This window comes from Ursus arctos, unplaced genomic scaffold (genome assembly GCF_023065955.2).
Source record: "Ursus arctos isolate Adak ecotype North America unplaced genomic scaffold, UrsArc2.0 scaffold_5, whole genome shotgun sequence".
Lineage (NCBI taxonomy): Eukaryota > Metazoa > Chordata > Mammalia > Carnivora > Ursidae > Ursus > Ursus arctos.
In genome coordinates, this window is record NW_026623067.1 from 23,354,958 (window position 1) to 23,498,750 (window position 143,793).

A 143,793-nucleotide genomic window follows, 5' to 3' on the forward strand; every position below is an offset into this window, starting at 1 on the left:
GTCACGCCAAAAACGGGCGGGGGGCGGGGTGGGGGGGAGGGCGGAGGAGGTATCGGTGCGGGAGAGGCGCACCAGCAGTGTGTGGATCCAGCCGAGTTAGAACTTCCTTCTTTCCTTCTCCCCTCCCCTTCGTTATTCTGGCCGGCCTCCGGCCTCCCCCCACTCCCCACCTCTCTCTCTCCCTTTTTCTCTCTCTCTCTCTCTCGCCCTCCCCCTCCCTGCCCTCTCTCTTTCTCTCTCTCCGTGTCTCTCTCTCTCTCTCTCTCTCTCTCTCTCACACACACACACACACACACACACACTTGTATTTTGTGCTGTCGTAAAACCCACATGTCCAGCCGGGAGGCTGCCAGAGCGTGGAGCTGAGGAACCGGGACGCGGCGGCGGCGGCCGAGCGCAGCACCCCAGCGCGGCTCCGATCGGCGCCCGGGCCGGCCCGCGCCCCCGCGCGCTCGGCTGAACTGCTCTAGCGCGCTCCACCGGCCTCCGCGCCCAGCGCTTGCCGCCCGGGAGGGTTCGGGGCCGCCTGACCATATCCAGGGCGTTCCTCCCCCGCCGCGCAGGGGCATGTAGCGCACGCGGGACGCACACTCTACCGCACGCTCCCCGACACGCGCGCACGCCCGCACCCGCCGGCGGCTCCGAGTTTCCAGGTACGGTGAGGCGCGGCTCGGGCTGGGGGTCTTGGGCCCCGCGGATAGGAGGCTGGAGGTCCCGGGCTGGGGGCGGGGGGCGAGACTGTCCCGCCTCCTGGCGCCGGAGGCCAGCGCGGCTCCGGAGCTGCGCCACTCCGGCTCGGGTCGGCTCCGGGCGCCGGCCGAGGGCGGGGGCTGCCTCCTGCTGCCGAGTTCTGCGGGCGAGCGCCTCGCGCCGGGCTTCAACTGTGCGGGCCCGGGGCTGGCCGCCCCGGGCTGGAGGCAAGGCGGGGTGCACAGAGCTCCCTTCGCGCGGCGCTGCCGCGGCTTCAGAGTAAACTTTGCGCCCTAGCGGAGTTGGAAAGAGGGAGCCGCGGCACCCGGCTGCCGCAGGAGGAGCCCGGGGCTCAGCTCTCGCTCTGGGGTTTGGCGGCCATCCTCCCCGCCCCTCCGGGGCCCGGCTCACGCGCACCCTCCTCTCTGCCCTCTGCCTCCAGCTTGAGAGGTCGGACATGCTGAAGCCCGGAGACCCCGGCGGCTCGGCCTTCCTCAAAGTGGACCCAGCCTATCTGCAGCACTGGCAGCAACTCTTCCCGCACGGCGGCAGCGGCGGCCCGCTCAAGGGCGGCGGCGCCGCGGGTCCCCTGGGCGCGCCGCAGCCTCTCCAGCCGCTGCCGCCGCCGCCCCCGGAGCGCGCAGAGCCGCCGCCGGACAGCTTGCGGCCGCGGCCCGCCTCGCTCTCCTCCGCCTCCTCCACTCCGGCGTCCTCCTCCACCTCGGCCTCCTCTGCCTCCTCCTGCGCCGCCGCCGCCGCCGCCGCGCTGGCGGGTCTCTCGGCCCTGCCCGTGGCGCAGCTGCCGGTGTTCGCGCCTCTGGCCGCCGCCGCCGTGGAGCCGCTGCCCCCCAAGGACCTGTGCCTCGGCCCCGCCTCGGGCCCTGGGCCTTCCAAGTGCGGCGGCAGCGGCGGGGACGTGCGGGGCGGCCCGCGCTTCCGCTGCAGCGCCGAGGAGCTGGACTATTACCTGTACGGCCAGCAGCGCATGGAGATCATCCCGCTCAACCAGCACACCAGCGACCCGAACAACCGTACGTAGCCGCAGCCCGCGCGCGCTCTCCAGGGGCGCTGGCGCCGTCGAGCGCGGGCGCCCAGGCGGGAAGTGGGTCGGATGAGCGGGACTCCGGGTGATGGGCTGGTCCCGGCAGTGGCTCCGCACCTCCCAGACCATTGTGGCAAAATTTTTCCAACGTTAGAGAAGGACAGAGAACGGATGGGAGGCCGGGTGGCACCTCAGGGTTACCTTTTCCTCCTCCCCTCGTTCCCTGCTTCGCAGCCCGCGTGTTTAGACCCGAGCTGCTCGAGGACCGGGCATAGAGATCTCCGCCCTCCCGCGGGATTGTGCCCGGGGCCGGGCGGGTACTAGCAGCGCACGCTGGCGGTTTGGCCTGGCCTCAGTGGGACACGGGAGGGACCCTCCGCGTTTCTGGGGAGCGTGACTTCCGGGGCTTGTGTCTCCTTCTCCCTCCCTTACCCCTGGAGTTAACTACATCAGCTCATTTGCGGGCCGAGGGGGTTGTCAGGGGATCGGCCGAGAGCTGCTGGCTGGCCGGGCCTCGCTGGAGTAGGAATTTTGGATGGCACTGGGTCAGTCTCTCCCTGCAGGCAGGCATTATTGTTAGGTCTTCTATTTATTTAGAAGAGGAGGAAAAGAAAAATTGCCAGCCGGTTAATGAGAAAACATTTCCGACTGCAGGGTAGGGTCGTTCCCGGCGGATCCCGCGTTCTCCGTGCACCCTGGATCGTGTAAACGTTCGCAATCCGTAGGCACGCTTGTTGGTTTACTTATTTGTTTTGTCTTTTTTTTTTTAATGATTGTGACAGTAGTTTAGTATTAGCAGTGTATTCTCCTTGTTGCCGAGTAAATGGCAAATGCCTACTTAGAGTTAGACGGTCTCTTCTGGCTTCGATTCCTATATTCAGAGTTTCAAACGCTTCTCGTAAGTACAGCTCCGTTTTGAGATCTTGCAACAAAAGGCTAAATGAAGACCAAGAACGTCTATTGCTCTGTACCCAGTTCTTCTTGGTAGTAGCAGAAGTTGTGATACGTTTACCACTAAGGCATTGGTGTAAGTGCTCCATATACTTCCAGACATCTCTGGAGAGAATATTAAAGGTGGAGAGAGGTTGAAAGCAATAGAGGATTTGAAAGATCAGCGCTCACTCTGCTCTTTTCATCTCATTCCTTCGTTTAGTTTCTGCAGGAGGAAAGTTGATGATAAACACGTATAATCATTCTATTTTGAATAAGCCCCTTCTTCCAGAATGTCTACTGCTCCATGAACTTCTTAATTCGTTGCAAAAGCAAAATTACTACAGGTTTTAACTAAAGGACTCCCAGTGTCACTACTTTGATGAGAAAGCACTAGACACGAGCCTAGTGATGGCGGTATTTCGGTCTTTTCCTAAGGGATGGGGATGGTTTTTTCTGATGGAGATAATTATTCCTAACCAAAAAGAACAGTTATATATCCTTTTTCCCTCTCCAGAGTTTGAGGGTAAAGTACTGGTTTAAAATGAGGGTTTCATCTCGAATTTGCCCTGCTCTTAAGAAGAGGTTTGTAGTTCAGAGCTTTAGAAAATTTGGTAAAATTATATTGTTCCGATGGATATAAAAAAAAATACTTACCTTTCTCCTGAATTTCTTGAATGTGTTGTTTTCAAAACAGTTCTTTTTTAAAATGTGAATGAAAAAGGCAAGACATGTTTTGGAAAAGAGAGTTCTTAACTGCTAAGTGAAATATAGTCCTTGTGGGCTGAGAGTGCCTCGTCAAACTTGGAGTTTCTCTTCTGAATTAAATGAGTGTTGGACAAGATGCCAGCAGGGCACCCCAAAGTTCTGGCTCTGCCCTGTGGTCCTGTATTATTCACAATGCAATCTTGAGATTCAGGGCATTTTCACCAGAGGAAAACCTAGATTAATCTGAGAAAGAATTGGGATAGATTGCTAATTAATATGTGGCCATTGAGCCAGTTTATCATCCAGGTAACGTTTTCCTGTGGCCCGTGGAAATGAATTATTATTTATTTAAATTATGCCCACTGTGTTAAGCTGCTGGTATCTCCTTTTGAGTTGACTGGACTGCTTCCCTGTGCAAAGTGCAGGGGGATCCACAGAAGGCAAAGAAAGGCAGATTGTCCTATTAGAGGTTACACTTCACGTTGTTTCCAAATTAAAGGGCCTTTGAGAAGGAAAATGGGAAAGCTGAGGTTGCTTTGTGTAATGCTGGCTGACCTGGCCTGCCATCCTTCCAGAAACTTCTCTGGGCCAGAGCACTCAGTGGAAACCTTGGGATGTGTTTTGCAAGGATGGAGTGAGAAGTAATTGGGTTTAATCTAACGAGGGGATCAAAACAAAACAGAAATGCAAAGGGTGGGAAACTTTAGGTTCCCCCTTGGCGGGGAACGTTGTTCTGTTCCTGGAAAGGTGGTGAAAACCAGAGCTTCTCCCCATTCCCGGGTTGTAGGCGGGTGGGGGTGGGGTGGGTTGAAAAGCTGCCCTGAAGGGAAGCATCTATTAATTCCCCCCCCACACACGTTTTCCTACTTTGCTTTTAGGTGCTTGCCATCTCCCTGTAAAAGTATTCTGTGAAATGGCCGCTCAGCATTGCTTCCTTTTATTACTTTGTATTTAAAAGGGTGTTGAGTCATTGTCTCTTTCTCTTCCAAGGCAAAGAAAGGGACCCCCTTACTTCTCTTCCCTCTGGAAGAGTCCCTCTTTGCCTGGGAGCAACAAACAGGCAACACGTGTGAATCATTAACACTCGCTTCACCTTGAAACTTTATTGGCAGCGTTGGCAAAGGCCGCTGTGAAGGCACAGCGAAGGGTCCTGTAGCTTTCTTTCACTCCAAAGACTTAAAAACAGCAAACGCTGTATAAGCTCGCTGGGATGAACTCTTCCAGTATCTTTCTCTTATCTGTGTGGGTTAATTTATTCCACCGTTGAAGTACACTTTCCTCTGACTTTCTGCATGCTTGTTTGCCTCCTTGTTTCATCTCCCTGACACCGGTGGGCGGTTTGTAGCAGAAGTGGAGGATGGGGCCTCTCTTCCGCGTCCTGTATTACTGCCTGCACGCCTTTGCTGCCTGGTTGCCTAAAGCCATTGATTACGTCAGGCTCCTCCGCGGTGGCCTCTTCTTGGGTTCTAGGAGCTGGTGCCTTGCTTGAGACCCCGTCACTCTTCTTGGAAGGTAGCAAAAGGCGGCCACAGGGCGCCCCTGGTGTTTGTACGAATGGTACCGGGCAGGGTCTCGGCCTGGCGGATTACCTTTTCAGACCTTCCAGAGAAGGTGTCCTTTATCATATCTGGGAGGGAGTTGGCAGCTAAGTCCTCCCCGGGGGGGAGGGGGGGTCTCTCCGCGTAGAATGGGGACGCTTTGCAACTTCCCCAGCTGGAGGTCTCGGCCTCCTTTGGTTTGGGGGGGAGCCCTGCTGCGCAGGGAACAGTGGTGGGAACAGCACTGACAGGTGCTCAGGTGTCGGAGTAGGGTGTGAGGCTTTTCTGTGGGTAGCGCAGCCCTTTCCAAGGGCTGGGGAGAGGGGCTGTGGGAGAGAAGGAAACCTGGGGTTGGTCCAGTCGAGCAGTTAGAGAGAGCAAGCGCTAAAAGAAGGGTGAGTATTTTCTGACCTTCCCCACTCTCCTCCCACCGAGTCGGGAAACGCAGGGCCTGTTTTGGGGGAGCTGCCGAGCCCAGGAACCCCGCAGTGGGGTCTTCCTGCCACCAAGGCCCAGGCTCAGCTGCTCCCGCCCGGCGTCCCCGCTGTCAGCCGCCGGCGACTTGGATTTCAGACCTGGTCCCTGGTGGGAGGGAGGCTCGGAGGCAGTGTGTGGGCTTTTGTGTTGTTCTATTTTTCTTTTTCTCTTTTCTCTCTTTTTGTGTGCAGGCCCAGCCCCATCCCGTAACACATGATTTAGCTATTTTACATCATTCGTTATCTAGCGCCCTGAAACCGAACATAGAGCCATATATTAGATTGAGGTTAGAAGAGGTGGCGACTGTTTATTTAAGGTGATAAAATGGTCCATCAGCAGTAATCTCCATCGATATGTGCCACCAGGAGATGAAGGATGAGGGGACAAGCCACAATTAATTGCCCTATAGTTTTGTAGGAGAGAGTGGAGCCAGCCCAGGCCCGCTTCGATCTCCTCTCGCTCCTATCCATCATCTCCGCAATGTATATGGCGGCCTCGCAGGGGCAGGGGACGGCCAGGTTTATCTCGGCGCAATATTCTCTCGCCCGCACACCCTGGCGCTCCCACTTAATTTATTAATACAGTCATCGGAAGACAAATAAAATCCACATTGCGTCCCCCCCCTTTCTTTCCCTCCCCCTTTTGTCTCTGGCTCTTGGTCCCTGGGCCAAGCCGGCAGCCAGGCGGAGCGGGGGAAGCCCAGCGCGCGTGCGATCCGCGGGGAGCTTTAAACTCCCCTAGAGAGAGTCCTCCAGAAGGTTCCGCGCGCCCGCAGTCGGCTCCCCTTCCCGGTGGCCGGGCCAGCCTGCCTCGCCTTCCGGACGTGCCTCCCGGGCTTCTCCCGGGGAGCCTGAAAGAGCCCAGCGGGGTGGAGGCCGAGCAGCGGTGGGGGGCGATGGCACGGCCTCTGCGGGTCTCGTCGGGGAGCCCTTGGCTGGCAGGAGGGGGCCGAGGCCTTCAAGGTTCAGACTTGGGTGCGGGGCCTCCCGCGGGCCGGCGCCGGCCGTCCGCCCCGTCCGGTCTAGCGGCCGGCATGCGAGGGCTGGCGGCAGAGTGCAGACTGGAGGCCGGGGGCATGCAGCAGTGTGTGGGAGGCTCGGCCGCGGCGCTCTGCCTGCCCCCCACCCCGGCCGGGGCTCGGGACCCCGGTGACCCCGAGCCCGCGCCCGGAGCGCGCACGCCGCTGCCAGCAGGCGGCACTCCCGGGGCGCCTCGCCTGCCGGGATCGATGGACGCGTGTCCCACCGGGCTCGGCCTGCGAGACTGGGGGCCGCGACCTCCCCCGCGGTCGCGGACGATTTATAGCTTCGCGGTTGCTGCCGCCCAGGCGGAGAGGCAGGCTTCTCAGCTGCACCCGGGTTTCCTTTCCAGAAGATGAGTGACAGCAGGAGAAGGAGGCCGAGAGGCGTCGGGGAGCCGAGGCCTGGTGTGGTGGGGGCTTCCCGCGGGTCCTGGCTCCGCCGGGGCCCACGCGAGTCCGTCAGCTTCCCTAGACAGCAATAAAGGCCTGAAACGTTTTGAATTTCACCTAACCTAGAACACGAAATGAAACACCAGAAAAGAAAACCATGGCCTCTTTCGCCCCCTTTACCTTCATATAGGTCCGTTTTCAATTGCAAAAGTAGTGCGTGTACTTGGAAAAATACTCAAACGGTACAGAAGGATGTGAACTGAGTCAAGTCTTGCTCTTCACTACACTTGGCCTGGCCTTCCGAAGTCAGTAGGGGAATAAGTCTGTAACCTAGTGATACCCCTTCTTATTCAGGGACGCATAAACGGGAGCACTAACAGATCTACTCAAGACAGAGGAGGGACCATGGTCTCTCCTACTGCCCAATGCTGAAATGGCATTTCAAAGTATCTTGCTTGGAGAATCTGATAATATTTCTCACAGATACAGAAAACACTTTACAAATAATAATTATGGACTTATGGAAAATTACCCTGATTTTAGGATAACCTAGGAACATTTATTTGCTTACTCTTCATGAATACAAATAGACTTGTGTTATGTATTGCTCGGAGTGGAATGCTGTATGTAATGTGCGTGTTATTTACACATACACACACACACACACAGACACACACACACACACACATTTTGGAGAGGTACAGCTTGGGCATCTAGCCAGCTTCTCCCTCAGACCTTTTCTTTAGGTGTTTATGGCTCCTCTCTAGAAAACACTCTGCTAGAATGTTTGTCTAACTGTTCCACTTTTCTCAACCCCTGGGTAATAACTTGTTTTAAGCATCTTCAAGCTCCCCTGGGACCCTGAGACATAGAGTCAAAGGCAGGTATTTTCAATGGCAGAGGTTTTGTGTATTAAAAGACATCAAGCTAGACCATGTATTTGCATGTAATTGGTCAACTTCTCCAGCAGGGTATTTTGAAAGAGCATATTTGGTGTATCCGTTAAGACTCATGTAATTAAAGTGGCTTGGCCTTCCTTCCTCTGCTGTGGACTTCACACACGGGGAGTCTTGTACATATTGGGAGAAACTCAGCTTTTTCTTCGGCAAAATGGCACTATTAAGTTTGTCAACACCTGCTGAAGACAGTTGAAACTTAGCAAGTAGAAGAGAGTTTTAGAGGACTTCTTAGAGAAAGGGCTGGCCGTAGTTTTATCCTGCGTAACAAATACGGGGAGTGTGTTTGCTGTCTGTGGGGGTGGTGGCTGGAGTCGGTACTTTTCCTCCTTATTTTATTACTGAGGTAGTTGGGCTGATAGTACGTGTTGTGGAGATGTGGGAAGTTGACAGGATCTCTGGTGTGGACGGGTAGGGAGTGAAGAGTGAATACCAAATGCTCTCGCTTCTCACCCTGTGCCTCACGGAGCCAACCAGAAAGGGAAAGTGGGTTAAGCAGCTCCCTGGAGTGATTTGATTTTTATTTTTACAGGGCATATTGCCTTTGCTTATTGTCGTTTGTTGTAAGCTGTTTTTGCCAAGGTGCTGAAAGGTCATCTCTGAGGTCAGATGGGAAAATTCAAAATTATGGACGTCATCTATTCACTTTCCAATACATTTAACCTCCCCAAACCCAAGAGTGTGGGAGAGAGATAGAGAATGCTCTGTAATTCACTGATGCTAGACAATTTTTGTGGCCCCCAAATAGTGCTTTCGGTGAAATACTTCAGTTCTATTGATTACGAGTTTGGGTATAAAACTCTCCCAGCTTTCAGTAGTCTCCCTAGATCTTTAGATTTGGAGGCTTCGAAGTCAGGCAAACCTGACTGTGAGTCTTTCTCTCCCACTTTGTAGTTTCTGATCCCTGGTCTAGTTTCATTGCTCGTGAAGCCTCAAATTGCCTCATCTGTAAAATGGGGATCATGCTGTGGTGATTATTTGGTTCAAGATAGGCGTCTGGAACGCTGTAGGCACTGGGTGACTTTGAGTTTTTATCATCTTTCTTTCCATTCCCTCTTTGTCTTGAAGTTGTTATTTTCACAGTCAGAAGCTTGAGAGGATGTGTGAAGCATATCTGGAAGGGGTGATGTGTGGTAAGGGTAGGAATACTTTCCATCTAGGCTCTAAAGTCAAAAGCAGATCCTGACACAGTATTTATATTAGTTGGTGTTACTCGGAGAGGGGGCTTTTGTGTGGTGGAGGTCCAGAGGCATGGGCACTTCCCCATCTGTAGAAACAGGTTGTTGCTTTTTAGTAGGGAGGACTGGGGACCCTCCAAGAACGTGCGGTCAGAAGGTTCTGTCCTTTCCTGGACTCTCTTGGGAGGAGTGCGGGAGTAGCTGACCGGGGGAAAGGCACAGCCCGCTGGAGCCCTTCTGCACTGAGATAGGATGATCAAATGGCAAAACCAGGGTTCGCGCTCACGGTTGGATTGTCCTTAGGGGTTCTCTCCTGGAAGATTCCTCAGCGACTCCCTTTGTCACAAGTTACCTGGGCTTTCCTCTGTCTTAGCATGGGTGGGGGGTGGGGCACACTTAGAGCGATCCCCCAGGCCTGGCGGCGACCACAGCTACGCGCAGGTGCTAGGACGCTCCGAGGGCGGCCCCGCATTGGCGCAACCACCCGCGCCCCGACTCCTGCCATCCGTCAGTCCGGGTGCGGACTCGCCTGACATCAGGCTCGTGCCGCAGGGCTCCGTGGCGTGGGGGGCGCCGCGGCTCCCCAGGAAGGCTGGGCCGGGGAGGCCAGGTCGCGCCGGCGGGCGCCGGGGCTGCCTCCCTGAGGCAGGTCTGCAGGGCCGGGGCGCAGACACCGCGGCTCCGCCAGGCCCATTAATAACCCGGAGGGCGCTGCGATCCGACAGCGCGGTCGCCGCAGGCCCTGCTCCCCGCGGCCGCCTGGCCTTTTCCCATCCAGTTCGAGTCGAGGAACCCTGGGCGTCCGCAGCCACCCGACCCGGAGGGAGGGTGAGGATCCCCGCGCGCTGCTGGCTACTCTGGGGAACGTCGGGGAGAGAGCCTCGTTCCCAACAGCTCTCCTGCGCTTGCAAGCCTCGAGAATCGCCTGCAGCCTTGGGGATCGACCTTCCGGTCAGGAGTTGGGGTCCTCTCCACTGAACCATTACCCTGATCCTTCAGTTTGCTATTTATTCCTTCTTGGCTTCTGGGAAGAGCTTGCACTCCAGCACTAGCACTCCGAACCCGCCAGAACAGTCCCCCTTTCCCCACCATACCCTCTGGCTGGAGTGGCCAGAACCGGCGCCGCCAGGGTGCCGGCGCCAGTGCGCCCTCAGTGGCCGGTGTCTGGGGTTCCCGAGCCACCGGGGGTCAAGGCTGGCTCCGCGCTCTGGTGCAGGCAAGGGGGGTGGGGAGGTCCCTAGGGGTAGGGAGGGCGGCCTGCGCTGGTGATTTTAGAAGGGTCTTCTAGAATTGTAGAAAGAGGAAAACCAACTATAACCGGGGGAGCAAAGTAGAACCCCTTGAGACAGCAGGTCGAGCAAGAGATGGGCTCTTTTCCTGGCACAGTGATACACACCTGCAGACACCTGGTAGCAAGGGGACTCCTGGCAGCAGGGGAGAGGGGCAGAGGGAACCAGAGAAAGAAGGGGAGAGGGTGAGAGACACACACCTGGAGGAGTAGAAGTGAGTTGGGAGTTCTCAGAGACAGCCACGCCATCCACACCCAGCTCTCCAGGCTTTGGGGGCGCCCCGGGGCTCGATCCCTACCGGGCCGAGTTGGGTGTGGCGATTTCCAGAGGAGAAGTGCCGATGTACCTCTCCGCCTATTCCCAGTGGCCGCGGCGCCCTGAAGGTGTCACGTCCCCGGGCAGGTGGCTTACCCGGGAGGGGATGGGTTTGTCTCCGGGCTTTCGCCGAGGATGGGCCTCCCAGAGCGGCGGGTTAACCGTCTTCCTTCCCTCCCTCCCGCCCGTCTCCGGCAGGTTGCGACATGTGCGCGGACAACCGCAACGGCGAGTGTCCCATGCACGGGCCGCTGCACTCGCTGCGCCGGCTCGTGGGCACCAGCAGCGCCGCGGCCGCCGCGCCTCCGCCAGAGCTGCCCGAGTGGCTGCGGGACCTGCCGCGGGAGGTGTGCCTGTGCACTAGCACCGTGCCCGGCCTGGCCTACGGCATCTGCGCCGCACAGAGGATCCAGCAGGGCACCTGGATCGGGCCCTTCCAGGGCGTTCTCCTGCCCCCGGAGAAGGTGCAGGCCGGCGCCGTGAGGAACACGCAGCATCTCTGGGAGGTAAGTCCCTCGCGGCCCAGCACCTTGCCGACCATTTGGAGCTTTGGCAGGCGGATAGCCTGTCCCGCGGTGGTGGTGGTGGTGATGATGGTGGCGGGAGGGGGTGGGGGGCCAGCTTCAGAGAGAGCCTCCCTTGTTCTCCAGGGGCTAGTGGAGGATAGAGTTCTCTGGTCCTTCAAATGTCAGGTGTCTGCGACACCTGTCATAAAGAGACGCAGTCTTTGGCCTGGCCCAGCAGCAACCCCGCCAGGAAGACAGGGCCTGCAGGTTTCTGAAGACCAATCCCCTTAACAAGCCTAGGTTCCAGCTGGGGTGGATTTGACTGTCGGTCTCCCTGGGTCTTGAGAGAAATAAAATCCAGACAAGGCGATAGAGCAGAGGAGGCTGGGCACTGGGGTATGAGCTCGGTGACTTCTGTGTCCCATTCTGAGCCCTTGCCGTATGGTTGTGGGCACTGGGCAAGAAGGAACAGAAGCATAAACAGGAGGAAGAGAGGCGCCTTTACTCAGTTAGAAACAATTTGCTTAACGCTGAACTTGAGAGACTGGGGCGTGCTTCGTGACTTTCAGAGCGTCCCAAGAAAGCACCTTACATCGTGAATCAGACCAATCACGAATTCTGCTGCTTCTCTGACAGAGTACAATCACAGAAAATCAAAACATAGGAAAACTCGGAGCACTTAGTGAGTGATATTTCTTCAGTGGCACCATCTTATCTCAAGCTATTATTTAAAAATAAGCCATGTATTTGAAAAACATTAATCTGAGGCTTCTCCCAAAGCTTTATGGTTGATGGTTGAGATCCAGTTCTGAGGAGGTAGATTCTTAGCCATAGTAAATCCCCCCCCCCCGCCCCCACCCCACTAGCTTTAGCCACCCCTCACCCGAGGAGTGATTTCTGAAATGCAAGGTGGGGGACGTCTTACCCTTAGGGCCATATGTAAATGTGACTGAGGCCAGGCAATACAATGGAGTAGGAAAGTCTCTGAAGCACCAGTGGCCAAGTTGGCCATGACCTTAAGGCTCCATTAATGGGTCATTTTTACAGCAGCTGGTCTCCCACACTTGGTTTGGTGGCCTGTCAGGATAGGCATGCGCACTGTGAGCTCCCTCACAGTCCCTCAGTAAAGCTCGTGGGACTCAGTAATCCACTCAGATTTTTGCTGAGCACTCTGGCCTGCTCTGTCTTAGGCCCTGGAGACACAGTGTTGTGAAAAACAAACCTGGTCTCCACAGCTGTCCCATGACGGTTGGCATGGGGCGCTGGGGCCTGTTCCTCTCGAACCTCCTTTGATGGGGGAGGAGCTTAGCAGATGAGCTTATTACAGCCCAGGAGCCCAAGATGGCCACAGGGCCGCCATGGGCTGCCCACCCCACAGATATCTGCTGGGGCACTGGGCCCAGGCTCCCAGGGTCCATTTCGCTCCCAAATTGGAAAGAACAATGACACACTTTTAATCTTTCAGGGTAGGATTCTTGAACGAGGAAGAAAATATTGGGCGTATTTATGTCATCAAATAGTGCCTTTTCTCTTTTCTTTTTTTTTAAACAGAATTTTTTATAGGAAAACAGGGCAGAGGAAAATGGCTTGGTACGAAGAGCCAGGTTAGAAGTTAGAGCTTTTTGGGTTGGAAAAACTGACAAGTGGGAAATAATCAAAGCATCTGGTTTTGAACTATTTCCCAGTTGGTTTTTGTTTCTGACTAATTAGTTGTAACCTCCAGTGCGGTTTAAAGTTTATAAAACACTTCCAGGCACTTTTCATGTTCCAGTAGTGTTATTAGGAGCTCTAATACCATACAGTTAAAGGTCTGCCAATACTTTTCCGAGGAGATGGTAAAGCAGTTTTTCAATGATACAGATTTGCTCCATCTGCAAATGTTAAAATTGAACACTGTCATATCGCTCTCTGATGCCCCAGGTTTGGAGTTCATCTATTTCTGGAGTGCCAGGGGACAAAGTCATAAACATGAAAAAAAAAACAACAACCCATAGTTCATTGTTTTGTTTTGTTTTGTTTTAAAAGATTTGGATATGATTGGGATGTTGGCCGGAGATCACTACACACATAGAGTATAATGACACATATTAATCCTCGAAACTGTGGAGCCTTCCTTTTGTGCCTTTCCTTGTACTTGATTAAGTTAAACTTCTGTTGAAATAAGGAGAGTGGGAATTGAGCGATGTCGTTGTTGATGCCTCAGTGGATAGGAAGTGCGTCTTACCTGTTGTTCTGGGTGCAGGGGTTGGTTCTGTGTTAGAAGACTTGCTGGGCGTACGCATGCTTGAATGATGTCCAGATCCCTCCTTCTAAGTTCAGAACATGATCTATTTATTTTTATCATCTGTAAGAACAGTTAGAATAAGCAAACATTTCGGGGACTGAAGGGATATTAAAACTGCAGCCGTGCAAAATGTATCAGTCTCCTGGGAGATCCTATACAATGTGACAGAGTGGGGCCAGGTAACTTACTGCCAATGTCCATTTGTAAGATACGACACTTACTCTAATCGGTTTCAGGTTTTTATTGGTATAATTATTTTTAAGCTACGAAGTCTGAGTTTATTTTTCCTTTTGAGCATTATGATTGATTGATTGATTGATTGATTTTTACTGAAATGCGACGATTTGAATTTAGTCCAGTTTATAACAGGAGATTCTAAGTGTTGGATGTTCCTTTAATGTTAGTCTTTGTTTTCAAACCTAAATTCTATTGTGAAAAAAATGGTCATCATCATATTCTTCCTATTAGGAAAGATTCTGCAATCGGAATACATGGAGCTCTATAGGAAACTTTTGGCAATAGTTGTTTAATGACTCACGCAATCATTATCCATTTAAAAAACACGTTCTTTTAGACATCTTCCAGAATATCAGGTCGACATAAAGCAGATCTCTGGAAACTTAAAAGCGCTTGAATCATTACCATTTCTTTTATTATTATTATTTATTTATTTGAGAGAGACAGATAGCGAGAGAGAGCAGGAGTCCAGGGGTGGAGAGAGAGAAGCAGGCTCCCCACCGAGCAGGGAGCCCGATGCGGGGCTTGATCCCAGGACCCTGAGATCGGTGACCTGAACTGAAGGCAGACGCTGAGCCCCCCAGGCGCCCCATTACCATTTCATTTTAAAAGCCAACTGGAATCCTCTCTCTTCCTCACAATTTTTCAAGTCACTTGCTGATGAAGAAATGTCTTTATATTTAGAGTTCAATACTCGGGGCCTGATGGATCTTACCAGGGTTACTTATCTTTATTTCAGTACAATAAATGGATTGCTAATCTTTTCCCGTCACTGTTTCCAAGTAGGTGATGGATTTTTGTTTCAGTTTACAGTTCATTGTTTTTAGTATGGCTGCACTTTATTATACACATGAAGGCTTTATTACAGAAACAATCAGATTCACCTTAGTTACTGCTTTTGTTTAATCATTAAAAGCTCTATTTTCTGTGTAGAAAATGACTTTTTAATATTTAACATCCATCAGCCATGGAGAGCATATTTGATTGTTTTGTCAGTGTGCTGTCATCTTTTAGTTAATATTTTCTTTGTGCTAATCCTGGTTCTTAAAAATACAGCAATTTAAAGAAAGTTCAATATCATTCCATTACCTTCAATATATTTTGGCTCTTTAGGGGTATCTGTGGGAAATTCTAAGAGTTTTTCTTTTGTCTCTTTTTTTAAAGCCAGAAGCCCAGGTGATTTTTTTGTAGTTTAAGGAGATGAACAAACTAAAAGCCAAATTACTAGTCTTTTTTTTTTCTTCTTCTTCTTTTTGGCCAGTTTCTTTCGGAATCAGATTTTTATGTGTTTTACAAAAAATAATAAATCCACAGAGTTTAAAACAAAAACATTACAGGATGGATTAAACAATCACTTGCTTTTTTTATATACATTTATTCCAGCAAGACTTGGATGCATGGTATATTTCTAGCTACTTGGCCATAATGAGAGAAATCTTTCTGAATGTTTTGCAAAGAAAACATAGTCTTTCTCAGCAATTAGGTCTTATTGATGAGAGTGAGATAATTTTGTTCTAATGTGTTTTCTAATAAAGAAGTGAAAAGGCATGTTTGATTTCAACATTTATGAAAACACTATCTCAATTATTAATGTGCCCTTTTTCCCTTGAGATAAATTAATCTAGTTGCACATGTTTTCCCCTTTCTGCTTAACGTCAGAATTTAATATGACTGGACCTGAGGAATGTACATCGTGTAAACTTAAAATTCTATTGGTTATAAAATACGGAAGTTTAAAATAAAGTAACAGTTTAAGATAGGCCAGAATTACCCAGGCCTTTCAAATCAGAGTCTGATCTGACAGGAAATTTTAGTGACAATGACAAAATAAATCACACTTGTTTTCACCCTAGAAAAATTATGCTGCTAATTGAAATAATGTAGTGACTTGTTAGGATTACAGTCAAGGTACTAGAAAGGGCTTTAGTTTTATAGAATCTGTCTTTGCCTCAGTAAATTCGAGTGTCTCGTTTCCATCTACACTATGTGAAAACCTTCATTATTTTTCTTTAGAAAATCAAGGGGGATAACATAATGTGGGGCTTTTTTTTTTTTGGTGTGGTTTGATTTTATGCCATAATATTTTAGATGTAATAAGAGATTTGCTTTTAAGCAAATGGTCGATTTTTCATCATTACCATTTAGCTTAGGTCAAAAGACATCGATGAAACCAATATTAAAAATATATTACACGTTGCTAAATGTTTATATTTCAAAACCATCACCGGCAATTGGTACTTGAAGGAAATGAATTGGCTTCATATTTTAAATGCATTACTTATGTTTTTTAGCATCGCCCAATTCCACGTGTAGTGCTGTACTCATTTGTGTATATATTTAGATGTTGAAAAGGTAGTTTTACATGAATCATTTAAAATGAAATTAAAATCACTTGAAAATTTGATTGAAACCATTTTCAGATTTTCCCAATGATCGTACTATACTTACATGGTCCATAGTTTTGCTTTATAGACTTTGGCTCGTTTGGCCTGATTCACCAAAGCCCTGGGGGATAGAATGATGTGGCCGTTCCCGGTTATATTGAAGTAGAAATTGTGCTTCTTGGTAATTTATCATTTCATATAATAGACTGCTTGTCAACTTGGTTTTGAATCTGTCCATTTCATGAACTCCAAATAATTTCTCCTTAAGAATAAACCGTAGTCCTGTTCCTGTGATGTCTTAAATTTGCAGAGTAACAGCTGGTCCCTCTCCCTGGCGTTGCCTCGTTTGATTGGAAGATGTCTGTGATAGCGGTGCCCATTTGATAGAGTGTGAGGATTTTGTAGTTCTACATAAACTGTAAAACCATCTGCCACCTCTTGGAAGGGTTTCCAGCATTGTGTTAAAAAATCAAAACTTACTGCTTCAAGTTGGCTTTGCAGAGGCCCATGAAAGGCCTTCTTTTAAAGGGTTTATGTCTCTCTCGCCCTCCCCAGTGCCACCCGTGGTTTTCTAAGGCCAAAAGCGATACCGCTTTAAAAAAACAAAAAACCAAAAACCCATCGATAGCAGCCGTTTGGAAATTCTCACACTGGTGGGGTTTAATCCAAATATGCATGTGACGTGACAGGGCTTCAGTTGCAAATACTTTATGAAGAGTGATGTGTTCTATATCTGCTCGACTATTTTTCTCATTAGTCAGTTCATTTTATCTGTTGTTTACAGATCGCTTCTCTTATTGATAGCATTTCGTGCGTGTGAAGGAAATAACTCATAAGTATGTCTTGTCACAACTGCATATTTCCTGATATCTTAGCATTCCCCCCCCTTTTTTTCCACACTGACTTAAAAATAGGGTCAAGAAATTAAAATCAGAAGCGCAGCCCCCTCCCCCCCAGTAGCCAGCGCGCCGGTGAAAATGTGTTTATAGTAACGTTGGGCCCGAGGAACCTGCCGGGAAGCCTCTTTATTTTATTATTTTGCTGTGTCACTTAAAGCACTTGGAATTATTGGAGGGACTCTCTTTTGTTACCCAGAGATCACCTAACGGTGCTAGTATAATTAATATGACGGGTTTTTACCAATTTGATGGGGTACAAAAAAGTGCCCGCTCGTTAGCTCCGGAATCAGGTCCACTGTATCCGGGTCGCCTCGTGCTGCGAGCGGAAGGACGCCGTGCCTAGAACCGCCGCCCCACTGCCTTGCTCTGTCTCTTCCTCGCTCCTTTTTTTCCCCCCCGAATCTTCTAGGCTCCAAGATTTCATGAGTTCAGACATTCCTTGTGTATTTACACAAGAAATACAGACTCCGGGATAGCTACTTAGCATAAAAGCCAGAGGAGCGGGGAGGAGCAGAATATACTTTTCCTTGTAAGCCTTTGCCACCTCGCGCAGATAAGTTACAGAATTCCATTATCCAAATTGTTACACATGTGTGACAGAGGTTGACCTTTTGTCATGTCAATCCTTTTTGTGTAGGCCCCAGGCTCCAGCCTAATGGCTCAAACCCTGATTTACTCACTGTAATAAGGGCAGGAGGTCGAGCAATTGTCAGGCTGTCCTCTTCTTGGAGCCTGGTTGAAGGCTGTTAACACAAAGCTTTTCAAAGTGAATTTACAACCGCCACTACTGACAGAGGCCAATCAGCGCACCATAAATGTCAGGTTAGTGAGATTGAGCAGTAAGTAAAGTAGTGACAGCCCGCTATTGGCTGGAATCAATTGGCCCAGGTTTCACTGCGAAGAGCAATCTACGGGGCTTTGGGCTCAGGGAAGGCGCTAAGTGTACGGCCTGGGTTTCCAGGTGGGAGCAGGGAGAGGTACCTATTAGCAGCGTGGGGGGGTGGTTAGCGGGCCCGGGAGGGTCTCGGTGTCCCCCGCCCCCCTCCGAGGCTTGGTGGCAGAGAAGGGTCCAGCATTAGACAGAAATGAGAGGGAACAAAACTGTGAACGGTGCGCAGCTTCCAAAACCAGGGGACGTGGGCAGCGCCTCCCTTTTCAGCTCAAAGGTAACTGACTGTTCCTTGTTCAGACTCCCAAATCCTAGCAGGGCTTTCCACCAGGGCGCAGACGCAAGGAAGCCCCCCTCTCCCGCTCTCTTGCATGCGAAACTTTCGTGCAAGTCACTAATGAGTGATTATGGGTTGAAGGCCTGCATATCCATGAGGTGTGGTCCCCCCCCAACACACACGGAATGTTTTTATCATTTTGTGTAATGACAGCCTGGACAACAATTCATTTAGCTCTGAAGGCATCAGCATTAAAATGGAGGAATCCATTAAAATGCTGTATGCAAGGATTTATAAATTAGGCAATTTCCTTGATTATTGCAATCATTTACAAAATTGATTGTTCCAGTGTGGTATAGACAGATTTCAGCAACTGTCATTGACAACAAGCACATTCTCTGATATCTATAGCTCCTGGTCACTAAACCAGGTCACTGTACCTCCCCGCCCCTCCCCTGGTGTGTTTGGTCTCAAGGTCAGGCAGACTTTCAGAGAACCCTAAAAATTAGGAAGTTTTAGTTGCTTTCAGAGGAGACCCACCTGGGCTCTGAGGGTAGGTGCAGATTCTTTGAAAGGTTTATAGCATTGTTTGCACAGGTGATCTCTATTTTTGGAGGAGGGTGCTGATGATCCCGACGTGTTTCAGGTCAGGAAGCGCGGGTTTTGAAACGATGCCAACTTAAAAGGAGATCATTTTTGCAAATCGCAGCCGTAAATGTTTGTTTGATTGAAGATCTGAAAGCCAATAATGTGTTTCATTCGTCGGTCCTTAGAGTTCTAATTATCCAATAGACATATCGTAGAGTCACTGATTTTAGGTCAATTAATTCTGGAAGGCATAATAAAGACAGTGTTACAAGCGTGAGATGCTCAGAATGCTGCAGGTTTTCCTATACGAGAGCACACACAGCAAGTCCACTTGGTGCTTAATCGCTAACCGCAAACCACAGAGTTGCCTTTATTCCTGAAGTATCAGAGAGGGGGCATGCCAAATGTGTCTGCAGAGCTCTGTCCCATGAAAGCTAGCCGTGCGGTTTACGCTTCGTACAACATAACTGACTTGAGACATTTGTTTTTAATCACAGTTTTTCCCTTTTGGAACTCTCAAACAAAATGGGGCTTGTAAAATAATAACACTTGAGAAGATTGTTTAGCCCCGTGGGGAAGACAAAGAGATTTTTTAGCTCGTCCTCCTTTGAATACATAAATATCGGATCTCAGGGCAGTCCTTTGTGTAAAAGGGTACGCGTCGCGTTTGAGGAAGTCCGATGGCTGGGTGACACGTTGCATTTGTTGCTGGCTTGAGAAGTCAGAAGTTCCTTTTCATTTTTAATTAGTTGTAAGATTCATGGCTTCAAAAGTCAGTAGAAAGGCAGTATTTTCATTTCATTGTCAGGATATTGTCACCTTATTTTTATTTAAGCGTGCTTTTCTACAGGTATTTCTGGTTTCTGTTAAGACTTAAAAGCCACGGGACGAGATCTGCCTCCGGGGAACTGTGAAGGAGGCGCTCACTCTTATAGATGTTTCTACCAGTGCCCTTGTACGTGTATTTAATAAACGGACATCTTCAGCCTGCCGCCGTGAAATAATGATATGGGGCTAAGCCCATTTTATTAAAATGAACAGTGTTTTGTACTCTCTGCGATCATTTTAAATTAAAGCTGCCTCGGATAATGAAGTATCTTCTATAGAAACATTCAGTGTAATCTCATTCAGCAGAAACTTCTTAAGTGCTTCTTAATTGGAATCAAATTAAATGTAATCAAGTCATGTTTTCAGGGTCTTGTAAAGCACCGAGACCTAAGTGTTCTTAGCACGTTTGGGAGTATTAATGTTGATCACAAATTTAGTACAACAGTGCTAAATTCTCAGATGTCCGTGCAAACTCCAAGATGGTAGACAACTACCCATAAATAAATATTTGGCTAGAGGACAGTGCTTTCAGAATCTGTTTCGTTTGTCCCCAAACTAATACTGAAATTCATTTGTGATACATACATGTATATATATACACACACGCACATATGTGTATATATATGTATAGATATATAAATAAAAGACATATCATGTCTGGGGGGGAGAGTTCTGAAAAATGTTGGACTGGTGAGAAAAGCACTTAATTTCAGTTTGTTGCAAATTAATTGCAACTTACAATTTGACCTGGTTAATCTACAAAGTGGAAAATCTAATAATTAAGCTTTAAATAATGGAAATGAGCTTTTCTATGGAGCAAAGTAAATGCTCATCCTAAGAAATTCAAAACGCATAGAAATATAAACCAGCGGTAACTGTTGCGGATTTTTTTTTTTAAGATTTTATTTTTTGTGGCACCTGGGTGGCTCAGTCCGTTAAGAGGCTGCCTTCGGCTCAGGTCATGATCCTGGGGTCCTGGGTTTGAGCCCCACATCAGACTCCCTGCTCAACGGGAGTCTGCTTCTCCCTCTGCACCTCCCCTGCCCCTTCTCTCTCTCTCAAATAAATAAATAAAATCTTTAAAAAAAAAAGATTTTATTTTATTTTTTTACATAATCTCTACAGCTAGCATAGGGCTTGAACCCATGACCCTGAAACCAAAAGTCGCATGCTCCACCGACTGAGACAGCCAGGCACCAACCCCCGCCCCCCAACCCCATTGTTGATGATTTTCGTGACGGCCTTTTGAGAGATGACTATGTAATGTAACACATGTTTATTTCATTGAAATCACAGTTTTGGTACAGATATTTGCATGATGTCCTCGATACTGCAAAACAGGATTTTGAAGGCAGCAGCCAGTGGCACTGTTCTCATAGGATTTCCTGCAAATGGTTAAATTTGGCTCAGCCATGAATAGATTTCGATTTGGGGTCTGGTTCCATCCTCCCCTCTATATTTCTTCTGGTGGGAAATCCCGTTAGCAGTCTGCAGGCCCTGCTGTGTTATAGAAACACTTCTGATATTTTTGTATGTTTTTAGTGCATGTCTCTACTTCGACCAGAGGCTTTCTGGGGTCTGTATGGAGATTTTAGTGGTCCTCAGAGAGGAAAACATTTCTGTTTTTCTTTTTATACATGAAGGTGTTAACAAAAAAGGATCAGATCTCTTTGAAATGCTTTTCTAAGTAGGAAGACTCATTAATTTACCTACTTGCATGTTAGACTTTAGGGAAACTGCTCAGTTTCTTTGTGCCATTATTTCTCCCTGTGTAAGAGAGAGTCCACTGTACTATTGTGCAAGTTAGACAGTATTTATGATTTTTGTATAACAAGTGAGATTTTCCCATTTTCAACTGGGATTTTAATAGTAATTTTTAAGTCTCTAATGTGCTTGCACATAGTTATAAAGAATGTCATTATTTGTCTGATAGAACAAGAGATTGTGCAGAGTAGACCATGACACACTATTTGAATGGATTTGATTACTTACTATAAAAATCGCGTAAATAATATTTAAATGCAAACTTATTTAGCACTACTTACATGTAAGAAACGATTATATATTAAAGAGATCCCAGGGATGCCTGGGTGGCTCAGTTGGTTAAGCATGTGCCTTCAGCTTGGGTCATGATCTCAGGGTCCTGGGATCGAGTCCTGCATGGGGCTCCATGCTCAGCGGGGAGCCTGCTTCTCCCTCTGCAGCTCCCCCTGCTTGTGCTTTCTCTCTCTGTCAAATAAATAAGTAAAATTAAAAAAAAAAAGAGAGAGCTATCTCATACAACATGAGTGTAAAAAAAATCATTGGACAGCTTTAATTTTTTTTAAGTTTATTTATTTATTTTTAGTGATCTCTACCCCCAACATGGGGCTCGAACTCACGACGCTGAGATCAAGAGTTGCATGCTCTTTGGTCTGAGCCAGCCAGGCACCCCTGGATGGCTTTAATTTTTAGAACTACTTTGCTAGTGGAGGGCAACAAGGGTAACTGTAAATATTGGATGCATAAGTAAAAGTCTCTAGATGTAAGATTTTAGTAAGTGAAATGATAACTCTTCATCCTCATGACAGAGAACAGACTTGCAATATGAAATGTAAGGGGAATGACTGAGAACCATCTAGAAAAATCACAAGCCCCAAAACCTGAACGTCCTTTGACCATAGACCTCAAACCAGGAGTCATTCATTAGGTAGGTGTGACACTGGGTATTGAACTCTGAATAGAACGGCATCTCAATGCCTAGCATATTGTGGCTTGTCTGTATATATTTAATGACAAGTCAACATTGTGACGCATTTACCACTGACGATAAAAACGTGTGTGCCTCTGTGTGTGTGCTGGGGAATACTGACGTGATGGTACACCATACATTTTTTTTTTTTACACCATACATTTTGAATGTGTCAGGGTGGATCCTATGAAAAGCAACAATTCTAACCTTGGTGTGTGTGTATGTTTTTTTTTAATGATTTATGTATTTTAATTTGAGAGAGAGAGAAAGTATGCACAAGCAGGGGAAGGGGCAGAGGGAGAGGGAGAAGCAGACTCCCCGCTGAGCATGGAGCCCCATGCAGGACTCGATCCCAGGACCCTGAGATCATGACCTGAGCCAAAATTGAGAGTCGGACACTTAATCGACTGAGCCACCCAGGCACCCCAAAAAGGAAGAATTCTAAGTGACAGTTGACAATTAGAACATTTTAGATGAAAAAGTCAAAATAAAACCGAAATGTGTCCTAAAGAACAAAAATTTAGGTTGAAATTAATATATTTTTTTAAAGATTTTATTTATTTGACGGAAAGAGAAAGACAGAGCACAAGCCAGGGGGAGTGGCAGAGGGAGAGGGAGAAGCAGACTCCCCCCTGAGCAGGGAGCCCGACACAGGGCTCGAACCCAGGACCCTGGGATCATGACCTGAGCTGAAGGCAGCTGTTTGACAGACTGAGCCACCCAGGCGCCCTTGAAATTAATATTTTTAGTAATACATGTTTATTTCGTATTAATCATTTCTATCATGGTACCTGGGGTTACTGTTTAGAGGGCAGTCTCAGCAGGGGCGATACTCAAAATATTTGATAACCGGTTCAGCTCACACTTTGCCCTGAGACCTGGGATGCCTGGGACTGGATCTGTGTCCCACGGGGTTTCTTATCAGCTCTGGATCGAGGAGAGTTAGCTGAGCTCTAGCAATACTATGAAAGAAATAATCAGGAAGAATACGACATCTATAATAGGTATAGGGGTTTGGTTTTATAAGGTAAAAAGTTCTGGAGAGGCATTGCACAACCGTGTGAATATACCCTACACTACTAAACTGTACCCTTAAGAATAGTTCAAATGGTAAATTGTGTGTATTTTACCCCAATTTGAAAAATAATCTACATTTTCAACGACTTCTCTTCTAATTCTCAAACTCTAGTGTACACCAGAATTTCCCGGTGTGGGGAGCCAAGTGAAATTCAGTCTGGGCTCCTGCTGCTAAAAGATTCTGATCCACTCATCCCGCGTGGGGGCCCGTCAGTCTGTTTTCTTAATGCATGTCTCACGTGGTCCTCCAACCACACTTAAAGAAAACAGAAGATGCTGGACTTTGCCTTTCTCTCCCTTACTCCTATGGTTGTCAGCTTCCCTTCCTGCTTCTTCCCTTGTTTTGGCCCCGCCAGAGCCAACCTGGCCTCTCTCCTGCTTCGCTTCTACCCCTGATCTGGTCTCTTCTGTTCCTGTGTTAATTCTAGACTTGCTTTCATTCCAGCTACACCTTGGCTAATGTCTGGGTATTTCACATCTCCTCCCTTAACACCCCCCTCCAGATAGATAGATGGATAGATAGACAAATGACAGATAGAGATGAAGGTAGAAATATTGATAGGGCTAACAGACAGCAGACTTGCATCTTTGGTATATTTTGGAAGGCTTTACACTACATGTAACCTGCAGTGTGTCCTTAGGTCCCAGGTCATCAAGGTGTGTTCAGAAGGAGGTGGCCTTCTGGACAGCATTTGGTGATGTTCACAGGGCCTGAGCTCCAGCTCTGTCTGGGTCTGAGCTCTGTGACAGCCAGCAGACACCTTAAGTCCCTCAGCTCTTACCAAGCACGACTTACCTCTCCACGTCACCTGTCAGCCCTTCTGTGCGGCCCGCCGCCATGGAGAGAGGCCATATGCGCCTTGCATGCCATTTGCAGTGAGCAGTCTGTAAATTTTCCATATGCCAACCCGAGCTGCACATTTGCTGATCTTTTCCTGCCCTCCGTGGCTTCCCAGTTTCTGCCCATTGACAGAGATCGTCTGCGGGCGTGCAGCCCAGTTCCAGGTCTCCCCTTCTCATACTCAGCTCACCTGTTCTTATTGTTTGAGTTGCTTTCTTGGACGGATGGCTCCCACATTCCAGTGTCCACACCCATCTTTCCTAAGTCCTGGATTTTCAGTTGTGTCTGAGACCTCTCTGTTCCGAGATATTTCTTATTGAAGTCACTAACTGCCCCTGCCCCACATCTCCCCAATAGGTGGCTCTTTATCCTCAACTTACAGGGCTGTCGTAGTCCTTTTTGGCCCGTAAGCCCAACATTTCGGGGTTACTGTAATGGTTTTTAAGAATATTTGGATTCCTGGAAACTAACAGAGTACCTCACCCACAAAAGGCACTCACTCAACCCTGTTGTTCTGATAGCAGTGAGAAGAACTAACACGGTTAATCTGAGATGGAGCCAGGTGCTCTGCTAAAGAGCTTTCCAGGGGTTTCTTAATGCAACCTCAGAATAACCCAATGAGGTAAGGACTACCGTAGCTCATTTTCCCGATGAAGAAACTTTGCACGTGAAGGCAAAAGAAGTTAAATAACTTGCCCGAGCTTGTATGTAGAGAAGGTAGGATTTCTACTGAGCTGGTGTGGGCCATAGAGTCCTTGCTCTAAACCAGCCCATTGCTGTGCTGCCCGCCCCTTCCACTCTCACTCTTGAGCTCGCATTGTACTATGGGCCTCCAGCATCTGCCACAGACTTCTCCATGCAGCCGGCCCAGCCTCCAGGCCTGAATGAGAGCTTTCCTTCCTTGGTAGACACTGCTGATTAGTCCACCTTGTGTTCTAAGACCATGGGCGCCATATTTATTATGCTAGAGAATTCAGACTTGCCAGCGTTCAGAGAAATCCGTTTATCGAGAGCCTACATACCTGAGGTGTTGCGCAGGTCACAGAGATGGGCACGGCCAAGTCTGCCCTCAAGGACCATAGAATGGGAGGGTCATGCGTAATTCCGCTTGGAAACAGGTGCAGAAAGTGCTGTTTCAGTGCCCAGAGGTGACTTCCTGCTGGGAAGGTCAGGGAAGGAAGAGGTCTCTGACTCAGGGACATAAAAGATTAATACTCAGGGAGTTGGAGATTGGGAGGGAAGTGCTTCTTGGGGAAGGTCAGCCCCCATCAGTGGATCCACAGTCTTTCCAGTCCCAGCTCTGTCGCCTCCGGGTGTCCTTCCTCTCAGTGAATGGCTTCCTGTTCTTTGGTCTACCAGAGTCTTGCTAGTTCTCAGTGATGTGATGCTGCTGAGGAGGTTCTCTACCCAGGGGGCTCACTCTTCTTTGCTCAGCCTACATCTTTGACTTTCTTAAGAGGCCCAGCTCCCGAGAATTCGTTTTAGGCTCATCCTGGGTCTCTACCAATCTGTCCACGTTCTCTTGTGTTCGGCCATTCCCTTGATGCTTGTTGAAGTTGTGCTTTATCCCCTGATGTTACATTTGTAGCCTCAGTTGGTAAGCTCAGATTTGGGACATACTTATACTAACAAATAACTGGGTGTTTACCTGTACTTCAGCTCTGACCTGGTGTCCTGTATTTTTATTTGCTTCATTTGGCAATCCTATTAAGAGGCCCGTGGAGGAGAGATCTCACAGAAAAAGGGATGACCCTTGAGATTCTCAGGAAGGCCAGCGTGCCGGAAACCAAGGGGGTTCACAGAGGCGCGGTGGGAGATAAAGTCGGAGGGACTCTAGGAGAGATTGTGCATTTTATTGTGGGTGAAGCCGACCTTGAGCCAGAAGTAGCATGAACTGACTTCCGTTGCGCAAGGGTCACTCTGGGTGCTGTGTGATGAAGTCTGGGGTGGGGCAGGGCTGGTTGCTGGTAGTGGGAACTCACAGGACGGGGTAGAGTGGGAGTTACGAGAACCTATGGTTATTTCAGCCCGTAGGCCTCCTTGAGCTCCTCTGGGCCGTGTGGGAAGGCAGCGCTTTGACTAGAGGAAGGCGAAGATGTCTGTAGGTCTGTACACCTCTGTGAATGGAATCTGTCGGTCACGTGTGGATTAAGGACTGTGTCGTTCGAGCCTAACATTTGTCAGGTGGAGGTCCATCTCCTGTCCCCCCTCTGCAGGCAGTGGGACCCGTCCTCACTTCACCTGTCTGGTTGGCATGGCAGTGAGGCACTAGTACAGGGATGTGACTGTCCCGCCTCTCCTAAACACATTGCACTCTGCCAGCCACGACGCCATCATGTGCTCCAGTCGAGGTGTGTCCGGAACCTTCCCCCAGAGAGAGGGGGCTTCATCTGACTCCCCTCAGCCTCCTGCCCAAACTCTCATTTATCACCTCTACCCACAGGGAGGCAGCTGCCCCCATGCATGGGTCCACGTGAGCGCACACCCACACACCCAGGACTGTTCTCTTGCACTTCTCTTTTCTCACAGTGCTTCTTGTGAAGAAGTCTTTATTTTTCTGATTACAAAGGGTAAATGAACGGGAATCTGGAAAAATGCAGAAACGTATTTTTGAAAAGAAGAGAAACATGAGCTGTGCCATTAATTTGGTGTCATTCTGATGGCGGTTAGGATTTTCTTGTCATTCATAGATAACAGCACGCTGTCTGCTCTCAGCATAAAATCATAATTGGAAATTCATTGAGCATACAGGCGGTGCTTCTTAGGGCCGTCTGCCCTGATTACGTTCCATCATCCGGCTGTTGATCCTTCCTCCCTCTCTGCCTCCATCCCTCCCTTCCTTCCTCCCTCCCTCTCTCCTGACTTTGAAAATATTACTAAGCATTTGCTCTCTGGAGTGCCTCAGCTCACGTTAGCCAAAGTACCTGCAGGAAAAAACACACGCACACGGAGAAACCGTCTTTGATACAAAAGAAGAATTCTAAGAACGACAGCAAGTATTTACCCATCGCTTTGTTCATTTAGAAGAGATTTCCTCACGGGCTTGCTGGTTTTATAGCTGCGGGCCCGGAGCGCAGGGAGCGCTCTGTCCCGCCTGGTGCTGGGGAGCCGGGGATGCTGGATCCCCGAGGCCAGGAGGAGCTGGCTCTTTTGACCTGTGTGCACTGGGGGAGGTTTCCATCTGTCCAAATGTGAGGCTGGAACTAGACGCCTCCACACAGTGATGAAATCCCTAACAAATGTAGTGACAACACTGAACATAAGGCCTTAATTTTTTTCGAATTGCTTGCATTTACAGTTAATTCAATTTGAACGATAAGTCACCTCCATGCGCATGACTCACGCACTTACTATTAGGAGCTTTGTTTTCTCGAGTGCACAAGACGGGAAGACGTTGGTTTGCAAAGGGCCCATGGCCAACAGAATAGCGCCTGCTTTCCAGCTGAGAAAAGTTGTTTGGTATCTTTACTCCGGGTCTGGAGTCACACGAGAAAGCGGAAATCTCTTTTTAAAGGCATATTCAGACCCCTGTCCTCCGTGGCAGTTGGAGGGGATAAATTTGCAAATCAAACTTAGGTGGCAAAGTGAAAAACAGCGTTTTTTTTGTTTGTTTGTTTTGTTTTTTCTGTTGTAGGGTATTTTGCTTCAGATCAGCTGAAACCCCTTTCCCAGGTCCAAACCTTTGGGGACCTAGAGGGGCAGATAGATGAGGCCTGCGGATTGTGACAGAAGGGAGGAAATGATTTCAAAAGCAAATCGCTTCCACGCTGTAGAAAAAGACTGGAGAGAAACAGTAAGGAAATGTCCAGAAAACAACCATATAAATAGATGATTGCTGAAATATTTGGATAATTTGGAGAATAAATGCAGGCTAACATTTTTGGACAGTGAAATCAGCTTTTCATAATAACTCTGTCTCCCAGCCCGTAATTTCCTTGTTCTCCCTAATTTACTTCACTTCTCTGTAGCTGGCAGATTCCCGTGTTCCGTACCTCAAATAAACCGGCTTTCCAGCTACCAAGTTCTGTTGTGAGACCCTTGCCTCCTCGCCTCGTGCTTTGATGCACAAATTGGTTCTCATCCCCGGGCCAGGGGTTGTGGAGCCCTGCAGGGGCTGGGGCTTTGGGCTTTCTGTTGACTCTCTGCCCTGGCGCCTCCAGGGATGCCCAGTATCCCAACACTTCATTTAATTTTGGACCCAGGTCCAGAGTAACTCCCACGTTATGCAACTTACGGCTACTGGTGAGGGCAGTAGGGACTGGGAGAGGGCAGTAAATATGCCTAGGCCGTCTCCGCTAGGGGCTGATGGCACAGGTGGTCACTGCCAAGGTTGGACTGCCCTGGAAGGCAGTGGGTCATTCAAGGTACCTTTGGGTTTTGGCATTTTGGTTTTTTCCTGGCCAAGGGAGAAGAGCCACAGTGACTTCTGCTTCTGAAAATGCTGTTTGGTGACCGGGCATGATGGAAATTTTCATGCTCTTGACTTTGGATTGCAGCAAGTTTGTGTCTGGGAAGTTTAAAAATGGGGAGCTCAGGGACACATGAGAAAGGACTAGATCACCAGTAGAAAATAGGTGGGTTACGTGTTGCTGTCCCGTCCCTTTCTTGTTCGGCTGCAGTCGCTGATGGGTTTTTCTGCCACCGTAAGATCGCTAATGTTGGACGTTCTATTTTCCATCTTCCTGAAGTTGCTAGAGCAAGGAGAGTGTGTTGCATGGGGTTGAGTGTGAAGCCCCGGCATTGCTTTGCATGGAGAACTGCACTGGAGATTGTGGAGATGTGATAAATGTTAACGGAGGCCGTCGCGATTCTGGAAAGCTAAGGAGAGCCGCGTATCGAGTCACGTGTTTGATAAGCTTGCCCTATGTGCTAGGCACTGCCCAGGGTCGATGGTGAATGGTGTTGTGTTTGGAAGACGTAGTTGGCAGGGCCCCTGGGTGGCTCAGTTGGTGGAGCGTCCGACTCTTGATCTCAGCTCAGGTCTTGAATATCAGGGTCGTGAGTTCAGGCCCCACGTTGGGTCCACGCTGGGCCCATGTGGAGACTGCTTAAAAGAAACAAGACATAGTTTGTGCCTGGGAGGAGCTTACAGCCTATGGGGAAGACCTCAGATATTCGAGAAAGGTATTGAGGTGAAATAAACGAGTCAAAGTGAGTGTCAGTGGGCACGTGACCGTGAACATCTAGAGAACCGAGGAGGGAACGAAGGGCTCTTTGGAGGCGGTTTTGCAGGCACGGTTTTCAGGGATGGGTGTACATGGAAGACTGACCAAGAAGAGAGATAGAAGGTAAGACGGGAAGAAGAGCAAATGCAGGAGCCTAGAGGAGGCGTAAAGAAGCTGTTAAGTGAGATGAGTCAAGCAGAGAAAGACAACTGTCCTATGGTTTCACTCAAATATGGAACATAAGGAATAGCGCAGAGGACCATAGGGGAATGGAGGGAAAACTGAGCGGGAAGAAATCAGAGAGGGAGACAAACCATGGGCGACTCTGGACTCCAGGAACCAAAATGAGCGTTGCAGAGGGGAGGCGAGTTGGGGGATGGGTTAGCCCGGTGATGGGTGTTAAGAAGGGCAAGTGTGGTGATGAGCACTGGGTGTTCTATGCAACTAATGAATCGTTGAACACTCCATCAAACACTAATGATGTACTATATGCGGGCTAACTGAACATAATAAAAAAAATAAATAAAAATAAAATTTTAAAAAAAGAAGAAGGAGCTGTTTTTGTCTCCAAGGCTGACTTGGTCTGTGGGCCTCTCCCCGGGAGGTGATGAAGTCAGGCTGCAGACGCAGAAAGGCACATCAGTGAGCTTCTTGAAACCTGGTTAGAGAGTCGAGATTGACGGGGTGCAAAGGAAACTGCAATGTGCTCTTTGGGAAGGGGACTCGAGGCAGGCCGGTGGCAGGTGAACGGGACATGGGTTTGACTCGACGGGTCATGTTTTGACGGGCTCAGCTATAGGTGACAGAGGTCTCACGGACATCGGAGATTGCCCCTTCGTTCAGCCTGAGCAAGAGGGCAGAAGAGTTAGGGCCACCCCTGTCCGGCAGAGGGTTTCAGTGACGGAGGCACAGGTGACCTTACGTGTGAGCTGCCCGTCACGGCACGCAGCACCTTCACGGTTCTCGAGTCTTAGATTTGGTACGAAACCATGTGGCATCTAAACGGATGGGCAGGGAATGCAGGGGAGCAAGTGTGAGTAGAGCGGGACTCGATGGGGGTCACAGGCCTAACGTGGAGAACAATTCTCTGGGTTGGAAGCTTTTTTTTTTTCCTCTACGGACGGTGATTGTGGTAGAGTCACTCACAGGTGTCCGAACAAAGCGAGTACCTTACGCTTTGTGCCAAACGAATGCGCCTTGTTAGAGTCAGGATCTAGCTGTCTGTGCCCTTCCGGGGGCCTCCGAGTGGCCCTGACTCAGCTGTGCTGACCTAGAGGAAGAGAACGAGCAGAACCCTAGCCAACCCAGCGGCCTCGGAGCGCAGAGTAGACAGATGCGTGTGTGTGTGTGTGGGGGGGTATTCACATGACACTTCCAGGGAAATGTGGATAATGGGCCACGTGACTCACGTGTAGCCGGTAGCGCTCATGGTTAGTATTTCCTGCACACCAAAAACGAAAAAGAGAAACCAACTCCATAAACGAAAAGGAACAGGAAGGAATGCAGATTTTTGAGCGAGCAACGACGCTAGGAGGGCAGACCCAAGATGAGATTTAAACGACTGAAGGAACGAGAACAAAATGGGTGATAAAGGTTAGGCAGTGAGAAGGATAGGACCTGGGCAAGCGTTCAGTCATGCCTGAGAAGACGGAGAAGGAGGGCTGCCAGGGTGGGGAGGACCCGGTGACAGCAGTAGGGGTGCAGGTGCCCGGTATAGGCGGGGTCTGCCGTCCTGCCGGGCCACTGCGCCATTTCCTCAGCTACAACCTCTCCACTCCTCCAGTGACCAGAAGCTTCCGTGGGATGCCTGGCCCTGCCCCCCCCCCCAACCCCCACCTTGGAATTAGAGGAATGCATCTGTTTTCGGGCTGGAGATTAGAGTTTCAGGCTGGGGGGACTACAAGGAAAGCTGTCTTTTTGGGTGGCCTCACCAGACATGCTTCAGAGCCGAAGCTGCTACTTCAAAACTTCCTTCTCTGATAATCTATAATATTCTGTTTTTAGAACTACACTGTCAGCGGTGTCAGAGAGACCCTTCTCAGATGATTCATCCATTTAAGACCAGCAGTAATATCTCTTGTTTGGAAATTAAGCAACAGAAAGGAATTCAAGGGGGCAAGCTAAATAAGGACATTTTAAATGAAAATATATCTGTGGTTATACTACCCAGTTAAGTCAGATTGGTTTTATTCCAGAGTTTATACAAGGTTTAAGAGATATATTTTAATAGCCATTTCAAGTTTTTGGGTTTTTTTTGTTTTTAATTTGAAAAGCTTAAGTTGAGTTACAAATTATTTTTAAAGGTCTTTCCCTTACTGCGTTGATACCCATTCAGTATCTTGTAAAGTGTTTTTGGTTAGTTTTGAGTATCTTTCGTTTTATTGGAGGCCTTCGTTTCTTCTCAATTCACCTTGTTGCAGAAAAGATTAGAAATGGCTCTGAGAAAGCCCGAGTTTAGAGATGGGTACGTGTTTAAGATGAAACTGGGAAATTCTAAATAGAAAGAAATGCGCATAATTTTAAAATTTTCTAGAAACATTTTTAAAAAAGATTTTATTTATTTATTTGACAGAGAGACACAGCAAGAGAGGGAACGCAAACAAAGGGAGTAGGAGAGAGAGAAGCAGGCTTCCCGCCAAGCAGGGAGCCCGATGTGGGGCTCAATCCCAGGACCCTGGGATCATGACCTGAGCTGAAGGCAGACGCCTAATGGCTGAGCCACCCAGGCGTCCCCCAAAATGTTCTAGAAACATTTTGATGCTGGGATGTGTTTTATCCATACAGTATTGTCTCAGCCTGGTTGATGGCCTTGATGAAAACCTTTTCTAGGAGTTCTGTTTCTTTGTCTGTAGAAGGTATATATTGTTACCTCAGTGTGATGTTTTCCTCCGTCATCTGGAGCCCATGTCACACAGCAGTAGAGCGAGATGCGTCGTCTCATTCTGAGATCTCGTCTGTGGGCTCTAGCTGACAAGGTCTGCAGTACTGGATTTCTTTCTTTCTTCTTTTTTTTTTTTTTTTTTTTGGTCTTACTAAACACGTAATTGGTGCTTATAAAAAATTAAGAAAATACAGAAATGTTGAATTCCCACAATCCACTGCTTAAAGACAAACTCTAAAATTTTACGTGTATTTTTTCTAGAAAAGTAGATAGGCTTTCGTATGCGTGTATTCTGCCCAAAACTTTTTTTCCGTAAAATTATTAGTTAAACTTGTCCTAGTAGAATTAACATCCTCTGTAATCATCCTCTTTGACATACTGTCCATCAGATGAAGGAGTCAGAATTTGCTTAACCGTTTTCCTTATCATCAGACACTTAGCGTTTTGTTGCTTACAGTTTTTCATTATTTTAGTGAACATATTTAGAAATGGTGCTTTTTCTGTTAGAGCCGTAATTTGGACTTCTGTCTCATGGGAATTATTTTTCCCTTTTAGGGGTTATAGTAATAATGAAAAAGGTAATATGTGATAAATGCTTATGAAATATGGGGCTCATTTTTAACTTCATAGGGCTGTGTTTAGTACGTAGAGTTGATGTTTGTAAACATAACTCCCTGATGTTTTGCAAGTGATCATTCCAAAAACGTGAAATTTCTTACTTTACGCAAGAGCGGGGTCCTGAAAAATGGTTTTAGGTCCCGTGTTGCAAACTGAACGTCTTTAATCCATGAAGGTGTGGTGTCCAGGCCACTGGGCTGCTTTTCTCCCCCTAAATTTTTATAGAATTTGAAATGTAAGCGGTAGAGAGAAGTAAGTACAGAGAAATAGGATACCCCATTCTCTTGTATCCAGGATGCGTTTCGAATAATTTTCTTAACATTTTTGTTGCCTCTGTTCTCTCCCACTTTAAAAAAAAATTTTGTCATTTTTGTTGTTGTTGTTGTTGTTGGAATATTTTAAAGTCAGTCTCCGATGCTATAACGATTAACCCACAAACACTTTAGTATCTATCTCTAAAAGATACGGGTGGAAAAAAATACCATATAAACACGGTACCATCATACTCAGCAATGTTAACACATTCGTTTAATATCATCGAATTTCCATATTCTGTCATTTCCCCCCCTTCATCTTTCTTACAGTTGGTTTGTTTGAATAACAATCAAAACAAGATCTTCACATTGCATTTTGTTGCAATAGGTCTTAGTTTCAGTAGTTGGGGAGCTTTTTTTTTTTTTAATGAGAATTCTTGAGTCTCACCTCTTAGCTACGAAATCAGAATCATCAGGGGTGTGGTCTGATGGTCTGTATTTTATGAAAGTTCTAGTGGTATTCTGATGGACAAACAGCTTTGGGAACCTCTGCACAAAGGAACATACTTCAAGACACCTTAGGAATGAATATTTTAGTAGAGAAGTGAACTTTTGGAAATGTAAGTAATCACCCTACTTCTTAGTGTATTTATTTTATAAACGTGAACCCTTTCTTTATTGGATTTCCCCCAAATGGGACTCACCTGTACAGATGGTGGTTAAGATGCCTTGTGGCATTTTTTCTATGCTCGCTTCTTTTTCTCCTGGTAATATTCCTTGCTGTGGGTGTTTTCACTGCTTTCTGTGGAGAACTCTATGATAAATTTCTCAGTCTGTTTGCATCATATCTGTAGTTTCTTGTCTTCCTTTGGCAAGAAATTTTAGAACTGAAAATATGCAGGAAAGTAGAAAGAAAGAAAAATTACCTACAATCTGTCTGCTCAGAGGTAACCACTGTTAGTATTTTCACTGTGTTTCATTCTAATCTTTTCCTGTGACAATAAAAAACAGGTGCCTGGATGGCTCAGTCAGTTAAGTGTCTCGTTCTTGATTTCAGCTTAGGTCATGATCTCAGGGTCGTGAGATCGAGCCCTGGGTCAGGCTCTGCGCTGGGCATGGAGCCTGCTTGAGATTCTCTCTCTCCTTCTCCCACTGCCCCTCCCCCCACAAAACATTTAAAAAAATAAAACATTAAAAAAAAGTCTAAACTCTTCCTTTGAAAATTTTTGTTACTTTCACACATATTGCAAATGTTTTCAGTGACTGAATATTCTTTACTGTACATTTAATGGCTGCCTAGTATTCCAGCATATAGGTGTGGTCTAATTTTGGATATTTGTCTTGCTTAAATTTTTTCTCTTGTCTGGATAACACTCTTTTAGAATCCATATAGTTTTCTTGTCTTTTTTTTTTTGCACATCTATGATTGTATTCCTGATTTAAATTTCTGTTTTTCTAAGTTAAAATGTTGATACGTTTTAACAGCTTTTAATTTTGCCTAATTTGCCTTCAAACAGATTCAGCCAGTATATGTTCATCTGACTGGATGAGGGAGTATTTATTTCCCTGATTTCTTGTCAACACTGTGCTCCTTCTCACTGTGCCATCTTTACGTGTCCTTCCCGCTTTCATATTAGTGGTTTTTAATATAGGCCTTCAGTGACATCTTTCTGATGATGCGTATTTGGCCTTTTTGACTATTTGAGCGTTAGGAAAACACACTTTGGAGGTCTGGGAAACCACCCGTGGTCAGTTCAGAATCCCTCAGCTCTCATTACAGGGAAATAAAGGACGATCGGAACCATGTAGCTGGCTAGTAAGGTTTTTTTCTTTTCCCCATCGACTTTGAATATTTTACTTTATTATTTGCAGAGATAATGAAATGTCCGGGGTCTACAGGTGGCTGCATTTCATGGGTAAGCAAAGTGAATCCAAAATAAATAAATCCTGTCAAATACCTTGAGGATCCTTGGGGTCCAAGTTTTTAGAAAAAGTATTTCATAGTTGGTTGTATTATTTTCATTTTTGCTGCCCTTTGTCGTCTTCCTACATTTACTCTGATGCTGTGTGAGTATGTGATCTCTCTCTCCTCCCATGCGAACTCTGATAATGTTTGAAACTTTAGCCCCGTTTAATACAGACCCTTAGATGTGCCTTCTGATTTCTTGTCTCATTTTTCTGGCTGCCTCCAGTCCAGTCTCTTGTCTGAGACGGGAGCTCTGTGGGCTCTCATTACAGGGTGACTAAAAAAAGGAGTAACGTAGAGAAGAAAGGGATGGACAGCCAAAGTTGGGGGGGGGCGTAGGCAGAGCCAGAATATTCGAGGATTTTGAAAAGTGGCAGATATCCATGGTTTTGTGTGGACATTAACCCGTATACAAAGCTCACCAGAGTGGGATGGGCAAGGCCAGGGAAAACAGGATCCCGGCAGATTTCGACCTGGCCCACGGTGAGTCAGCCGTGGAGACTGACCGGCCTCACGGGGCGGCTTCTCCTTCCGTGTGGAGGGCAGGTCGAGGGTGTATGTCTCCGTTTTGTGCTGCCATCATCCTGAGCATTTGTGACTGTTTATGCAGCATAACAGGAAGAGCCAATCTGGTGGTTTTCTAAATAATTATTTCAGGGTAGATGGCCAGCAGGATAATTCAGACGCCAGTGGAAATGATTTTATCTTCAATGGTCCACTTGAGGCACTCACATTGGTAGAATGAATGTTGCCAAGTTGCAGTTTACTTTTGTGCTGTTTAGACACACTTCATATGGTGCTTTGTTTAAAAGACCTCAAAGTATTTTTATGGAAGTATTTACAGGAAGTTTGGTTCTCAAGGGCTCAGGCAAAAATATCATTACCTCATTGGTAAATGTATTTCCCTGCATCTGCTTTTAAGACAATAGCCCGACTTTGACTTTGGCATTAAGGGGAATGGCTCAGGTCTTTCACAGATACAGTGCCTAATTCAGAGCCTTTGCTGTTCTTGGCACTCACACTGCCTTGATTTAGGTGGGACAGAGATCAGGGATTAAAATGGCTCTACCCAGGAGGAAAGGAGACAAGTTTGACAGCAATGAAAGCCAAGACGTTGTTGCATCCAGAAAATTTATGGTTAAGACCAGGGAAGTCTGGAAAGTTAGACAACTCTGTCATTTATTAATTTATCGGCCTGTGCAACATGTTTTACTTTAGAAGACTGATCTACGACCTCTGAAAGGATATGTCTTCAAGCTCAGGGTGGTTTTTTTTTTTTCTCCACATAAAATAAGGATATTCTGCGTACAGTTTTGTAACACGGAAAGGTGAAGAAAAAAGAGAGCTATGCTTTTGCATCCAGATCTGTGAACAAAATTTATTTTTCCTCCATATACACATTTTGTGTACCCTGAAGGTTTGATGGCAGAACCCCAACATTACAGATATTTCGCTGCAAACAGTACTAGTGACTTGCAAAATGTTTTTTTTTTTTGTTTAAACCTTATGTTGCATTTTCCTGAAAACGCTTCCTGTCCCCTGCCCAATCCACATAACTACACACACACACACACGCGCGCGCGCACACACACATACACACGCACACACGCGCGCCCAGAGACTCTTGAGCCCCGGGTGCCTTTTGTGCTGCTCACCCAGCTGGGCTTGTAGTACATTTTAGATCTGGGTGACTCACACTCTGTTTGTTTTGATGCCTCATTTACATTGTGGTATCATAAATCACTCCGTTTTTTAATCATTTGAGCAGCAAACACCCCAAAGCATTGAAGTTAAACAATGTTAATGGGGATTTACTTTGGATGCCGTCGTTTTAATATGACAAATGGCCACGCATCACGCTGCGTAGCACGGTTTATTTATGCAGACATAATTAGGCCTTTGAAATGAAATATACAGTGAGCCATTTGCCAGAAATTCAGAGCCTCCTTGACATGGTCCCTCCTGCGATCTTCCTTCTCCCCTGTGCTTCATGGGTCTCAAGCAAAATGGTAACTAGATGAATACTCTTGGTTGGGGGAAAGTGTATTTTGGCTCAGGAGAGAAATCACCTGGTCTTCACACAACGGAACGCTTCGTCCTCTCTATCTTTGACCTCTTTTGGTGACTTCCAGTGGGAGAGACTCGAACGTTAGAGGGAAAAAAATTGTTTTGGTTTCAGACGTCTAAAAAAAAGGAGGCATTTTCCAAGAGTGGGGAGTTTCAGGCGCTGGAGGTCATGGAGCTGCGCCTCGAAGGTTCTAGAGAGAAACTGTGGGATGCGCATTCTCAGAGACCTTGAACACCACACATGTGGTCGTTTTCAGGTCTCTTTCAAGGTTCCAAAGGGTCCTCGTCGTCCCCATGACTGGACCTTTGTTCTGTGGTGCTTCTGTGTGGGTGAGGGGGGGTAGGAGCTGCAGGAGCACATTCAGAGCTCGGTAGATATTTCCGTGTGTTCCTAGTTACTTGCTCGCTATTTATTTATTTATTTATTTATTTATTTATTTATTTAAAGATTTTATTTATTTATTTGACAGAGAGCGGGGTGGGTAGATGTTTCTGTATGTTCCTAGTTACTTGCACTTTATTTATTTATTTATTTATTTATTTATTTATTTATTTTAAGATTTTATTTATTTATTTGATGGGGGGGGGGACCCCTGGCAGGAGGCTTGGGGGATGATGGTTTGAGCCAGTTCAAGGAAGATTTGGTGCCAATGGTGAAGATCATGGCCAGAAAGGAGAGGGCCAGGTTAGAGAGGTAGGTAGGACTGCTTTCAAGGATGGGGTTTAGCAAGTGACTGAGAAGAGATTAAGAAGGAGAGAAAGTGGGGTGTCTGGGTGGCTCAGTTGGTTAAGTGTCTGACTCTTGATTTTTGGCTCACGTCATGATCTCAAGGTCGTGAGATCAAGCCCCTGTGTCAGGCTTCCTGCTCAATGGGGAGTCTGCTTGTCTCCTTCTCCCTCTGCCCCTCCCCTTGCCCGTGCTCTTGCTCTCAAATAAATAAGTAAATCTTTTTTTTTTTTTGAAGATTTTATTTATTTATTTGATAGAGAGGAGATAGCCAGCGAGAGAGGGAACACAAGCAGGGGGAGTGGGAGAGGAAGAAGCAGGCTCCCAGCGGAGGAGCCTGATGTGGGGCTCGATCCCAGAACGCCGGGATCACGCCCTGAGCCGAAGGCAGATGCTTAACGACTGAGCCACCCAGGAGCCCCTACTTGCACTTTAATAGCCAGCAAGTAAGGACCAAGTTGGCACAGTGGACACGTCCTGGGAGAGGGGAACTGGCCTGCAGGGTCATCTCACCAATTCATGTCAGCGTCTCACTCTCGTTCATGTGTAACTAGGGCTCATCTTCCTTGTTCTGAGAGGCCATTGGTAGAAAGAGGGACCATGATTCTGTGCGTTATGTCACATGGGTGGCACTTATTGTGTCTCTTGCTTGGCGTGGAACGTCAAGGAGGTGGGCGACAGCTTCAAAGTCTGAAAGCGGGGAGTTCCTGGCCCTAACCGATCCTGATTTTTCTGGTGACCCTTCGAATGTAGTATCTCTCTAGACCAGGAGGGCTGGCAGTGACAGGGGAACCAGCACTCTTTGGGACAAGCATTTTTTTCTAGGCTTAGCTTATTAGTTATGGAAATGGCCTCACGTCAGCCTCCACCATTTAGCAGCAAATTTCACCAAAATGCTAGACTCCCCAAATGTCAGCTACTGCTAATGTCTCGGATTCCATCTTAACCAAGTTTTGGCTGCTTGAACAGGATGTATTCCCTGGACAACAGATGATAAATGTTCTTACATGTTGGTAAATGTAAGAAATACAATTAATGTTAAGGAGAATGTTCCTGGCCAATAACAAGGATTTCCAAAGGTTTTACACCTGTCTATACCTTAGTTTCCAAAGAAGAAATGTTCCTCCCACTCCCCTGATTCTAGCCACCAGAGACTCATCCAATCATAATCGCTAATAAGCCTCTTGTGTTTTATAATGTGGCACAGAGTGTCATAAGGCAAGTCGATGAATGTTTACCGTTTTTTGTTGTTTTGATGCAGATGACTTAGTGGTCACTTTAGGCGAAAAGCCAGACTTCCAAAATTTAGGACAGACCCCACCCACCCCACTCTCAATACTTTGTCTTACTCTTGTTTACTGGAATCCCTGAGGAAATCTGACAGTTGAAGTGGCAGAAAAAAAAAATCAAGAGGTTGGGAAAAAGTTCCCATTTCAAAGCCTTGGAAATGTAAGTTTGAGGGGAAGAGATCTGTGTCTGTCTTAGCTCATAAGAAGATGATGTGCGTGGCCTCAGAGAAGAAAATGGAGAAGTGACTTTTTGAAATTGAAAAAACTGAAAACATTGTTAGGAGACCTGACCCTTTTCAAGATGTGTTAACTTCTAAATCTTTTTTTTTCTTTTTTTTAAGATTTTATTTATTTATTCGACAGACAGCCAGCGAGAGAGGGAACACAAGCAGGGGGAGTGGGAGAGGGAGAAGCAGGCTCCCAGGACTCTGGGATTATGCCCTGAGCCGAAGACTGACGCGTAACGACTGAACCACCCAGGCGCCCCTTAACTTCTAAATCTAGGCCTGGAAAAAAATCTGTGAATGAAAATAAAGGCAAGGATTTTGATCCTAAAACAGAACTTATAGAGAAATGATTTTCTATGGGATCTCTCAGGTAGTATGTTAGGATGAAGTCATTTAGCATCACATGGGATCCAGGACTTGGTATGTGGATTAGTATTAAAACAGCGTCTTCGACCGCAGGACGAACTTCCCAGGGTATTCCGTAAACCTCCTGAATCGGGGTCTCTGGATGACATCTTGCATTGTAAACAAGCAGGACAGTGTTGGAAGACATTAAAAAAAAAAAAAAAAAGGTGGTTGCGGGTCTTCCGTGTATCTTTCTTCCTTCCCGTGCTACCCAAAGAATGAGCCTTCCTGTGAAGGGAGCTCCCTGGGATAGTACAGTGACTAAGGCCTTAGCAGTCCCACAGCTTGGCTCAGCCCCTGACTTCTTCATGTGACTTTGGACAAGTCACCTTTTTTTTTTTTTTTATGTTCAGTTAGCCAACGTACAGTACCTCATTAGTTTTTGATGTAGTGTTCAACGATCCATTAGTTGCATGTAACACCCAGTGTCGCTTTTAACTTAGTTTCATTTTTTTCATTTTAAGATGAGGAAGACCAAACTTACCTAACTCTGAGGGGGTTTAATGAAACTAAAGTGAAATGAATTTCGCAGCATGTTTTTTATCACATAATAGGTTCTCTGTGAATGTTTCCTTTTCTGTATTGCCTTAAAAAAATCTAGCGTATGGAGCTCTGTTCCACGTACGATCTAAGCCAGAGAGAATCGGAAAATCCAGTGTTTCCAACTAAGCAGTTGCTATTTATAAAAACAGCACCTGAATGAACTGCCTGCCTGCCTGTGTGTCTTCCTTTCCTCCTCCCTCCCTTCCTTCCCTCCCCCTTCCTTCCCTCCTCCCTCCCTTCCTTCCTTCCTTCCTTCCTTCCTTCCTCCCTTCCTCCCTTCCTCCCTCCCTCCCTCCCTTCCCTTCCTCCTCCTCTCATCTCTCCTTAGTTGTTTCTCAGTACCACTTAGCCCTGGCACATATTTTGAAGTATTAGGAAATCCTCAAGCCTGGGGAATAACTGATTTCCTAATACATGGCAGAAGCGGTGCTTGTATGTGTTTGGATTAGAATCAGACCCACACGATCTCTTTTAATGGCTTTATTTAAATTCTCTCATTTATTTTGGGATATTTTTTAAACGACAAAGTCCATGTGTTCCATTCATGTGTTTATAGTATTAAGAGATTAAAAATTACGTTTGCGCCAAATGACAGTCAATAACCAGTTATTAATTCTCTCAAGAAATGGTCTGAGGGGTTGCTACAGCTGCAGTCCCCTCTGTATTTATTTTTAATAGCGCATACTATTTTCTCCTACTCTGTTCATTATGGTCAAAATGACCCTTAGTGATGGTAACAGCATTCCCCGTGCGCTAGGTGTTCTGTGCGCTTTGCACACCTCGTCCGTCTTAATCCTTGACTCATCCCTTTGAGGGTGGTTTGATTAGTCCCATTTTCTACATCCAAAACTGAGGCCCCGAGAGGCGCTACCTGTCATGAGTCTGTGATGCATTTTAGTGGTACATTCTAATATGTGTCTCTCTCAGGAGACTGGATAAAAGCAACTTGAGGTCAAAGGTCATGTCCGACTCAAATGCACATCCTCACGTTGTGATAAGTATTCGTTGAATGAACCATGTTGATGAGAGTAATTTCTCGATATCCAGTGCTTGTTACGTGCCTGGGCCAATGGCAGATGCTCTGCATTCAGAAAGACGGAGGTTTGCGTCTCAGCTTTGTTCACTGGTGGGAGTGTGTCCTGGGGTGAACTGCTCCGGCTTCCTGTGTGTCAGTCCCTCAGAAGCAAAATGGGCATCGTGACAGGATCTTTCCCGTAGGGCGGTGTGGGGATTAGGCGAGTTAACACATAAGGCACTTAGAGCAGGGCCCAGCACGGAGCACACAGCCTACAGATATCACCTGTCATTGTTATTTCCATCTTGGGCATGTCTCAGTCCAAAGTATGTGCTCCTTCTAGAAGAACACCTTTCTTTTAAAAAGTGTGTGTAGGGACGCCTGGGTGGCTCAGTGATTAAGTGTCTACTAGACTTCAGCTCAGGGCGTGATCCTGGCGTTCTGGGATCAAGCCCCACATCAGGCTCCTCCGCTATGAGCCTGCTTCTTCCTCTCCCACTCCCGCTGCCTGTGTTCCCTCTCTTGCTGGCTGTGTCTCTCTCTGTCAAATAAATAAAATCTTTAAAATTATTTTTAAAAAAGTGTGTGTAATATGTAAAGTGGACAGCATGGTGGTTCCGTATGCACAGACGGAGTGAAGTGATGCCTGTAGGCCAGACAGTACCTCACCACCTCACACACTTATTGTTCGTACGTGTGATGAGCACGCTTGAAGTCTGCTCTCTTAGCGTGTTTCCTCTGTTCAGTACAGTATTGTGATTAAGTAAACTCACCCTACCTGTTCATTCCTCTTGATGTCCTGATTAAAAATGTTGACACAGAGAGACCCAAACTTCCTTTGTCTTATTCCTCAAGCTAAATTCCTACATTGTAGCCTTTTTATCACTAAGAATCCCATCCATTAACACATGGGGTGCATAAGTGTGGAGAAACACCTCAGGCCTTTCAAAATTAGAGTTCTTGCTGGCTCAGCCTTCACAGAAGCAGGATAAACACAGTCCCCTGTCCAAGTAACAACGAGTTGTGTGGCTTTTCTTGTTTGTTTCCCCCTCCTAACTTATCAAAGAGAAGTTTCCAGATCCTGGATGCTCTGTAAGTACTTTCTAATGGGTTTCCTTGTTTAGTTTTTCACAGGAGCAGGTCTACCTTCCCCGTATCTTTAGTGGAGCGCTCTCAAAGTGTGTTGACATTTCGGGAAGCTGTTTCTAAATACATCAGTGTTTGGGGCTGAGTGGTTGGCCCAGACTCTGAGAAGTGTGTCTACACACGATCTTTCCCAAGTGTGATCTCCGACACGATGCAGTTGTGGTTGTGGGCCTGTGTGTGCGTGTACGGGTCGATAGCTCTTACAGCACCCCCCCGTCCTTTTTCTTAATATCATTATTGCAGCAGTTTTAATTATTTATTGAAAATATTCTCTCCCAGATATGTTAGCTTTTTGTTAATGTTTTTTCTGTTTTCCCCAGCGTGTCCGTTAACTTCCCATTTGTTGGTGTTTGAAAGGCTCTTACGTGTTGTCTTTAACCAGTGTTATACCTAGAAGACTGTTTTCGGACAAACAGGGTATTTTGTCCACTGAATTCTCTTAGCCCCTGAAGTGTACGATAGTCCTATAATTATCTCCCCACTAAGGGGCCTTGTAAGGAGAAGGACACACTGATACCGATAACACAATTTATGTTCTGGAAAAAAGATAGAAAGTCAGCAACACTGAGTACAGGAAGGCTGTGAACGTGGAAGTAAAAAAAAATAGGACATGGTCAACAGAAATCGTGTGAATGGCCTTTGCCATAATCTCTTTTTCCATGTAAAACAAAGGAGTTACGTGTTTTTACCAAACTAAAGAGAGAGTAGTAGGAATCTCAGAAATTGTTCCTGTAGAAATGTGGGTTTTGCCTGTAAGTGAGAGAAATAACCTTTGTTGCTAACACTAGTATTCTTCTTCTTTTGAAATGGAATCAGACTGGAAACTTCCATCCTTGAAAAGGGGAGAAAAATAGTTCTGGTATCTTATTGCGCTTTCTTGGGGGAAAAAAAAAAAGGAAGGAAGAAAAAACTAAGGAACAAAACACAACCAAACTATTCTTTTTCATTAAAAGTCAGAATTAGCATTGCCAATACGATCCAGAACTTCAGAGCTGTCACTTAGGGTGAACCTTTTGATAAATTGGATCTTGATATTTACAAAATCTATTAAAATACAACCAATAGTGTGTTTGTTTATATGTTGACAAGATGATATACACCCTGAAGGTTAAGGGTGATGTGAACTGTTATGGTGTTCTTGTCAAAGTAGCTAAAAAAGGGGGGGCTATTTAAAGAGCTCTGATGGAATAATGGCTTCACCACGAGTGCGACAGCAAATGCAAGGATCCTCGTGAAAAAGTTCGATTGATTTGAAACAAAATCTGTGATGTTTATCAATCAAAAAAAAAAAAGACAGAAAGTTTCTCTTCCTTCTGTAGCATGTTGAAAAATTGGCAGCTCAAATGGAAAAACAAATAGTGAAATTAAACAGAAAAGCATTGATTTAACTTCTTGGGTGGTTTATCAAAATGCCACAACGAACTTTTCATTCTGTCTTGTCATTTATTAGTTACCGTCTTTTAATCAAACCAGTGAAGGATCACTTTACACATTTTTGGGCGACTTCTGTATAAATAGTTCCCAAACTGAAAGTCACTTTGTCTTTCTTTTTTTTTTTTTTTTTTTTTTTTTTACACGAAATATCTTGCTCTAATTGTCAGCCAAGTCGTAGTTCTTTTTCCCTTGTAAAAACTCAGAACGTATCTGAGAAATACACTCGAGGTTTACATAATATTTTTCCTAACGGGATTTTACCACTGCTTTTGGGTTCCTTGTTCTCTTTTTCTTAACAGTTGTAATGGCCTGAATTATTGGAGACCTTAATTCTAAAATGTCACAGCAGAAAGAACATAATTGCATTCAAAGTCGGTTAAGTTTTTCAGCAGAGATCTTTAGTACTTTAAGCTGTAAGAAATGGAGTAAAAATTGTTCATGTTAACTTCAAGGGAATAGATTAAGCTTTAATGAAGAGGGTTTGTTAACAGGCTGTTAACAAAATATGAACTGGTAAAAGGAGGTAGATTGAGATGTTAGAGCCCCTCCTTTCTACTTAGAAAGCATTTTAATTTTTATGTATTTTGGGTTGTGGTAGCACATACAGAAAGCTATTTAATGGGCACATTTGAATTTGTTTTTGAAAGGAGCTGAACTTCTCCATGTGTCTGCCATAAAATGGATTAATTCAATGAAATGAAGCCAGAGTTACTGTAAACACGTAAAAATTATGAACCTCATATCTCCACCATTTTCACTATAAGATTTCTGCTAAACAGTATGTGGTTCTGCCCCCAAGAATTAATTCTTTGAGTACTTTTCAATAAACCAGTCGATCTCGAGTTACTGCTCTCAGCATGCGGAGACATGTAATAGGGTGTTATATAAGGCATCAGTGTTTTAAGGAGCTAATCGTATTGCAATGCGGGGACATTTAACTTGCGATGGTTGACACATTCAACTTCTCCAGGCAATAAGGACAAACAGATCTCAGCAAAATAAATGCAAAAAAAAAAAAAAAAAAAAAAAAGAACAAAGATCGGCTTTAAGAAATACTCACTGATCTGTGTTCTCCTTCAGTTAATTAAAAACTTTTGCCGAAAACAAATCTCTCTGGTTGTCTTGATTTAAAAGATCATGGTCAACCCAGAATTAGCGATTGTTAGATGGTTTATACAGGCTGCAAGCCATAGTGAGGTCAACTCTATGCAGTTATTTTGAAAGTCACAAAGTCCTACACAAGTGTTACCATTTGAACACGAATGAATCCACCTTTGCTTGTGTGCTTTCGAAGCATACGACTCATCCTATCAGATGAAGTTGTAGAAATCTGCGACCCAGATGAAAGTGTCGTGGAGAATCTTTAAGGCAGTGTAGGATTGCTAAAAAAGCGAAGGTCGTTCCTCAGAAGAAAAACAGAACAAAACAGAAAGTCATCTCGGGCTGCATGAGTGAATGGGGGAGTCCTCCCCCTGCCCACCTCCCGCTCCACTCGTATTAAAGGCCTGTGGATTTAATACAACTTTATGGTGTGTCCGTTAATGGTTGCTAGAGATGGGATGTTGGTAATGCAGCGTTATCCCAAACTACCCTCAGTTCCCTAGCCCAGAGCCCCAGGAACTGTATCTAAGCCACTAAACTCTTACTAAAGCCGATTAATCACCCCTGACTGCTTCGAAATAAAACAAATGATTTAAGAATTAAAGTTTCTGTATCCCATTATCAAACTCATTAAGTCATCTCAAACTGCTGAATTTTGGATGAATTTCTAAATTCCTAAGAATATATTCATGCACATTCATCACCCCCTAAACACACACACACACAGTCTCTCTCTCCCTCTCTCTCTCTCTCTCTCTCTCTCTCTCTCTCTCTCACACACACACACACACACACACACATCCATGTTACACAAATACTAAAATAACCACACCAATCCATTTGGACAGCACAGTTCAACAATTATTTTAGAGTTTCATTAGTTTGTTTTGTTAACTGTCCCGTTGCGTTGGGATAGTTAAAAAAATGTTTTTAATATGTTTTCACTCTAAGTAAAGGAAATTAAAGTATTAAAGTTACATTTGCAGATGGTCTCAGATCTGACCCAAAAAAATGAAAGTTTCTGGTTAGGCCAAGCCTCGCTGTTGTGCTGGGCGTGCATGGCTTTTGCAGAGGTCTCCGTGAGTGGAAGGGGCCGGGTTTCTCGTGAGCGTTTCAAGGATGATGTACACGAAAAGGCCGTCTTTTCGAAAAGCCCCGTCCCACTCAGAAGTCAGGCCTTTATCTCCTTTTGGAAATCATTCCACTTGTCCATTTCAGGGCTGTGATCCTATGGCTCGGGCTGTGAATTTATTCCTTGGCCTGTTGCATGGTGTAACGTGAACCACACCACTCCTATTTCTGCTCTGACCATTCCACTATGTTTATGGGGTTCATGTTGGCCGAGAACAGTGGTGAGATATAGAAGGTTGTTCACCCAGCACAGTAGACTATTTTACAAAGTCCATACCCAGGAGGCCCAAGTGTTTCTCATTGTTCTTACTTGCTGTTCTTTTGTAGGAAGAATGAAAGTGTGAAAAGAAAAAAATAACCTGCTTAGAAACTACTTAAGCAGCCAGTACATGTAAAAGATTACAAATGGATTTTGGTACCTTCGACTCTATTTGGGAACATTTTGGCCACAAACTTTTTAAAATGTAATCTTCTTTTGGGGGGAAGAGGCTGGGGATGTAATGGGATTTGGGTTGTCTCGGTTTGGGTTGTTTGCAGTGCTGTCGGAAGGCTGAATGCTGCTGGTGTAACATATGCAAATTTATGCAAAGGAAGACGCCTTGTGCTGGAATTTTTCTTTCTAGTTTCCTTCTCGTTTTCCAGCTGTTGTTCACGTCCCATATTATTATTTTTTCGGTGTTCTTTTTCTGTCCTTCCCCCTGCTCTGCTCACATCCTCAGAGTTCTGCCGGCAAAGCGGGCATGGGAACCTCAGCCGCTGTGGGGCGCCCCCATTTTCGTAGTGTGGGGTGGGGACAAAAGCCCACACTCTGCGGCCAGTTCCCCGGGGCCCCGATTCCCAGCCGCATCACTGCCGAAACAACCCTGTCATCTTGTGCAAGTTACTTCTCTTAGTGCCTCAGTTTCCTGTCTGTGAAATAGGTTAAGAGATGGTTGTGAAGATCCAGTAAGGTGATAAATGATGTGTCTGTGCAAACACCCCGGGTGCAGGGCATGCACTGGGTGCCTGTTCGCTTCTCTCGCCAGTGTGCTCATTTCCAGATCACTGGCACATGTGTGCCCACAGTAGGATCAGAACAAAAGAGCACCAAATCAGGAGTCCAGAAACCCGAGGGTTGGATCTGGTTCTGCTCTGATGTACTGTGCAAGGTGACTATCCCTAGAAGTTCTGGGATCGTCACATTTTCGAATTTAGGAGAAGACTTCTAAGGTTACCCTGACATTGGACTTAACAAATGCGCCAAGCAGGAGATGAGCGGGGCTTGAAATAACTCACCCCGTGTCACACACGCTTAGGGCAAGGCCAGCCGTGGATGCGGCAGGGTGTTCTTCTTTCTCAAGCCAGCCTCTTCCACAGTGGGGCATGTTGTGGCATTCAGAATAATTTTATTTATTTATTTATTTTTAAGATTTTATTTATTTATTTGACAGAGATAGAGACAGCCAGCGAGAGAGGGAACACAAGCAGGGGGAGTGGAAGAGGAAGAAGCAGGCTCATAGCGGAGGAGCCTGATGTGGGGCTCGATCCCATAACGCCGGGATCACGCCCTGAGCCGAAGGCAGACGCTTAACCGCAGTGCCACCCAGGCGCCCCTCAGAATAATTTTAGGTCATCTGAAGAAGAGTGCTTTCCATGCATCTAGTACCTCAAGCCCACGACTTGATAAATATTCTTGCTTTTGATGATGCCAACGTGGACAGATCGAGTTAAACGCATTTAAAGAAGAATATTAAGTATGTCATGGGACAGGTGGTATAAAGATAAAGCAAACTCATGAATGCTGGTGCTGAACTATGGGAAAGCCTGCCTGTTCCCAGGGCAGCCCTGTCCCTTTCACATACTGGGAGCAGCCAGAACTCTGGGACAGAGGATTTTCTATGATTTTAGAGGTTTGGTTTTGTTGTTGTTGTTGTTTCAGTCTTGATTCTATGTCCAGAGATAAAAATCTCTTAGGCTTTGAGGAGTTTTTCCTACTCTCATAACTTTTGGTTTGGTTTTGTCTTAAGAGAAGAGCCTCGGCACACGTTGGTGAGCTGCATGACATCGTGTTCTGGAATCCGAAGTGCAGAGGGAAGCGGTAGTTTTTGGCAATTGCCCCGAGCTGAGGGAAGTGTGAAACGCACTTTAGAGGGAAAAGGCAGATATGAAAACCAAAATGTCAGGCACGGTTCTGATAGCGGGTTATCTTATCACACGCATACGAACATTTACCCGTTCACTTTCAGCAGGGATGGTTCTGCGCCTCCAGGGGCTCATCTCCTTATCTGTGGGCACACACAGGTAGACCTCGTTTCACATGGTGGCTGTATTTTTGAAATGGTATAAATACGTCGGATTGTTTTTATTCGAGTCCTCCTGAGGGCTCTTGGGAGGGTGGGTGTTCTTAGGGAAGCGTTTTGTCCGGTAGAGTCACCCCTTTGTTTCTTGTACATGTGGATTTTGATATATGGCATTTTCTGCGAGCAAAACAGGCACCATCAGAATGTTCTAAGTGTGGGGCATATTAGGGAACAAGTATCTGGTTTTGTTTCAGTGGTTTGTGCTGTTTGTTGTGGAGGCCTGGAGGGAAGGCATTGGGAGTGTCAGCCAGTCTGGGGCAGAGCAGAAGCGTGGTGGCTCTTGGGGACTTTTCTTAAGCACCATGCCCTTTCCCACCCCCACCTCCACCTTTCAGGTGCACTTCAAGGTCATTTCTTAAATGAATGAAAGTTCTAATATTAAATTGCAGTGCTTTGACAAATAAGAAAAAGGAGAAGTTTCTTACGTCTCGAGCTAGAGATCTTGCCTGGCTGAAATGAGCTTTAAAGGGTGCCATGCCGTCGCCTGTGGATGCTGAGCGCCAATCGTTTTTAAGGGGGTCTGTGAGCTGACCTCATGTGGACACCTCAGAAGGAGCAGAGCTCCTAATTACGGGGAAGGGTCGGTCTCCCCGCTGTGTCATTAAATTAGCATCCACTCTGTGTGCGTGCGGCCTGGCGCGCTGAGCTTGAAGAGAGGAGGATGTGGCCAGTGGGGGCTGTAGGATCTAGGTAGGATCTTTTGCTGTCCTTGAAAAGTTCTTTGGAGGATTTTTTCCCTCCCCGGCATATGCTGAACCCGTCCTTGGCACACAGGCTTCACTCCATGTGGGCAGGCTGTGCCGGACCCTGGTGACTTATTTCTGTAGGAATCCACCACCACATCAGGACGCCTGGGTGGCTCAGTGGGTTAAGCGGCTGCTTTCGGCTCCGGTCATGATCCTGGGGTCCTGGGATCAAGCCCCACATCGGGCTCCCTGCTCTGCGGGGAGCCTGCTTCTCCCTCTCCGCTCCCCTGCTCATGCTCTCTCTCTGTCTCTTTCTCTCTCCAATGAATGAATAAAATCTTAGGGAAAAAAAAAGAAATCCACCACTTCTAGTGTTTTGATTCCATTGACTGATCCAACCTGCTTAAAATGTGCAGATTTGGACTTTGGATACAGAGTTGAATTGAAAGAATGCAGGGATTCTGGAATCCCCATGACATGAGCTACATAGAGGAGTGTGCGGGGTGGGCTGGGTGACAGAGGAGGGGGAAGGACCCGTGGCCACACGAATGCAGCAGGAATGGCCTCCATTTGACATAAATGCTTTTATAACTTGTTTGTGAAAAGATGCTGACGTACCTGGAGCCCTTATTTCAAACTGCGGTAACCCGTGCATCTGATTTTTTTAAAGAAAAGAACTGTAGCATTGATCATCACGGTTTTTATTAAACCATTAAAAAATATTCTAAGCACTATGGCAAGCTCCTAAGACTTTCTAAGTGACATCATAATGTCAGATCATAATTACAATTATTGCGATTGATGAAAAAAAAGGGGGGGGGCTGAGTCCTAAGATACTATAACATCTTTTAATCTGAAATTATCTGTGCTGGCCAAATTGGCTTGCCTGTATTTTCTTTCCCAAAACATTTGGTCTCAATTGTAGTTTTCTTTCTTTCTTTCTTTCTTTTTTTTTTTTAAAAAAGGTCAGAAAAAGTTCAAAATGACATGATGGAATATATATTTGTTTGGAAAAATGATCTGGTATTGCCATGGCAGCTATATTAAATTTTTAGGGTTATGTGATATAGTTTTTATATTAATACCATCTTTGAAATTTATTTACATGATGTAACAGCTCTGATGGTTACATTACATCCTTGAAAGCAAAAATGTACAAACTAGCCAAGATTTATGCGGCTTCTTAGCAGGAGACGATTATTCCATTTTAAGGGGGGGGAGAAAAGGTATTCGTGGGGTTTTAATTTTACCGTTTAGAAGATGACATGTATTGAATTTATTGCAAGAGAAAGGCAAAGATGCCTTATAGGAAAAAAAATGCTTACCTAATAAAAAATGTCTTAGTAAAGCTCTATGATTTTGCTTTGTAATGAAAGCGGTGGTCTGAGAAATGGGTTTCACGAACGAGACCGTCTTTTTATTCATTCTGTGCTCTGGTGCGTGGAATTGTTCTACATGTTTACTGCTGCTGGAACCGTGTTTTGTAAAGAGTTTACTGATCAAGAGAAGCTAAATTGTTCATTCTTAGGTAGGTTCTAATTATAGGTATTATTCTTTCGAAAGTTGTTAATGAAATAATGAAAGAATGAAAGAAGAGGCTTTCAACAGACAGGTCTCCCCTTTCAAATTGAACTTCAGATTCTGAGTTTAAAACATTTAAAAAAGAATGAAGTCTTTCAGTTTTTAGGGTTAATTCTGATGGTCGTTTCAAGGGCGATTATAGAAAGCTATTACTGAAATAGAGAAAAGTATACTTTTTCTGAGGGTTCTCCTTATTCTCCTTCCTTGGTTTTATAACCCAGTTTTGAGTGATTATACCCCATGAGGAGAATTTTTCTGTGAAATAAATATATCCAATCCTGATTGTTTTGAGGATATAGAAGTAATCTTATTTCCCCCTTTTAAACTATTATTTTAACTTACAAGGAAATATGGTATGATCCACTGAGCTGAAACTGAGATGATTGGGAAATGTAGGTTCAAGTTGGACTGTGCCTCAGTTAATTTTGTAAACATTATCGAATGCCTTGGCATATATGTTTTTAATTAATAACTTTTTAAATTAAACAGTTGTATAGAGGTGTTTCAAAATTTGTTATGATCTGGCACTTTTAACATTTAAGGTAAGAGGGTCACCGAGCTACAGAAAAGAAATCATTTTTATTTTTCTAGCAAATCTCTTTGTAGCTGCCTGTGAGGCACTCTCCTAAGCCCCTTATCGCCTTATTTTCCTTCATCCTTACACACCCCATGGGGTGGTTATTCTCTTTTTACACCTGAGAAAACAGACATTAAGTAATGTGTCCAAAGTCACGCGGCTGAGGTCCCTGATGTCTGCTCTGCCCAGTTCAACTCAACACACAACACCTGAGGGTGGAAAATTCTGTCCTTTCCTTCAGTAGTTTTTCAGAACTCTTGAAGCGGGTGGACATTTGTTTTGGAAAGGAAAACCCGAACCCGCTAGTCAAAAGCAATGAAAACGGTGTGGTTTGTCGAGCATTTACTATGTTTCAGGCACTTAGATGGATTTTCTCATCTCATCCTCACGGGAACTCTTGGAAGTTGCCCGAACATCTTCCCCGTCTTACAGACGAGATAAATGCTTTGCTCAGGAGGATGTAGGTCATAATTGCCGAATCCAAGATTCATACCCAGACTGGCTGATTCCACTCTTACTGTGTCTCCTTTTCCCTAAATCTAAGTGTATACGTTACACGTTTGTGTAATTGAATTCACTTTCAATTACACGGAACTTAATAGAACTGTTTAAAAGCTTATTCTTAACTTGCTTATGTTTTACCGCTTGGAAGGTATAAATTGTAACTAAATTTGCACAGGTGTAATAAAAAAGCATGTGACTTGCGGTGATGTGATTGTGTTCCCCCCCCCCCCACATTGGGCATCAAGATATTTTTGTGTATGCTTAAAATGGTGGTGTTACAGCTTTTATCCTTCTGGATTCCAGTTGCTAAGTATTTATATTTAAGACACATTTTTGCATAGTTATCATTTCACAGGATCATAGAGGTTGGGGGGGAGCATCCCAGAAGATTATCTTATTTAACGCCCATGCCTCTCGTTGGAGAACATGGAGAGTCAGGTTAAGTGATTGACCCAGGTCACAACGTTAGTACTGCCCGGGTTAGAATGAGAGCCCAGGATTCCTAATCTGTAGCTTATCTACTGATGAATCTACTAGGAAATATAAAGGCTTAAGCCAAAGGAAGATCAATAATGATTTCATTTATAAAAATTTTACAGCTTACAAAGCAAGTGTTTCTATTGGGTGGACTGATTCAATGTGAGTAGATACTTTCTTTCTCATAGGAAAAAATGGTGGCATCCAAGGGTTTGATCCAAGCGGGAAGGGAATGCTCTGGAGTATTAATAACCATTTACTCACTAAATCCAGCAACAGGCAGTGCTTATACGCAGAAGTCTGAAACACTGAGCTGCCTGATGTAATCGGGTCCACTCACATGATCTCTATCCTAAAAATATCTGTCTTAGGAACTAAACCAACCGAAGGACTTGATGCAGTTTACTTTTCTCGTGCTGCTGAAAATGTGGTCCAAGATTTAAGCCAAACCAATACATCGAAACACATCTGCTGTCAAATATAAAATGAAAGTCCCCTGAAAGGAACTTAGGAAGCCCAGAGTCTGTAGATCTGGAAAGAAAGAAAGAAATGTGGTGCTTCGGAGACCAAGAAGTCTGTCAGACTCTGAAGAGAACCTCCTCAAAAGTACATGACACACGCTGAGAATTGGAGCTCATTTACTCAGGTGTTCTCTCTGTTTCTCCATTCAATACTGTCCTAGCTGAATGTGTGGAATTTGGCAGTAGTTTTGTGTGTGTGTGTGGGGGGGGAGTATGTGTGTGGTGTGTGTATGTAGTGTGTCTATGTTTGGTGTGTGTGTGGTTGTATAGTGTGTGTGTGGTGTGTGGTTATATAGTGTGTGACTGTGTGTGTGTATGGTTGTGTGGTGTGTGGCTATATAGTGTGTGACGTGTGTGTGGTGTGTTTGTGTGTATGGTTGTTAGTGTGGTGTGTGGCTTTATAGTGTGTGTTGTGTGTGTATGTGTGGTGTATGTGATGTGTGTGTATGGTTGTATGGTGTGTGGTTATATAGTGTGTGACGTGTGTGTGTGTGTATGGTTGTGTGGTGTGTGGCTATATAGTGTGTGGTGTGTGTGTGGGGTGTGTGGCTATATAGTGTGTGACGTGTGTGTGGTGTGTGTATGGTTATTAGTGTGGTGTGTGGCTATATAGTGTGTGGTGTGTGTGACGTGTGTATGGTGTGTGTGTGTATGGTTGTTAGTGTGGTGTGTGGCTATATAGTGTGTGGTGTGTGTATGTGTGGTGTGTGTGTGTGTGTGGTTGTATGTATGGTGTGTGGTTATGTAGTGTGTGACGTGTGTGTGGTGTGTGGCTATATAGTGTGTGGTGTGTGTGTATGTGTGGTGTGTATGCGTGGTGTGTGTGTCAGCACACCCCTCTGAGAATCCCCAGAAAGCTCTGCGCCTTCTTGCCAGAGCTGCTCCGTAGACACGCAGCCGTCCTCCTGAGACCCGAGGGCGCTCACAGCCTCGCCCGAAGCGCCTGCCCAGATCCCGCTGTGCGAGATCTCTCAACATTCTCTGCTCTGGGCCTGCCGATGCTTCCTGTGGGAAGAAGGGAATCCTGAGTCTTGTCTAAAAATGAGGAAGCATACGGGTCATCACAAGGTGGTAATTAGGCGGCTGCTTTCTTTGGGTGTTGACGTTAGTCATACCTCTGCTCACCAGAGGATTTGCAGCCGTCGTGGCCCAGGCACTGAGGTTTACTGGCTCTCTGGGTTGGATTTCCGGGGAACCGGGCCGCGCGGCCTTGGCTGGCTCTCCGGGAGCGCAGGGCCGCCTGTCTGTGAGAGAGCCCCGCGTCCCCGCTGCGCGCTGGCCGGCCCTCGGGGCAACGGTGTGAAAGGGCCTTTATGAACAAGGCACGCCGGGGCCCTCTCGGAGGCCCTTGATAGATCACAAGATGAGAAAATGCCAAAACGGGGTTACAAAAACAGTGGTACACTTTACATGTTTACCTTTAACGGCTTAATGCTTTTAATACCAGAAACACAGAATTGCGCCATTCAGAAGTTAATTACAGGATTTATAAAAATGGTAATTTATGGCTGAGTGCAGGCCGTGTGGTCCTGTCAGAGGACCTGGTTTAGAGTGTGCAGGGAAGGTCTCTCAATCCGTCGCTCTGTCTCTGCCATTGTGTGCATAACCTCGTTCGGCAATGACTTCAGAGGGCTAACCGGGAGGTTCTTGGTGCACGTGAGGCCCAGTGGCCCTGCCGGCACCCCCCGGAGAGAATCCACAGCCGCCTGGTGTGCAGGAGGCCCTGGGTTGCCCCTGTCACCAGAGTCCCTTACTGTCACCTCTGAGCCGCTCAAGGCGCCTGCGCTCCCGTCCTGGAACTGCGGCCTCCCCCTGCATCCTGACGAGGACCCACGATGGACCCTCGGTGCAGTAGGAAGGGCGGTGGGAATGGTCATCTGTCCTCCCCAGGGTGACTTCAGCCTGCGCTATGGTATTTGAAATTCCTTTAAAAGGGCGCACCCACTGTCAAGGCTCGCTTGGAGATAAAGCCCAGAGTGCAACTCTTCTTCCTGGAATGACACCTCGCCCTAGGTTCACAGCTCCCAGGATCCTGATGAGGACAGCACTGGGCCTGGAAGAGAGGGATGGAACCTGATGCGGAGAGAACAAGAGTTACCTAAAGGGAAGACTGGGGAGACTGACAGCCGCCAGTAGGGGGCAGGTTTCAGGGTTGGCGTGGCGGGGGGGACCAACATTTGCGGAGACCATGGTGTTCCAGGCTCGGGGAGCCTCCCGCCTTGCCATTGGCTGAAGTCTCCCTCCCGCTGCTCTGCAACTGGCTCCTCTCGCAGAGACTCTGGGGCATTTTTGAAGCAATTGGTACTTTTAGCTGGTGAGGCAAAGCATGCTTTTTCAGGCAACATTGCATCTCTTAAAAAACTCGCAGTTGGGCTCCGCTCTGCTTTTGCTGGTGGATCTTCCCAGAGACCAGATGGACGTGGTGCAGCCCTGATGCTTAGCTACCTAGAGGGCATCTTGTCCTTTCAGCTGTATCCTTCTGTCTACGCATTCATCCTACCTGCCATCCACGCCTCCAGCCATGCCTCCAGCCACACCTCCAGCCACGCTTCCATCCACACCTCCATCCATGCCTGCATCCACGCCTCCATCCACACATACATCCACACCTGCATCCACACCTGCATCCACACCTCTATCCACACCTCTATCCACACATGCATCCACACCTCCATCCACACCTCCATCCATGCCTGCATCCACGCCTCCATCCACACATGCATCCACACCTCCACCCACACCTGCATCCACACCTGCGTCCATACCTCATCCACACCTGCATCCACACCTCTATCCACACCTCTATCCACACATGCATCCACACCTCCATCCACACCTCCATCCATGCATACATCACACGTCCATCCACACCTCCGATCACACCTCCATCCACACGTCCATCCACACGTCCATCCACACCTCCAATCACATGTCCATCCGCACCTCCATCCACACCTCCATGCACATCTCCATCCATCCAACTAACCAACTAGCCACACAACCAACTAACAGACATTTCTCGAACACCAGGCACCACAGTATGCTAAGCTCTGTGCTGATCACTAGGAATAGTGTGGCAACTATGACAGACTTCATCTTTGTCTTCCTTGAGGTTGCAGTCTGGCAGATTTCAATCCAGTGTTTGTTTAATGCTGCCTTCGCCGTCCAGAATTTCGTTAAATAATTCGTTTAAATTCTCTCAGTCCTGATGTCCTTTTTTACAAAATAGTAATGGATTACCCTTCCTATACCTAGGAACACCATTATGGACATAAAATGTCCCCTGATCGTGTGGGAAAATCTACAGATCGTGTGCTAGGATGAATGTCTTCCGATTTGCTTCTGTGTGTACGTCTCCTGTTGAACTGTAAAGTCTTTGAGGGTGGGGACTGGGTCTTCAGTTTTTAATGCCCTGCACCACGCACAGTGGCTGGCACTTAGTAGCTGCTTACTAAATGTTGAGATGGTGCTCCCTGACATGTCGGACGGCCTCATTTGCGTATCACCGTTACTGACATCACCTTCTGTCCTGGGCTTCTCGTTTCCTGGGTACTGATGGGGAGGAGACCTGTGGCAAACTGCTGAGTTCATCCAGTCCTCTGTGAACTGTGGAGCCCTTCCTTCAAGAAAAATGGTCTGGGGCACCTGGGTGCCTCAGTCAGTTAAGCGTCTGCCTTCGGCTCAGGTCATGATCTCAGGGTCCTGGGATAGAACCTCGCATTGGGCTCCCTGCTCAGCGGGGAGTCTGCTTCTCCTTCTCCCTCTGCCCCTCCATCTCGTTCTCCAAGTTAATAAATAAAATCTTAAAAAAAAAGAAAAGAAAAGAAAGAAAGATAAATGATTCTAAGAAGCCCAAATCCATCCCTTTCCCATGTCTATCGCTCCAGGACAGACTTAGATTTCATGAGATTTTTCTCCCTGTGAGCAGTTATCTTTGGAAGATAGCTGTCTAAGCAACCCAACCTGGGGCCTTGCTTGGTGTAGGCCAATTGTGGTCTTTCCACTCCCACACTTTACACTCTCGAGTGGCCTGAATCAGAGGGTTCACTTCGTCTCTGCCATTGTCCCGTAATCCAGGGCAAGATGGTACAAATTGAGTGCTTGCTCAGGACTGTCTTGACATGACGTGAGGAATGTCTCCTAGACTATCTAAGATCTGAAAATATGTGTGTTTTTTTTTTTTTTTTTTACTCTAGACAGATGGTCATTTCCCCCTTAATAAAGTGTGTCTGACAATCACACTTTATTGGTGTGGTTAGGAAAAGAATGTCATAGACTTGGGAAAACATAATAATTTAAGGAGTGACACATTTCAGCGAAGAAATAAAGCTGCAGACCATAGGAAACCCATTACTTCACTGGGACAAACGTTCAGTGTCTTCAGAAAGTTCTTAAAAAAGCAGGTGAGCTCTAGGGCATGGTGTGTATTTGACTACACATTCGTGGAAGTAGGCTCTCTCTCAGGGACATTCCCTTTACAAACATTCCCTACTTAGTACCTTGTAAGTATTTAATATGATTGCTAACATCGCTGTTTGCTCCCAGGCTCGGGTCCAAGCTGCTTCTTGGAAATCATTCTTCAGTAGCTATCCTGCTGAGCTGTAAAATTAGTAATAGTTTTCAGCAAGGCCTATATGGTGTCAGACCCACTAGAATTTATAAACCAGAAATTTCTACCACAGTAAGGGTTAAGTAGTACTCCGTAAGATATATTGCATGAACCATATGGTGAATTCACATGTATACCACAGTGTAATAACTTGAATGTGTTATTTTATGGTTCTCAAGTGTCGCAACTATTCGGTATACTGTTATAGGTCGTGTGCAAATCCTTCAGTTCACCCTGGTCTTGTTTCTGGGATTATTTTAACAGTATAATGGTCCTCTTTCCTGTTTGGTGGAACACGAAGGCTTTGTTTTTCCAAGTGGAGGAACATGTTAATGCCTCTTTCCCTGTAATTTATTTTTTGTAAAAAAAACAGACTTTCTCGCATAAAGCACATCGTTGTTGTTGTTTATGTTTTTTTCGAAATCCCCCTTTCCGTGATGTGAGACAGGATGGTGTGCAGCTGGGTCTGTTTGCCAGCCAGCGTCTGAGATCAGTCCCACGGCGGCGGGACGCTCTGGTACTGGGCAGAATGGGATCGAGTTCCGCTGGTCCCTTTCCATGTCCCCACAAGTGCAAATGAGAGAGAAGGGCAGGAAAGGGGGGGAGCTGGAAAGTGTGGCGTTTGACTCATTCATTTCAGTATACGGAGGAAAACGTGGTAATAATGTGTGTAGCCCTTTGTTTATAGTACACACAGTTCATAGCGGCAGCCTTTATAAACCCCCACTGGCACTTAATAACTCTGAGAAGATACAGGTTTTCTTGATGACTTAGATCTAAATGTTTATCCAAGCTTTCATGAGAGTTTTTCTTCATTTACACAAGAGCTCGCTCCGCTGAGCAAATATCCATTTTAAAATGTGGGCTCTCTACGGATGAAACACGTTTTCACAGGATCCAGAGTCCCTTCATTTGTAAATCTGTTTAGTGCGGGTCAGGACTTCTTGTCAGTGGTCTTGATTAAAACTGGATTTTTCTTTAAAAAACCGAGCGGAAGCAGTTTTTAAACGGGTAAGTCGTGTCAAAGCATTTTACAATTTCTGAAAGACACTCGTGCCGATACTTAGAAACAAAAAAAAAGGAAGAACAAAATTGCCACCTGCAAATATTTCCAAGGCTGTTCTGAGCCCTGCAAGATGAGCAGTATTTTCCTTTCTCGTGTTGCTGCTGCATGGGCACTGGAGACAGTTGTGCACCGTGGATATTACCGCTGTGAGGGAGGAGAGGGGAAAGAGATAGAATTGTAGCAGAGCCCGTGGATGGCCCCCGGCCAATGCCCTGAAAAATGGCAAACATGTCACGGTGAACAGCTGGATGCAGAAATATTTCTCTTTAATTTGGACGGATAAAATTTTTTTCACAGCAGGGCACTCTCAAAAGAGGACAACATCAAAGAGGGCGGGTCTCACCAGTGAGACATCAGCTGGCCCCAGGATGGAGCAAAATGAATGAACTGTCAGGACTTTTCCAGCATCTGCTTCTGCCAAGTGAAAAGTTAAAGGTTCAGTGGCTTGTTCAGATCACAGACAAAGTCCTGATAATGGAAGCCTGATTCCCGCCCCCCACGCCCCCCCAAAGTCTTCCTCTGATCAACAGACAGAGGATGTCTGAAGAAGACTCCAGATTGATGGATGGCAGGCTTCCTATCGACGGCCGCCGCCGTCCTCGGAGATAAGTAGAATTCACCAAATGCTCTACCGGCTCTCAGGTCTTGTTGGGGGGCTCTGGGCGGGAATCCTCCCAGCCCCCCATTGTCTTCTGCTAGCCTGACACTTAGCAGCAGCTGACCCCCAGTGTGACCAAAATATCCGTTTCTGTTTCTTCCCATGGCCAGCGCTCTGAGGCAGGCTCCCCAGACCCCACCGTGGGTGTTTTACAGTTTATTGACACTTTTCGACTGTTTTTCTGATTACCATATTTCAGTCTTGACTTCTGTGTTAGTATTATCTGCAAGCTCAACATAAACCTCTAATGATTTTCTAATATTTCTGGAACTTGATGAATGTGAATTGACAGAGTACAGTATATAGCTTTATATCAGCATTACTGAAAATACAACAACGGGCTATATAACCATTACTCATTTATTTTATGGGGCATTTATGGCTTGACCTTTGAAGCCTCGTCGTGAAATCTTGGCATTCCACGCATTCCAAAATATGCCCAACCAAAGGGAGAGGGAAGAGTTTTCCTGTTAGAAATAGCAACAAAGTCAGTTAATTCTCATGGAGGGAGGAAGGAGAAAGTATGGAAACGAGACAGCCTATGGTTATATGGCTGAGCTGCAAGTTGAACAACTGAACACAGATAAATACGGGCACACTAGCTGGTAGGTGCCTTAATGAAGAAGCTTTCATTGTAAAATATGCTTCTTCCTCCGTAGACTCCCTGTCTCCCCTGGTTTCTGATGCTCCGGGCCGTCACTGGCAGGGGAAGGAGAGCGATTTTTCACCGTGTTGGGGGGGTTGTACTTTTCTTCAGATGCACTCTTGCTTTGTGTCAATTTTACTAACAGATTCAGTGATTCTCACTAAATGGGCATGTGCTCCGAAAATAGGAGTTTGTTTCATGCATGACGTTATTAATCATTATGAACATTTTTATGACCCTCGCTTGGAGAATTTCAGATGCTTTTAAAGAAAAAGCTCTACATTTCTCCCTGATAGGACAAATGGGATATGATGAAAAAAGCAATAACGAGGTGGCCTACGATTTGGGGGCGGTGGCGGGGTGTCGTCCTTGTCACACTCACGTATCAACCATATGACTGTGGGCAGGTCATTTAACCCTTGTTAGCGCAAGGTTTGCATCCGTACAGCGGAGTAACCTTCTAGCCTACCTTACAGGTTCGTCGTGAGGATCCAATGAACTTGGGAAAGTATGTGACCTCGTCATTCGCGGCTGTTCCTTCTTGTGTTAAAGGTGGGGGCAGATGCTCTCCTCAGTTGTAAAAGACTGCTCCGTGGCCCCTTTCCTCAAGCTCTGATTTCGCTTGATTTGAAGGTTCACAAGCGAAGAGGTTAGGAGCCCACCGTGGGGTGGTTCTTGCTGTCTTCCTCCCTAGACTGGGGAGCGGGGGCCCAAAGCCCAGGCTGACGGTGCTCCCAGGCGATGGGATGCTCTGCCATCCACAGATGTCCCCCCACCCCCAGCCAGTACGCGATTGCTTCAACAGCTCGCCTGCCTCGAACACATTCCGTGTTCATAGAGTCATGAGGTTCTCTAAGTCGGGGCCTCCTCTGGCTAAATAATGTCTCCGACTTCAGAGGTCAGGCAATGCTACGTGGTAGGGATGTTCGCTGGGGGGCTTTTGGGGTCCTGAAGTCACAGTTAAATAAAATGCATGTAATGACTGCCTGTTATAAACATGCCCCAGGTATGTTCTTAAAGGGGTGGTGGGTACCTGTGTCTTTTGGATGACTTTTTTTTTTTTTTTAAGATTTTATTTATTTATTTATTAGAGAGAGAGAGAGCCCGTGTGCCCAAGAGCAGGGGGGAGAGGCAGAGGGAGAGGGAGAAGCAAAGTCCCCGCTGAGCAAGGAGCCTGATGTGGGACCTGAGCCGAAGGCATATGCTTAACTGAATGAGCCACCCAAGCACCCCTTGGATGACATTTTTGTAACACTGCACAAAACTGAAAACTGAGTAAGTTTCGGAAGTGAGAAATGTAGGATCGAAGAGGTGCGTCCTCACTGTTTTCTAGATGGTGTTCACATCCATGCGTTGTTTTAAAATATTTTGTTTTCTCCTTCAGTAGGCTCATCTGGGGGATAAAAACAACTAGAATGATTGTTTTACTCGTACATCTCGCTCATGTCACTTCAGATCCTTTTCTTCTCTCTCTGTGTTTTTCAACGGAAGTTGAGTGTCTGGTCTGTATACAGGCTCGTGTCAGGTGCCTGTGGGGAAATTTACAAAGTGTTTACACGGTAGTCCTGCCCTCCCTGAGCTTGCGGTCTGGTATCCTTCGCAGTCCTGAGTTTCTTAGATTACACGTAGAACCTCGTGGCGAGCGTCCCCCAGCAGGCTGGTTGATTATGCTTGAGCTGATGTTTCCTATCTAATTATAGTTATGGCCTCAGGGTAGCTAATGTTCTTTGGGCTTTTCGTGGGCTCCCAGCTCTGATTTCAGAATGTCATATACACCAGCCCATTTGATTTTTAATATTAGCCCTTTGATGTAGGGACTCCTGTTAGCACCACTTGTTCAAAGAAGATCTCAGCTTCTTCCAGAAGTTCAGTGACTGTCCAGAGCACCTTGGCCACCCAGGATGGAGCCACGCTTTGGAGCCGACACCCACATGCCTTCTGTGGGCGCTTCTGACTGGAGTGACTCCCGTGGCGTGTTTTCGTTGGTACTACTTAAGAAAGTCTCCCGAACAACCCTACTGTTTAAAAGCTTTTATTTAGCAACAGACGTATTCTGCTTTTTAAGTGTTCCCCAGTCAAAACAGTCCAGAATTATGCTTTTGTGGCAATAGCTGTGTAGCTGTCCATGGGCCACAAAATATTTGCACCCTCTCCCTCCTGACACCGAGGAATCCCACAGTGAAACATGATTATCCATCTTGGCGAACAGTATATTTTTTCAACTGAGGTTCTCAAATTCCTCATACACTTGATTACCGAGATCCTGCTTTTCTGAATTTTCCAGAAAGATGGGGACCATATTAAGGCACTGTGAAGAATAGGTAGAGGACATAGGAGAAACCGTCTTCATATCTGTCCTTCCCTGGCTCTTGGCTCCTCCAGCTGCTGCAGAAGGATTAGAACAGTGCTGGGTTTTCAGGTGTAAGCTGGAAAACTCCCAAAGACCACTTCTTGACCCTTTTCTGTGGGAATTGTTTATTACATTTTAATCGTCACGTGACATTCATCTTTTTCATTTCATACAATTGAAAGAAGTAAGATTCAAGGAGGATGGCCTGTTTTCTTTTACAAGCCCAGGTGGAGGGGTGCACCTGGGCGGCTCAGTCGGTTAAGCATCTGCCTTCGGCTCAGGTCCTGATCTCAGGGTCCTGGGATCGAGTCCCGCATCGGGCTCCTTGCTCAGTGGAGAGTCTGCTTCTCCTGCTCCCCTGTTCATGCTGTCTTGCACTCAGTCTCTCTTTCTCTTTCTCTCTCTCTCAAATAAATAAAATCTTTAAAAAAAAAAAAAGAAGAGGGGCGCCTGGGTGGCACAGCGGTTAAGCGCCTGCCTTCGGCTCAGGGCGTGATCCTGGCATTATGGGATCGAGCCCCACATCAGGCTCTTCCGCTATGAGCCTGCTTCTTCCTCTCCCACTCCCCCTGCTTGTGTTCCCTCTCTCACTGGCTGTCTCTATCTCTGTCGAATAAATAAATAAAATCTTTAAAAAAATAAAAAAAATAAAAAAAAAAAGAAGAAACAATGTTTCCATTTTTAAAAATTTAAAAAAATTTTAAAAGCCCTAGTGGATAGTGCTTAGAATGGAGTTTTAATTACTGTGAGGATTTCAATGCACTTTGGGATGTTTTGAGGTCGTCCTATGTGCCAGGCCCTGTGTTAGATGTTTGGGCGTAAAATGGGCTCCCTCACGTCAGCCGCCAGGTGAAAACCGAAGGCAGGTGGCATTTCAGTGTATGACCGAATGCTGGTATCTGGGGCCTCGGCCCAGGGACAGGCCAAGGTGTGGAAATGAAGGAGAGGGGGCCAGCGATGTTCCCTACTCCCTGCAGATCGGCGAATCCTTTTCATATAAAACTATTGGATCTTTTTTTTTTTTTTTCTTTCCGTGCCAAAATTCAAGGACCCAGGTTCTGGAAGGAACAGATTAGTGTTGAAACTATAAGGCACGTTCCTTTTGTGTGTAGTCCTTGGCTCTCCTCAGGGTACTGGCAGGAGTAGAGGGGGTGAGGGAGGCCTCACCACACTCTCAGTGGGTAGGCAGAGGGATGGCGGGGGGCGGGAGGGGGCCTGGCGATGGGACCCCAGGCTCCCACTGACTCATAGTCTCGCTTTGTCTAAGTCACCAACTTTTGGAGCCCCCAATTCCTTATGGATAAACTGATCCAGTTGGAACAGATGGTCTCTGAGGTCCCTTCTGAATCTGATTTTCCTGGGCTCTAAATTTCGCCAAGGGACTCAGCATTCTCACAGAATGGGTGACCGAAATCTTCACGGAGGCCTGTGGTTTTTCAAACAGGGTCCCCCCCGTTCATGGCCAGCCCTTGGTGATGTCCCAGCAGCCACCTCCAAGAGGAAGAGTGAGGTGAGGTGAGCTGGCTGGGTGCTTTCTGGTGGACTTTCTTTTTATCTGTTTTTATAGTGAAATTTCTTTGATGACTTCTTTGCATTAAAGGGGATCCTTCGCTTAAAAAGATCACTGAAAGCCTCTGTTGGTGAAAATGAAAGAAATAAACCCTGCTCTCTCCCTCCTTGGAAAACTGCAACACAGAAAGCTTGGATCTCAGCCAGATGGTGGCTTCTGGGCAGCACGGGAGGAATGAATGTTTGCAGTGTTTCCACGTTATCAGTTCACATGGTTTTCCTTGAAAGCGCCCCCAGCTATCACAGGCTGAGTTTTAGTGGTAGCAAAAATTCCTTTACCGCTGGGATTACAAACCGAAATGCTTAATGAGGCCAAGCAGGTAAGTAAATTAGGGAAGTAGGGAGCTTGAAAGACAATAGGGAGGGGTAGAGACTGTGGATAACTGGAAAAGCACATGGCTGATCTCAAGGGGGTGACCTTCTTTTCTCCATTGGATTATTGCCAGAGATTGGGGAGTCACCTTTTGATTTTTTTTTTTTTGAGAAAAATTATAAATGAGGTAAAATTTCCAAATTTTTAAAACATTGTGGAGGAAAAACAAAATTGGTCAGTTGCCTAAGTTCAACCTGAGAGGCCCCCAGTTTGCAGATCGTACTTCAGAGAAAACAGTGCTCAGAGCCACCAGTATACACAAATTACTGTCTTTCAGAAGATGGTTTTTTGCTTTCTGTGAAAATGGGCCCCACTTAGTTGCTGGCTTATGTGGTTCCTATGATTATTATCATGAATGTAAATTGACAGCATTCATAAATGACAAAGCCCCCAACCAGCCACTCATGATTAGCGTTTATAACACAACATGGGTGTATTCTTTATTCATCCTGTTCTCAGTTAAAGTAGATTCTTGTTCTAGGAAAGTAAGGTCATAGGAGAAAGTGGTGCTCTCTGATACCCAGGATTGTGGTAAATGTATGGCTTTCCCATGGTGGTTGTCAGTTAATGCTATGTACGGTTCGTAATAAGCAAGAATGTGTGATCATTATTTGAACCACATGTGTGGCGTCTCAATAAATATTACTGGATTGAAAACTGCAAAAATCCCCTTAAAAAGGTAAGAATTAGCTTTTCCCCTTATCTCTCCAGTCCCATTGATAAACGAGAAAAGAGAAAGTGCAGACCAAAAGCAATGGTTTTAAAACAGCACCAACAACATCGCAAAAGAAATCAGTGGCTGATAATGTAGTGATACATATTACAAATATTTTCCGAGGAGGATAACACAGATAGAGTTTTCAACCTTGGGGAAGATAGTCTGCTTCTCTATTTTAACAACTCATGCAAAAAGCAAACTACAGAGAAATAAAAGCCTCGATTTTCATTTATTTTTCTCTCTTTGATTTTTTGGAAGAACAATCCCAAAAGCACAAATATAATGTGTAAGTGTCAGTATACAGGCCAGCAAGAAAGTGAGTAAGTATTAAGATTTTGCTGTATTTGCTTCAGATTTTTTTTTTTAAGAAAAAGGAAGCTTTTCAGAGAAAGCTTCAGATAAATTCCCTTTATTTTGCTTCCATTCCTTTTTTCCTAAGGCCAGCGCTCTCATAAAGTTCTCAGGACCCCTTCCAGTGTCTTTTCAGAACTTTACTGTCTGTATGGTTAGTTACATGTATATTGCAACATACGCTATTATAAAATACTCTCGTTATTTTTCATATTTTGAAATGTTAACAAATGGTACTGTACCCTGTTTTTCTTAATCGGCTGCTCTCTGTTCTTGATGTTTATCCGTTTCAACCAGATCTGAATACAAACAGATCCAGTTCATTTTCTTTAAGTGTCTTACACTATTGTATAAGATAATTAAAGCACAATTTATTTATTCTTAGATGATAAATAGTTCCATTATTTCTCATTATTTACTATTACAAACAAAGCTACGGTGGATGCCCTTGGACTTGTCTCTTTGGGCACATGTATGGGGGTTTCAGTGGGAAAATTTCCCAGAAGTGATATTGCTGAGTCCTAGGATTTATGCGTCATCAGCTGTATTTCAATGTCCCCAAAGCGTTTTCCAATGTGACTGCTTTCTTACACACGGTTTTCAGCAAAGCTGGAGCTAGCTTGCTTGCTTTTTCTTTTCTTTTCTTTCTTTTTTTTTTTTTTTGAGCTACCTTCCTAAAACCAATATGCCAGATATACTTGCTATGGTTTTGAGAATTTTCTACTGCAAAATTTTACCTTTTTCCCACCAAGTACCCTGTGTGTTTCTTTTGTGTACTCCTCGCCCTTTCACCGGGTCATATATTTGGCTACTTTAGAAATAATAGAGTAAATATTAAAGCTTTGGTTGTTTCATGTTCATTCAGAACAGAGCACAAAGTTTAAAGCAAAACTATGCTTTATTCAAGTGTTCTTCCAGAATGAATCTTCCCCTTAATATAAATTTCACTCTCTTGCCTTCGTGGTCACTACTTGAATGAATCCAGTTTCTGACCTTTTGGCCATTTGCATAGATCCTGAGAGGATTGTCTCAGCACTTTGTGCACAGGTTTTGGTGTTTTTCTGCTTATTTTATATCTTTTGAAAGAAAATGAAAACAAATGGAATGTTGGTGTCAGCATTAATTCATCTCCTTAAATTCCTTGAGTTTTTTTTTTTTTTTTAAAGATTTTTTTATTTATTTGACAGAGAGAGAGAGAGATAGCGAGAGAGGGAACACAAGCAGGGGAAGTGGGAGAGGAAGAAGCAGACTCATAGAGGAGGAGCCTGATGTGGGGCTCGATCCCAGGACTCCGGGATCACGCCCTGAGCCAAAGGCAGACGCTTAACCGCTGTGCCACCCAGGCGCCCCTAATTCCTTGAGTTTTTTAAGACCTACTAGGTATCTAATTTAAAATTTCATTTTAGTGTCACACAAATGTGGATGTTAGCACAACCTCTAAAAACGCCTTCCTGAACTTGGAATTGTTGCTGTCGCCTGAAACTTGTTGAAGCATTTCTTCACTTAGAGTTCCTTCCGTCTTGGAGGAAGAAAGCCAGCCCCTGTCTGGTAGAGTAGATGGATAGAGGTACAAGGACTAGTTCAGTTACATGAGGAATTTTACACATACCCCCTTTTTATTTTTTTTTATATTGTATTTTTTTTAGAGAGGGAGACCGGTGCGGAAGAGTCGAGGGAGAGAGAGAATCTTAAGCAGGCTCCTTGCTCAGCGCGGAGCCTGACGTGGCGCTCGATCTCACAACCTTGAGATCATGACCTGAGTTGAAATCAAGAGTCGGGGGCTTAACTGACTGAGCCACCCAGGAGCCCCCACAGACTCCCTTTTTAAATACACTGAACTCTTAAACGGAAACAAGGTTGAACCGATGACGGAGAGTAATGTCAGGGCCCAAATGAGTCCCTAGAGCTTTTCTGAGTTGATCATCCTTAAGTTCCTGTTTAGGCTCACGTTTGGGTATCCTGGTTTTCCCACTTTTATTCTCCTTCTACTGGAGGAATGGACAAGAAAGAAGCATCAGTACCTTCTGGCCCATTGTTTCTCTTTCAAGAAACACTGCGGTTAAATGTTAATTCTTAACAGCACCGACCGCATAGGGTCCAGGATCGTCTTGAGCCAAGTACGCGGACATGCATTTTTGGCCTCTCCAAATAACTCTGCTAGGAGGTGCTGGTCTTGTTCGCATGATGGGACCCATTGAGGACATGCCACGTGCGGTGAATATTGTTATGATTTGACATTTTATGACGTTTCTGAAGCTTTTATTTTGGGGGGCACTTGGGTGAGATGGATGTAATCAGATCTGTGTTTTGAAAGATCAGTCTGGCCGCGGTGTAGAGACTAGGTTGGAGGGGCGAGGGGAAGGTGCCGGGAGGTCAGCAGGGAGCCGGATGAAGTACCACAGGTGCTCAAGGAAGCCCCCCCCAGCTGGGGTGGTGACAGTGGAGGGGGAGAGATGGATGCCCTCGAAGAACATTGAGGAGGCAAATTCACCTGGATTTACTGATGGCCGCGCGCTGGGGGCCGAGGGAGAAAACCACATCAAGGTCCAATGAGTTTCCTCGACTCAGATTAGGCGCACAGCTATAGGATCTAACAAGGTACCTGAGATTTTCGTCCCAGTTCTATGTGAAATAGCATAAAGTCAGTATCGGCTGAAGCCAGGGAGACACAGCCTCGTGCCCTGTGCCATGCTGGGTGACGCTTGGAAAAAGCGGACCGATAGCCACCTGCTTTCCCTCCAGGCGGGTAGGAGGCAGGCGAAAATGGTTGGATTCCTGCAGTTACAGTCTGTGTGGTTTGAGGAGTGTAGGAAGAGACCCCTTCATACTCGTTTTCAAGACTGACTGTCCAGTGTCTGGTGTTCAGATGAGCCCTCATTCAAGGTGGCACCCGCTCCAGGTAAAGGTTAGAGAGGTGTTTTTTAAAAAAATAATTTATTTATTTGAGAGGGAGGGAGGGAGAGAGCGTGTGCACAAGAACAGGGGGAGGGAGAAGCAGACTCCCCGATGAGCAGGGAGTCCGATGTGGGGGCTCGATCCCGGGACCCTGGGATCACGACCTGAGCCGAAGGCAGACACTTCACCGACTGAGCCCCCCAGGCGCCCCAAATGTTAGAGAGTTTTACGTGCTGTTGATGACATTGGCTAGAAGCACAAAGGAGAACTGTACTTCCCCAAATGCTCCGTAATTATTTTCACCAGCAGCTCTCAAGGAAAGTTTGTTCATCGGGGAAGGATAGGGCAGAGGGCTGGGTCATCAACATTTTTGGCTCCATTTTAGATAAACACTGGTGTCTGAGGAACTGATGGCTTTTGTTCAATGTCGCATGGGCTGTCAACAGCAGACTCAGGGTTGAGACTTTGAATCTTTGAGCTTCCTAAAAAGGACACAACAACAGTAAGAACAACAGAATAACGACAGTGTGATCTTACCAAAATGCAAAGCCTGTCATTAGTTTGCTCAGGTAGCAGATGTCCCCACCACGTGAAATGATTCCATTTTCTGCTATGATCCTCAAACTAGGAATTTAAAGAAGTCATTCATCTTAAATATAATATAATCCGGGAATCTCTCTATTCTTCTCAGGCGACGCTGATTATCAGCTGTGATCACACTGGCACGCTACCCAAAGTTTCCCTAACAGTTGCTTTCATTAGATTGATGTCTGTCTTTTATTTGGGGGGAGGGGGTTAGTGGAAAGATTGAGAGTGGAGACAAATGAGTTGAAGAAAAGCGAAAAAAAAAAGTCAGCTGTTTAAAATGACTGGAGATAATAAAAGAAACTGTCATCACTAAGCCCTCTCGCCCCCAGAACAGAAATACTGAGCTAAATTAATATGAATGACGATACTAATTTTAGGGTCTAATGTAACCAGTGAGTCTCTCTGTAAGACGTACTCTCCTTGTCTGTTTGGAAGAGACTGGAAAGGCTGATCAGAGGGTAAGAGACATGATTTGTCAGGATGCTCTGGGGAACGCTTCAGCAGCTACCAGGATCCCATCGCTGATTTTATTTGGGAAGGACCAGCCATACCGTGGTCCTTCTGAGAACTGTACCCTTGCTTCCCGGGTGCCCCTAGCACTGGGAGGCCCTTTTGGAGTTTCTGTACACATGTGAGCCACTGATCTCCCACTCGTCGAGATACCACATCCGCCAAGGTGCCCAGGGCTCACCTGGTTTCTGGAAGTGGGAGCCGATTACCTTGGTGGTCGGTGCAGACTTTTTGTCCCATGCTCTTCGCCTGGTTTGAAGCAGATTTCATTTCCTTGAATATGATCTTCAAAGAAAATTTGTGTAATAAGATGCCTTAAAGCAATCATTGTTAGACCCACCTCAGTTAAGACACTGAAAATCCATAGGGACCAGTTAATTTTTTTTCTTTCTGTTTTTGAGGGTCTTTTTTGATGGTCCTCCTTATAGTTTCGGGTCCTGACAGCTGAAGTCCCACATTCTCTGCGACGTGAGAGTCTATTTATTTCATCTGAGTCAGGGTTTTTGTTTGTTTTTTGTTTTTTGGGTTTTTTTTTTTTGAAACCAGTTCTGTGCATTTCCATAACGCTCCACCTGCCTTCTGGGTGTCACTGAGCTTGCCCGACCGACGGTGACTGCCTCCCGAAGGCCTTCGAACAGTTCTGTGTTTGAGCCCGGGCGGCCTCTCGTGTGGCTGTCCCAGCCGTGTCAGTGTGGCCTCTCCCTTCAGCTTGCTTTGTTTATCCAGCAGCTCATTACTTAAGAGTAGCCTGTCAAAATAGGTTTAAATACCCTTTGGGAAACATGGTCCCTCACATCCTTGAGATACCAGAAATATGTTGAATACAGGGAAGATCGGCTTGATAAGAAAAACGTGATCGACTTGCATCACCAAGAACTATTTCCCTGTTATTGCGGTTGCGTTTCCACAAGCATCAGTCAGCCCCCCGCAAACCTACAGGCAATGCGTTTCTGCCGCTGACCACATAAGGACACCCAGGGAAGCAGGGGAAATGATTGCTGATGATTCGTTCTAACTACTTGACCTTCTGACCTCTTCTCTAGATATATGACCAAGATGGGACACTACAGCACTTTATTGATGGTGGGGAACCTAGTAAGTCGAGCTGGATGAGGTATATCCGATGTGCAAGGCACTGCGGAGAACAGAATCTAACAGTAGTTCAGTACAGGTAAAGTATATCTTGATTTACCACTTACGGAGCTGAAGCCCTTTGGCTTGCATTTACGCATTCAGGCTTGCTGCTAGTTGGGAAAAATCCTGCAGAAAGTCCTGCAGAACCCTGTGGGAACGGGCAGGAATTTTTTTACTGGGTTTCTGGAATCTCCTTAGTTCTTGCAACAGTCACGTCGTGAGAATTCAGGAATAAAGATGCTCGTGGAAGGCCTTTTTCTCGGGTGCCCACGGTCAATATCACTGCCCCAACATCCACCACTGTTGCCATGAGCCTGGAAACCCCACTGGTGTCGGGCGATCCCCCCTCCCCCCCCAGCCGATGTGTATCACCTCTCCCGCTCCCTCGAAGATGCCAGAGCGTTTGCGTTTGGGTCTTCAACTGTTCAGAATACGTTTCAGGTCATGAGGCAGTTCCCGAGCACAGAGGAACCCCCCCCCCCCCCATCCCTGCTCCGGTTCCCTTCCAAGTTTGCGCAAAGCCCGAAGGTAGCAAAGAGGAGGCGGGGCCTGCCTCATTTCCCAGCATCCCGTGGGCTGGGCAGAGGAGCCTGGTGGATTTCCACTTCCTCTCTGTGCACCTGTTGGGCGAGGATTTACTCTCAGTGCTAAAGAAGGCTGGAGTGGAGACGAGAACACAAAAACGGATCGCAGAGGGAAAAAGCCCTTTTCTCAAAATCCCTCGAAAACATGTGCCGTATAAATATATGACCTCAGTTATAAACAGACTTGTTCCCTTTAGAATCAGAAGCAACTGTTTAGCTTTATTAGGCACCACAGACACATCAAAGCAGAAGGCCCTGTACTCGGCAACTTGGAGTCCTGCCTATGGCTATTTATTTCCTTTCTTTTTTGGTTTTTAAACATGAAGCCTTATAAAGGGAAAAAAAAAAAAAAGAGCTTTCTCCCCCTGATAGGTTAAAGGCTGCACAAATCTGGCTGCCTCTCCGAAGGTCTCCAGTTCAAAAGGAACATATTTGGGCAGCGTGTGACTCACTGCCTTGGTTTCCCGTGCAGTTATATTTCATTAAATAATGGTTTCGGTGAAATCGTGCATGACGGTATTTGGTTACACAGCCATGTGCGGGCTCTACTCACCTTTATAGCAGCCGCATTTTTGTCCTGAAGCTTTTCTGAAACTCGGAGCTGGAAAATTAGTAAACATGGTGCTTGTCCATTCAGCAAGAGATCGTTTGGCTGGCTCTGTAATGAGCACCCGGGGAGCTCTTGAGGCAAATTCTGAATTGGGGGAAGCAAGACGCCCCAAAGGGGAAGGTGGGCAAGTCCGTAAGTCAGTCACCTATCTGTCAATCGTAAGTGGATTTTACAGCTCCCCTTTCATGACGGCGCTTGAACTTCTAGATCTCTCTGCTGATCTGTTTTCGATTACTTCGGATCTCTCGAAAATGAACTACAAAAACACAATTTAAAAAAAAAACAAAAACTGGCATCCATCACCGGTGACCACGTCCAAGAGTAAGAAAATAGAAACGTTGGACCCTGAAGAGCCAGCTTCATTTTTATTGTACATGAATGTCCTCTTCACGAAGAGTCAGCTGGTTTAGATTCATTCTGTTATGATTTGTAATATCTAAATGGAATTTTCTTCAAAGCGCCCTTGATTGATTGACCCTTAGCTGAACGTTTTGTTTTTATTTTGAGGCTGACAATAATGTTTGTTGGCATGCGTTCTGCTTCAACTGCTTTGGGACGCTATGAAGCTATCTTTATGAGTCATCCAACCACAATACTAAATACATGTCAGCAAAGGAAATATTATCTGAAAAGGGAAAAATCCTTTGATGTGCTTCGACATGCAGAGATTTCTGCGAGTTTTGGAAGCTTTGCCCGCTTGTAAGGCACGGTGTATGCTTACACTTTTTTTTTTTTTTCTCCGCCCCCCCCTCCCCCCGGCCTACTCTGTGCCTCAGAAGACCACCCATTGCTCGAAAACAGTTCTGCTCTTTCAGCAGCAAAGTGTGTCATTTGGTTTTAGCACATTCGTTTGCCGGGCGCCGTGTTTATAGGAAGGGAAGCCAAACCGAGAGATGAAATGTTACAAGGGTGAAGTACAAAGTCGACTCAATTTTTCTCAAGTTAGGAGATGCCAGTGATTTATAGCTCGGCTCCAATTTTGATTTTTTTATGTAGCAGTGGAAAGAATTAATAAAACACACAGCGCTCGGAGGGTTGCGGGAGGGAGGAAGGGTAGCGAGGTCCGGACAACTGGCTGGAGTTTTTGTCAGATATTCATAGAATGTTGGGAAAAACATTCTGCTTAGCTAGCAGTGCCCTCGTGAGACAGAATGGCAGCAAGGAAGGAAAATAACAAGATAAATGAAATCTTTGCAGCTGCAAGTAAAATATTGAGAATCTGCACTTTTTTATTGATCTTTATGATCCTATTGCCAAGAGCCACTTTGCGGTGACGAAATATGTTGACAAGTGCATATCTCACTGCCATGAAAAATGTGGTGAAGGATTCGCCTTATGTCTGCAGTGTTCTACAAGGAACAAATTGCCCTGCTACAGCCAATTCCTTACAGAAAGGCTGAATTTAAGGCCCCCCAACCCTAAACGCTTTTATCTTGAACTCGAGGCTCGTGTTTGTAACCATTCTTCATGGAGGAAACCGGTCACGGTCGCCTCGTTTTTTCTTTCTTTCTTTATTTTTTTATTTTTTTCCCAATCTGTAGGTTTTTCTTTACAGTACCGAAGCTGTTTTAAAAAATGTTTATTTCTTGGTGCGTTCACTCTGTCATTTCAGAGGGTCCTCTTTCAGCCGCAGTAAAGTGCTCCTCTTGTATTTATTGAATTTCCATTCGTTCCCCGCAAGAGGGGTTTTCTCTTCTCTTTTATCCAACTTGAGAAGACAGGTAACGGGGAAGATCTTTTTTTTTTTTTTTTTTAACCCCCCTCAGTCCTTCAAGCCCAAAGCTGCTTCATTTTCCTGCAAACTTGGGGACCCCCAACGCTGAGTGGTGAGAATACGCACCATGCTTTTCCTCCAAATCAGAAATCAGGAGTATTAATTTATATATGAGGGTGTGGCCCCACTGTCTGCAATTTGCCAACAGACTGAATTTTCTCATTAGTGTTGAGATGAAATTTTTTTTTTTTTTAAAGATTTTATTTATTTATTCGACAGAGATAGAGACAGCCAGCGAGAGAGGGAACACAAGCAGGGGGAGTGGGAGAGGAAGAAGCAGGCTCATAGCGGAGGAGCCTGATGTGGGGCTCGATCCCAGAACGCCGGGATCACGCCCTGAGCCAAAGGCAGACGCTTAACCGTTGTGCCACCCAGGCACCCCCCAATTTTTTTTTTTTTAAATGAGCCCTGGCTTTCTGCTATCTCCTGGGCCCCATATCTGTCTCTTCAGCCACGATGTTCTGTGGAGGGACACAGTGGAATTAAACCGTAAGGTGTTTATCACTCGGATTGGTTGCTGGGAATCATAAGGGGGGTGCAGATGTGATTACGAACTGTTAGATGGAGCTGGGCAGAACTTTTTCGGGGACAATAACAATGTACCGCTGACTAAGCCGGGTTTTCTTTTGTTTTGAATAGGTCGAATATATTCTACCGAGCCTGTATAGATATTCCCAGGGGTACCGAGCTTCTGGTGTGGTACAATGACAGCTATACGTCTTTCTTTGGGATCCCCTTACAATGCATTGCCCAGGATGAAAACTGTAAGAATTTATTTTAGCTCTGAATTCACCTCTCACAATACCTCTGTTTTGAAAGCTAACGTTTTTAAGACTGTTGCTTGAGACTCCTGAAATACGGTTCCCTCTGATGCGTGATGCAAATGTGCACGAGTCTGTCCCCTCGATTTCTTTTCCCTCTGTTGTCTTTTGCTTTTTCACAGGGCGTCTCGGCTTAACCCAGGCCCGTCCTTTCTTCACCTGTTGACGACTCCACAACCGTTGTCAGAGTTTTAAGTGATGTCTGGCAGCAATGTGAAAGCAGCTGGTGTTTAGTGAGCACCTACTATGTGTCTGGGTCTCTGTTTGCCGCCCAGTGGGGGTTCCTAGGGGAGCACGAGGCTCAGCTCCTGCTCCGAAGCCGTGCACACTGGAGGCACGCTATACACAAAAATGAAATAATGAGAAACCAGTGCTGTGTAATTAGGAGTAAAAGCCCTCTGGTTAATTGGGTGTGTCTCCTCCTAAGTAGTCCTGGGAGTGAGAAACGTAGCCAAAATCATAGACCTATGACTGAGGAATTTGTCTCTCTCAATTGCTTCATCTAAAATGAACCACGTAATGTTCTTCTATCTTTATGACCATGGCCATCATTATCTCTCAAAAAATAATCAACCGCCTAGACGAATGCAAAACTTGACGCCATTTTTACTCAAACTTGTATTTATGTTTTACCAATTCTTGGGAAAATATTTGAAGGTCATTTCCAGGATTTGGAACAGAATGCGGTCATTCTGATGGGCTGCAGTGAGAAACGCTGGTTTCAGTGATGTCATTTTTTCCTTGGCACCAAACTGGCAACGGCTAATTGTGATGAGCTAATAATTTGGGATTATGTAACAGAAAAAGACGCAGAGAGACCAAATCTCTTGAAGAAACTGCATTTTGAAAAAGAAGTGTTATTTTTCTTTTTTTTTGCTTACTTTCTCCCTCACACACACACAAACTCCACTAAAAAATGTTCATGTTACTCCTGAGGAAAATGCTGATGATCAGACATTTCTTTTCTACATTGTCCCTTTTTCTTTGTGAAAAAAAAGAATCCTCAAAAAGCATGTTCCTGTCAACTTTCCCTTTCTCCTTTACCCTCACCCCAAACCAATCTCAAATCAAAAAACGAATCTTTGGACATTCAGTACCTTCCTCTTGCTTCCTAAGTTTCTACCAGAAAGTTCTTCTCTGCAGTCATACTTGTGTCTGAGGGAGTGTCTCTTTTCGTGGGAGCAGATCTCAGTTTTGGACACAAGTGTGTGGTGGGTGTTAGAGGCAGATATGCACAGGGGGCCAGAACATTCTGTCTTCCCACAATGCCTCCAGGCCTTTGCTCTCCTCACACTAGACCGCAGTCCCTGTACAGAAAGATGCCAGTATCCGGCCCCATGACATGCTGACGTGGGCCCGTCTCCTGAACCTTGATGTGCCCTCCTCACCTTCCGGAGTATGGCATTGATCCAAAGGCACGTCTGAAATCCTGTAAGGTCTTCTGTTTCCTTTAACAAAACTCGTTACAGATCTGAAGACATTACTGTGGTGTGTGTCCAGAAATGTCTGAGAATAAGCCTATCAAAGCCTGGAGTCCAGATGGACATTGAATAGTCCAAGGATGTGTTCATTCATTGCTCAGGTGTTTATCGAACACCTGCAGTGGGCCCGTGTGTCTTTGTAGCTGCTGCAAATACAGCAGCCAGGAATTCGTGGCCTCACGCTGCTTACATTCCAGGGGAGGGAGACAGATCAATACATGAATAAAGAAGTGAGTAAATAAATGGTTTGTCAGGTGGTACATTTTACAGAGAGTTAGAAGCAGAGAAGGAATGAGGCATGCCAGGAGTCCAGAGTTGCAGTTTTTCAGAGTGATCGGGGTAGGCCCTGATAATATTTTGGGATTATTATCTGGGAAGATGGCCTTGGGGATGAGATTTGAGGAGGGGAAGGATCAGCTGCGTGTTTGTCGTATGGGAGAAAGGAGTTCCAGGTGGCGAGGTGGAAAGTGTAGAGGCCCCACGATGGGGATGTTCCCAGCCTGTTGGAAGAGTATCATGGGGTCAGCATGGGTGTTTTGGAGTGAGATGAGAAGTTAACTTAGACATCACGTGGGGCATGAGCAAGAACCTCGTGGGGCCCAGGAAGACCCTGTCAGAAACCTGGTTTTTTGTCAGTATGGGCCTCATGAAGGGTACTTACAGCAGAGTTTCCAGCAGAAGAGGGATATGTTCTGGATGCCATTGTAAGAGGATGACTCTGGCCACTGAGTAGAGACCAGACCATAAGGCCTGAGGGTAGAGCTAGGAATCCAGTTCCAGGCTCTTGCAGGAATCCAGGAAGAGAGCTGATGATAGTTTGGGCCAGTGTAGACATGACGGAGGCGGTGAGAAGTGGCTGGATTCGGGATGCATTTCGAAAGTAACACCAACAGCGTTTGCTGACACCTTGGATGCTGAGTGAGAGAGAAAGGAGTCAAGGATCATTCTAGAGCTTTGGTCTGAGGAACTGGAAGGATGGAATGGTCACTTACCGAGTTACGAGCCAGAAGTGGAAACCACCGTGGAAGGGACTTCGTAGGGAATGCATTTCCTACCCTTGATGTGATTTCTGAGGTGCAAGTCAGACATTTGCAACATTGCTTCCATCTCGTGATGCTGTTACACGGATGAGACGGATTTAAGGATTGGGCTGGAGGATCTGGGGGGCTTGTGTGCCATTCACAGCCACCTGACAATAGGTATCTGAGAGTGTCCCATCTGGTCCTCGGATTCAGTGCCAAAGTGTCATCAGAAGGGTACTTTCTGGAAACGCCACATGCTTTGCTTTTTAATCCTTCTCTCACCTAGACTCCGACTGTGTAAAGCACTCTTGAGGTGGCTGATTATTTGATGAACTCTCCCGGGGTGTATGTTGTATCGTTTAGCACCTGAAATCCTTGGGAGACTGTGGAAAACTAGAGCAGCTGAAAGTATGGCGGACTCCGTAGATAGACTAAGCAGCTCTTCTGCGTGGAGTTCCAAGCTCAAAGCGAGGGTGGAGTGAAATCTAAAGAAACTGAAGTCATTGACGAAAATACTCCACAGTGACAATCCCCCTTGCCCCTAAGGGTGTTATAGGAATTTTATTTCAGTTCCTGTCTCAAAGTCGTATATCTGTCGTGTGATTGGCCACCCAGGAAACCAGCAGAAAGCTTCATCAGATAGTGTAGGGGAGATATATGACTTTTAACGCCAAGATGGATTCTCATTCCACATGATTCACGGAGAGAGCTGGGAATGCTTTATAATGAGGGTTCCTTATTCTGTACAGAGAAAATATTCTGTGTGATTTAAAAGCACAAATGTGTGAAAGGGCACGGACAGATCATTTAACAGATAGCCTTCCACAGCCCTGAGTAATTTAAATCACCTCAACCGGATTAGCAATTCTAAGACGATTTTTATCCCACTGAGCTAGCCACAAAATAGATCGGGTACCTTAAAAAAGAAGCTTCTTGATACCGGAGACTTAGGTGACAAAATGCCTCCGCAGAGCCTCCTTACGGGGCTAGGCACGCACCAATTAATAAACGTCCCCTGGAAGAATCTCGAGACTTTGGTCACCATTACTTGAAGGGATTATACATTCCAGCCCATAGTTCCTTTGTTAATGAAACGGATGCGTGGCCCGAGACATTCAAGGGGAATGTGATTTTTTTTTTTTTTTTAATAATGATTTTTTATTATATTATGTTAGTCACCATACAGTACATCCCCGGTTTTCGATGTAAGGCTTGATGATTCATTAGTTGTGTATAACACCCAGTGCACCATGCAATATGTGCCCTCCTTACTACCCATCACCGGTCTATCCCATTCCCCCATCCCCCTCCCCTCTGTAGCCCTCAGTTTGTTTCTCATAGTCCATAGTCTCTCATGTTTCATTCCCCCTTCTGATTACCCCCCCTTTCTTTATCCCTTTCTTCCCCTACTGCTCATTCTAGTTCTTATGTTCCATAGATGAGAGAAATCATATGATAGTTGTCTTTCTCTGCTTGACTTATTTCACTAAGCATTATCTCCTCCAGTGCCGTCCATGTTGTAGCAAATGTTGAGAACTCGTTCTTTCTGATTGCTGAGTAATATTCCATTGTATATATGGACCACAACTTCTTAATCCAGTCATCTGTTGCAGGGCATCTCGGCTCCTTCCACGATTTAGCTATTGTGGACATTGCTGCTATGAACATTGGGGTGCATATGGCCCTTCTCTTCACTACGTCTGTATCTTTGGGGTAAACACCCAGTAGTGCAATGGCTGGATCATAGGGTAGCTCAATTTTTAACTTTTTAAGGGACCTCCACACGGTTTTCCAGAGTGGCTGTACCAACTTGCATTCCCACCAACAATGTAGGAGGGATCCCCTTTCTCCACATCCTCTCCAACAATTGTTGTCTCTTGCCTTGTCTATTTTTGCCATTCTAACTGGCGTAAGGTGGTATCTCAGTGTGGTTTTGATTTGAATTTCCTTGATGGCTAATGATTTTGAACATTTTTTCATGTGTCTGTTAGCCATTTGTATGTCTTCATTGGAAAAGTGTCTGTTCATATCTTCTGCCCATTTTTTGATTTGTTTATTTGTTTCTCGTGTATTGAGTTTGAGAAGTTCTTTGTAGATCTTGGATACCAGTCCTTTATCTGTAGTGTCATTTGCAAATATATTCTCCCATTCCGTGGGCTGCCTCTTAGTTTTTCTGACTGTTTCCTTGGATGTGCAGAAACTTTTAATCTTGATGAAGTCCCATAAATTCATTTTATCTTTTGTTTCTCTTGCCTTTAGGGATGTGTCATGAAAAAGTTTGCTTTGGCTGATGTCGTAGAGGTTGCTGCCTATGTTCTCCTCTAGAATTTTGATGGATTCCTGTCTCACATCGAGGTCTTTCATCCATTTGGAGTTTATTTTTGTGTATGGTGTGAGATAGTGGTCAAGTTTCATTCTTTTGCATGTAGCTGTCCAATTTTCCCAGCACCATTTATTGAAGAGACTGTCTTTTTCCCACTGGATGTTTTTTCCTGCTTTATCAAATATTAGTTGCCCAAAGAGCTGAGGGTCCATTTCTGGGCTCTCTATTCTGTTCCATTGGTCTCTGTGTCTGTTTTTGTGCCAGTACCATGCTGTCTTTGTGATCACAGCTTTGTAGTACAGCTCGAAATCCGGCATTGTGATGCCCCCAGCTTTGTTTTTCCTTTTCAACAGTTCCTTGGAGATTCGGGGTCTTTTCTGGTTCCATACAAATTTAAGGACTATTTGTTCCAGTTCTTTGAAAAACGTTCTCGGTATTTTGATCGGGATAGCATTGAAAGTGTAGATTGCTCTGGGTAGCATGGACATTTTAACTATGTTAATTCTTCCGATCCATGAGCATGGAATATCTTTCCATCTTTTTATGTCTTCCTCAATGTCTTTTAAGAGTGATTTATAGTTTCTAGAATAAAGGTCCTTTACGTCTCTGGTTAAGTTAATTCCAAGGTAACGTATGAAGGGGAATGTGATTTTACTTAGCGAATAATACTTATTAAGCATTCTCATGTATTAAAAGATCATTTTCCTCCCATGGTTCTTTCAACGACGCAAGTACACGTTTCCTCCTGAGCGTGTGCAGTGGGTTGAGGCTGGAGTGACCGTCCCCTGTGGGGCGGGGGGGGGGGTGCTTATGAAACGGTGGGTGCACTCAAGGGCCCAGACAAGCCATTGAAAGCCGCCGGGCCTCAAAGAGAAGGCAGCATTTCACGCAGGCACTGGGGCTCTGGAAGCAATTTCTCTGTTATTTTCTTTTTCAAAAACCGGGGTTATCCGTGTAATAGAGCTCCAAGGAGAGAGCCGCTCCATCCACCGTGGGCCTTTCAGAAGAGCCCGAAGGAAAGCCTGTGTCGACAGATTGCGTCCGTGAGGAGGACTGAGGCTCCCCGAAGCTTCCAGGGAGGGATTAGCTCCTGCCGAGTGTAAAGACCATAGTGTGTTCGTATTCATTTCAGAGGAAATTAAAAAAAAAAAAAAAAAAAAAAAAAAAACCCAGGACTAAATGTTCAGCAGGTCTTCCTGCTGCTCTTTCTGCCTTGGCCTGAGATGCCGAGGTGGCAGAATGTGGACCTCTTCGGCCCCGCAGCGGTTCCCACCCTGCCATGGACGCTGCCTCCCTCCCGCCTGCCTCTTTCTCTTGATGGTACCGAGCAGGAAACAGAAAGGGGCAGCTCTGCATCGGGCCCTTCACCCCTGTGGTCCCACAGACAGGGAGGAGTGAGGCCCGGGCCCAGGCCTTGCCTCTGGGAAGGGGGAGAAGCTTGCAGTATATTCGGGTCCAGTAGGTCCGGCTGGGCGTCGAGCAGTGTGACGAGCAGCAGGAACTCAGGCCCGGTCCTCAAGTCTAGAAGACGGCCCATGAGCACGCAGCTTCGAACCGGACACAGCACAGAAACCAGGTGACATGGCCATGGCCGTGAGCCTGAGCCGAGGGGCGTCGGGCTGAGCCCTCAAACAGGAGGAGGCCGGGTTCCAGGCCCCTTGTGTGCCGTAGGGAGCTGGGACTGCACGCCTTACATGAGCCTGGGACCTGGAAGTTGGTGTTCTGCCCCTGACTGAGGGCTAGAAAAATGCTGCCCAGCGCCCAGGAAGCCAAGGAGCCGTCCGTCTCAGGCCACTGGGAGAAGCCAAGTGCCGCTCTCCAGACACCAGCCCCGGCCTTTGGAGCTTGTAGGGCTTGATTTTGTGCTGTGTGCCAGGTATCGAAATCTTGGGCCACCAAACGAACGAAGACGGGTCCAGAACTGCAGAAATCTGAAGGGGGCCAGACGAGGCAAAGAGGAGCCACCCCACAGGGTTGCCCGTGTATCTGCCTAGCACTCCCAACAGAGGGCAGCGGCCACAGCGAGAAATGACACCCACTGTCGCGAATTATTTGATCTCTTCGGGTGCTTTGGGATGCTGGGGTGTGCCGCCTCGATCCCAGCCTTGCTCTCAGCTTGAGGCACTCATTCCCCCAGTGTGTGAGAGAAGAAGGGGCTGCCAGCTTTCAGATGAGTTTGTCTCCAGGAATTACCTTCCTCCCAAGAGAGCCTCTGTGCCCTCGGTCATGTTCCCCTTCCGTGTAGCCCATGTCCAGTGGTGGGTTGGTGTGGGGGCTGCTAAGGACTGCTTCCCCTGTCCCAAAGCAGGACAACTGTGAAGGACCTCCCTAGCTCCAGAGCTGTCCGTCTCCTCCACGGACACGGTCCTCCTGCACACAAAACTGCAAATCTCCATTTCAGAGTCTTTCCGGGGGTTGCGACTTAGGTATTCCCAGATTTGCATTTCCAGTCCAGACCTCTCTACTGAGCCCCGTACTCCTGTCCACTTGTCTACTCCACCTCTGCCTTTGGTATCGCACCAGAGTGTCCAGCTCAGCATACACAACGGAAACCATTCTGCCTTTCCCCCAGCTCAGTAGCTCACCCCCATGCATCCAGTTGTTCTTTCTAGAAACCCCAACACCTCACTCTCACTCCCCTTTCTCTCCAGTCAGTTACAAAGCCCTGCTGCTTATGTATTCCTAAGTGCACTTCTTTTCACTTCTTCTGCTGCCCCTTGGTCAACGTGAGCATCAGCTTTGGCACGGACCGCTGCAGTAGTCCCCTGCATGACACACTTTCCTCGGTGGCATCACAGCGGCCAAAGGGAAGTCTCGTTGATTTGCTAATTTTATTGTTTCAGCTCATTAACGTGTTTTGTTAATAGGCAATTTGGTTCTATAGATTAAAATCCAGAAAGGACTATGGACAGATAATTCCCCTTGGAAGTCATATGATAGATTCCCAGGTCTCCTTCCAGACATCTTTTTGGTTTTTTTGGTGCCTACTCTATTCGGGCATGTTCTCCCTCACTTTCTCTGGCTCTCACTGTGCCTCTCGCCCTTTTCTGCAGATAGTAGCGTACTATATATTGTTCTGCACCTTACTTTTTCATTTAACAGTGTAGAATGATGATGCATTTAGAGTATAAATCTCATCACCTCACAGCCTAATTTAGAACCCTTTTTTGGCTTGCTATGACTCTTACAGTGAATCCCCAGTTCTACAGCACGGTAGCCCACGGGCCCCATAGAGTCTCCAGAAAGTGTTCTGTGTGGCTTCCCTAGTGTTTTACAGAATGAGAATGCGAGCCTTGTTGGACTGACCACGCCCTGTTCATTTGTTATGGACCCTACCTCCTCTTTTGAGCTCCCTCCCTCCTCAGCATCCACACAGACCCTGTGCCGAGCTGCCTACATTTCTTCTTCTCGCATTGTCTTTTTTTCCCTTCTCACCTGTCTGATACCTGCGTGCCCTACAGGACTCACGTTCCAGGTCACTGCCTTACACCGCACTGTAGCCATCCTGGTGATACGCTTTCCCTGTGCCTCTTCCTATTTCTCATAGCGCGTATCACACTTGCAGCAACATGCATGTCATTCACGTTTTGTTCTTTCTGAACCCGAGAATTGCCTTGCGATGAATGGTGATTGACAATTCACGGTGCCACCTGGAATTCATGGCATTTTAGATTTGATGAAACGGAATAAGTACGTATTTGTAAAAACCTTTGCTTGATATCTGTGTCTGTCACTGGAGTGTAAGTGGCCTGAGGCCAGGGGCTGGGGCTTACTGATCCCCACCCCCCGCCCCTGTACCCGCAGCATCAACCGTGTCAGGCATGGAGTAGATGGTCACTAAGTATCTGTGGGCTGAATGAACGGACAGAGGTTGTTTTAGGGATTCTGCATTTGTCACTCCCAGTCTTTTAATTTTCCAGGATTTGATGAGCTCACATTGTTCCTTGACTCTAGATCCTTTAGGGCTTTGAGAGTTTGCTCTCTACCCCTTCATCTTTGGTAGGTGGAAGAGATTTTACCAGCTCGGTGTGTCTTCACGTAGAAAGCACTTCATTGTCTAGGTCACTGTGGTTAGTCATCTCGGTCCTCTTGCCGTTGTCCGTACGGGCTGTCCCCTCTCTGATAATGTCCTGCGTTTTGTTAATACTTTCGATTGTCATAGCCAGCAAGGCTGCAATTTAGGAAGAACAGTTTTCTGTGTCATTTAAGTCCTGCTTTAAAAGGCTTTGCTTTGGGGCGCCTGGGTGGCTCAGTCAGTTAATCTTTTGCCTTTGGCTCAGGTCATGATCTCAGGGTTCTGGGATCGAGCCCCGCATCGGGCTCCTTGCTCAGCAGGGAGCCTGCTTCTCCCTCTCCTTCTGCCTGCAGCTCCCCCTGCTTGTACTCTCTCTGTGTCAAATAAATGAATAAAATCTTTAAAAATAAATAAAAAACAGGGGCGCCTGGGTGGCGCAGTCGTTAAGCGTCTGCCTTCGGCTCAGGGCGTGATCCCGGCGTTCAGGGATCGAGTCCCGCATCAGGCTCCTCCGCTGGGAGCCTGCTTCTTCCTCTCCCACTCCCCTGCTGTGTTCCCTCTCTCGCTGGCTGTCTCTCTGTCACATAAATAAAAATAAAATCTTTAAAAAAATAAATAATAACAAAAAGCTATACTTCCTAGATTTCTAGAGTCCTATGGAAGTGTGCACGAGCTTTGCAGGACAGTTTAGAGATCAGATGTCTTTGCTTTTGTGATAATTATTTCTTCCCGTCCTTACTTTTTCTTCTCTCTACATTACCCGCTCATTTCATTCAGCAGGATTGAATTGAGTCACGCTTACGGTAAAGGAGCATATACCGAAAGGGGAGTAGCGTGTCACTGTTGCTACTTGCAGCTTGAAGGCATATTACCTCTGCTCCGAGGTGTCCCAGAGAAGGAGATAATGAGACAGAGCATAATTTGATTCCGGCCATCCGCACTGTTATTGCCTTATATTATTACTACCTCAGATGCCATATATCCCAGATTATTATACAAACTGGTATAAATTTTTCTTTATGACCATGTTGACATTGATCATTAAAGTTAAATTCATTTGCCCACCAATTCTCATGCTTCGTATAAAGGTGATGTAACCTTAACAGTTTTGGAAAATTAATTTATTAGGCTGTTTTGCAGGAGATGTGAGAAGTCAGAATTTATAATCTATACGTAAAGTCTCCTTTGCGTTCATTTCTCCCAAAGGCATGATATTCCTCCTCCCACCGTGAAGCTTCTGGCTGGTGATCCCGCAATCATGCATGCTGATGACATCTTCATTCGACGATCTTTCCACCGGGCCTTTCTATTAGTCTGGCATTTCCCACCCCACAAGAGCTTAGTGTTGCCTGAAAATGTGTGGGTTCCCCTCTGATCTGTCTCTTCTGGGTTAGTTATAAGCAGGCGACACAAAACAGGTTCTGCCCTGCTCTCTGACCATGCTGCTGTTACTTTTTGCTAAAAAAAAGGTGCTAAACGCTGTGTAAAATATTCCTCCTTACCTTTCAATGCCTATTTTAAGAGTAACGTGCAATGATTTTTTTTTTTTTTTTGGAAGCCTAAAATGTGTGGACGGATTTCATATTGATTAGACACTTTTGCCTCAGAAATTAAAATTACGTGTAAATATTTATATATAACATAAAGATAGACACATGAACATATACTTGGGTGTGTAGAGGTCTATATATGTATATATGACATATATGTTTATAGGATATGTTCATACTGACACGTGAAACACTGTACTCGCTATCAAATGTTCTTTTTATTTTTGAAACACAGCTGGTGAGCACTGACAAGATAGGAGTGTGGCCAGAAAAAAAAATGCCTTGGAAGTTAGAAGACTAAAGCTCCCAGCTCAGCTGTGTCCTTCACTGCGTCTGCGACCCTAGGCAGTTTCTAGTATTGGACCTTTTGGCGCTTTACCTTCTTTTATTTGGAATAAGAGAGGGTTGATTTAGATCGGTGATTCTTAAACCCCGAGGGTCCATGAGAAGCACTTGGGGGAGCTTCTCAAAGTGCAGATGCCCAGCGCCTCTCAGGAGAGCCTGGATTAATTTTTTAAAAGCCTCTCCTGCGAGTGTAAATGTGCGTTTAGCTGCACAAACGCTGGGGTCTTCCCAGGTGTGCGAGTGTCTTGCTTTCTTTTCCCTTCCCAAGACAGGATGGGCCATGCTGCCGGAGCGCCATAGCAGAGCTGGTCCTTTGGGTGGATTTGTGTCATAGCTGTGATTATACGGAACGTTCTCTGGGTCGGAGAGTCCTGAATGGCAACACACTGTCTGCTCTGTGTCTCCCCCACGCATGGCGTCTCCCTGTCCACTCAAGTGCGGAGCCTCCTGGTCATGGTCCGCTACCATTTGCTCTGTGCAGTTGAACACACTCGAGTTCGCACCCTCTATCGGCATCTCAGCCATGGTCCGTGGCAAGGAAGGATGAGAGCCCCCAGCTCATGTGTGTTCTTCCATATCCCCTTGAACCAGTTGCCCAGAGCCGTGTTTTACTTCCCACCCCCAGTCTTTTTGCCCCTCAACCTCTTCAAATGTTTTGGTCTCTGGTTTTCTTCTCTTGCCCATCCTGTGACCTTGACTCTCTTTGACCCCTGAAAAAACCAATAAATACATTTTATTGACACAGTAGTTACTTAGAACAAGAATGGTAGTTTTAAAGCATATCAGCTTCTGATCACCTCTGCCCCGTGAGTTGACCAGTGAGTGCATGAGATAGATTATTTAGCAACATAACGACTTAAAAAAACAAAATGTTACTTTTAGGATTTTTACTCCCACTGGCCTCCTTTTACAGATGGGGAAACTGAGGCACAGAGAGGGGTTTTTCTTTGTTTGTTTTTTTAAATAACTTGCCTAAGATCATCGAGCTAATAGAAGGCAGAGTCAGGATTTGAACCTTGGTCTTTCTGATTCCAAAGCCCAAGTTGCCTGCACCACACTCTGTTGCCCCACCCCCACTCTTACCTTATTCACTGTACCCTCTCTGTAAATCACACCTGGCTCAAACCCGCCCTGAACGCCTTTCTCTTGTCATTTTCTTGCTTTTTTTCCTTGCTGTTTCTGTACAGAAACACTCTGTCTATTTCCTAGGCCTGGCGTCTTTTATTTATTTATTTGAACTTTATTTATTTACTTGAACAGCCTCTAAGGCCTACCCCCTCTTGCACCCCTTATTCCCATGGTGTTGAGAACCCATGCCCTGCTTGGCCAGCCTGTTTCCATCGCCATCCCACCAAGGTGCCAGACTTCTGTCTCCAGGTGTCTTTCACATTGCTCCCTTCATCTTTCAGCCAGTTTTTCTGGAATGTTCTGTGCTGGCAAGGTCCTGTGGAAGGCCTGAAATCCCGAGGGCCTGGCTCTCTACCTTCTTGGCATTGCTCAGGGTTACCCTCTGTGGGCAGCCACGCTTTCTCTCCCCCTTCTTTGCTGTTTTTCCCTTCTGAACTCCCTCTAAACCTCGAGCACAGTGTGGAGCCTCAGTCTGGAGTCTGTGTCTCAACTCTCAAGTGAACTCAACTCTTAAGGCAAAGACAGTGTGCCAACAGTCCTGAGCGTATAGTATTTGCTAAATAAATAGGCACTGAGCGAGCTAGTAATTTGCAGCAATCCTGCTTCCCCCCTCCAGTCGAATAGTCTGTTTCTATGTTACTAGTCCAGAAGATTTTTTTTAAATCTTGATGCATAGGAATTTTTTAAAGTGTGTGTTGCTGTGCTTATTAAAGGCCCCAAAACTCATCTTCTCCACCTCTTGCTGTTCTCCCAGTAAATGTCCCCTCGACGGTCATGGAGGCCATGTGCAGACAGGACGCCCTGCAGCCCTTCAGCAAGAGCGGCAAGCTGCCCCCCGCCGCCCAGCAGCGCTCCGTGGTCTTCCCGCAGACTCCGTGCAGCAGGAACTTCTCTCTCCTGGACAAGTCCGGGCCCATGGAGTCGGGATTTAACCAGATCAACGTGAAAAACCAGCGCGTGCTCGCGAGCCCGACTTCCACCAGCCAGCTGCACTCGGAGTTCAGTGACTGGCATCTTTGGAAATGCGGTCAGTGCTTTAAGACTTTCACGCAGCGGATCCTCCTACAGATGCACGTGTGCACGCAGAACCCCGACAGGTAACCCCGACTCTCGCTGCTCCCCACGGGGCCGCTTAGGGAGACCCGCTGCTGGCCTTCTGCCAGGCTCCGGGCGCCTCCTGCAGCTGCACCGCGCCTACGGGTGGGGGGAGGGGACCCCGTGATGGGAGGTGTGTGCGTTCTGGAAGGGCAGAGAGCAATATGGGGGGGGGGGCTGCTGACTTTATTGTTGAGACGGGCTACGGGAACGCCAGTGGTTGCAGGGAGGACTCCACTCTTGCTTTCCACGCGGTTCTGTCCACATCCAAAGGGGAGCAAAGTAGACGGCACGTGTGTGAATATCATAGATGGAAAAATGAGGTCAAGATCATCAGAATCCTCTCTGTCTTCCTAAGATAATATAGCCGGCCGCTCCGCTTGCTGTCACGGGCATTTCAGGGTTCACCTCCAGTGTGCCGTGGGTATGAACTTAATTAAGTACTAAGAGGTAATGAATTGGAATTTTTTGCTTAGTACTATTTTTCTTTAGAGCATGCAAAGCCATAAATCGTGCAAAGCTGTCAAAAGGAAATACCTACTCTGCTAGTGATGTGGAGGAAAACAGACGCCACTTATTCAATAAACTAATATCCACACAGAAGAAAAATGTTGACTAGATACCTCAGAGTCAAAGTTGGTTTGAAAGTTTGTCAATAAAGAATTTTATGGCCATGAACTGAGGATGAAATTTAGCTGAACAAGTGAATTAAAATTTCAGGTGCTCTGACGAGTGGCACAGTAGATATAATGGAACTATTATTTATGAATCAAAACTGGTTTATTCGACAGTCTTGAGAGCCGGGAGCGCAAAAGACAAAAATCAAAATAATTCAATAAGAAAGGAGTGTGTTTTCTGTCTCTCTCTCCTTCACGTCCTGTGCAAATTTGATTAAACCCCAAATATCTAAGAAGAGCCTTGAAAGCACACTTTGAATAGAAACGCAGAGAAGGATTTTTGGAAGGATGATAGGAGATGTGGAAGCAGTCTTCTGAATTATTATCTTCATTTGGCCACTGATTCACTTAAGCCACTCAGGCTCTCTCTGCCTTCTGTTCTACGCCCAGCTGTCCCCTCCCCGCCGTGCAGAGTACAGCGTCGTAGAAAACCCAGCAGGGACACATAGACTGGAGGTGTGCTGGAGACGGGGTGGATGTCTTCTAGAACAATAACAAGACTCCCTTGCAGTGTACATATGCACATTTATATGTGTGTACGTTTTTATTTGTGCCTTTCTAGAAAACACTTGCTTAGCATCAAGCATTGCTCTAATTAGTGTTGAAATGGTTGCGTTAGGGGTGTTATGGCAGCAGGGTCTTTTTCTTTTTCAAAGATTTTATTTATTTGGGAGAGAGAAGGAGAGCACACAAACAGGGGGAGCAGCAGGGAGAGGGAGAGGGAGAAGCAGGCTCCCCACTGAACAGAGAACCTGATTCGGGGCTCAATCCCAGGACCCTGAGATCACGACCTGAGCCGAAGGCAGATGCTTCACGGACTGAGCCACTGAGGCGCCCCAGCAGCTGGGTCTTTATAATCTTTTACTTTCACCAGTAGAGACCCTGGTGAAAATATCACCAGACCTCCGAACATCTTAGTACTTTCTGGCTTTACAGGAGTTACAAAAGTTCTGAAAATGTTTTCCTCACTCAGAAAGGCTCTTCTTGGGAAGTTCCTCTCTCTTGCAAGGATACGTAGAGCTTTAAGATCTATCTATCCAGAGTTCGCAATACATTTTCGTAGTTTTTTAAATATAAAAGGTGCACTAAATTGTGTTATCAACTTGCGTTTTAAATTGAGTGCGTTCAGGTGGACGGTTCTGTTTTTTGCGTGGGTGCATTGGCATAAAAATTGAGCACGCAAAGTGAAATGATGGTTGGAAGTGTCTGGATACTGGAACGCAAAGCTTAGCTTTGGTTATATGATTTCATGCTGAATATCACATAAAGCAATGAGAATCGGTCACAGTAAGTAGATACTGAAACGGACTCTTGTGTGTGACCCCAGTTACACTTGCAAAACCATATGTGTATTATGGTTTAAGTCCCTAGGAAGTCTGTTCCATCAAATAATAGTGTCATAATTTGCAAAGCGTCTATGTAAACTGTCAGAAAAATACCTGACAAATGGAGAAAACTTCCCTATACAACATACATTTCCACGAGAGACTGTTTGGTCAGTGTTGATTCCAGGCTAACGATTAGAGATTTCCAGCCTGTGCTAGACCCCGTTGGGCTTCTTTGACTTAGATGCCCAGGGGCGGTGTGGCCAGCCTTCCCAGATAGGCTATAGTGTCGGGTGCTTGATACCCAGGCCGGTAGCCGGAGCGGGATCAGATTACTCAGGCGCTGGGTTCGTACTTCTCCCTTCCCTGTGCTTTGCCGGTCAGCACTTGAGAGGCGGTCACCGTCATTCATGGATCAGTTGAATTTAAGATTTACGGCTTCAAAAAAATTGGGCCCTTTACAGGCAAAGTAATCAAGTACATTGTTTCTTTTTTTTTTAAAAGATTTTATTTATTTATTCGACAGAGATAGAGACAGCCAGCGAGAGAGGGAACACAAGCAGGGGGAGTGGGAGAGGAAGAAGCAGGCTCATAGCAGAGGAGCCTGATGTGGGGCTCGATCCCATAACGCCGGGATCACGCCCTGAGCCGAAGGCAGACACTTAATCGCTGTGCCACCCAGGCGCCCCAAGTACATTGTTTCTTAGTCATGTTGGGGAGATGCTTGAATTACTCCATCCTATGCAAATTGATTATTGGAGGTAAAGGGGCAAATTAGTGAAAGATACCCACTCACTTTGATGCACTTGTTTCTTTCTAGGTCCCCAATTTGCTTTTAGCGGCTAGGACCGGAATAGCTCTTTTCTGTTCTAGAACCTAGAATGCCGGCTTGGTACCAGCAGGTTTGGAAGTAAAAAAACACTCTCCATAATACTTAACCACATGAGTGAATTGCTAAGTAGGAGAAATATCCAGAGCTACAGGGGAGCATCAGATTTCTTCTATACGATGGTCCTGAAATTTGGAGCCTTTTCTCTCATTATTATCCATGTGGAGAGTTGCAACTGCTGAATGTACATATTTTCTTTAGTTACTGACTTCCTAAATCAGCTGGCTTTTGTGTCCATTCAGCCATATGCCGTGACAAAGCTTAGAATCTGCCAGTCAGAAACCATTTCCCCTCTCTTTGAAAAACTCGGAGCGCTTTTATTTTGGTAGGAAAATCTTGCTAGAACCAGAGGCGAAAAAGAGAGACACCGAAGACAAAGTCAGAAGGTAAACAGGTTAGAGTTTCAAACAGGTCCAAATTTGAAACAGGCCCGTGAATCTGAGGTCCAAAAGATTTTTCACTCAACGGACGGAATATTTGGCCACGAAACTCAAGACATTTGAACCTTCATCAAAGAGACTATATTCGTGAGCTTTTCCATGTGAGAGACCATCAATAAGTCTCTGCCTTGATATAAAAGAAAAAGCTCTGGGGACACCTAGGGCTGCCAGCATTATTACCATTTTTCATTACTACAATATTTACACTAAATGCAGAAAGAAATTCCAGTTGACCTGGCCAGGTAAGAATTAGCACTAAAGGTAAAAACACATCCCAAAGGGCTTAGGAGCCACAGAATTGTTACTTCTTGATTTTGTTCTGTTCATATTAAATCAACCACCCCCCAATTCTCTTCTTCCTTTTTCCCAAGCTACTGCCTTTGTCTCTGCCTGAATGAATTCAAAGGGAGGAAGCTATTAGGATCTAGACCCACCAAGATTTTATTTAGGGACTTCATAAATACTTGGGGTATTTGCATTAGCTTATGACCTAGGCTAATACAGCTTAAATCGCTTTTTTCTTGAACCAGGAGTTAGAAATCCCTTTTCTCTTCTGTTTTTCTGCTGCAGAAACTCTCAACAGTCCCACTGGGGGGGCTCCAGAAAGGGGTAAGCGACGCCTACGATCTCGGTGGATTATTTTCTGATGACCACGTCTTCTTTTATTTTCGGCAGACAGTGTCTTTACAATGCTTATCTTTTATGTTGCGTCCTTTTCGTTTCTCCTTTTTGATTTTTGTGTGGCCCAGGTTTGCCTTTTAGTCTCCTGGGTGCCCCCTGAGCTGTTCACATTTGTGCTGTGTTGCGTGTCATTGACCGTGATTGGTTGTGGTGGTCCCAGGGGGCAAGACGACCCTCGGAGGTGCTGTGTGGTGGGAGGAGCCTGGAGACGATGCATCACCATCCCCTTCATCGTTTCTTTGCAATGTGTCCTGTTCTTGTGTTCCACTGTCCTCCCCCACCCCTCCTCACCGCCCCCCACCCCCAGCTGCCCCCGAGTGTGAAGCTTCTGTTCTTTCTAGGGTTCTGTGTTCTCCAGGTCCTTTGGCTCTGCACTTTTGCCACTGCCCTGAGATCTTTCCTCCTTCCATAGAGCTGTGTTCTTTTCTCCCTCCACACAGCCCAGCAGTGACCTCAGTGGTGCTCCCTTTGAAGTCTTGGAAGACGTGCACGTGGGCGGACTTGACGCGGGGCAAGGAGAGAATGTGGGCCCAGCCGAACAACTTTTGTCCCGGAGGCTTCCGTTGCCATGAAGGAAAAAAAAATCAAAGGATTAATATTTTAAACCAAACCACACTTAATTTTGTTAGATGTTTCATCCTTTTTGCTCTGTGTACACCAAACCAATTACAGACTCAAAGCAAATGAATTGCACATTGTCCTGGAGACGAATCTTCGGCAGAATTACTGCCAGTCACAGGGCGTGCCACGGGATGTATGAAATTGTCTCGCTGCTTTCCATCTGCTTAAAGGTGGACCCACAGTGATAGGTGTTCACTAACTCGACCCAGGCTTTGTCGGATTTTTTTAGTTATTTATTTTTTTTTAATTGAGTATGGGGCACCTTCTCGTTTTCCATGAAGCCTTGATATTTCCGTGTTGACACTAGTCGCACACGAGGCTAGGTCAATTGAAAATCGTCAAAATTAAGCAAAATAGCTCGTCCATTTCTCATGCCGTGAACCGTGGCCGTGAACCATGGAGCTCATGGCTTCCATATTGGATAGTGTCCATAAAGAACGTTCCCAGCATCAGACAGCAGTGCTAGATGTCTCAAGTAGTAAAAAAAAAATAAAAATAAAAAAAAATAATTCATGAGCTTCTTCTGGTTTTGAGCTGTCGGCCCTTTGTGAGGAATGCTGGATGCGTTTGTTTTGAGAATAATGAATTGTCTGTGGGTGAGGACTCGGCGAGAATCAGAGTGCTTGAGGAAAGAGATTCCCATTTAGCTGAGAACCTGGAATGGGGAGAGCTAAACACAGCCCTCCATGAAACCAGTCTCCGAGCTCCTGCTGGTAGGACACATCAAAGAGAGGAAGAACTTTGGAGTTGAAATGGATTGTATCTGCGGGTTTAGTAACGTAAGCCTTACCTTTTGGCCAGACCTTGCCAAGTTAGTGAGAATGTTAGTTGTCAGTATAAAAAGAGTAATGGCAACGAATTTCATGCCCTCAAAGCCCTTCAGTTGTGAATTTGGAGTCTTAACCCCTGTGGCCAGTTGTTCCAGAGAAGATTCCATCGTGCTCATCGTGTTTTCTGAGCCCTGCCCTCGGGCTTGGAGAATTCATTTTGTCTTGATTGTAGGCCTTTGTCCTTACCCTTTGTCCTTACCCAGCTCGATGATGTAGTTGGTGTTAAAATTACTTTTGGATTGTTTCCTTTTATTCATTTTTTAGGAAATAGCAAAAATCCAGGAAAAGAAGGAATCTTGTGTACTTGCTTTCTGACTTCTGTACTTTCTGAAGGCTGACTTTCTATAAATTTCTAGACTGAGAAAGAGAGAGACAAACTGTTATTATAGTGGCAGGTAGAGTACACATTTTAGTTCTGAATTCTGCATAAAGTCAGCTTCTGCCAACGGGAATGTAACCATTGGTGTAAACTTATTCGTCAAGGTACCTAAGAATGAAAGGACGTCGCTTTGTTTTTTGAGATCCGTTAAAGTAAGGTTGGGTTCTACCTTTTGGTACTATACTTTCTTGTTGCCCTGAATCCTTAGCTGTTTACTAAGTAAGTTTAAATGGTTCGTATTCTAATTAGCATGTGCACACACACACAGACACACGCACAACTGTAGAAGGCTCTGTGTCCCGGGAACTGGCTGATAGAAGATGGAGGTCAAATGCTGTGTCTTGTGGGGACCGTGTCTTGGACAGATCCTCGGGCAACACGTGTTTGTTGATTATCTGGAAGCAGGAACAGAGCGCGATGGGATCCAGGAGAACAGCTAGCTCAGTGTATCCCTCTTAGCAGAGAGATGAGACAGTCATCAGGAAGTCACGTTGACGTGTCTAAGTCCCACAGCTGCCTAACGCTAGCGGCTGAAGCAGGACTCCACTTTGCTGTCTTCCCTCTTGCTAGACCCTTCCATTCGGTCAAGCTAAATTTTACAAAGTTTTGAAAGCCGTGCCTCAGGTCACTGGATACCTAGCAAGTGCCTCTCAGGCCAGGAGTGGGCAAAGGGGGACGCGTTAGAATCCTATTTGCCTTTCCTTAGGATTCTCTTGGTAGGGAATAGGAGAATTCAAGATAAGCCTGGGGTCATTTCTGCTCTTGTGTGTGCAAATCTTTGCCATGGCGACTATTGACGTAAAAAGGATGGATTGACTTCTGACTACAGGAAATAAATCACCCCAACTTTTGACAGTGGACTTAGAAAAAAAGAAAAGATTAATTGGTTTTATTTAGTGGCTTATTGTTTATGTGATAGCTATTAAAAATAGGTAACCAGAGGCTAATCACTGTTAATGGTCCCTTCACTATTAGAAAAATCAATTGTCAGTGAATATAGCATGTGTTAATAAATTATTTTGTTTATAATCTTCCATAACATTTTAAAAAGTTCAGTCCTGAGAGAATTCTTTCTCGATGAATGCTTTAGGGTTAATGGTTACAGAGAACAGATTTGGCAGGGAGGACCTTCCCGTGTACGTAAAATTTTAATGGCTTTCAAAGCATTATTTAATAATTGTAATAACATGCACGTGTAATTTATCAAGATTGATAAACTCCTTACCAAGGATGCTTATATATATTTTTTGAAACTTGTTTGAGAGCAGTTAAATAGATTTCTAAATGTAAGTAATTAAAATTGTATAGTATTGAGTTATTGACCAATCCTGGACTATTAATCAAGCTAAAAAATTCTACAATCAGTGCTCAGCGCGCTGAAGCCTGGTAAAATAATAGTGTTTGTGTTCAGTGAGGCAAGTAGCCACAATTAAGCACTTCGCTTGACAAATGAGCGGGTCCACTTTATTTTGCACTTAATTGAATCGTTGTACATGCTTGCCCACCATTGTCTCCTGGCCCTTCGTTTTGGTTTCCGGGCTTTGGAGCTGGTGCGTTTGTGGAGGTTAAAACCATTAAGTCGGCTCCTGCCGTTGGCTTTCTCAAACACAACCAGGAAACGTCTGGGCCACCGACCAGGGCTTCGCGAGCGCCGTTCACATCCCTCCTGACAGATTCTTAATTTTCTTAACCAAAATTTTGATAAACAAATTAGAGCGCGTGTCCAAGAACAATGAGAGGTAGCTTCTAATGGGGAAAACTCCCCCAGGTTTTCCATCACGCCCCAGATTCTGCTTTAGTCAACGGCAGAACTTGTGTAGAGAAAATAGAATTTTAATCTATTTTATGAAAACCCCAAATTGATTTACTTCTCATGAGCTGCAAAGAACGTTCTCTGATAATCTTGCTAATTATCAGGTGTTTGTCACAATTTCCCTCCACTTGCCTTCACACCACCCTCGTCCCTCCTGCAAACATAGTGACATCCCGTCATTTCTGTGCTGCTATAAATCATTGCTTGCCGCCAAATTAAACTGGTGAACCGAAGTTTAAAAGAAAAGACCCAGTGGATAAATATATGTGTGTGTGTGTGTGTGTGTGTGTGTGTGTGTGTGTGTGTGTGAGTGAAGAGTAAGCACAAGTCAGGATTGCTTTTACAAAGAGACAGATGTGGGTACACACCTGGGTCCATCCGTGAACTCTCGGATGACCCCAAGTTGAGGTTGGGTTTGCAGACCCCAAGGCAGTTGAGTATTTATTAAAACACGCAAGCAGCTCGCTGCCTTCTCTGCATGTTTCCCCCAGGATCAAGTCCACACACCCTAGAGTAACCTTGGCCTCAAGAACTTAATTCCTACGAGGACGGCGTACCCGCTGTTTTCTGAACTGACAGAGATAGTAACAGATGCTTTCCCTGCCCCGGAGGATTAGGGTGAAGATGAAAGTAGGTAATTGATGGAGCACTTTGAAGAGTTTCAAGTGCCACGGAATTGGGAGCGACAGTGACATATCTTCTCTTGTTACGTTCTGCTTAATCAAGCCCATACTTCTAATGCCTCCGAAAGTGCGCTAATATTTGCCTCGGGTGGGGATAAAAACAAGAAGGTACGGGTTCTTGAAATGGTACAGTTAGTACCAGAAAGGAATACTCATTTGGGAATTAATGGGCCTCAGAAGCTCTGTGAATTTTGTTCCCGTGGCAACAAGTACGGGTCTCAGGGACCCAGCAGCCAGAGCCCCAGGGGCTGTTTGGAAAACTGAGAAAATGTCACCAGAAAGTTCTGGCCCTTGCTTCATGATCCTGATTTGCCCTGATTGACACAGACGGTAATGACCAGGCAGTCTCTTTATTTGTTTCAGACCTTATCAGTGCGGTCACTGCTCCCAGTCCTTTTCACAACCGTCCGAGCTGAGGAACCACGTGGTCACTCACTCCAGTGACCGGCCTTTCAAGTGTGGCTACTGTGGCCGTGCCTTCGCCGGGGCCACCACCCTTAACAACCACATCCGAACCCACACTGGAGAAAAGCCCTTCAAGTAAGTAGAGCCTACCCTGAACCTCCTTTCCTCTCAAGCTGTGCGACCATGGACACGGGAAGGTCTTTCTGGGTCTGTTTTCTCATCAGAAAAATTAAAAAGTTAGGAGTAAGTCATTTTAAGATTTCTTTCTCGTTTCCGAGGATCTATGCTTCTAGAATTTAAGCTGGCAGCCCCCACAAAGTGCCATCTTTGGGTCACCAGCAAGCCCATGACCGTCAGTGAGGTGACCCGGTTTTTAGGACGTCTAAATAGTCATCCCTTGGGAAACTTGAATGTTTTAGGATTCTGGTGGATGCTTTCCTCCCCTTTCCTATCTGTTCAAGTGGTTTAAATCTGTGATAGAAGCCAACTTGTGGCTTTTCGAGCGTGCCCTTCGGATCTCAGAATTACTATGTTGGTGACACAAAACAAAACACAACCACGTGCAGGGCACATCCGAATTCTTGAGGATTCAGGGAATGTAGTTTTAAAAAGGTAGGACTGAGCTCCGAGGACTTTGGCAAGGTAAGAGCCCCCCAGACAGAGATTGTTTCTAGATATAGACCATTCATGAAAACAGTGGACATCTGAATCATGCAAGATGGCCTGTTCCTTCACTCATTCATTTATTCATGTATGTGTCATTCATTCAGCAAATATTTATTGAGCATCTACTTTTGTACTGGGCACCCAGCTAGGCTCAAAAGATACAGAGGTGAATGAGACTTGCTCCCCCTGTCTTTGAAGACCACGTAGTTTATGGGGAAGCCCAATTAATAAACAAGTATTACAACATAGGATGAAAAGTATAAAAGTGAAGAACAGTAAGCCATATACACACAGTGCTGCCGGGTAGCCCAGAAATGGAGTTATCAGTGCTGTCTGGTGGACAGGATGTTTAAGATGGGTTTTGAAGGATGAGTAGGAGTTTTCCAGGCATACAAGGGAAAGAGGCATTCCTGGCAGCCCAAGCAGCATGTGGAAAGGCTTGGGAGTGTGAACCAGTACTTTTGACTTGCTCAGTTGTCCCAAAGCAACTTCTGCTGTCTGTGTGATGGATTCTTTTTTCTCTTCAACCCTCCACATATCTCTTCACTCATTTGCTACCTTGGTTTTCCCTGGTTGGGAAGGACAATTCAAAGGACATAAACATGTAGCCTATTTACTTTCTGTAGGACAAGATCAAGCAAAAAGAGAAATGATTCAGGCAGTAGGAGACGGATCCCCTGGCTCAGTTTCAGCCCATGAGTCTTTGTAGAGTCTTATTACCCATGATTTCCCTTTTGGACCTGTTGGTGTGGTCCATTGTTGCCCTGGCACTCAGCCTGAGGCTAGGTTTGCTGGCCTGGGTCCTGCCTGCCTCGGTGTCTGCCATCAGAGGGAAGAACTCGTAAAAATTTGTCGTCTTCACTTACCTCCCCGTGAATCAGTTACCTTTATTCATTATCCTCAACCGGTTTCATCATGGTTTAATTTACGATATTAATAATAAAAAGAGTTTTAATTTTTCTCCACGTACATGGGTGTAGCTTGTGCACTGCACAAAAGCATTTGGCTAAGGGGATAGAAAGAGGTCTAAAATCAAAGCCTGCACTGCACCAGCCAAGCCGGACACTCCGGGGGCTCTGAGAGCCCAAAGGGACCGCTTTTTTCTCATCTACCCTGCGGGCCACTGGTTAGCGCAGGTACTGGGGTTCCTAACACAGGTGTTTGTGTCCTGCATGGTGGACTTTGTCATCGTCCTCGGGCCTGACTGTCAGGGGGTTCAGAGATTCTGGCTTCGTCACTGCTCTGGATGTGGAAGAGGACAGTCGCCCAAGTGCCATGCCTTGGAGCAAGAGAGTTTTTCAAAAGCGAAGGTGTGGGAGGACTGGCGATCCTTCTGGCCCCTTACATTAGAGAGGGCAGCCCGGCAGCCACGGTGCCAGGAATCAGATTGATTTTTATCTCGTTGCTGTGTAAATAGATTTTAGTAATTAATTGAAGAGGTTTCAGGGTCAAAATGGGAAATAGATTTCTATTAATGTTCAGGTGTTACTTATGTGTAACCTCGTTGACTCCACTCAATTTTTTTTTTCTCTAACATCCTGTTTTTGTCATGTTTCCAATAGAGTTGCCATTTTAACTTTAATTCATCGGAGTAATATTTGAGGGGCTTTCATAATTGCAACTTTTTCCTTTCTTAAAGTATGTTTTTGTGACCATCGCCTAATTTCATCCAGAAAACAAATTAAGAAAACCGCGAGGGTTGGTCGGATTAGATTCTGGGTCCATGCTGTAGTTCCTTCTGCTTGTACTCTTACTCAGATAGCTTCATGCTGTATGTAGGGTGGGGTGGGCTTTTTTCCTTTTGATTTAGCAAATGTACATCCCCAGGGGAGAACCGAGTGTCCGCTCATTTAAAGAGTGCAAGTTTTAAACATCTTCTAGGAAAACTAAATCCTTCAGTGTATACAGTCAGATCTTCCAGGACTGAACTATCCCAGGGGAGTTTTGGGAAGCTTCTCACCATAGCTCACAGATATCCATCCCACGGACATTTGTAAATATTATGAAGATACCCTTTTACAAGCTCATAAAAGAAATGTTTGAAAAAACTTGTTGCAAATTAGTAAAAGGGATTTCACAGCAACAGTTAATTTTACTACTTCAACTAATGGGTATTGGCTTAAACAATGTTACAAGGAAGGGGCAGGACCTCATAAGGATGCAGAACCCTAAACTGTACGCCTGGGGCAGCTTGCAGGGAGATGCCCCAAATGGCTCAGCCCCCAAATGGTCCAACCCACCCAGGGCCCAGGAGGCGTTCGCAGAATTCTCGGGGGCCGGCCACGACAGAGGAGGGCCTGTTCCAACATCTAAAATCTTCTGCTGGGATGTGGGCGTAGGCACATCAAGATTATTGCCATCCCAAGAAGGCTCGAGAAGACCTGGCAGTAAGAGATTAGAGTCTCGGTCCAGGCTTTGCCTCATGATCCGATGGGCTGAGATCCCTCTGGAACACTCCACCCCCACAGGCAGCAGGTAGGTCACGGGCCTGTTGGCAGGCGACTTGGCTGTAGGCATAGAACTTCTATGGTAAAGGAGTACGTAGGAAAAATACCCACCAAGGGAGCATAATGAAGGTCTTGGCTTTCAGTTTGTACGGTGGGACTGGAAGTCATCGGCAGCAAGGCACGAGAGCAAGACATCATTTCGTTTAACGGCAGCTGCCAGCTCTTTATGGAAAAGAGGAAAGAAGGAAGGAAGGAAGTTCATTGGCATCTCCAACTTATTCTTTCTAGTGAGGACTCCTTCCTCCCTCCCTATTCCTAAACGTAATCTCTGAGGATTTCAGAGGGAGCTGCTCTCCTCTGCTCTGCCTGGAGCCACGTAAACTACTTGGTGCCCAGCTTTGGAGCCTGGGGAGACCAGGACTTCCCATACGAAAGGCCCTTCTCTTCATGTTTGTCAGAAGCAGGGGAAAAAACTCATCAGTACGTCTTTGCCTTAAGTAAAGACACATTGGCTCCTTATTAAAAAAAAAATCCAAGCATATTCCATAGAACATCTAATATTTTCACAAGATTCAGGCAACAGAGCAATTGAAAAGAGCACATCAGTAAATACACATTGAGCACACTGTATGCACAAGGCCTGCACGTTTGCCTCAATCCGAGAAGTATTTGGTGACAGGCTGCAGAGGCACAGAAAGAAAACTTCTTGCAGGTGTTCCTTGTAATGGAACTTGATATCATTTTGGCATCTGTCAATTTCAGGGGGTAATTGTTAGGCTCCCCGTACCAGTAATCCAGCCAACCATCACGTGAAGTAAAGAATGACTTCAAATCTAAAAGGAACCCAGAATAACTAAGATAGCCATACTGGTAGAAAGTTGGGGGCTTTCTCTATGCTGAAGTATTCCGATGACTTTCCGCTTCAGTGTCCCTGCGATGTCCCCTTTGGGGCTGTGACGACAGCATAAAGAGGAAGACCCGTATGTAGGAGCCTTCCTTTGCTCCCGGCCTATAACCCCCACGTCTCTTTCCTTCTTCTGCTGCATGATGTCCAGGGTCAGAGGTACCCAGACACCTGTCTGGGATGGAGCTCAGGGTTCCTTAGATGCCAACCCAGATGAAGTCTAGCTCTGATTTGCCAGACCCCAGACATTTGCAAGAGTCTGTCCTTCTGAGGAGTTCCATTCAGCTACAAAAAGAACTCGTGAAGGGGGTTTTTCTAAAATTAAAAGTGATGAACGTAAAATGGAGACTCTTTCCTTATTTACAAGAATATTGTTTCTGTCTAGCTCTCTTCACTTCCTTGGCGGGTTGGTAAGGATCCAGCCCACATGGATACACACGTCTGCAGGTGTTTTCATTCGCACTTGGACCAGAGGACACTGGAGATGATTTTGCAGTGAGCGTCTCCGGAGCCTGACAGATCGGACTTGGTAGATTTCTGATTCCGTGAATGTAAATATCTGTGAGGCCACTTGGGCAAACTGCTTGAGAAAAACGCCTCTGTAGGTCTCTGTCTAATCTGGATATTTAATTATCATATAGAGACATACACTTTCCTTTTATGAAGCACGGAACTGCCTATGTCCGAATTCTTTATATCCAAATACCCAAGACGAGAAGTGCAGATTCTCAACCCGGGTAAACGGTCTCTCCTTGTAATTGTTCCAACGGTTCTCTTTGAAATGGATCCTAAAGCTTCAGAATTTTTTTTTAAAGGAATATAATAATTTGAAAGTTTGCCAGCAGTGAAAGGTAGTATATTTTGACACACTGATCCAGTAACTAATCAGTTTTCTAATAAACAATCAGCAGTTCGCTAACATGTCATCAGCACCTCAGGAGCTCTGGAGAGAGGACGAGCTGCCCGTGGACGTTAATGAATACACCAAAAATCATTGGCTGATCAATACTTCTGAGTTATTTTCATTGAGCTGATAGGTCTGATACATTAAAGCTGACATTATACATTTGTCAAGATCACAGTGCAGTTTTTAACAGTGGAACAGGCTGCTAAAAATATTCCCGGGAAGACAATCAGAGAAACACAACTTCGTCACCCTGACACATTCAGCTGGCACGGGAGCCCTGAAAAATCCCAGCGTGATGGTCAAGGCCCCAGCCTCCCCACATTAAAAAAAAGACAGGAAGCCCCAAAGTGGATGGATGTATCCTTTTTTTTTTTTTTTTAGGTAATTATCCCCGTGGCAAGGCACTTTGTATGATGTACCAAAAAAGGGGGAGGGGAAGAGAGGACTGTCCCCCAGATAATGGGGCACGTGGCATGTGATGGAGCAGTGAGGACTTTAAAGATCTTGAGAGCTCTGCCCCAACCCAGTAGTGCGGGGACCTGAGACCAAAGGTACATTATTTCAAAGAGGGACAAGAGTCTGCAGCGCTCCTGAATATCTTTTCGTTCAAAGCATTAAGGAGAAGACATTAGAGGATGGCTGTGGTGGCCGTTGTGCCCTAGTCGGGGCTTGGCCAGTGGTCCAGGCAGCCCAGACGTGCAGGACGGTGACAGGGAAGTCACTGTCTGTGCCAGCTAGCTGCTCCAGTTTGCATGTGTGCATAATCAGAGACAACCTGCCAGGAGTCACAGCCACCACAGAAAAGCTGGAAGCCCCCATTGGATGTGTGTGTGTCCACATGTGTGTGCGTGCGTACACACACGCGTTAGTTTTTTTTATAGATCAAGGAGCCATCGAGCTAGTTCAGTGTGTTGCATGGGAGATGGGTCGAGCTCAGGGTCTCTAGGTTACAATCTTTTTTAAGTTGAAGACAGGAGATATTCTAGAAGCGGGATGCCAAAGTTTTCTCCTCATCAGACACACTGACCCTGAATTCTGGCCTCCATGTACCTTCTTGCCTGTACCTTCCCGAGAGGTGAATTTCTCGAGCCATGCAAACACTGGCCGGTGGTGAATTCGTCTGTCTCCCACCCCACCCCGCAAGCAGTTCTTTTAGCCCCGCGTTGGGCTGGGCTGTGTGACTTCGACACAAAAGCAGCCACCCGCCCCCGCCCCCCACAGTCACGCAGAGCGATGTCGCCGTTCCACATTCGCAGGAGATGGCTCTTGGGCCGCCGCGGCGCGTGGAGGAGAATCCCCCGATTTTGAATTAGCAGCAGGTGAAATGCTATTTGTCATCAATTTCTCTTTGGGTTACGGAGCAGAAAACGGCCGACGAGCTGCGGCTTTGATGGCTCACTCCTAAAAATCTCTTTTTGTTCCTTATCTATTTGAACTGACAGCGATCAGAGCTGCAGCAGGACAGGGCTCTCTGGAGAAATCACTGTCCCCCTGCCTATTGACAGATGCCTCTGTTCCGCGTCAGGCGGGCTTTGTCCCGTCCCAGGCCTCCAGGCCCGGGAAGGAGCCACCAATTAAACCTCTTGAGCCGGGAAAATCTGAAGCCACTTTGGAGTGTCTGTTCTCATTAGGCAGGATGAGAGGAAGCCCACGGCCCTGCAGGCCCCCGCCCCTCGGTCTCAATTTTCTCTCTTGCCTCCACCAGGTGCGAGAGGTGTGAGCGGAGCTTCACGCAGGCCACACAGCTGAGCAGACATCAGAGGATGCCCAATGAGTGCAAGCCGATCACCGAGAGCCCGGAATCCATTGAAGTGGATTAACGGATTGACTGGTTGGAATTAAACTGCAAGGAAAGTCATGATTAAATGTCATGGACACTTAAGCAAAACCAAAGATTTCCTCTGAGCAACTTTCAATCAGTCCCAGAAAACCAAAAGCAGTAATAAAATAAGTAAGATGTGAAGAGATATTGATCCTGGCGTGGAAGTCCGACCAGGAAAGAGATTATTTATTTATGACTAGGGATGAGACTCGTTTCCGTGGACGCCTGACCTGGGACGGCTCCCGCGGCCGCTCCCACCGTGTATTTGCTTTGTTTCTAAAAAGCTTTTTTAAACTGTTATTTAATACCAAAGGGAGGCATCCTGTGGGTTCTCGTGCCCACGCTTGTGACAGAATCCACAGGGACTTCTTTCTCATTGCACCTTTTTTTAGTAGCATGATTCAAGGGGACCCGTTGTACAGCCCCCCGCCCCCCTTCCTGCCGCGTGGGTTCGGGTGGCGTGATGCGGCCGCCCCGGCAGGACCGCGGAACCCGGAGCCAGAGCCTCTGCTAGGTCAGTGCCACCGTGGGCCCCCGAGGGTGGTCCGTTTCTGTGTTTTCCTGCGCACTTTTTACGCCACTCCTTCTGTCCAGCAGCCTGGCCTTGACGCAGAAGAGCCTGGAAGAGGCAGAAGATGATTCCATCTCAGAATTCAAGGAAAAGAAGTGGGGACCTTTCTCGGGCCTGTCAAGATCTCAGAAACATTGAACCTGTACAGAGCTTCATAATACAGTATATTGTTCCGAAGCAGCTAGTTGAGAAGATTTTGTTTTCAGTACCATTTTAGCTTAAAACAAAAGCAAAAACAAAAAATAAAGTTCTTCGGTATGAAGCTGAAATAGAAGGTATGAGGCTTCAAGGAATTTTTTCATTGTGTCTATGAAGGTGTTGACTCTGTGAGCAGGAAGGGTGCCCAGCCCCATTGTCAGCACCCTGTGTGGGCACTTTCCTCTTCCTTCCTTCCTCCTGTAGGTAAAGTCCGGGAGACCCCTTTCCTCCCTCCCGAGCATCAGGGGAGCGTTTCTGCACACGTAAGTGACAGGAGCCCAGACCCAGACGCAGTGAGAGGAGGAGCCCTGGAGAGAGTTGTGATTAGACGGCGTAGGGACAGCTCCTTTTACCCACTGGAATTACCTTTTCGTCTCCTCTGGCCCTTGACAAGGCTCTTCTTTCATCATTAATCGGTTGAAAGGGGAAGGATGGTGTCCGTGATTTCACTGTTGCTTGATTGAGTGCAAGGAAAGTGAGTGAACTTCAGCTAGTCTTTGGGCAGCTCGACAATGGTGCCCGCTCACCCCGGGGCACATCCCACAGAATGATCCATTACCCAGGAAGAACCGGCGGCTCCAGCCAGCATCATGGCGGAGACCGAGGCCACCTTGTAGATGTCTTGATCACCAGATAGTGGGACACAGCCTTCGAAGGAACTCTTTGTCTTTTAGCCCTCCCAGGGTCTGCCCGTAACGCATGTATGAGACACAGAACTGGCTTCTGGAAGGCAAGGGTACTTCCTGGCTCACTTTACTCGGTCCTCATGGATTTGGCTCTCAGAACATCTTCCTTCCCTTCTAATTTTGCTTCCCTGCCCCCTTAGCACCCAACTGTCACATTGAAAGTAGAGGAACACAGGGCCTCGTTAATTGTGTTTGTAATTTATTTGTATATACGTTGTTAAAAAACAAAACCGAATTGAGTCAATTTGAAGATCTGATTGGCTTTATTAAAGCGTTCGTGGATTGGGCCACCTCCTAGCTCGCCAGCAGAGAGATGCTCCCAGGAGTTGGACTAACTGAGGAGGAGGTTTTAATAGGAAGGAGGGTAGGGCAAGGAAGGTAGCAGCAAAAGAGAAGGAAGGACTCTTTCAGGCCAGGACATCACGTTTTCGGGGGGAAAGGAACTGGCAGGATTTTTCTCATGCAGGTCACCTCGCTAGTGCCAGTCAGGAAATTCCACATTGACTCTTAAATGGTCACGTTCGAGGGACAGGTTGAAACTGTCATTACGTCCTGGTGGGCTCTTATGGGGGGCAAGTGACTCCATTTCAGGCTTGTATTTCTCTTTTTCACAATATATTTATATCTCAAAATGATCTCTAAGATTGTGGGCTCCAAAGACATATTGGAACAATTCGGACCCCCCCCCCATTGTCCAAGATAACCTAGAACATTCTCTCCCTCCGTTCTTTTTGGCTCTTTGTCACGGAACGTGTCATCATTCTGTGCTTCTATGTAACTGTTGCTGATTGAAAATGTTCATCTGGTAGATAGGAATGTCTTCCGTTTTATAGTTCCTTGTCTTAAATGATGGAGACATTTGCCAAAAGTGTGTGCCATTGGGAAGGGTGGAAAGAACATGGAGCCATATGAATCAGAAGCCTGTAAGAAAGTGTCAGATTGGCCATACAGATGAGCAAGCTGTTCCATGGCTTAAGGCTGAAGCATTTGGTTGTACGTTTTGACCATGACAATAAGGCACTCACCTGTATGTCCCTAACATTTTTTTCCAGTGAGAAAAATCATTTCTGCCATTTGCCATTTTTCACTCTTAGAGACAAATGCATTCTCCTCAGTTCCCATGAGCTCCACATGCAAGAATGAGAAGACTTCACTCCTCCCTTGATGTCTGCCACGGGAACTTTCCATAACAGTGGTCTCTGTCATTCTTCATGGTCTTGCCAACTCATCCCGAAGTCCCACTTAGTATGGCCGTAGCCTTTCCAAACCAGAAGAATCTTTTAGCTTTCTCCCTCCATTTAAGCTTATTTCCCCCCTTTCTTAGTAAGGGAGACTTTTGGCATGTATTTCCCACCAAACTTGGCGAGAAATATTTTCTCTTTAACAAATAGAAAATCGGGGGCACTTCTAATGGTCACGTTGCTAAGCCATTGCCGGTGTCTAGCAGACTAGCCTTGGCTGTTTGTCCGTAAGACAAGTCTCCACCCGTAAATTGACTTCGAGCCCTGAAGTAGGTCCTGACATCACTTGGGTGCCAGAGGCTTTTAAGTGAAGTATGTCCTGACAAAGGGGTTTCTCCTTCAGATCTCCCAACTGTCCCTTTAGTGTTTTTATATAAAAATTGACAGATACTCGCACAGGACCTGTGAATGGGTGGCAGAACTGCAATCATAAAGATTTGCCCTTTTGCCTTCTAGCAACTTCCTAATTCATTACAGCATAAAGAGCAAAAGCGCCAAATCACTGCGGGGGGGGGCGGCTATCCGCTGAATCGGTATTTGACTCCTGGAGTGTTCCCTGTTTGCCCTCTTCTCTCCATGGGGAACATCTTTTTTTCCAGAATAAGATGTACCATGTACCTCACACATGCTCATCTGTCTAGCTAAGAGTCTAAGCCAAAGGGTAATGCCAGGTGGGGCTGCCAACATCACATTTCTAGAAAAATCTCAGTAACTTGAAGTAAAGCCAAATATTTTCCCCAGGAAATGTGCATGATTTTTTTTTTCTAAGATAAGCTTTTTGATTTAGTTGTCTTTATCTCTAAAAGTGACTTTTCTTTTTTAAGGAGAGATATACTTTTACAGAGTTATTGTGTAGGTCATTAAAGCTATAAAACTAAATCTTGTATAATTTGTATAATTTGATTCAATTAGTAAATATTTATTGAATGTCCACTCAAGTGCAGCCTTTTGGTGGGGGGAAAAGATTTCCGGCATAACACAACAGAAAAAGATGATGTTACCGCTTCTCTCCTCGGAGGGCTTTATAATTTGTTGTACTGGATCTTGGAAGAACTTCATTCTAGTCCAGATATACAAAGATTTACTAACATTTGCCAACTCCTCAATTCTTTGCATCGGTCGCCTGATTCCTGGTTTCATTCCTTTTACTCAACAAATATTTAGTGAACTCTTCTTTGAGATGAAGACCCCATTTAGGCGTTCGCTTTAAGAGGCGTTATGTCAGTGACTACTGGTGGGAAAATGTTACTTTCCTGATAAGTGGCTGGCTAGTGGCGTGGGGGTTTTGGTCCTTTACACTGCTGTTTTAGTGAGGTCCCAGAGATCACTGCATCTGAGAATCGGAGAGATGTAAACACAGCTGGGGACCAGAAGGTAGCGTATTTCAAGACAAATGAAGATGCGCCACTATGTTGTCTTTGGTTGACCCACTGGACCAGTGGTTCTTAGCGTCCATATCAAGATTCCAGGACTAGAGCCAGAGTCTTAGGGTTTTGATGACCCTCTTCCGGTGATAAAGGCAACAAAGAGGGACAGGGCTGGAGTTGCTCAGGGAAGGAATCGTGCAGAGCCGGTGTGGGTCCGAGAGGCCTCACGGGTGACGAGCCTTGGCAATGCAGTCGCTGTCCCCAGGGTGTGGCTGGGGGGCTCTCAGAAGTGGAGACCCCTAAATTGTACTCTGATGTTTCGGAGAACACGTCAGCGTGGATATTCGCCTCTGGTTTATGGAGAGCGGTAGTTTGGTTAAGTTTGTCCTTGAACCTCACTGTCCAGCTCTTAATGCATTGAAACTAGAGCCTCTTCCTCTTCGATGCCAGCACGTTTCAAGGGCCCAGGTCTCTGGTGCCTCGTTGCAAAGTGAATTGCTAGTTATTGGTTCTAAGAGTTGTACATGTAAGAAGCTAATATTTCATTGCTTTTCATGGTAGAAACAGCATCATCACTGTATTCGTTTGCACTGTTTTAAAAAAACAAACACAAGTATCTGCTGAGTTGTTTAAAATGGGAAACATGGTGCATCTCACAAGGCAGGGCGTTTCTGGAACAGCACAGGGTCAGTGGGTCCCTCTGGATAGGCCCACCAGCCTTGGATTTAGGAGCGAATCTGTCATTCTCTTACTAAGGCCACATCCGCCTGCAGACGTCAGGCACATAACACACACATTTTCAGAAGAGTTAGTTTCTATTTTCCTTCCTCAATGTGAGTTTAATTTTATTTCCCATAACCTTTACCAATTCCTGACATCAAATCCTGAAAGATCCTCGGAGATATGCTTCTTCAAGTGAGAAACAGCACATTCCAGAAATGTCATTCATTTGTCAGGAGCCTTTCAAGGCAAAGAGGTTTGGGGACATTTTACAAAGTGACATGACGTTTGGGTACTTATCCACTCAAGACTTTGAGGTTTTCCCATCACTAATACTTATCTGAACTACCACAAAATAACAACATGGAGTCCTGGGAAGATCCGCATTTCAGGCCTTCTCAAGATTTAATTCTACAAACCCAACGGTCGGCTGTCAGGGACAACTGGCCGGGGAGAGCCCGCCTGAGAAGGGTAGTGCTTTACCTGTGAGAGCCTTGCCACAGATGGTGAGTCTGTAATTCATGGTTGTGTTTATTGTCGAAAATATTTATTTGGTTTCTCCTTTTAACTAATGGATGTCAGATATTTCATCAGATCAATATCAAAAATGACAAGAAACAAAAATAGGTCAGCAAACAGGGCAAAGATGTAAAACTATTGAATTATTCTCCCTCTATCTTGAGATGCTACCGTTGTGCTTAAAAGAACTCTGTTGAGGGGCGCCTGGGTGGGTGGCCCTGTGGGTTACGCACCCGACTCTTGATTTCAGCTCAGGTCACGATCTCAGGGTCGTGAGATCGAGCCCCGCGTCCGGCTTCACACTCGGCGTGGAGTCTGCTTGGGATTTTCTCTCTCCCTCTCCCTCGCCCCTCCCCCGCTTTAAAAAAAAAAGAATCTGTTGAGTAAATTGTAATAGAAAAATGAAGTGAGCTTATTCTGCAGATGATGACAGGATGATGACAGAAAGGTACACGGTGCAATCACTGTCAGGCACCGTTCACTGCTCAACGTGGATAATCTGATTTAATCCTCAGTATAACCAAGATACTATCATTATCCTGTTCTCAGATATGCTTCATCTTAGCAGCTTCTTTACCTGCCCGCCCGCCTGCCCCCTGGCTCCAAAACCACACAACAGTTTTTTTTATGGGAAACTTTATTCAAAGCTGCTTTTTGAGAACGAGAGCTCTGTCAAAGAAAAAGACACAGGCGTCCTGTGTTTATAAAATGTGTTTCTGGAGGCAATGCCGAGATCGTCTTAAAATATATATACGTGGTAGTTGCTGATTTTGTAATCACCAAATCTTTGCTGCTGGATGGACAGCGGAATTGCAAATATCCTGGCACGCATTGTTTTTGGTTTTTCTAAACATGCAACTAAAATTCTGTATTCAAAGAAAAAAAAATCCTCTCCAGCATGTGAGGCGCATGGGAGACAAATGGCCAGAGGCAGGAAGGCCGATGATGTTGGGCACTGGCCAAAAGAGAGCTAGGCTAGAACACTACTGACAGGCGAAAACACATCCTAAGCAGGGCTAAGTGAAATCTAGTTTTCTCCCTTTGTGCTGACGAAATGGGGTAATTAGGTAGTGGTGTCCATTAAGAATATGAACTTCTGTGGTTAGCCTGTTGGTTTAAAGCAGTGAGGTAGAAAGATTGGAGTCCTCACAGGGTTGGTTTGTCAAAGGCCCAAACAACGGAGTTGCGTGCGTGAGGCACTCAGGACCCAGGTCACATTCTAGAGACTATGCGTGAGGTGTGTCCAAAAACTTGATAAAATTTCTTCATGAACTGCCTTTATGACAAGGCAATTCTTTATCATGGTGTTGAAACCAAAGCGTATGCTACTTTTGTTCCAAATTCTGATTCTAACAGGCTTATTTGTTTGTCACAAAGATGAACACGTTTTCCCCATCAGCCAAACATGGTGGTTTCCAGTTGGTATTTCCTTTCTTACAAAACATCTTTATTGCTGCCTTTCTCCCCCAGAGCTTGGCATATCACTCCTGACTGAAAACAATCTTGATAGAAACTTCAGCCAACTTGAGGTATGTCTCTACAGCACAACTCTTCTTGTGTTTGGTATGTGTTTTTTTTTTTTTTTAAATCGCGTCACGGCAAGTGATCAACACATGTGAGGGAGAGCAGCCCTTTAGACCAAATGTCTGCCTTCTCACACTGTTGACCCCCCCCAGTCAAGCATTGTCTACTTCCAAAAATCAACCCTCATAGACTCCCTTTCTCTGAATGACCCAGAACACCTACTCGAGTTTTTCCCCAACTTGGAGAGAATGAGGTAGCAAAACCAGAGGCAAAGTTCTTCTCCTGGGAAGTTCTAAGTACTCTGTGAAAGATGCTTCCTCTGGTATAAACGCAAAGGCCCGAGTGGTGTCTCCAACATTACGGATTTTGGCTCATGTCAGCAAAATTATTTAGGAAACCTGAGGTCCCCAAGTTAATTTGTTCTCTTCAGAGAAGACATCCAGCTTCATAGCATACTAATAGTATGATATTTAGGTGCCATAAGGGTGCTGTGTCAACTTCCTCAATACGCTAATTTTTAATTTCTTGTGAAAAAATAAATTTATTGTGAGTGCTCCCCACTGGAATAGAAATATGACTGTCTCTCTCCAGCTTCCCACCAAATTAAATGTTAGGGGTAGTGCTTCATTTGGGTTCTTCTTTTCGATGTTTGGAAAGTTGAAATGAGTCAGTCAAGAGAATGAGGAGAGGCTCACTGTGGTGTTGAATGCTTGTTGTAAGAGCCCCTGATATGACAGCTGTGACTGACTGACTTGCCCTTAGAATGGTCAACAATTTGTTTATGCTTTTAAATCTTATTAAATTCACATCTTTGAAAAAAAACACCACAAAGGACCAATGAGATCATTCGTGCGGCTGTAGTCTTATGATGATCTCTACCGGGATTATATTGTGTTTAAATGAAAAGCAGACGTGCACTTAGAGATAATCAGCCAAGGAATGTAAATGTATTCGATTCATAAAACAGTCCTGAGCTGACTTGATCTGCCCGTGGGCTCTGCTTTTCCAGACCCACGTTGGTCCTTTTCCCAAGAGCAAGCTGTTCCATTCTACCAAACGGATTTGGTAGGAGGTGTCCAAAATTCTACTTGGGAAAGCATTAGCTAGACAATGGAACGAGGAGGTCTTTGGAACTGGCTAGCGGAAAGACTGTCATATTTCAGCCCTGTGCTTTCTTTGGGTTTTTTTGAGGTTGTCCTTTTCCTCACTCCTGTACTTACGTGCTCATTTGTCCAACCAAGTTGGGTCCACTAGCAAGGAAACTTCTAGGTAGGGGCCCAGCCACAGTTTTATGGCAGGGTGGACTTGACTTTTTATCTCTGGCCTCCTTAGCCTTAGAGAAGAAGAGCGAGCTCTTGTTCTGAGAGTAGCCTGGGTCTGTGATCCTTCTGAGTTTCCAGGGCCACGGGGCTGTCAGTCAGAGAGCCACAGTCCGCTGTTTGATTTATTTCTTGTTCTGTCAGGAAATGTAGTTCCTCTTAACTTGTGAAAAGTATGTGAGCTCTGAGGAACATCAAGGAAAACACCGAGGCTAGAGTGGAATGAGCGAGAGGGGTCATGGTAGGGGTTAAGGTCAGCGAGGCAAAGTGAAGTGGACCGTGAGAACCTTGAAGGCCAGTTGGGAGAACGTGAAGGCCCTTTCCCTGGAATGAGGTCGGGAAGCTGGCTTTGAGCAGAGATGGGGCAAGGTCCGCTTTGGAAAGGGTCATTCTGGCTGCTGTGTGGACAACAGACTGTCAGGAAACATGGGCTGAAGATGGGAGTTGGCTGCGAGCGTGTCTCACTATGGGTGAGAGACGGTGGTGTCTGCCCACAAGGGGAGCTGTGGTCAAGGCGGCAGGAAGTGCTAGAATTCTGGGCACACTGGCAATTGACAGGTTTGCTGATGGACTGGACGTGGAATGCTAGATAAAGAGAGGTCTCAAGGATGATTCCAAGGGGTTTTGGCCTAAGCAACTGGAAGATTGAGTTTTTTGGTTTGGGGGCTTACGTGTCATTTTTAGATCATGCATCCTTTCCACAAGCATCAGGAATGTTCCTGTAGAATAAATGTGGAGAGGATCACGCATGACGGGCAGCTAGGCAGCGAGGCTGCTGACTCTCCGTGCATGGCCGGCTTCAGCAGCCAGCCCCAATCTGGAAGCAAGGGGGTTGAATAATATCTTGCTGCTTCTGTCACACCCCGTAGAAATTCCATTACTCAGGAATGATATGCAGATGTTTCTTGAGAACAAGATTACATCAAAGGGAAGGGTCTGCTTTCAAAATAGTGGTACCCTGTAGCCAGAAGACTTTGGAGTCTCCTTCTGGAGATTCTTTAGGGCACGTGTGCTCTGGCAATACACGTGGGGAGGCCATGCGGAAACCAGGAGGGACAGATTTGAAGGAGTTGTCAGTTCTCTCCGGAGGAGGCGTTCGGGCAAGTCTGAGGAGTTGCATTGTGAGATGTCCCGAAATGAAGAGACAAGGGTTTGGATTCCCTACTAAACAACTGCCACCAAGACTTGCTGTGGGCTCATGTGGAAGGTCTGTCACCTGTATTGACGGCTGTGCAGTGTGCCCTTCCCTGGGACAGGTGTGTCCTATTTGAACCAAAGTTTTTCTCTTGTATTGAATTTTTACCATTGTTGCTGTCCCCTGTGCGGATAACAGTTTTGCACCTGGAAACTAGATAATTCGTCAGTAGTCCACAACAAACCAATGGTTCAGAGCATTGAGCTGACCTGTGGATCTTTCTTACCTTTTTGGGTCAGCGGATTTCTTTGAGAATGTGGCTGCTCCACAGAAAAATTCACAACCACACCAAACTGTGTGTTGAATTTCAGGGAGGGAGGGGGGCCTGGATCCCAGCTTAACAACCCCCAACCCTGAGATCTTGCCTTTGGAATGGGGCCTTCCAGTCATGAATTCTATCTTCAAAAGATTGAGTGGAAATGAGAGCACAAGACTTTGATAATAAAGACATGTAATTCTTGATTTCTCTACATGAGGATTCTAGGTAAGGAAGGACAAGCGGGATTGATTGGGTCACTCTTCTAGCAGGAGGGACAAGGGGCTTGGGTTGTGTCGCTGAGCTTGAGAGCTTCTCTCCCTATTTACGACTTGGCGTGATGCCCGTGGAGATTCAGAAAGAAAGCCGGGCCAAACCAGCAGGGTAGAGAGGTCACTTTGTTAACATTTAAAAGGGCAACTCAGAGCCAGGCGGGGATTCTTTCCACCTTCCACATTATTCCCTCTTCCCTTACCCAAATTAAAACCAAATCTGTGTATGTAGAAATTATGTGCCACATGCATACAGTGGTAAGGGAATACTAGTTATCTGGAATGCCAGTCACAACCAAAGTCAGTGAGTATCTATCAGAGCAGGTAAAACAGAATTTTTAGTGTCTTTTTTTAAGATTTTCTTTATTTATTTGACAGAGAGAGAGCACAAGCAGGGTAAGGGACAGAGGGAGAAACAGGCTCCCCACTGAGCAGGAAGCCCAACGTGGGGCTCGATCCCAGGACCCTGGGATCATGACCTGAGCCAAAGGCAGACGCTTCACTGACTGAGCCGCCCAGGTGCCCCCAGAATTTTCAGTTTCCAGTTAACCATATAATAAAGCGGGGAGTGGTCTTACAAGTCCTTCCCATCAGGTTTCCCTGCGTTCAGGGAGCCAGTGTACACACGTGCGCGCGCACACACACACACACAAACTCATTGTAAGAGATAATAATCTTTTATCTTTCACATCCTTAATAAAAGAATTTGAAGCTTCCATGTGCATTCTCTTCTGAGTTTTGACCATCCTCTTTGAATTGTACAACGGTAAGGAGTGGAATGGTACATGTCCCCCAGCCCCTGACCAAAAAAAAAAGCCACTTCACAAATGTCATTAAGGATCTCGAAGTCATCCTGGATTATCCGGGTGGGTCGTGAAGCCGCAGGTGCACAGAGAAGGCCATGTGAAGACAGAGGCAGAAGTCCGAGAGATGCCAAGGAAAGCCTGGAACCCCCAGAAACTGAAAGAGTCAAAGATTCTCCCCTAGAGCCCTTGGAGGGAGCACGGCCATGTGTATGCCTTGATCTCAGACCCCTGGAGCCCCCAGATCTGTGAGAGGATACATTTCTGTTGTTTGAAGGTGCCGAGTTTGTGCCGATCTGTGACCTGCAGCGGGAGGACACGAATACGCTCTGTGGTTCCTCACCCAGCTTTTTGCAAACAGCGAGTGAGCAGTCAGATTGACCTTTGGGACATTTTCTTACCAAGATAATCGAGTTTGCTCCTATTCTCATTGGTCAAGAAGTCTTTCACTTTTGCAACGCAGAATGACAACATTCTCTCATGACGACCGTTCTAGAATGAGGGAGGAACCTGCGTTTTTACAGAATCTGTATTCTGCCGACTCTCAGGATTGGAAGCTTTTTTTCCGACTTTGGCTAAACATTCTTTGCTTTTCAAACTTTGACCATCTACAGGGCATACAATGGCAAAGAGCATCCCTGTAACCCACTGATTTTAGGTGTATTTCAAAAGAGTTGTCGTACATTGGAAATCATAGAACGTTTTACAATTCAAAATAATTTTTGTAACGTAAACTATAGGAATAATAGCATCTAAATAAAATCTTTCTCCGCATGATCTTCCTGAAAAGTAATCTGACCACCTGGCTTCATGGTGGATAGCATGAGGCATAGGTCTGTCTCTGTCCCGTGTCGGTTTTGTCTCTGTTTCTTTCTTTTCGTTTAGAGACACTTTATTCCAATTTTAAGGTACTGGCAACGAGAGCAGGTGTTCGAGGGCTCTGTCAGAGGCGTCTACATTCAGGTTGCACACATTCCCGGGAATTAAGAATTCTTCCCTGAAAATGACCTTTGGAACTGTGTCAAAATCTAACCTGAAGAAAATACAGTTTCAAGGTTGGAAATTTGAAATTCCAACTCGAGAGTTAAAAGCAAACGGTTTCCTAATGCACTCTGGCTGTGCGCATAGCTGCGGAAAGTATTTCTTCCAGTTCTGTTGTGGTATCTGGTTTTGGTCTTAAAATGTGCCCGATAATTCATCTTGCATTTTTTTCTCCAACAAATGATAAAAATGATCGAGTATCAAAAAAGCTCTCAGCCATTAGATGTTTGCATTCCAGTTTTGTCTTCTTAAGAAATTATGGTTTTGACCACAGAATCACAGTATCTTAGGACTTCTTGTAGAATTAGAGTGTTCTCAAGTTGCTGGGCATGTTACGAGCAGTTCATAAAAATCCCACCCACCAATTTTGAAGTGCATCTAAAAAAATGCATCCCTCGGAGAATAAATCTTGGGGGAAAGCATGTTTCGTCACCGAAATGGTCTTTTGCTTTGCCTGTCTCTGTGTTCATTCCCTTTGCCCTGTGAGTTTGGTGCTGTGGCCACTGCGGAGGTGAGTGTAGAGTGTAGTTCCCCACACGCCCAGTGTGGTGTGGCTTGTACCTTGTTGTCAATAGTGTCGGTAGGAGGGAGCGGACGTCAGTCCTGAACCTGGCCCTCAAGAGGTTCTGTGTGCCTCTGCTCGCCAGATTCAACAGAGCTGCCCAGCGAATCCCCAGATGATTCCAGCTGCCCGAGCAAAACATGGATTGTTGCAGGCCACGAAGGCTTTGTGATTCTTTGTGACGTGGACCAACCGTGGCCACAGATGATCAACACAAGACTTAACACAGCTCAGTGTGGGTCATCAGGGGGCTTGTATTCACATCTTTCATACCGAACGTCAAAAAGACATTCAGTGGCTGGGAGTTGATGATAGTTGCAATTGTCATTATTGCCTTCAACATTTCATTGAGATTGAGAGGCGTACTTTTTGGCCACCTGCTGTTCTTTGGGAATAAAACTGGGTGTGGATTGACAATTAATATTTGCCTATTGTTTTACCCTTTTATTCTTGGCACACACGTGGGTTAGCACCCCACCAATACTCCAATGAGTCTGCCTTTTCTATTGATGTCGTAACTCATCAAATAATTATTAACCAAAAAAATCTGTTCATCTGTAGTATTTGCTTTCAGTGTGAGTTTGAATAAAAGTCCTCATACGTTTCTCCGTCGTATATGTACGTATATGGATTACATCGTACATCAGCGTCTTTGTCTGACTGTAAGGTGAACTCTCTTAGCACGCAGCATGTCTACTGATTTGACAAACATTTATTTTGTAGCAAGCATCCTGCACCAGGCCCTGCCTCGAGGGCTTTACCTTATTGCTTTACTTCATCCTTTCAGCAGCTCTGAGGTGGTTCTTTTATGATCCCTGTTTGATGCATGAAGAAACTGAGGCAGGGGAGGGTGAGAGCCTCGCCCAAGGTCATGCTGCCAGCAAGGGGCAGAACCGGGAGGTGACGTTAGGCATTCTCGCTCTGGGCTCCGTGTTCTCGATCAGGACCCACGCTGGTAATTGTTCCTCTACTCTTCATGTCATGCTTGTTATGGGAAACCTACAGTGCCGTTTGAAAAGGGAGCTTCTCAGTGCCGTGTTCCACTTTCTCGCCAAGCACGATTATCAGCCAGGGAATATGGAGCTGGCTTTACAAACGTATTGGCGATGGTGGGCCTTGTTTTGCTGTAGGCTGCCACTTGAAATGATGCCTCTGTACTTTTGGTCTCCCCTAGGCCTCAGCAGCATGATTGGTAATCTCTTACTGTACAAAATTGTTCTGTACTTGTTCTAGAAAAATCCTGGTGGTTTTTCAGAAAGGGGGTTGTGCTGTGTTTATGAGTAAGGGGAAGGCTTGTGATGCTTCCTAACCCCATATGACAAAATTTCATGACATAATGTACTCGAGACGGGGGTAGATGGATAGATGATCATACAAAATCTTATTTTCAGATATTATATACTGGGGTTCGCTCATCCCGGCCCATATAGATGCATAGTTCACATTGGTGCTTAAGTCCTGGTGATCATTTACTTTCATGCCATTATCCTGAATTGTATATTTTGATTACTTCTTTTGTACTTTAGCATACATACCACTGTGGAGTTCGTGTGTGTGTGTGGGGGGGTATGTGTGACTTGGTAATAAAGTGAAGCATAATTTAAGAAGCAGCAGAGGTCAGAGTCCATGGTCTCAAGTCAGATTGCCTGAGGTCAGACTCCAGATCCCACACTTAAGAATTAGGTGACCATGAGCTAGATACTTAATCTCTCTCTGACTCAGTTTTCTCACCTATAAAATGGGGATAGTAAGAATACCTGCCTCCTGGCATCAGTCTGAAGAGTAAATGCATTCGCTCGAAACAATGTCTGGCGGATACTGAGTGCTTTGTAAATATTTGCCGTCTAACCAATAAAAATGTATGTGTAACAAAAATGAAAAATACAAATTTAGCTTTTGTAAATATGAACGTGCAAGTATCACGAAAGACTCTCCCCCTGTTACCTGTCCTGTAACCATGACAAATTAGCTACCTGTCATCCTAATGGTGCATGTGTGACTTTTAAGAATACAGTGGTTACTGAGGACAGAAAGGGATTTTTGCAAAAACCATAATCAACGTTACATTGCACATTTGTGCCCTGAATCTCAACAAAGTTGTCTCCTCACCTTTTCCACGGAAATCACCCAACTACCAAGGGACCACACTCCAGTTACTATTGCTGGATAATCAGTTCTCCTAAAACTCAGTGACTTAAAATGATCTTTTAATGTTGCTCACAATTTTGTGAATGAGGAATTCGGGAAGGGCTCTGCTGGGCAATGCGTGTTTGGAATCTGTCCAGCACTTGCAGCCAGTAGGGGCACGGGGCTGGGTCATCTGAAGCTCTGCTGGGCTGCTGGTCCAGCATACTCTGTGGTGTGGTTGACACTTGATACTGGCTGTCAGTTGGGAGCTCAGCTAAGGCTTTGGACCAGAGCACCCGGATGTGGCCTCTCGAGCATGGCCGTCTTCAGGGAGTTTGACGTGTTACTCCAGCTTCCCCCCGAGTGAGCCTCCCAAGAGGACCAGCATTGGAATTCTTTGGTTGAAGCTCTTTCAGACCTGCCCAGATTCAGGGGAGGGGACACTGACCCCCACTTCTCAGTGGGAAGAATGTCCAAGAATTTGGGTGCCATGTTTTTAAAGTGCCACACACCGCTTAATTGAATTCCAGCAATGACAGAAACCTGCAGAAGCATTCCCCTGGTAATTCTTCACAGGGGTTTATTCTGGGCCTTTCATAATAGAAATAGCCCGGGCCAAACAAGGAGAACTTGGAAATCAGCTAAAACTTTGAAAGTGTGAGGAGAGTCCAGCAGAATTTCTTGAAGCTCATTGATAGTGTGTTCATCTGTCTCAGGGCTGGAAGCTCTCACTGGTCCTACAGCCACAGGGCATTGCAGTAGCTCCCTGTGTGGCCTGTATCGGATTGACCGAGCAGTGTCGAAACATCATCTTTCCTTAGACTTGGGCAATGGGTTGCTGTCTCCTGGCCCTGCTGCTTTTCCAAGTGAATTTTGCACATGACTCTGGAAAATTAATTCCTTCTTCACCCCACGCTCCACTTTGTTCCCCCTCACGTACTGCCCGCCCCTCCCTGGGCACTCCTCTGTGAAGTTTCCCTGGCTCTGAGTCTTAAAGTGTCTCTCGGCTGAGCCTTCCTTTTTTAGGAGAAGAGAGGGACCTGACCCAGTGAGTTCCAAGTATGAGGGCACCACTCGCATAAAACAGGCCAGAAAGCAACTGGCCTGAGAATTATTCTTAGATGAATCCATATGGAAATGGGCCAAAACCTACAGCTGGATGAATTCTGTTTTCAGGTTTAGAAATAGTTTGCTCTCTGAAAGTTGACATTGTCCATGGGACAAATATATTTGGTATCTCCCTTTGCTGTTGACTCAGGGCAACTTGGATAAAATTGCTTTGGGCCTAATAACAAAAGGCCACTCATCCCTCAACTGAGGGAAATAAACTGGATTCTGTGTAGTTTCCTTGGGTCTCACAAATGGAAGTTAGAAGGATCATGGATAGGTTTGGTTCGTTTTCTTTGAAAAGACCATTTCCCATAGCTAAGAGCTTACTTCCGGCATCCCGGTCTACCTCCCCCTTTCTAGCTTGTTTTCCATTTATGATGACTTTCCCAGATGGAGTTTTCATGTGCACCTAGACACCAACCTAGTGGGGCGTGTTACTCTTCCCTGGGCTGTGTCTCTGTGAGCATGAGCCAGGCAACCAAGAAGCCAGTCCCGAATCGAACCCCCTGCCCTCCCAGCAGGAGAAACCTTAAGGAGTTAGAGCTCATCCCAGCTAATTTTCAAGGACCCGGAAAATCTCTGACTTTCATTCTACAGCATTTTCTTACAGCCCTTTTCCTTTGAGCCAAGTTTCCAAAGTGCTCAGACTCCACGGGCCTGAGCCTGGGATACAAACTTGAGTCTTCCCGGCTCTTGGTCTCCTGGCCAACCACAAAGCCTCCTTCCATTAAAAACAAAGGAGATAAGAAGAGGCTAAGAGCGTCTTGCCCACCCACAAGAACGTCAAGGCAGCATTTCAGAAAGTGCTAATGTCTCAGACCAGATGGAGTTCATGTCCCTGAAAGAGACAAGAAAATCTGGAAAAGCAGCTCCTGCAGACCAGTGTCTTTGGGTTTTCCAAACTACAGCCTCCCTGCCCACATCGTCAGGCTTCATCCCGCCCTCTCGCCTCACCTGTCTACTGGAACTGACCCCCGCCCTCAGCCTCTCTATAGAGTAACCCGACTTAACCCAGGTGGAGGGGTGGCATTCTCAGCCTCTTTTCGTTACCAAAATGCACTTAGTTCAAAGTGAATCTTTTATTTTCATGTTTTTTAATGGTGGTAAAACATACATAAGATCTACCATCTGAATCAATTTCACGTGTACAATTCAGAAGCGTGAAGCCCGTTCATATCATCGTGCAACCATCACCACGATCCACTTCCAGAACTTTTTTTTTAATCTCAAACTGAAACTCTATGCCCAGTAAGCATGAACTCCCCACTCCTTTCTTCTCCGAGCGCCCAGCAACCACTGGTTCGCTCTGCCTCTCTGTGACTTGGATTCCTCTAAGTTCCTCAAACGAGTGAAATCATGGAGTGTTTTGTCCTTTTGTGACTGGCTGATTTCACTCAGTATCATGTCTTCAAGATTCATTCGTGTCATAGCACGTGTTAGTACATCCTTTCTTTTTGAGGCTAATCAGATTCCGTTGTACGTACGTGTTACTTTTTTTTTTTCTTTTCTACCCATTCATCCATTGATGGACATCTGGGTTGTTTCTACCTTTTGGCCATTGTAAGTGATGCTGGTGGGTGTGCAGATATCTCCTGAAGATTCCGGTTCGAATTCCTTTGGGTATATACCCAGAAGTGGAACGCTAGATCGTGTGGCGATTCTGTGTTTAATTTTTGATGAATTGTCATCGTGTTTTCCATTGTGATGGCACCATTTTATACCTCCACCAGCCGTGCACAAGGGTCACAGACTGTCACATTCTCTCCAACACTCGTTCTCTTCTGCTTTTTTGATAATAGCTATCTTACTGGTGTGACGTGGTATCTCATGATAATCTGAGGTGCATTTATTTCCCTACTGGTTGGTGATGTCAAGCACCTGTGCATGTGCTTATTGGCCACGTGGGATTTGGAGACATGTCTCTGCAAGTCCTTTGCCCATTTTTAAACTGGGTTAGTTTTCTTGTTGTGGAGTTGTTAGAGATTGGGATATTCTGGATATTAACCCCCTTATCAGATATATGATTGGCACATCTTTTCTCTCATTGCCTGGGTTGCCTTTTCACTCTGTTGATGCTTCCTGTGATGTACAAGTTTTTAAAATTTTTATAAAGTCCAATGTATCTATTCTTTCCTTTTATTGCCTGTGTCTTTGGTGTCACATCGAGGAAATCATTGCCAAATGCAATGTCCTGAAGCTTTCCGCTATGTTTTCTTCTAAGAGTTTCATAGTGTTAGCTCTTGTGTTTAGGTCTTTGATCCATTTTTTTTTGAAGATTTTTTTATTATTAGAGAGAGAGAGAGAGCGCACAAATGGGTGGGGCAGAGGGAGAGGGAGAGGGAGAGAGAATCCCAAGCAGACTCCGTGCTTAGCACGGAGCCCCACTCGGGGATGGATCTCACAACCCTGAGATCATGACCTGAGCCGAAAGCAAGAGTCAGAGGCTTAACTGACTGAGCCACCCAGGTGCCCTTGTCTTTCATCCATTTTGAGTTCATGTTTGTAGATGGTATAAGGTAAGGGTCCAAGTTCACTCTTTTGCACGTGGATCCCAAGTTTCCTCAGCACATGCTTTGAAAAGAGCGTCCCTTCCAGATGGAATGGCTTTGGCACCTTTGCTGAAAATCACTTGACCATATATACGAGGGTTTATTTCTGGGATCTTGAAGTAATTCTTGACTCATGGGTTGTGTTGACGGTCACAGAATTCCCTCCTGCTCCTTTGGACCAGAGGCCAGACACGGAGGCCCCTGGGATGTCCTAGAATATTCGATTCAATATGATTGGGGGCATAGCACTTCCTCCTGTGTGAAAGATGTATACTGTGCTTTCTAAATAAATGAATGACCACAGCCCTGGAAACGCTCGTGGACTGAGGTAGGAGGGAGTGTAAGGCACAAGCCATCATCTGTGTGACGAGTGGTAGAAAGTGGGAAACAACAGATGCCTTCATGGTGGGTAACGGCACGGAGTTCGGGGAAGCGTCCCTGACCGGGTGAAGTCCAGTCTGAAAGCTGAAGGACAACTGGAATTACTTGTCTGAAGAGTTGGAAGAGAATGTTTCGGGCAAGGGGACAATCCATTATGGAGTCTTCTCTGACCTTCTGAGTGTGCTTTGATAATACCAAGAGCCCCACAGAATTAAAATGATGTTTTCTTAATGTGTCTCCCTCCTGAGACCAGAAGTTCCCTGAGGCAAGACCGTGTGGCATTGACCTGTACAGCTTCAGTGCCTAGCACGGAAATCCTGCCCCGTGAGAGGCCAGTACACGCTTAATGTATCAGTCAATACGGAGCATATGTCTTTGGTATCTGACAGCTTTTAAGCCAGACGTCACCCTCAGATGAAACATTGACTTTTGTCGAGTCTCTGATTTTGTCCTCAGAGCAACCTGGTGAGGTAGGCCTTGTTGTCTAGTTTAGAGACAGGAAAACCAAGGCGCTAGAAAGGACTCTGTCTGAGGTGACATGGTCGTAAGTGGAGAACGCACGATTTGGACCCAGATCTGACTGGCATCAAAAGTCACGTTCTTATAATTAAATTTCATGCGGTTTCATTTGGTACCTGCCCAGGTCCCTCAGAATCGTGGGCAGGGAAACCAGTTTTCATTGAGAGCCTCGCCATCCTGCAAGGGCCTTGACGTGGGTCAATATCGTCGCTAACTTTTACTGAGCACTTGGGATATCCTCGGCTCTTCCAAACACGCATGTCTTTTCTCACCGAGTTCTCAGAACCGGTCCTGTAAAGTAGGGGCTTGAATGATGCGTCTTTATCAATCAGAGAAACTGAGGCCCAGAGAGCCTGGGCATCGCACACCATACTGGCCCCCGGGTCCTCTTGGTGATGCTGGGAGGTGGTTATTACTACCTTTATTTTAAAGAGGAGGGATCTCAGAAAGGTTGAGATTGACCCTCTATGCTCTTGGTTTTTAGTCATTTGTATAATATGGATTCCCCCCCCCCCCCTTGTCCGTCCCTTATCTGCCTCAAAATAATCAGCAAAATCACTCCAGATGGGGCAGAATCTCTAAGAAATTCCAATGTCTCTCAAGCAGAAGCTGAGTGGTTTAAAGCAACAGTCCCTCCTCGGGGTCTCACTTGTTGGGTGTTCATTCCGCCTTTGGAAGGCTTGATGCAGAGCCCCGCAAAAAGGGAAGCTTCAGAGTGTCTGTGCTCCGAAGGGGTCCCTTGACCCCGGGGCACCCCCGTGGCTGGGCAGACTCGGTGACCATGATTTATAGATCAGTAAACAAAGCCCTTCCAAACCACGTTACCCCTCCTTCAAGGGAGTAAACCATCACCTGTCTGCATGGAACACGTTTTTGGAGGGCGGTGTTTTTGTTTGTTATTGAGAAAAGCCTTCACGCTGGGCGTGGGAGAGTGGAGGCCGGTGGTCATGAGCACCAAGGACGATGTGAAGGATTTCAACCAGAAGGAGCCTCAGAATCCTCACAGGCACAGACCCTACACACTTGGACTTTGGAGGCCGTACCCGGTGTTCCTTTGGTTCCCTTGCAAACAGACAGGGGCTGTCGCTTCCCAGGCTCCCCCAAGGGGAAGAGTGACACGTGGAGGAAATGAGACTCTCCCCCCGCCCCCAGCCTTCCTCCCCGCCCCGCCGCTGCTGTCTCCACCCCGGCCCCCTCCGAAGGGCCACCACCCTTTTTTTGTGCTCCATGATGCAATGTGATTTTTTTTTTTTTTTCTGGACAGGGAAGCAGCCGTTATTTTTTTTCTTTCTTGACTACTTTTTGTTCCAAGACCTCACAAGGCGTGAGGAGAGTAACTTCCTGAGGGAAAAAAGCATTTGAGTGTCTGCATCTAAAGATACACAGATCCAAGAACCTAATGGGCGTAGGGTGGAGACAAGAGTGAATGAAAACAGAAGAAAGCCATTCCCGCTACAGGGAAATTAGAAACCAAAACCTTGTTTTGTTCTTTGTTTGTTTCTTTCTTTCTTCCTTTTTCTTCTTTCTTTCTTTCTTTCTTTCTTTCTTTCTTTCCTCCTTCCCTTTCTTTTCCTATCCTTTCTTTTCCTTTCCTTTCCTTCCCTTTCCTCTCCTTTTTCCTTCCCTTTTTCCTTTCCTTTCTCTTCCTTCCTTTCCTTCCTCCCTCCTTACTTTCTTCTTTCTTTCTTTCCTTCTTTCCTCCTTCCTTTTCCTTCCTTTCCTTTCCTTCCCTTTCCGTCCCTTCCCTTTGCTTCCTTCCTTCCTTCCCTCTCCCTCCCTCTCTCTCTCTTTCCTTCCTTCCTTCCTTCCTTTTCTTTCTCTATTCCCTACATCTATAAATAACTCTATATGCTTTACGTAAGTTCAGCTTTCTTCAGCCTGAAAAACATTCCAAGGCATTCTTTTCTTTTTCTTTTAAAGATCTGGGTCACTGATTATGGAAGTTGGGATGTGGAAGATTCTTAGGATATGTTATTCTAATAAATTCTAGCCTGACTTGTTGTAAAATTATAAATTCTTCTAAGGCAGATTTTCCTCCAGTTTCAACTCCGGCGAGTTTTCCCTGTCTGAAATGCTCAGATTACACACAAGCGAGCACTCAAGTGGAGACGGCGGGAGGAGGGTAGATAAGGGGTAGGCGTCACATCCAGAAAATGCCTATAGCCAGGAACCTTAGGGGTGCACAATTAGCAGGCTTCCCGGGAAGGTTATACATCATGTCTAGGACTTTACATTAAAATGACTTTTTACTTGAGTCATTTGTTAGTCCATTACCAGCCCTCATATCAGATTGCTTTTCATCTTGTATTAAATCACGGTAACCTGGCACGTGAAAACGGACTCCTTCACGGCACTTCGCAGTCCGGGCAAGGTGGACATTCCCGTGGCATTGTACTTCACGCCCTTCCAGGGGGCCCACGGGAGCACAAGCTTCTGCAGAAAAGTAGGCACTGTGGATCGAATCCCAGAGCCTCCCGCGAAGACGTGCAATGGGCAAATCGAGGCCGAATCCTGTGCTAAATGCTCATTTTTCTCTTTAGGGTTCAACTCATTCTTTTCCAGCTGCGGCCCTAAAAGGATCTGAAATTGCGTGACTCCTCTTGCTCATCCTTCAGTCATTACAAACACAAAGAGCAGAAGAGAGACTCTGAACTCTCGACCGAGGAGCAGAGGACACCAGCATTAAAAAAAAAAAAAAAATCATGCCCTTATGCTTTGCGGCCATGGGGGTCTGCCTTAGCTCCCTTTCCAAGCAGTGTGTCCTTTTATGGGGGCACAGGGGAGGGCTGCTTAATTACCAAGACTTCCCTGCTAGGAAAACTGAGCCTCCATACAATTCATTTTATTTATTGCGTGAAGGTACTCTTAGGTTTTTGTCCCGCCCGGGACACGAATGGCCACAGTGTTGGAGTGAAATCCTGCCCTCCGCAGGCCGGGACCCCATGCGCCACATCAATTACGTTCCTAATGCTCTTCTCCCGTACCCCTGTGTTTCCAGAGGCTTAATGCACCTATGAGTAAATGATTTCTTTCCACGACTGCTGAAAGTGCCAGAAGGCAAGAGAAATTTAAACAGACCTAAGATCAACATTGTGAGTTTACTTGGCCTCCCCATCTAGCAACACTGCTATAAATTTCTCCAGCTTCTTAGTTGGGAATTTAAAAGGCCTATAGTCTTGGCAAGGTTTATATAACAATGTTTCTTCTATATGGATTACAAACTTGCAAAATCCCAAGCCGCGGTGGGGTAGCCTATTTGGTCAGTGGGTCAACCTGAGAAGCCAACAGACAAATTCAGCCCACGTCCAGCCGAACACTTTTTTCTGGCTTTGGCCTGGTTGGTGGAAACAGCTTGGTCGGCTCCATCTTTGAAAGGGTCAGAAGCCTGGGTCTCACGGGCCTTTTTTTTTTTTTTTTTTTTCCTTCGGGGTTTGCTGCCCTAGAGAGAGCCCTGTCTTCTGTGGTCTTTGCAGAGCCGGGGGCCCTCAGCAATGCTGTAGGTGGAAGAGCCTATGAGGAACACTTCATGGGGACATTATATGCGCCAGTATTGTGAGGCCGTGTCAGAGAGCCACTCGTCCGCGTGCAGGAATGCTCGAGAATGGAAACGGTGCTGGTTTGTGCTAGGGCTGGCCCGGAAGGCGTGGGGTTCATCAACCAGTCAGGTGTGCTTGATTCTATCAGAGGGGGCTTTGCCGGGGCGCCTGGGTGGCTCAGTCGTTAAGCGTCTGCCTTCAGCTCAGGTCAGGATCCCGGGGTCCTGGGATCGAGCCCCGCATCAGGCTCCTCCGCTGGGAGCCTGCTTCTTCCTCTCCCACTCCCCCTGCTTGTGTTCTCTCTCTCGCTGGCTGTCTCTCTCTGTCAAATAAATAAATAAAATCTTTTTTTAAAAAGGGGGGGGGCCTTTGTGATAAGAAGGCCCCTCCTTCTCTGCCTGGCCACATTTTCCTCTTCAGATGGACCTGCTGTGGGAGCTAGATAAGCTAGATATGCTCCTTTCCCAGGTGTGTGGTCGTTGGCGCAGAACATTCTTGCACAAGACTAGTGGGTGGACCTTGTAAGTGATTTAGCTCCAAGGTGACTGCCTAAGAGCCTTTCCTTCCTGAGAAATGATCGTTTTCGAGTGACGCTCTGCCCTCAAAACACGTATCCCGTTTTCTGCCTCACATGGGGAAACTCAGTAGAACAGTCAGGCTCAACCTTGACCCTCAGTCCTCATTGCAAAGAGCTGTATATTAGGGGCTGGAGGCCAAAAGCGTAAAAACTGGCCAGCAAGTGACGAGCTTCAGTATCCAAGTACCGGAGTGACGTGCGTTCTACAGAAGACCCCGGTCTTTCCCTGCTGCTGGAGAAAATACGCCACCATGGCACGTGACTCTGACTTTGGAGGGATGTTTGCGTTTTATCCTCTTAGCTAGAAAAATTGTGAAGCTTGATCTGCCGTCTCTCCTTGGTCATCCAAAATGGGCTGCAAAGGACGTTTCCCCGCAGCCCATCTGACGAGCCGGAAGGAGAGGGGCGAACTTTGCTTTGCACCAGGATTAAGCTCCTCAGAAGGACCCCAAGTTGTAGAGATTGGACAGTGGTGCAGAAGACCAATAGGAAGTCCTTGGTTTACAGCATTTGGCCAGAGTGAGACGTGTCAGCCGAGAAATGACAGACACCAAAGGCATGCCTGCTCACACAGGTGTTTCTGGTTTGTTCACTCGTAATTCAAGGCCCCCGCGGTATTCACTTAAGTCAAAGGCTTCCATTGAAGGTTGATTCAAGGTTATCCTCTTTAAGCATGAACAGCATCCACTGAGGAACCTCGTCGCCTGGGGTTATTATTTAGGTCCAGGTGAGGACCTAAAAATGAATAATTGGGACTGCAGTTTAGATCAATACTTTTTAAACATTAAAAAAAAAAAAAACAGAAATCTTAAAATCCTAATATATAAAGCAGGTAAAAGTGGAAATGTTGTGGTTGGAGGGGCACCCACTGGCCTCCTCTTGGTCCCTTGAAACACCCATGGCTCCATAGAGAAGAACGCAGGAACTGGTGTTTTCCATAATATTTTTTAAAATTGCATCAGGATGGACACACTGAGCACATAACCTCAATAAACCAGTTCCCCAGGGTCCAAAGCTAGCAAAGCGATAGATAGCCTCAGCCTTTCCAGAAATGAAGCTTCTGGGCTTGGTTTCGCATGCATGATGGCGTCATGAGTGAGCAGAATCAACGCTCCCAGCCACCACAATTTCCTACCTGCGTCCCTTGTACCACGGCGGTTACTCTGTGGGCCAACGCTATGGAAACTGTGCAGTCCTTTCTCTCGAGTCTTCCATGCTGGGGATACCTGTCATGATCACTGGCCAGTTCCTGAATTTGCCAGTGGTTAGTAGTAAGCAGTCTGAAAGGTATCAGAAACATTGTATCACCATGTTACCTGTTGAAAATGGCAATAATAATGTCATCTCATTGCACTTGTGGAATTCTTCTCGCCGGAAATTCACTCAGGTCTGCAGAGACCTGGAGCCAAAGCAAAAGAGGCCATTTAGGATTATTTTCTGATTTCCTGCATGCGTGATCCCTTTCTGAGGGTGGCATGTCTATCTCTCTCATTGGGGATGGGATTAAAATGGATTGATTTTCGGGGCACCTGGGTGGCTCAGTCGGTTGAGCGTCTGCCTTTGGCTCAGGTCATGATCCCAGGGTCCTGGGATCGAATTCCGCATCGGGCTCCCTGCTCAGCAGGGAGTCTGCTTCTCCCTCTCCCTCTGCCGCTCCCCTGCTTGTGCTCTCTCACTCTCTTTCAAATAAATAAATTCTTTAAAATGGATTGATTTTCAAATCCAGTCCCTCTGCCCTGTGTCAGCCGTCGCCTGTATGCGTGACACCTTACTCACCTCCTGGTCCACTTGTGAAGCCAGTGCCTCTGGAAGCCAAGTTCCTGTGGGTTTGGAAAATACAGATTTAGCCCTGGAATCGGGTTAGCTGAAAGTGAAATAAACAGGTTAGCGAAGGAGGTACAAATCTTGTCTAAGGGTCTGTAAATCTAGTGTGGATTTTCACTTCCAACTAAAATTGGAACCAACTTATCTCGCCAAAGGTAGGTAAATATAGAAAAGACGACTCTGCCTTAGAGAGCTCCGTGATTCTTTCGTAGTGAAGATTTTGTTCAGGTTCACAACAATTGACTATTAAAATATGTAATGAAGTTCCTTTTTATGTGGAGATTTGACTCCAGAGTCAGTATTGAAGACAAGAAATGTATGTCGTGTAATCATCCTTGACAACCCCTTAGAATGTGCGTAGAAAGTACAGTAATATGTATGGATAAAAGTTTCATTATATAGTAAAACACTATAATCTATGATCACAATTGCACATGCAAGGAACAATTTTCTGATCTTTCTAATTGCACGAGCGGACAGACTCCGTCTGAGCACATGCGCTGAGCTGTTGTAAGTCCAACAACATGCTCTCACAGGCACGGGGGCCGGGGGGGGGGGGCGAGGGCGTTGGGACCAGTGCTGAATAATTCCTCCGTATGCACGTACTGCCGTTCCCAGACTTTGTTTATGCATCATCCAGTCCTGGTCCCGTTTCTCTGCGGTCTCTCGTACGTCTTGGCGTCCGATATACTTGCCTTGAGATGAAACCCGAGAGGATAGGATCCATGCGTTCTTCTGATATGGAGAACGCGTTCGGTAGAGAGAGTCAGAAATCAGCCTCGTAAAAGAAAGGTGAGCTCATGTTGGAGCAAATACAAATGGGTGGATATGGATTTCAAGGGCTTTTGTCCAGCATTTTGGGTGAAGGTGGGTAGCGAGATGTCACGTTGTGGGCGTGCTTTTTCTTATTTGACCTTCTGCATGACCTTGCGCAAGTCCTTGTGGGAGAGAGTTGCTATCCCCACTTTACAGATGAGAAAACAGAGTCTTGGAAAGACGGGGGGGGGTCCCCGAGTTTGACAGCTAGTGAGTGGTGGGGCTGAGGCTGGAATCCCAGCCCTCGGGTGACTTCCCGCTCACCAGACAAACTGCTCATTTATGACCTTGGGAAGTCAGCCTCTCTTTTTTTCCGTGTGCTGCGTTCTTTCTGTGTGTGCAGACAATGAGGAGAACTTGTTTCACCCTGTGCTCATGGAGAAGGTGCCTTTCTCAGGCTCCAGACTTGCAAGAATTACGGCCCCGTTCCTTGGATTTCATTTCTCTCTTCATCTGACAGCCGAAACACAAGTCTGGTCAATTGTGACATTTGATCAGGAATTTTAAGGGTAGAGTCAGTGGCTTAAGTGTTGTATCTACATCGTCTGGCTTCTGCGAAGATGTGCGGTGTTCCTTGGGTCTTAGCTGGCTTTCCCCTCCCCAGGCTGGCAATGAGTGATGCCTTCCCAGGCCCTAGGCTATTGTCCTTCTACACTGGCTGGTTTGCCCTGGCCTCAGACCCCCTGAACACTTATTTCTCTTTGCACTCTCATTCCCACTGACTACTCTACCGGCATCTAGCTTGCTTTCCAGAGGCACAGAGACAAAAGGAATTCTGTGGGGCTTGGCCACCTCCCAGTACTCACGATGGGAAACAGGCCCAGTTCTCTGCACTCAGCTGCCCATCCCCCAGCGTGGGCAAAGTATCCACCCCCATCTTAGAGCCGCTCACGAATTTCTCAGCTCCCTCTCTCTCTCTCTCTCTGTTTCAGCAGCTCTAAGGATCACTATTTTGGGTGGGGGTGAGAGATTATTTCAGTTTGATTCCCGTCGCTTCTTCTGTCAGACTCAAGGATAAATGGCTTATGAATTTAAAAACTCATCTTTTGCCCCTTTGTTCCCCCATCCCCTCTGAAATTGCTCTCCAGTGGAGGCCATATGGCTAATGGTCCTAATGGGAGATGCTCACAGGGTCACAGCGCTAAACACACACACACATACACACACACAAAGGAAAAACCTAACATTGCTTAACGTATCAAATTATTACCCCACAGCAGTGAGAAGTGCATAGAGATTTGATACATGGCTATTAAATAGAAAACATATATGATCACATAACTTTGTTTCCCTTCTCCAAAAGCCAAAGACAAATGGGCCATCAAAAGATCTATAAAGTTACAGCTGAAACAGTCTTGCAAAGAGTATGTGCCCAAGGAATCATTAAAACAGGCATCCTTTCAAAGGGCAGTGTACAAAGTGGGACCCTCAGAAGTGAATTTCACGTTTGGTGAAACCTCGGTCTCGTACGGTGAAAAGTGGGGTAACTCCGAACGCTCAAGCTTCGGCGCCAATCTCTTTCACAGCAGCAGCATTAAAAACTGTTAGTAGCTTGTCAACCCGCAGAGTGGATTTTTAATGTTGGGGAAGAGATTTCCCAACACTTAGAAATGAAATTTATGATCTATGTATCACTAAATAAAAAACACAAGATGTCATATTTGAGGCAGACTGATGGATGCAAAATTGACTTGGATAAATGCGGTTTATGGCTATCTTCCCGCAAGTGCTTTTAGTGCTAAAGCGTTCCATACAATAGATTTCCATTTTCAAAATCACATCATTTTTACTCAGAGCATTTCTGAAAAAACAGGTACAGGCACTTCCAATCAGCTGCTTGGCGATAATTTAAGATTCTCTTTCCGTTAAGTTGTGAAAGTTTGACCAACGCAAGGCAGAACTTCATTACTTTGGTGTCTTGATCTAGAAATCGCTGTTTTCAGGGCTGCCAAGGATTGTGCCATCAGCTGCCGTGGAATGAAGGGAAAAAACAAACAAAAACCCACCCCAAACTTTTCCTGGAGTTTGGAGCCACATAGTTTGGAAAAGGGAGCGAGGTCTTGGGCCAAGCTCCCTTCGATGACTCTATGTTTGGAACAGGAAGCTTCTCCATGGCTGGAGAATTGATTGATTGCTTGATGTTTATTGAGGACCCGTGGTGGGTTTGGTTCTCAATGAATACGAACACATCAGTGGGTTTCTTTCTCAACCAGAAACATGGCGCCTCAAGGTGCCGCAACCTTAAGGACTTTCCAAACTATTCTACCTGGAGTCCTTCCTATCGGGATGCATGTAAACAACAAATTAAGAAAATGTAGTTTTATCGGAAGCTTTCTGTCCTTCACCTACTGACCCCAAATACGTCTCAGTCCTGAGTTCAACCTTTGACCAGGGGGTTGATTGCCTTTTGCCATCAGTCGGGTTGTGGGAGCCAATCTGTCCCTGACCTCCGCGACAACCATTGGTATATTTCAGAGCAAACGTCTTCTGGAATCCAGAGGAGTCCTACCATTTCTACCACCAGCAGGAACAAAAAAGCCCGGGCTTGGCAACCCTGGTGGATGGTCTGTGCTTCCAAAATGACTGCCCGGGAGGATTGCTCTCCTCTGAGCTAGATGATTTCATTAATTGGTGTCTAACTCATAAGTCTGAGTTATTTATTGTAGAACCAAATAGGGACCATATGACTTTGAAGATCTGATCAGACCGGGCTGTGTGGGCCCGATACTGAGCAGAGCAAGCCTCCCAGCATTAATCTGTCACAGCCCATTTTTCACTTGCTAAATCAGCTTTATGCAAATATTCCCCTAGCAGGGGGCTCCCCCATTCAGGGACTCCTCTCCCTCACCTCCAACATCTGTGGATGTTTTGAGATATGGGCACATAAACTTCAGTCTTCAGATGTGCACTTAGAAGTCGAGAGTGGAGAGAAATATTAGCAGTCATCTTGTTTAAGCCCCGATTTCCCATATGGTGAAACTGATGGGAAGTGACTCGCCCAAGATCATAGGGCCAGAATGACACCAACAGGAGAAGATCGTTACTGTGCAAGTTACACACGCGCAGTGTGAGAAGGAGCCCCAATGCCTTATCTACCCTTTGATGCTTACTTCCACTCTCTTTTTAACTGAGGCATAGAAAGTGTTTTTATTTTTTTTAAAGATTTTATTTATTTATTTGACAGAGAGAGAGCAGAAGTAGGGGGGACAGCAGAGAGAGGGAGAAGAAGACCCCCCACTGAGCAGAGAGCCCAGGACCCCGAGATCATGACCTGAGCCAAAGGCAGATGCTTAACCGTCTGAGCCACGAGGCGCCCCTTGATTTCTTACAAAACTGTGATTGCGTGAGAATTGATGGAAGTCGTAGAATTAGTTATGAGATTTCTTGAGTTCTTTCAACAAATACCGTTGCGATTTTGCACTTGTTACATAAACCCCAGGATGGTTTAGGACACCATCCTGACTCTGGCATATATAAGCATGGAGTTCTTATTTGGGTCCTGATTCTTTTGCAATGAACTCAGTTCTCTGGATTGAGGAATAGTATCTTTCTGTCACAAATCTTGTCCTATGGATATCTGCTCTACTGCTGTGATGACTCCTGACCCCAACTACCCGGAGTTAGACTTTTCAGGTTGAGGGCACCGTCCTTCGCAAGACCTCTCTCCCTTTAGGCACTAGCCACAAACTCAGGGTCCCCGGGCCACCGGCACTTTTGAACCAACTGGCTACAAATCGGAGGGTTTCCCCTATCCCCTTGGGTTTGATAATTTGCTAGAGTGACTCACAGAACTCAGGAAGGTGCTTTACTTGTGATTACAGTTTTATTTAGCAAAAGGATATGAATCAGAGCCAGCCAAAAGGAAAGATACATGGAATGAGGTCTGGGAGGTTCCCAAATGTAACATTTCTGTGTCCTCTGACACATGTATATGTGACAACCGGGACATTTGCCTCAGCTTTGATAGTTAGAGTTTCTACTGGGGTTCCATTACACAGGCATGACTGAGTGAATCATTGTTTACTCCACTCACTGTCGAGTCCCTTTCCCCATGGATGGGGATGCTATCACAGGCTTCGAGCCCCACATAGTCTCTCTGGCATCACCAGCCCCATCCTGAGGCCCGTCATGAGCATAAATCAGAATGTAAGGGGGTGCGGGCACGCACCGTGGATAGCGTGGGCACTCATCGCTCAGAACATCCCAAGGGCTTAGAGGCTTCCTCCCAGGAACCAGGGACAGAGGTGAGCCAAATTCCTTAGTACCGGGACCTGCGTAAGCATCACTCCTTCCCTTCCCTGTGCCCTCACCTCCGAAGTATACTTTTAACGCTGGATTAAGAAATGGGTTTAATTGACAGGACATAGGAGTGGGTGTAGGTAGACATCAGGACTTTGGATTATATGAGAAGCCAGAGATCTTGAACTTGAAGTGTCCATCAGCACTTTTTCCTGTCTATAGGGAGGGTAAGCAGGGTTCTTCTTGTCCAAGGTCTCATTCAAGACCTCTGATATACTGACTGTGGCTGGTGATCGGGGGGCCACACCCCTGAGCTTCTAGGTTGCCTGGAATGCCAGAAGGCTTGATGTTGGTCTCATTTAAAATCTATACTCCTCTCCCTCACTGGTAAGCTTGATCATTGCATTTTCTGCACTGGGCACTAGGCAAGCCCGTAGGCAGAGGGAGGGAGAAAACTCTTGCAGCCCCATTCTTGAGCTGCTGTAATTTTCTTTTTCTTTCCAGATGGGTACTTCCCCTCCCCCTTCCAAAATGCTCAGAGGGAAGAAGTGAGTGTTTTAGGAAAGGGTGGTAGAGAGAAGATGCTGGACTGGGGCGGGGGCATTGGGAGCATCAGGAAACGCAGACTTCTGTCTCTGGGATTAAAGTCACGAGCAGGTCCTGGAACTTTCGATTCTTTTTGTCTAGCACTCCCTCTAGTGACACCAGAATTCTCTCAGGTTACAGCTGGACACACGGTAGAAAGTGGCAAGCATCTTCAAGGAGGTGTAACATGCTACAAGGGTAGAGGAAAGAGTGGTGGCTTTCCTTTAGAATAACACATGACATAGGACTGAAATGCTCCAAGGGAAAGAGAAAGGATCATACTCTCTGGGACCTGGAAGGAAAGAGAATCAGGGGAAGAAGGAGTTAATCAGTGCAATGGAGATTTTGAGTTTATAAAGAGGAATCATGAGGGTCCATTTCAGGGTCCATGGAAGGCCAGGTCAAGGACATCGAGGAGCCAATAATGTGTGTTCTATTCGGAGATTTACTGCTTTGTCCTTTCGCTTCCAAGGATCGTGGGCCCGACCCTGTTTATCCCCCATCCACCAGGCAGGAACATATGCAAGCTGTCCCAGGCAGATGCATGTTTACCCCGTGATCGCAAGGCTCTTTAGGAGAGAAAGTACCATTGGCTCATGGGCTTCCTCTGAATGCACGCTTTGGGTCTGTATCTGAGCCTTCTTCGTCTGTGCATGGGAAAAAGTTGTATAAAATAGGGCACTGATAACGTTGGGCCATGCCCAACGGCTGACTTGAACATGAAAAACAAGGTTACACAGACTTGACTCAAAATGCCTCTCATGTCTATGCGAAGAAAAAGTGGCCAACTTAATTCTGTTTTGATTTTCCCTGATGTGTGACTTGATCTGTGGGCTGGATTTCCAGAGCCACAGTTGTGCCAAACCCCATTAGCGTTTAAGGCATACTCGTGCCCAAATAAGGATGTCTCGTGTTTTGTGTTGACCATGTGCCTGGGTCCAACCATCCAATCCAGGACAGACTCCTCGCCAGGGCTCCAACAGACACAACATAGACTAGCATTATGTGATGTATAAACAATTTTGCCTGAAATGACAGCATGTGAATAGCTTAGCTGGTAGATGTGTGAGCAGGGAGTATGATGCAGCCTGTGAATGGCCTCTCCTAAAATCACATTCTAATTGTTCCCTGCAAGCTTGAATCTCAGCCTTCACAGCAAGGATGGGAAGGTGCTTGACTCCTCTTTGGAACTTCTAAATTCCATCGTCTTCAAGAGAGAAACCGATACGGAATAATATGATGGAAAGGAGACTAGAGACTAAAAAAGAAGATACAGAAAAATATAGAAGGAAGAGAGGGAGGGAGGGAGAGACAGAAGGAGAGAAGAAGGAAGGAAGGAGAAACAGAGACACGGGGTGAAGGAAATAGAATAGAAGTCGGAGAGAAGAGGAGGAGAACTGGAGAGGAACAAAGAAGGACTTAGGTAGGAGCAGCAATGAGGAAACCCCTAGGGCTTAGGGGAGGGAGTCAAACAGGGCTCACCGCCTGGTATACCTGGCATCCGTTGCCTAGTGTGGGTATCAGGAGAACTTCGAGAGCCCGCAAATTCCATAGTGTTGAGAAAGGCTGGCTGGATCGTCTTCCTTCCCACCTCTCCAGTATGGTTGTGTGAAACCATTCCAATCCAATGGAACATCTGCCCATGTTGACTTAAGAGGCTCAACATCCGACACTGGGCTAAGTCTGGATATTTGTATTGGGTTTAAATGTAGGGCTTCTAGAACTGCCGTCTGGATATCTACCTCATGATGTTGCTGGCCTGGGTATAGCTCAGCTCCACAATACCCAAGGGAATTTGTTAGGGACGGTCCATGTGTATTATTGGTGTGTGTGCACACACGTGTGTTTATTTGGATTATTTCTCCTTTCCCTAAGCCCTGCCCCCCCCCCAATGTCTCATAATAGCTGCCTGATCCATACTTGTCTGGGTGAAACTTTTGTCTCCTGTACAGTTTTATATCTGCCTACTAAGGTCCACCTTCATTTACTCAAACGGGACTGACCACTGAGTATTTGTTTCTTTGTATTGGACAGTGTTCACAGGGGAAAAGCTCTCTGTTTTCATAGACTAGCAGGCTAGCTAACTTGGGCTCAAGGTATCTAGTTGGTAACTTCTTTCTATTTTCATTACTTAGCTATATAGACTCTTTTACGACATAGAGACCCTCCCCAATAATTTTGTTTCATGCTTAAAATCTCTTAAAATTATTCCTTCCGAGTTTCACCATGCAATAGTTCTCTTCCAGTGTAAGGGGGAAAAAATGGTCATAAGGTATTCACTCAGTGATTAGGGCTAATGATGGGTCCAAAACTCATCTGTAAAGTGGGCATGAGGAAAAGATGAAATGAAATAAGCACAGAAGGTCCTTCGGACGGTGACTGGTCATAGGAAGAATCCAAAGATATGGCTCCTCACATGGGGCCAATTCCATCCCAGTGTGGGGCAGTCCCAGAGGGCATAGTCGTCTGAATGCTTCAAGAAAAATGTGGACAGGCTAGAACTTACCTTGGCTGAAATTACCAAGAAAAAATTAAACAGAATTGACTATAAAGTCTCTTCTTGGATGGAAAATAATTATTTAAATTCCAGTGGAGGAAAGAGGCTTGGCAGTGCTGACAAGGTCTAGGGGCACTGATTGATTAAAGTCAACGATCCTAGAAGAAGGCTTGGTCACTAATATAACTGGAGAGCTCCTGGGTGTCTTTCATAGGTGATGATTCTAGAAAAGAGAAGTAATTTAAGTCATGGCACCCCTAAATTATGGCATAAACTATTGTTCTGAGGTCTGACAAAATGTGGACAAACTAAAAACATCCAGAGGAGGGAGAGCCAGAGGGTACAGGATCCAGAAGCTTGTTCTTCTGGAAAACAGTATAGCACATTGATTAAAAGCATGGGCTTTGAAACCAGAGAGACCAGGGTTCTAGCATTAGATGCCCCTCTTACTAAATGAGTCATCTTGAATAAGTTATTTAACTTCTCGAATTTCTTCATCTATAAACTGGAGATGAAGTGAGATAATATGTTGTATTTATTAAGGTTAGATCGATTGCTACTAAAATAGCTTTACTAAGGTAAGATGATCTACTAACAAAAAAACTCTGACTTCTTAGTGACCCAATGCAATTAACATTTATTTCTTGCCCCCATCACGGCCAAATGTGGGTGCTGCCCTCCATGAAGTCATTCGGGGACCTAGGATCCTCCCACTTAGAGACATTCCTGCAGCTGAGGAGAGAGACTACTTTCTTCTTAACCTTTTCAGCAGGGAATTGACATAAATCGTTTCCAGAAATATTCCGTTGTCAAGAATTCAATCCCGTACCCACACCTAAATGAGAGGAATTCTGGGAAGTACATCTACTCTGCCCAGGAGGAAAGAGAATGAATTTTAGTGAACACACAGCAGTGTCTGCCACACGCCAGCCTGTGGTCCCCTGTCCCCCACCTCCTTCTTCTTCCATGCTCACCTCTTTCCGAAAGGCGACAACTCCAAATCCCACCTCCTTACAGCATCTGGCTCAGAGTCCCGGATGTCTGGGATGTATAATCCTTTCTGTCCGCTCTGGAAGAGGCTCCTCATGGTCTCATGCTCTATGGAAAACCCTCTGTCCATTGTTTTCCACCTGCTCCAGCTTCATCCTCTGAGAATCTTCCTTGCCCAGTATCCTCCATGAACACCCCTAAACTGGGCATTAGCAAGTATCCCTTGCGGTCTGTTCAGCTCCCTGGTGGTCTGAGTTCTGGTGCCTGAAGGATATTTAACATTTAAACAATCAAAAGAGTTTTTACTTCTGTGTTTTGGTCCAGGCTCAGGGTTTCTTTGGCAATAGACTGATCCCAGAGACGTCGGAGGCTTCTGATCTATTTGCTTCGGTCAGTTCCTTGTGCTGGTAACCACACACAGAATTCTTTCTTATACATTATTCTTAAACTTTCGTAGTTCTCACTTTCTTCTTCCCATGCCTCTCTCTTAATTAAAGGGCAGCTTCACTGAGGTCACTATAGAAGTGAATACCTTTAATATAGAATACCTTTATTCTTTAATATAGAATACCTTTATTCTAGGTTTTGCTACAGGACCAAGTTACCTTGTTCAACTGGGAAGTCTTGCTGGGACATTATCCAAAATAGTCTTCAATGTCATCTCTTACTCATTGGGGTCCGGAAGCAATTGACCTTTCCAACCTTGTAAGATCCTTGATCCCTGGGCTTTCTCTGTTCCCTCCAACCCTGCTTGAAAATTGGGCAACTCTTTCCTGAGCTTATCTCTTCCTTTCCATACGTTGCTAAAGCCAGCGAGTAGCCAACATGCGCCACCGTTCTGATCCCTTCTACTCTTTCTATGACCTTTAGTACTGGCCATGGAGTCATTGCCACACATTTCAGGTTTTTGTTTTAGCATCATCCGTGTTCTGCTACCAATTTCGGTATTACTTGGGGGTGACAGTGGCCACGGTAACAGATAAAATTCCAATTCTCAATAGCTTAAGACAGGAAAATTTCTTATTTGCATCCCAGTCTCATGCAAGGGGCATGGTGGCCATCCAGGCACATGGTCCCAGGCTCCCACAGTCTTTGTGTCACCCACCCACCTCTAGGACTTCAGCGTCCCATCCACTCTGCCGGAGGACAGCCAAGACATCCGGGTACAGCAGGGAAGACATTCCTACTTCTTTTTTTTTTTTCTTTTAAAGATTTTATTTATTTATTTGACAGAGAGAGACAGCCAGCGAGAGAGGGAACACAAGCAGAGGGAGTGGGAGAGGAAGAAGCAGGCTCATAGCGGAGGAACCTGATGTGGGGCTCGATCCCATAACGCCGGGATCACGCCCTGAGCCAAAGGCAGACGCCCAACCGCTGTGCCACCCAGGCGCCCCGACATTCCTACTTCTTACGACACTCCCAACGTGCAATAAATATTAGTTGCTGTTTCCGTTACTACATCTTTTGAAAACCAGAGATAAAGGAACTGATATATGGGTGTAGCCTGGAGTAGGGACGACTTAGAGAAAATTGGAGAATAGCTTTGACATGTAACGTAGAAGAGGAATCATGTTAAGTCTGTGTGGCTCCGCAGAGCAAAACCAGAAAGCTGCAGGTGAATAAATAAGACAGGTTTCCACATAAGGTAAGGAGACCTTTCTTCTAATCAGGAATGAGTCCCAAATGCAGTCTCGTTTTAAAGATAGCAAGTGCCGGGGTCTGGGAGTGCGGAAGCAGAGGCTGCTGCCACATACCTTCGGGAGAAGGTTCCTGCTTTTGGGAACCCTTCCAGCCATAGGACTCCTGAGGCCTCTTGCCACACAAATATTTCATTTTCTGTTTCTGAGACAGCGGACGGGATGGACTTCGACCGGGAGTATCTCCGGCAGTATGTTGACCTCTGAGATTATCTATCCTTAGCCACTAACTACAGTTTCTGCTTGCAAAGTTAGCCACTAACTACAGTTTCTGCCTTTGCAAGCCTTGGCTCCCTCTTTGTTCACACGCTGTTGGTAAAATGGGACATCCCCTGTATATGATAGCTGCTTATCGCAGAGGGAAATTTCCAGGCGAGCTCCTTCAGCCCCCCTGTGCATTTGGTCACTGCAGGAAGTGGGTCATATTTTATACTCCCACCCACCTGATTGTTCAGGCCTGGAACCTGGGATTTATTCTGGAATCTTCCATCTCACTCACTGCCACGTCTGACCAATCACCGAGTACTTGCTCTTTCATTTTCTGGATTTTTTGCCAGTCCATCCTCTTCTGTTCATTCTCCCTTCTGTCAGCCCAGTGCAGGGGGTGGGATTACTCTCTCTTACCTGCTTCTCTCCGATCCCCTTTTCACACAGGAGCCGGATTAAGCCTTTCGATAGGCACACACAGTATAAAGCATGGTCCCATCAGCAGTATGAGAAATATCACGGCGTTTTATTTTTCCTGATCACCTGTCCCTCAATTTCGAGGACCTGTCTGTCCAGGCTGATAGCACCTTTATTCTTGTGTATTCCTGAAGGTTTCCTGACTCCTTGGAATTATCGAGCTTCCAGGGTCTTGCGCAGTCAAGGTTTTCAAGGCATCCGGTAGACGTTCTCTGGGATGAGCATTGCCCACATCTCTCTTTCTCTTTCAGGAACCCTCTGGGCTCTTGCTGCTGCTGCAAGCGTGTCCCCCTATACCCACTGGGCTAACGCCTGCTAGCCACTCCCTTTTCTCCACTCCGAAGAAATCTATTTTTTCTAAGCTGGTGGGAAGCCCCCATCTCCATCCTCCTTCTCCCTAGAACCCCTCTCGACTTCTTCTGCAAATCTCCATGTTCCCTCATGTGCTTAGGCTTTTGCAAATAAAAGCCAGAAGTTCGTGCAGGGTGTTATCTTCTTCCTGCCCTGCGAGACACACACCTGCCCTAAAGTACCACAAAGCAGAGGCAGGTATCTGTTGGGAAAGGAGAAAGATAAAGAAGAAAATGCTAGAAAAAAAGCTTCAACTGCTCTTTCAGAATACTCTCAGGCCCCACGTGCAGATCTGCTTGTGTCTATCCCCCCTTCATTGCTTCCTGTTGCCCTTGGGATCAAGTTCAAATGTCTCTCATGGTCCTGGGGGCCTCTGTACGATGTCGTCCCTGCCCATCTGGACGGCTCCCCTTACCCTTCTGTCTCCTCTTACCCTTGTTCTTTCTGCGGCAAACACCCTGGACGGTCCTCTCTGTCTGCATGAACCTGGCCTGGGGTCTCCCAGTGCCTGGGTAGGAAATGCTCCTGCCCCACCCGTCTCCTTGGCCACCTGGCTGACAGAGCAAACTCCACGTGTGGGTTACAGTATGTGCTCCCTGGGGAGGCTGCCCGGGTCCCACGACCTGGCCCCTTGTTCTGGGACCTCACAGCAGCCCCTGGCCTCTCCTTCCCCTCCGTCACCTGCAGAACTCTGTGTTGTGTCCTTGTTCTGTGTCTATAAGTTCCTAAGGCTGCTGATGGCGCTGAGGGTGGGTAGCCTGGGGGCGTGGCTCGGTGCTAAGCAGTCTCCCAGTGTCTCCCATAATGCCCTGCAGAGCCACCTTCCTGCTCCGTAACACCGTGCTGTGGTGAGTGTGTGTGCAAGTGTGTGCCTGTGCGTGTGTGTGTGTGTGTGTGTGTGTGTGTGTGTGAGAGAGAGTGAGAGTGGGTGTGTGGCTAAGTGAGTTTCACTTCTGGCTCATCTGTGCCCTCCTTTCCCCCCATGGAGCTATAAATAAGGATTGACATTGAAACCAGGCCCGTCTAGGAAGCACTTTGTTGTGTTCTTCCTTACTAGACGCTGTTGTGTTCTTCCTTACTAGAGATTTGCTTTTCATTCAGAATACTCTCATGTTTATTCTTGGACTTCTTCCTACAAATGTCTCCACAGCCTAGTTGCTGTGGGAGCAGAGGGGAGGCTGGGGGAGCCTGCATTTTGGTTCACAGAAGCCACGGAGCCTAGAAGGGCAGGGTTCTGGGAGCGAGGACGTGGATGCTCGACTATTTTTAGGGCATCTACATTTGTTTTTAACACATGGGGAGCTTGTTTCAGATGTCTCCGCTATGTATATATTTTAAAAAAAGAAAAAAGAAAAAAAAGAAAGAAAGAAACAGGAAATGAAAAAGTCTGCAGACAGAGGGTCAGACAAAGTTCCAAAGGCTTCCAACATCAATATTTTTTTTAAGGGAGAAAAAAAGCCAACATTTTTTAATGAAAAGAAAACCCTGTTTTATTAACTGATGATAGCTTTATGACAGTTGTGTGATCTGGTCTGTAATTTCCAAGTCATTCTTGAATGTGTCCCTCTGGAATCTCTCTTACAGTTGCTCGGAAACGAGATCTCAGCAGCATAATTTCTGTGCTGCAGACTGACAGCCGGGGCTCCGGGCGTGTTCTATTCACACGGCCACGCAGCTGGGAGACGTGCGCACGAGGACGTTCCCAGACCCTCGTGTCACACCCTCCCAGGGCACTCGGTAACACAACGGTGCAAAAGCAAAATACGACTGCTCTGCTCCCACCACATAAATAATACTTTCACGCTGTTCTGAGGGAAGTTGTCTTTCTCTTTTGTCTCTTCACGTCTTTAACGAGTTCCCTCTAAATGGAACCAAGCCCTAGGGATGCCCAACGCGGAACACTGAAATCTGGAATTTGAAAAAGAACAATGCGATCATCTTCAGATGTGATTTTCCTAAAAGCCAGGACATTTGGAAGAGAGAATTCTCTGAAATGATGAAGTTATACATCGCTAACCGGGAGGTTGTCTCTTCTCTTAGGCAGATGAGTGAGTGCTCCCCAATGGCAGGGACAAAATTCTACTTAAATAAAATAATTATGGACTCAAACGAGTCTTGTAAATAAAGATAAAACGTGCTAGGATTTTACTCTCACTTCCGAAAATTTATCCAACGAAAATTAATCCTCAAGTTGGAGAAGGCTTTACGCACAAAGATACCCAAGGTAATTTAATTAAAAGAGGGAAACAGTCTGATGCCTTTAAGTAAATTATTTGCTTAATGCAATATTGTGCAGCCATTTAAAATAAGGGTTACATGGGGCGCCTGGGTGGCTCAGTCGTTAAGCATCTACCTTTGGCTCAGGTCATGATCCCAGGTTCCTGGGATCGAGCCCCACATCGGGCTCCCTGCTCTGCTGGGAGCCTGCTCCTTCCTCTCCCACTCCCCCTGCTTGTGTTCCCTCTCTCACTGGCTGTCTCTCTCTCTGTCAAATAAATAAATAAAATCTTTTAAAAAAATAAGGGGTACAAAGAATTAGTAAAGGCATGGAAAGTTGTCATGTTATAATGTTAACTTATAACGTAAAAATGTTAAGCGCGGTGTGAATGCACACTCACAACCCGACTTGAATAGTGACAACAACAGACACAGATTTACTACCATGGCAACTTGTTGCTTTTGGGGTATCTGCATTATGGGTGGTTTTTCCTTCTGCTTCCCTATAGTAGATATGCAATGTTTGCAATGAAGGGGAAAAAAACTAATTTTTCCAACAAAGAATCATCTTAGCCTAATCTTTTCTTCCACTCATGAACTTGATCACGAAGGGAAATTAAATGAATGATTCTGACTACTCCTATGCTATATATTATTATCTAGTTATAAAGTGTAAGAGTCTAAATTCATAAGAGAAATATGATAAGAGACTTCTGCTGTTCAGAATGAAATAATTCATAGCCACTTGTTTTTCAAAAGAAGAAAACTCTTACTGGTAGCTTAAATCAAGGGCGGGTTCACTGATGGAGAACTTCCTGCCTGGGTTACTTTGTCTGGTGTGGAACCTGTAGACTGACGAAACAAGTTCATCCAGAAGAATTATAACAAAAATCAGAACGATAATAGCAACAAATCCCCGAATGCCACTTGTTGTTAAGCAGATAATTTCCAAGCAATTTCTGTCCCACTCCTCACTCAATGTCGCAAAATCTTCAGATTTGCTTCCATTTCATAGGAGGAAATCCTTTTATGCAAGTTACCAGGCTTCCAGAAGAATTTCATTTATGGTGACACTATCTGATTTCTTCTAAGTAACATGCACAAATGGAATCCACGTATGTGCTGGTACCGCATCATAGAAACAATATTTGGTTTTGCTAAGTGACCCCATTAAAAAGAATTGAGAGTCAGATTGATGAAGACGCAGGTGCACGTGGGAAGACTGCGAGTTTCCAGCAAAATAGGGGAGAATCTTGAGTAACCCATCCAGGTGAAGAACGAATCCTGTCTGAACTTGGCTGCTGACATGCGACGGGTCTCATTTTATGAAGCTGAAATGTTCTTTCGAACTTGTCTGGTTTCGGATGTAAGGTGGTGAAATCCTGGACCAAGGCTGCATTTACCTTTTTCTTTAGAGAAAAGTAAGATAGTTAATCATCACTTACTTTGATAGGAATGGTATCGATGATTGTGTACTTTCATTTGAGATCAACATGGGCAGTGGAAATTGCAGGATATGACGAATTTGGAATTTGGTGGAAAGCCTCTCCCAGGAAGATGACCCTTGGTTAAGGCCGCCCTTTACCCCGATAGTGATGACAATGTGGAGAGAAAGAACAAGCAGGTGCCCCTTGAATGTGTGATCCCAAATCAACGGGAAGAGTAAAGGGGATAGCCTGGGGCAGGGGGAGGCTCACGAGAGAGAGAAACATCTGGTATCAGGCTAGACACATCAATTTCTAAACCACGTCTCCCCGAAAAACTCTCTGAGTAAGAAACAACCATTTCTGCTTCATGACTTGTGTGCCGTCCAGACTAAAGGCAGGGGGCTGGATTCTATCATCCACTGAGGTCCCCTTACCCTCGAAGCCCTCCAAAGCTGACCCTGGCTGCTTTCCCTGTCAAACACCTGGCAGACACAATGCCCTTAGAGGCCTATTTGTTGACTCCCAGGATGGGAGAAAATGGCCACGCGTGTTTGACGATGTGTGGGAATGCCTTCTTTTTGTTCATCTGACTGTGGCCTAGAAGGGCAGGGATGGCTGGATGATGACGTATTTCTGAACGATCCCAGAAGTCTTTGGCCGTGTGGCACTGCTGCAGTCTGGGTGGTGGCGGTGTGGGGGTGTGGTGGTTCTTTTCTTTGTCATTCTGGTGCTCTTAGGGTGAAGCTCCTTCCAGATGACACGGAGTGAGCAGAAGTGGCAGCAGGAAGAGGTAGAACAGGAGTGGCTCCTAGCCACATTTGGAACACATCCCAACCCTACTTCCCAACATAGAGCCAAGGATTTTTGAAGTAGATGAACTAGGCCCCGTGTGGGCAAGAATTATTGGACAGCCTGACCCATAAATTCATCATTTTCCCCAACTCTTCCAGAACCCAAAGG

General features: G+C 46.1%; 1 protein-coding gene across 1 annotated transcript; it reads left to right on the forward strand.

Annotated features, from left to right (window-relative positions):
- Positions 1–514: 514 nt before the first annotated feature.
- On the forward strand, positions 515–105,541 carry PRDM6 (PR/SET domain 6). The gene is made up of 8 exons (XM_026507839.4): positions 515–653; positions 1,133–1,721; positions 10,733–11,040; positions 70,106–70,233; positions 73,804–73,928; positions 86,604–86,946; positions 95,646–95,822; positions 102,317–105,541. The coding sequence occupies exons 2-8, from the start codon at positions 1,148–1,150 to the stop codon at positions 102,429–102,431; spliced, it is 1,770 nt and encodes a 589-aa protein (XP_026363624.1). The 5' UTR covers positions 515–653; positions 1,133–1,147; the 3' UTR covers positions 102,432–105,541.
- Positions 105,542–143,793: the final 38,252 nt, after the last annotated feature.

Excerpts from the sequence above, each read along its gene's own strand:
- PRDM6 (XM_026507839.4), top strand. The coding sequence starts at position 1,148 with ATGCTGAAGCCCGGAGACCCCGGCGGCTCGGCCTTCCTCAAAGTGGAC. Across the intron at positions 1,722-10,732 it reads CACCAGCGACCCGAACAACC|GTTGCGACATGTGCGCGGAC; the intron begins GTACGTAGCCGC and ends CGTCTCCGGCAG. Across the intron at positions 95,823-102,316 it reads ACTGGAGAAAAGCCCTTCAA|GTGCGAGAGGTGTGAGCGGA; the intron begins GTAAGTAGAGCC and ends TGCCTCCACCAG.